The sequence below is a fragment of the Adiantum capillus-veneris genome, chromosome 19 (genome assembly GCF_014529385.1).
Source record: "Adiantum capillus-veneris isolate H3 chromosome 19, ASM1452938v2, whole genome shotgun sequence".
Taxonomy (NCBI): Eukaryota; Viridiplantae; Streptophyta; class Polypodiopsida; order Polypodiales; family Pteridaceae; genus Adiantum; species Adiantum capillus-veneris.
In genome coordinates, this window is record NC_140949.1 from 118,572,922 (window position 1) to 118,717,100 (window position 144,179).

A 144,179-nucleotide genomic window follows, 5' to 3' on the forward strand; every position below is an offset into this window, starting at 1 on the left:
GTCAAGACAAGGGTAGGACCAGTCACGGCCAAGGGCCAGGATGGACATGCAGTCAAGGGGGTCCCTATATTTAGTAGGCCAAGGGTCTATATAGGGCATGGCTGGGTGGAGATTAGCATGTTCAGTCCCCATGCCCTTTCACTGGTATCAGAGCTCAGGGAAGGAGGTGAGAGCGGAGGAAGGGGAAGGACTCTCTCTCTTTGGCCTCTCTCCCTCTGTCTCGCTCGTTCATGAAGAATCATGGAGAAGATATCTCTCTCTCTCTCTCTCTCTCTCTCTCTCTCTCTCTCTCTCTCTCTCTCTCTCTCTCTCTCTCTCTCTCTCTCTCTCTCTCTCTCTCTCTCTCTCTCTCTCTCTCTCTCTCTCTCTCTCTCTCTCTCTCTCTCTCTCTCTCTCTCTCTCTCTCTCTCTCTCTCTCAATCGAAGAGGAAAGCAAGCTATGGGGCGTGGCTCCCACGTGGAGTTCTTGGCTACATGCAAACCGGGGTCGGGGTTCACGGTGTGTGCATAAACCCTTGACAGGTGGGGACGACAACGATGGGATCCGTGTGCAGCAGCCCTAGCAAAGGGGGAAGGTGGCGGTTTGACCTGCTCCAAAATAGGCGGAGGAGGGCTGGACGGGGTCGCTTTGACCTGCCCAACAACTCACGACACAGGCGTCAAGGCCGAGGAGCATCAATTCCGACGCTCTCTCTCATCGACGGTTCTACGCTGCCTGGTTTCGACGCCATAGCTCCAAAGAGCTTATTTTCAGAAACTTTAGGGTTTTTTTTAAAAAGCCAAGGGATGGTGCCCACGGGCTAACCCCCCCTTTTCACCCCTTCCATAGCTCGAAGTGCACGGCACCATACCAAGCCACCGTATGGGAGGTGAGCAAACGAGGGAGAAATTCTCGAATGCAAGGCAGTAGATGCACTAAAGCCTTTCCTACAACACTCTACAAGAGGCAAGAAACATGCAAGGCATGCAAAGTACATCGATCATGAAAGCAAAAAAATTTGACATGCAAGGAAGGTACGCATTTCAATAAGGTTTATAATTTTTGTATTTGACTAAAGTTTTCAGGCAAAACATGCACGAATGGTTAACAAATGGTTAACGGTCGCGAGGTTGCTACCAATTGGTATTGTTATCCAATTGCATTCAGGAAAGTACAGGCCATGCCTGCAATGGGTATGGTATAGATGTTGGCATGTCAGACTAATTTTTTTCGTTTACACTTTCTTGGTGCCCTTAAGGTAAATGTTTATATGCCTTGGGAACAGCATTTTGCTCGACAAAGCCACAAATTGGTAGGAACTACTTTTGGTATACCATCATCATAAGCTGCACGATGGTGCTTCCATCATGTTTTCACAACAGAACACGGCTCCAACAAGGCAAAGTTACCTAGCGCGTAAGGGCAAGGCAGGCGTGGTCTCTGACTTGGGGGAAGCAAGGATTCCAGAAGGAGGGCTCCATATCTACAAATATGTTAGGGACAATATTTACGTATATACCAAGGACAACGTAATCAAGCCAAGCAGGTACACAATACATATTTTACAAGTTTTTCTGTTCTTCAATACATGGGGCCAATTCAACAAGGTCGATTCTAAAAGGGGTACATCAATCATGTTTTACCCTAGGAGCAAGGCTCCGTCCACCAATATCTCTATAATGTATTGGGGGCATGCTCCAGCCGAAGGATCTATAGCTTGTAAAAGACAAGAAAATTCCATAGCTATGAGCTAAAAACCAAGTCAGCACCCATACTATAGGATGTTATGCCCTTCACTGCCAAGGGCAGTCAATAGGGATGTTAACTTGTTGCTTTGATCAAGCAGTATTTGATAATAGCTGACCTTTGATTGATCAACTATAGATGAGTATCGAGCAATGTTATAATTCTCAATCCGTAGCAAAATTTGGCAAGGCCATTTCCCTATGAAATCTTGACATGGTCAATCTTTTTCTGCTCGGACACATGTGTGTCACCAAGAGTAGCTGTTAGCTATGAGCACTCAGGTTACATTTTGGTCTCATCCATTTTATGAGCTTAGGTGAAGCAAGGCTTCTATTTATGCTTCTTGCATTGCGGCTCCCCACGTTTAGTATATGCTATGAGCATACAAACTTGGGACGGACTTGACTATATGCTTGCAGGTTATTTCATTACGTGATAGATGAGCGTATATGATACAAGGGACGTATCTGTACATACGACAGCTCCCACTCGTGCAGCAGATATGGCTATGTGCCATTTTTAAGCAACTTTTCTTCCACGGAATATCGGGCCAAGGGGTTACAGCAACAACTAGGTTAGCCAAGTTTAAATTTTTCTTGTTTTTCACTGTTTACATCTTACTCGGCAATTACTGTCATTGTGCAAAGCAAAGTGCTTTGGCAATTTTATAGGAAGCAAGGCTTCGAGTAACTGGCAAAACAAGGAATATCAGCTCACAGAATCCCTACCAGTCTGAACTGTGCAAGGCACTTATGGTTTTGGTTCTCACGTTTGAGGCCATCACTTTGCATGCAAGGCATGCTAGCCAAGTGGAATGACCTCCACCACTTCATGGATTACGCTTCCGCTATCACACTTGCAAATATGTCAAGGACAGAATCAGTGATGGATTGTTTAACATGATTGTTGGTTGTTATCAACACACAACAACACTAAAAGGAAACCTAAATCTAGGACTTATTTCATTGGCAAAGTGCCAATGCTAAGTCGTCCTCATACAATCACGACCCTTGCAAGGTAGGTGGATCGGACTGAGTTTTGTGTTTTTCTGTTACCTCTCTCCATGAGAGAGTCATACCGGAAAACTCGTGAATACTTATACAATAAGCTGCAAGTCAGGCATAAGATGCGTAAGAGCACATAGCTTGGGCACACACTCTAGGAAAGTTCCTCAGCCCAGCATGCTCTTCTTTTCGTTCTCTATCTCTCTCTCTAAAGAAAAAATGAAAATCTTCGAAGAAGCTTTTCATGTTTTTCTCGTGAGTCAGCTTGAGCCGATGCTCTCACTCACACCTAGCACGTGGCTAAGATGCTACTCAAATTAGTCTTCATCGGTTCGTCGATTGAACACTATTTTGTATAAGGGCTATGGGCCAAACAGGCTAAGAGCCATTGTCAGGCCAAGGGTAAGACCCAACTATTGGCATTCTTTGGGTGATTGTTTTGATCTACCCAAGGAAGTACACATCGACGGGTAGCTACCATGAGGAAAAGGTAGCTACCACGCAGAAAACAGATAGCTACCATGCAAAAAATAGATAGTTGCCATGCAAAAAATAGATAGCTACCATTCATAAACAAGTAGCTACCATATAGAAATAAACATCACCATACAACAAGATTTATATTGGTGGCATTTGCAAGGAGTCTCCAACATAGTTGACTAAGCTTTAAAAATTGCAACTCAACTACAAATGACTTGAAGTACTGCGTATCAATTTCCCAACAAAATCACAAATGCCAAGAAGTTCAGATATCCATTTTAGTATGAATTGAGTTATAGATTCAAGAAGGCTGATATAAATAGGCCAATGATACAAAAAGGGGGTTATCAACTCCCATTGGCTGTTTACACATGTACATAGGCCCAAACCTAAACTAGTTCTCTTATGACCGAGTCACTTTTCTCTATGATCAATATTTGATCACATATTGGGAAACCTGGTCCTTCTCATTTGAGATCATGTGTATTCCTACATACTGCTCAGGATCTTGCACACAGTTCCACCCCGGTAGCCACGACAATAGAGTGTTCGTGAGGTAGTGAGGATCCTGTGATTCGTCATCCGATTCAAATGTTGGTGGACATATCATGGTCGTATCATTGTTTAGAATATTTTTGTACGGTGTATCGTTCACCATAAGAACCAATGACCCCATCCAATCTGGTCTCCTTTTTAGTAGCTTGCGTAATCCCCTTACAAAAACTAGTTTTTCTTCGTCGCCTCGCAGTCTCTGATATCAGTAAGTCTGAAAGGCAATTTGATGAACTCGGTTTGGGACAATTGATATTTCCTGATGCTGGGGTGGATCCCACTCAAGCAACCCTTCAGTGTAGTAGTCATGTTTTTGTTTGTGCAGCTTGACCAGATGCATAGGTGAACAATGTCTACGCATTCACAAAGGAATTCACACACATCTGGCTGATGATGCAAAAGGTGTCACGATCACCGCCTCCCTTGAACACTTTTTGATAGAAAAAACCTTTGCTAATCGGAGGGATCTCTGGATGGGGGTATCTTCTCAAGAGAACCCCATTCATGTCTAATACCATGAATTTTTGAGCAAGACAGATTAAGGGCGGCATACCCCTCATCAGGAGAGCAGTCACGAAGCTAAGTGGGAAAGGTATTAGAACATCCTTCCACTTGGTCACATCAAAACTTACATCTTTTTGTAATTATGGCAAATGAAATTCACCCAGAGGCTCTGACTGCACATCTTTCCCAAGAGAAGACCCTAGATGATGCACTTCACCCGGAGGCTCTGGTTGCACATGTTGCCCAACAGAAGACTCTGGCTGATGCACTTCACCCGAAGGCTCTGACTACACATCTTGCCCAAGAGGGAAATCTTGTTGAGCATCACCGACATGGATGAAGTCTGGAGGGGTCTCTGGCTGCGCATACATGGATGCCCCATCAATAGTAACATGGTCTTCATCATCAGACATGCTACCACTCTTCATGTCAAAATGTTTTCTTCTTGAGTTTTCATGTCTTGCTGCTACAGCATGGATAACCTCTGTCAAGCCCAATCCATGTCAAGTCTTCTAGGTGTTGTCCCTTCCTTTCCCTTCATAAGCTCCGAAACCAACAGAAAGTTCTTGAGGCACAACCTCTGGATCGGCATACTCATCACTTTGCACACTAGGAAAAATAGCCGATGATTTTTTCACCAAGAGCAACTCCTATGTTGTTCTTGCTTTGTTGGCAAAACTTGTGTGTCGTAAAGTAGACATGATCTTCAAAACCCCTTTCAATCCTCCACCTTTTGTAGCCCCAATGGTTTGAGTTCCTCTAAACAAATTGAATGCAAGTAAGAGTCAAAAAGTTGCAGTATGAATTTTTTAAGGCAAAATGGATCTCAGCTCAATGGACAAGGCATCAAAAGACGCATGCACCGCATCACAAGACACATGCTTAGACAATTTGGCAATGAAAGAGGAACTCCAGGTTGATTCAAATAATCTATTGTTACATCACAAAAGGATTGTGGTACAAAAAAGGATAGTGGTCTGATAAAAAAAGGATTGTGGTAGCACTAGAAAGGCTCATAGAAGGCTTGGCTATAAAACATCACTCATGGACACTGGTAGAGTCTAAACCAAACATCTTTTTGCTTGTGTGTTTGCAGCACCATTTTTGAAGTGTGTTGCACTTACTGCACTAGTGTCCCTAGCCACAACCACAGAATCCTTCTCTTTAGCACTCTTTGACCCTTTGGCTATATCCAACCTTTCATTTTGGTCTCCCCTTGCTCCCCCTATAGGAGGAGTAACCAATCAAACAAAAAATTCAAGCCATACAGATGCAAACATCTCAAAGACTATTTTGCATTTTTTTTTGCATTTCTTGCCGTTGCAAAAGCCTCTACAATATTAGGGCTTTTTGAGGGATATTTCTCCTGGTTCCCCGGTATGGATGTCATGGGTTTGCTAGGGTAGTGGCTCTTGAAGAGCTCCACTTCTTCTCTCACAAGTGGTGATTCTGCAAGTATTTCATGCACAATGGGGAGCACATCACCATCAATCAATTGGGGTTCCTCTATATCAGGTATATCTAGTTCTAAAAAATCCCAACCATAAATTGCATCGTAAAAAAGAATGACGGGTAAACTTTGTACTAAACAAGTCCTTCAAACAAACTAGTGAATTGTTTTTACCTTCTAGATTGCAATGTCTCTCTTCCTTATCAGAGAGTTCATTGGTCATAGCCCCCACTTTGACCTCTTTGGAGATCACTTTTGTGTTTAGATCACCCTTTTCAACATCTGATCAATAGATAGGAAGCTTAGGCAACATTTATTGACACAACCATACAAATATTGTACAAATTTCCCCAAAGAGAGGGTTACCAAAAATCTTGTACACCTCATGGGCCTCTGCTTTTGTCGGGCAAAACTGGCTCTACCTCTCAAAGTTGACATGAGGAGGCTACCACCTAGACATCAGTGAAGGAGAAGCGGGGGTTTCGACGTTTAGTCTGATCAGAAACAATGAGCTTGCCTCTGCTCTACAATAGGTGTGTCATGTGGAGGGTTTTTCCTTCTCTTCTTCACCCTGTGTGTGTCACGGTCCTCCCGCTCAGAAGAAGAAGATGCATCCTCAGAAGAAGAAGATGTAACTCTTTTCTTTCAAGAAGCATGCACTAAGAGCTTAAGTGGTGTCTTCCCCACCTGCTTGCTCTCCTTCTACCTGCATTCTTGCTCCTGAGACCTATGCCGGACATACTTCTTTTCTTTCCCCATCTACTCCTTGACATGTTGTAGAAAGGTCTGAGCCCGTTTGGCGTGCAATAGCACCTCCATTCTCCCAGGTCGTGTCTATTACACAGGGGCCCAAGCAACTCAAACTGACTTTTTAAAAAATGAAACTAATATGTATATTGAAAAGAAAAAACTCCCATGTTCTCAAACAAAAACGAGACCAACGTATGTTAAAATTGGTACAACAAGTGACCTCGACCACTTACAAACTTGGGTAGTAACATGAAGTGGCTAGCCCCCAAAAATCAAGTAGCTAGTGTATCACCTTAGCATGCATATACCCTATGTATCAAAATTTGGAAGGGATCATTCCGTATTTTTAAAATTGAAGCCTTACTTCAATAAATGAAAACTTTGTCAAGCTTTTGTGCTTGAAGCCTTTTGATTCTTCTTCAAACATTCACATGCCATAAGTCTCAAGGTCCAAGTCATGGCATCCTTGCTTCATAGAAAGACCTTGTTGTGCTTTCTCAGCTTGTCAAAATTAAAAATGTTAAATTAAAACTACTTAACAGCATTCAGAGGTCCTGCAGACTCAATTTTCAGCAAATCTCAAGAAATTTGAGCTTTGAGAGTATTAGATCCTTGTTGCTATGCATGGCCTTGCTCACCTCAATCGCTATGTCGGCGTGCTTGAGACATGTTTGTCTTTTCATGGCTCTTGTTTGAATTCCCCTACCTTGAGTTTCATTGATCCGGTTTCAAGAAGCCCACATTGATATAGAAGTAAAACTATTCACCTTGCCACACAATATCATGTTGTGAGCGAACATCCTCAAGCTCACCATCATGTTGGATCATCTTGACCTTTTCCTAGAGGCAAGCACCATTCAAGGTGGTGGGAAAAGGCTCCTAGGATGGGCGTAGGACACTTAGAGTGCCCAATTTTTCTTTATAATATGAAAGGTTGCCTTGCATGCATTCATGTAGCTCAATTGGAGAGGAATGCAGGCTGCCAAGATGGTTGCATGCTAGAGTTGTCTTTTTGCATAGGGTTTGTCCATGGCAATGCATGGCAATCCAAACCAAACAGCCCCTTGCCCAAGCTCGTGCAAGGTATCATAGCCGAGCATGGGGCTCTACCCTTACTAGAGGAGGATGCCCCAAAATAGGGCATCCATTTTTAGCTTTGTCCCAAAAAGTGTATGGAAAAGAAGGTAGTATATGGCATTGCAACATGCAAATGACACATAGGGAATAAGAGATATTCACAATATGTTACATGTGTTTTTTTTGGCTCACGCTCAAGGAGAGAAAAGTGGTCCTCTTGCTAGCGTGAACCTTTCTAGTACTACTCTCGGCACACTTTTTAAAGGTCCCCATGGCGCCTTCTTCTTTGTAAGGGCAATTTGCTATGTTATTTCCCCGCCTTGTCCAACCTGCGATGCTTGAGCTTAGGATTAGAGCGCACACACACGCACACGCACACACAGAGGGCATGCATGTGTACCATGCGCCTCATGCAAATCTTATCCACACCATGTCCTTGCCTCCCCTCCCCTTGAGCTCCAACACTATTGAAAGACCAGAGGAAACTAGGGCATGCTTATCTCCACCCAAGCATATCCTTTTAGTCTATAGCCCTCTTTTAGGATCCTCTCAACTTGCATGTCTAGCTAGACTTGCCTGGGGTTAGTGCCCCCAATGTTACCCTTGTCCTGATAAAGACAATGTTGCGGCTATTGACAAACAACACTCCTCTTTTGACCTATCACGTATGATGAAGTGTTTCTTGGTTGATATCATTGTTGTGTTGGCATGCCGCGAATAGTGAGTTGTTTGATGGTTGACAATATTGTTTTATTGGCCTATGATCCACCTGCATGCAAGGCGGTCCCCTTTGTCATCCCTCATGGTTAACCTCATTCGCTCTATTTTGTCAATGTGGGTTCAATTATGATGAACCCACATATAGCCTATAATAGGCCATCCCTTTTGTTGACTACATGCTCAGCTAAATTAAGGTCAAGGGTGGGATTTCTTTTGATGGTTCCCATGAAGCCAAGATGACTTTGAGACTTTTGAAGCCAAAGGTAGTCTCATGAACCAAGGGTGGTCTCTTTGCGATTGATTCCTGCGGGGGGATGAAGCTATATTGTGAGAGTTTGAAGGAGAAGTCATCTTAACCCCTCCTAGGTGTTGTCCAAGCTTGTTGGGTAGATCTTTGGGTTCTATGGGGATTGTTTGTATGATGGGAAAAAACCTCTTTTCTTTTTACTGATATGTTACATCACCTCCATCTTCTCCTTCTTCTTCTCTCCTGACACTAATTCTCCATATCTACCTTACAAAGTAACTCTCTTTCTTCTTCCTCCTCTTCTTCTTCTTCTTCTATATATATATATATATATATATATATATATATATATATATATATATATATATACTTAAAGCATGCAATTTAATAGTTATTTCTCTTATTCATATTGCTATCAAAGCTAAGGAGATGTTTTGATAGCTCTATTATGAGCATTTGGAGCCATCTATATTCTCCTCTTAAACAAGAGATTAGTTTAGACCACTAGTTCAAGGTATGTGCACATACTCAAGGTAACAAACATGCACAAACCACTTACTACATGCATTAAGATTTCTCAATAATAAGAATTATGTCTTAATATTTTTACAAAATAAAAGAAAAAATGGTGAGAATCATGAAAGTCACAACTTAGCTCTATGTTTGTCAAACATAAAGGCATTCATTGCTATGATCCATATCTCACTAGGAGCGATGATCTATGCTCCAATACCACTGCAATAGTCAAAAGCACAATGCTCTATAGAACATACGGGCATACATGCAAAAATAGCCAGATTGAGTATGCATACCTTGATATCCAAATCTTACACCACGAGCATGGTGATACATGAGAAAGAGAAAGAGCATATAGACATACACACCTCCTAAAGTGGAGTGCTATGCATGCACATGAGAGAAAGGAGGAGAAGTAGAGGCTAGTCCCCCCACATGGGTCCCTCAATGAACTCATGTGAGCCTATGTATACATTTATGAAGTCTTACAAGGATAGAGAAAGTGTGTTTCTAAATAGAGATGTCTTATCCGTGAGCGTCTAATATCCTCCATCAGATATCAAACGATCCATATTGTTTTCCACCTATTAGGCATAAAATAAATATCTCATTACACACCATCCCTCAAAGGTATTGTTATTGTTTCCTTCGAAGATGTCTTATCCATGAGCATCTAATATCCTCCAAACGATCCATATTGTTTTCCACCTATCATGCATACAGTAAATATCTTATTACACAACTTCCCTAGGAGGTGTTGCTAATGTTTCCTTCGAAGTGTGCTTTTGTCCTATGAACTTTTGGCTCCCTTGGCACCATAGGTCTTCAAATTTATTCTTTGTGCTTACTTCAGTGATTCTTGAATATGTCCCTTGAGGAAATCATCTTTTACTTTGCGCATTTCATGTAGGTAGACCTGAGAGGGGCCAATTCCTTGCACTTGGGCCACCAGTTCTCCAATGAAGCCTTCTATATGTTGATCTTGTGCATTTTTATCTTTACCTCTTTATCTTTGATTTTTTGTAGTTTTTTAATCATGTTTAGCCTTATTGTTTGGCTTCCACCTCTAGGTCATGCTCTAGAATACCATTACCCTTGTCCTTGGGTGTAGATTTGGCTTCCTCTCTCTTTTGCTCTTTTGCTCTTTTCTTTTTCTTTCTTCGGTTCGGATTCTCCATTTTTTTGGGGTAAAGGCATGTGGCCGCCCGCCATGAGTCCCACCCTACAACTAACTCACTGATCAATTACTATTGATATACCTAATAAAGACGGCACACACTATTCTCTTGGTGTGTTGTTTCCACCTATTGCTCCTCCTTCTTTTGCCCCTTCCCCCATGTGCACATTGGCACACACCATGCCCTTTATCTGGTATCAGAGCATGGTGGTAGCACGGTCCTAGTTTCCTGACACCCTCCCCTCCCCTCACGTGTGCAATGATTGTAGCTTTTTAGGAAATGAAGAAGCTCACAAAAACTGAACCTATGCACGAAACAAAAATGATAGCTTGAAGCTTTTGGGAGAATCTTGAACTTTAGAGAAGCTAAGGTGGATGAAAGAGTGTGTGTTTGTGTGTGCACAGAGGTGTGTATGCGTAGCACATTGCACGAGAGGGAAGACGAGAGCGCAGTGAGGTGTGGGTGGAGAAAAAGTGAGGAGCTCCTATTCTTTGTGTAGGTACAAGATAAGGAAACTATATGCAGTGGGCAGTTGGACACATGCCGTCCAGCCCTAAGCAAAGACACTTTGCCTTTACTCCAACAACATGCCTCTTAAAGGCAAATGTATCAATAAGTGGGTCGTACTAGCTAAACTACTAGTATGTACAAGCAAAATAGGTGAGAGACTCTCTCAAACTATGTCCACTTGCTCACTCAATCAATCTACATGCATCTATATCGGATCCAGTGATAGGTGAGCACGCATATCCATGTTTGAGCCTGCATGCAAATCTTGCAGACAACTCTGTATGGTCTGCATATCTCCACAATGCATCATGCTACTTATTACCATATACATGTGATAGTGATGTGTGTGAACACACTTAGGACCTTCGGGGCATTTTTTCCCTCTTTAGGAGGTTTTTTCCCCCGTGCATTGTATATACGCCCATCATTCTAGGGCTACCTATCTTTCCATTACACACTAAGTAATATACTCTCCGTTGTGTGCCTTGAGCTTCCTTTGTCTTCTCTAAGCTGTGTGTGTTTTCCTGCAACCCTAACTCCAACAATTGGTATTAGAGCAAGTTGCATCCTCCCGAGCTTAGTTACCAGTAGCTACAGCACACACCTACTCACTTTCTCCAATTTCTATGAGCTTTGGCGAGCGTTTTCAGGTCGACAAAGATTTTGGGATAGCTCAAAGAGCTAGGTCCACCCAGAATTTGATTTGGGCTCATTTCGGCCCCTGTTTCCACTATCGGCAGTACTCCTTGGACATGCTATTTTGTCATTTTGTGTAGAACTTCTGTCAGTGTCGTTTTCTACATAACAAGTCCTTACAGTCTTCTCACAATTTGTGCTATACAACACATGTTGTTCTCGCTTTGTTTCTCCTCTTTTTGGGCAATTTTCACATCAGGTACAAGCATTCACATGGACAACAACAACACAGATGTGTTCAAGATGTTTGCTACTAAGGACAAATTGGATAGGGACAATTACCCTATGTGGGCTTATATGATGCAACATGTTCTTGTGTCAAAGGGTGTCTGGAATATTGTGCAGGGCATTGATGTATGTCTTAGTTTTGAGGATGTAGGTGATGTTGAGGATGTTGCAGGTCTTGTTGTAAGGACTGATGCTGCTAGAGTTGTTTTGCCTACGACAGAATAAGCTCGTTGGGATGTAAAAGATACGTAGTCTCATGCACTAATTGTGTTGCCTGTGAAGCGCACTATTACTCCTCACATTCGATCAGCGAAATTGCAGAACATGCTTGGGATATTCTGACTGGTCTTTATGCAAGTCACAATGAGGCAAAAATTGCATTGCTGTGTAAAGAGCTGGTGTTGAAGATTATGCATGAAGAAAATGATATGGACACTTTCCTTGCTGGTTTCAAGGATACCAATGACCAACTTATTCCAGGTAGTCATTTCAGACAGTTCCCTTGTGCAGACGGTTCTTGATACCTTGCCAGATTCTTACCAGGCTTTCGCTAGTACTCGGAGACTTATGACCCAAGGAAATTTTGAAGTTGTCAATTTTTATGCATTATGCACATTGTTGTTGCAAGAGTCACATTCCAAGAAAACAGGACTGGACAACATGCAGTTGAATAGGCCTTTATTGCTGCTCAAAAAAAAGGTGGTAACAGCAATGCAGCCACTTCTTTTATGGTTCTTTTGCGAGTGGAAAGTCACATGTTCATAATGCTTCTGTTGGCAACAATTTGTCTAGAAATTTTGGTGATAAGGGCAAAAAGAAAATGTGTTGCCATTATTGTAAATCTAATGATCACTTAATCAAGCAATGTCCTAAGTTGAAGCCCAAAGAGACTAAGAAGAAAGAGGTTGGTTCCACTACAAATGCAGCTATTGTTGAGTCTTCTGTGAAAGGAGACTGTGATTTTGATGTTGATGCAGAATGGGCTTTTAATGCATAGTGTACTTATACTCCTGATGTCCATGATGCATGCATGTTAATTGCTACAGATTCATATGTGTGGTATTTTGACAATGATGCTACAAAGCACATTACCTCACATCGTGATTTGTTCACCTCTTTTGAGTCTGTCCCACATGGGAATTCAATTACTTGTGCCAACAACGCCTTTTATTCGGTTTAGGGATTTGGAAAGATTGTTCTTACTGCTGCAAATGGCAGTTCTTTCACACTTGTTGATGCACTTTATGTACTTGAGATCAAGAAGGATCTTTTGTCTGTATCTGCACTTGCTAGACTTGGTCTTGTAGTCAAATTTGTGGATGGCAGATGTACAGTACATGATCTCAGTTTTGGTGATGAAATTGTTGCATCTCGCATTTTACGACGTGGGCTCTATAAGCTCAATTTGTATGACAAGTGTGGAAAGAATTTTGCAAATGCAATTGTGGATTCTAACGCTATTTCAGATGCAAAACTTTGGCATGCACGTTTTGGACATCTGAATTTTGCCGGTTTGCTGCGTTTGCAAAATCTAATATGGTTGCTTCTTTGCCGCCTCTTGAAGCACCTATCAAACATGTTTGTGAAGGCTATATTTTGGGTAAGTTGCAGCATTTTAAGTTTCTAAAGGATGGTTCAGTTAGGGCCACATGCAAGTTGCAACTCGTGCATAGTGATGTTTGTGGACCCATGAAAAACTGGGTATATCCGCTTAAAGCGAAGTCCGAAGTATTTATGTGCTTAAACAATATTTGGCTATGGATGAAAATGTCTCGAAATGTACTATGGGCACTCTCTGTTCCGATTGAGGGGGGGAGTATATGTCTCATGAGTTTAATGCATTTATGGCTAGTCGTGGGATAAAAAACCAATGTACAGTGCCTTATATGACAAATCAAAATGGTGTTACTGAGCGGAAAAACAGATCACTTATGAAAATAGCACGATATATGGTCAAAAGTCAAGCTTTGCCTTGTTGTTTTGGCTTGACTCCATCATGTGTGCCACTTATGTACTTAACAGGTGTCCTACAAAAGCATTGCACTCTATGACTCCATATGAAGCATGGAATGATAAAAATCCTTCTATTGAGCACATGCGTGTTTTTGGCTGTTTGGCATATGCTTTGGTGTCACAAACACAGCACAAAAATTGGATGATAAGGCTATCAAATGTATTTTTGTTGGTTATAGTGTTGAAAGCAAAGGTTATAGGTTGTATCATCCACAAACAAAGTGTATTCTGGTTTCATGGGATATTGTGTTTGTGGAAGATTCTATTCAGCCCTTGTTGTCATGTACTAGAGATAGTAATGTAAGCTCACGGGACATTTATGACACTTTGTTGCCTCTTTTCAGTGGTGGAACTTTGAATGTAAATTCCAATGAGGCAAACGTACAACCTATGGGAGTTTTTGAAAATGTTACAGATCAGCCTATTATTGATGCAAATGTACATGATGTACTTGATGAGGAAAGGGCTGAAAAGGAGCAGGTTAGAGGTATGCCAAAATGGCTGGTGCATACATTGCATGATAGGAAATCGGATGCACCTTTGTCTAGTTGCACTCATTCAGGCTCTCTCCATGCATCTTATGCATCAAGTTGTTATGCTTTGGATGTGACTAGCTTACATGATGTTGAGGAACCTCTGTCTGTTTGATGAAGCACAGAATTCAAAAAAATTGGATGGCTGCCATGCAATCAAAATATGATGCACTTATAGAAAATGACACATGGACTTTATGTGATTGCCTCCTGGCAAAAAGGCCATTGGTACAAAGTGGGTTTACAAGTTGAAACGCAAGCCGGATGGTGAGATTGATTGCTATAAGGCTCGCCTTGTTGCAAAGGGTTATGCACAACAAAAAGGCATAGATTATGAAGAGACTTTTGCTCCCACTTGTCATATGACTACTGTGCGTTTTCTATGTGGATTGGCATCTCATTTTGGTTGGGATGTACATCAATCAAAAATTGTTAGTGCTTTCTTGAATGGTGACATATTTGAGGAAGTTTATGTAACGCAACCTCGCGGTTTTGTCAAGAAAGGACGAGAGGATAAAGGTGCAAATGTAACAAAGCTTTGTATGGGTTGAAGCAATCTCCTCGTGCTTGGTATGAGAAGGCTGACACTCATTTGGTCAAACAAGGCTTTTGTAACAATCCAACTGGACCAAATGAGAGACATATTGCTGAATTTAAGACTGATTTGAATGCTACTTTCAAGATGAAAGATTTGGGGTTGTTGCATCATTACTTGGATATTCAGTTTAAACAGTGTGATGGTGGTATTGCCTTGAGTCAAAAAAGTTAAATAGAGACATTGCTATGTAAGTTTGGACTTGAGGATTGCAAACCTATTGCCACTCCCATGGAAACAGGTTTGAAACTGAGTTTCATGATGCTGGTGATCCTACAGATGTCACTCTTTACCAAATTGCTATTGGATGCCTCATTTATGTATGCAACACGAGACCAGATATTCAGTTTACAGTCTCACAGGTTAGCAGATTCATGCATAGCCTAGGGTCTAAGGATTGGCAGGCTGTCAAGAGAATTTTTTGCTACTTGAGTGGCACTTTACATCTTGGCTTGTTTTATCCCAAGGGGGGATCATTGCCGCCAGATTTACATGATTTTTTGGACTCGGATTGGGCTGGTTGTTTTGACACACGAGTGTCCACAAGTGGTTTTTGTTTCATGCTTGGCAGCTCATGCATATCATGGTTGAGAAAGAAGCAACCTGTTGTAGCCACTTCTAGTTGTGAGGCTGAGTACAGGGCCATCTTCATAGCTACGGTTGAGTGTGGATGGCTCAGACACTTTTTGACTAATTTGGGTGTTGGACAGGACACTACCAACACTATCTACACTGACAGTCAGAGCGCATTGGCAGTTGCAAGGAACCAAGTTTTTCATGCTCGTACAAAGCACATTGAGGTGCATTACCACGATGTTAGGGAGAGGCTCTTAGCAGGAGAGATCAGCCTATCTTATGTGTCAACACATGACAACCTTGTAGATCTTTTCACAAAGGCATTGTCTTGTTAAAAGTTTGAAGCTTTTCACAAATGTTTGGGCTTACTCCCCTTTGTGGACTGATCATGTCCTCAGGGCATGGCACTTCCCTTCACTCTATGTGCCAGCTCTCGTTCATCGCATTACTCCCAGGGGAATTTGTTACCATATACATGTGGTTGTGATGTGTGTGAACACACTTAGGACCGTCGGGGCATCTTTTCCCTCTTTAGGAGGTTTTTCCCCGTGCATTGTATATACGCCCATCATTCTAGGGCTATCTATATTCCCATTGAACACTAAGTAATATACTCTCTGTTGTGCCTTGAGCTTCCTTTGTCTTGTCCAAGCTATGTGTGTTTTCCTGCAACCCTAATTCCAACACTAGTGTCAATCACCCTACCAACGACAATCCTTGCTACAAATGCTTCCATTGCAGTTGCTAGTTCGGGCCTTGACTCTAGTAGTTCGTACATGAGACACCCGAACGCTAACAAAATTTGCACTGACTTGGTTGTACCAGCCTCTGCAATGCTATATGCATGCACTACATCATCAACACTACTCATCACGTATAAGTGTGTCATTGTCAACATTGGGATGGCTACATCTCTCTCATCCACAAGTCATCAGCCTCTAGCATGGGCATATCAAGGAACTCCATATCTATCATCTTTGCCTTTATCTCTAGATAGCAAGCCCACTCTACCTCTATCTACACATACTCTGACAACACTTGGTGTGTCTCATTAGAGCATTGTTGCTTTACCTTTATCTCCATAGAGTCTACTAGCAGCTCGTGCATACCTAAATGCTCTATCTCCTGAGCATATCGGAGCTCACTCACAAAGGAGACATGTCTCATCTCTCGCTCAACACATGCCAACAAAAAAATCAAGACTATGCCGTCTCTTACCTCAAATGCATGCATAGGATATATGGAGCGAGTCCGGGCTCCCCTAGCAATCACTAGAGATTTTGGAAAGAGTGGTCTCTAAGCAGTGTCTGACACCCACAATCTACTAACTATTTCACTGAGATCAAACTCTATCACAATTGAGGAAAATAGTACACATGTCATAGCATATTCACCACTAGGTAATGACAAGCAAACATCTCCTACACCTATAGTGTCAAACGTTGAACCATCGGCCAAGGGTACACAACCGAAGCTCCCATGAGAGAAATTGCTAAGCCTCTCATGATGTGGTGTGATGTGGAATACTCCATCCCCATCTAGCAACCAACAGGGAGAAGTGTCACCTCTCAAAGACATCTAAGTAGGAGGAACGCTAAAGGTGAACATGACATCACTGCCATTGGCATATAAAGCCGCCACTCTAGCATGTGTCAAAACCTCATCTGCATCATGCATACATATTTGCTGATGTACCATACATCTAAAACAGTGATGTCTAATGTGCCATGTGTGACCACAATGCCAATATCACATATATCAGCATGAACGAGACCTCCATCTCTCATGAGTCGTATCTAAAGACTCTAAAACGTCACACATACATGCTAGATGGATGCAAAGAAACCAAATCTATGGTGAGAAATCCTGGGAGAAATATGATGGAGTCTCCCTCGTAAACTGAGCAAAAACTTAGCAAAATCTCAACCACAGCTCGTGCCAAAATGGCAACAAAGTGGGAGATCACTTCACCACTACACAATCATAACCATAATCAACCACATCAAAACTGATGCTTGCATATGCGTAAATTTGCTCCACAATCTGCAAGCATGATATATCATCACTAAACCAAGTGATCCCAATCTAGGACAAACAACTCAACCAAACGTAAAGCACATAACCATATATGCAAGTAGTGAGCAAACAAAATGTAATGGAAATTAGGGATATTTTATTATTTAAGTGCTCTTTATGAGCTGTGTGATGAAGACACTTGAATATCTAGATTGCATATATTTTAGGCCTGAGTTTATTAGCGACATAGAAACCTTGAGCAAGACTTCAAAATTTGACATTACTAATGTATACCAAGAATGCAAAAAAAGAAAAAAAAAGTAGCACACATAGCCTATGTAGTGCAATGATTGTGATTATTTCTAACAAGTATACAACACATTATTAAAACTCTTTCGCTCCTTTTTGCAACCTTGTCAGGTACTATAGTTGGTTTATGATTTTAACTTGGACAACTAGAGACTTCTAGCTGATTCTAAATACAACATCCCACTATAAGCTTCATTTTGTGACCTTTTCTTGTAGTTTCAAATTCATTTGTTGACTACACTACACAGTTTTTGCACATAAATTAATAATGTTATAACATGTTATCAAACGCATTTGTAGGGCTTAAATTTTATGGTACTCACAAATTTGTGAAAATTTTCTTCATTTTATCATATTTAAATGACTCATTTTTTTTTCCCGTTGTTGATTACATTCAAAGTGCTTTAACATCCGTACTTTCGTTTAATCTACATTTTTTTATAAAGATAATCCAATTGTTTATCTTGAATGATATTAAACAAATGATGATTTTGATGTTGACCTTCATTTTTAAGAACTTGTTTAGCATCAGACGATTCACAACAGAAATGTAGAACATAATGTGGCCCACCCGCCTTTCTAAGCTTAATACATGCATACCATCAAGAATAAGCATAGTTGGAAAAAAGCGATCAGGTAAATCCTTTCCTCGCTCTAGTTTTTTTAATATTTTAGAAACAAAATATTCATAAAGAACCAATCAGATGGTGCATTTTACTAATATACATCTAGCAAAAACATTTGTGTTTACTTTGATGACTCAATTCTCTTTATCTATAGGCCCAAATGCATATATAATGCATCATCCTAGTATCTATCTTACCTTAATATCTCCACATTATACACCACCTCTTACAACATCTTATACCAAAATATCCCAGTTTAATATACTCACTTGATAAACGCCATATATTTTTAGAAGGCATGGATCTCTTACTTGCCTGCATTATCTTATGAGCTATCAAATCATTGATTTCTAACGTCATGGTTATACCTGCATTGAATGGAACTGCTATTGAGATCATTTGACATTAAGCTATGTAATTGCTGATATGAGATAAGGTCCTTTCAGTTAGTGAACAATAGTTTGTATAAGTACTTTTCTACTCACCTATACTCCAACGTGGTGTCAAACAGGTAAACTGCATAAAATCAACCTGTGCTATATAGCACAACCCACAAAAGACTACAAAATGTCTCTTTTGCAAGAATTTAATTGTTGGAACTTACAGAAAGGACAAAATTGCCTTTGTTGTAGTGCCAATCGTGGAAAACAAAGGTTAAAATGGGCTCAAATTAGAATTTTGTGTTGAGATGTCGAGCTCTACACCTTGAGTTGGCATCCACTACGGGTCTTGGCCGCTTACGGCATTTACTCACTGGCGCGTTAGGTGACCGACATGGAGGATCTCTGCCAGTGATTCTATAGCTGGACTACACTTATAGTGCCATCCTAGTACGCTTCTAGCGAGTTCACACCTAGTGACCGCATGTATATATGTGCTACTTTTCAGCTTTAGCACTTAGTCATTTTGTACTCTCTTTTCTGTGAAGAAGAAGAAGAAGCTTTCCATCTCTGTGTGCTTTGTGCTTGTCTTGTGTAGCTCTCTTGCATCCTCATTCGCAGTATACAGAGATTTATTGTACAAGTACAGTGGTTGTATGTACGCTTGATTGTGGACACTCGTTGAGTGTAGAAAGCGTTACAGGTACCACGATAGCAGGTTCAGCAGATTTGCAGGTTTTTGCAGATTGCAGCTATTTTGTCTTAGTGCTTCAAGATGTCTGACGGTTTCAGTCAAATTGTTACTGAGAAGCTTGAGAAAAATAACTACCCTGCATGGAAGTTCAGAATAACAAATTTCCTAAAAGGAAAAGGTTATTGGGACTATGTAGAAGGAGACAATGAAAAGGAACCAGAGATTCCCGAGGCAAATGCTACAGCAGAACAAAGGAAAGTTTTGAGGGACTGGTAACAAGGCCAGAGCAAAGTGATGTATTGGCTTTCTATGAGCATCACAGATGGCATGATGGGCTATCTACAGGATGCTGAAACCCCCGCCATTGCATGGAGAAACTTAGGCAGAGTGTTCGAGGTGAACACCAAGGCCAGGAAGCTTCAACTAAAGTCGGAGCTAAATTAGGTTAAGAGGAACAACCTCTCAATCAATGATTATGCCTTGAAGATCAAGAGTATCATTGAGGCTCTTGGATCTATTAAAGTCTCAGTGGAAGACGATGACATTGTCCGTGCATGCTTGGATGGTCTAGGAGATGAGTATGTACATTTTAGGTCTTCCATGAATACAAGAGACGACATCCCCGTGTTCCAAGATTTGATTTCTATGCTTATTCTTGAGGAGAAGAACCTTGACACATCTTCTTCTCATGGCAGAAATAATTCTGAACAAACCTTCTATTCTAACTCCAACAAAGGTAGAGGTAGAGGTCGTGGTCGAGGCCCAAGGGGTTGCAGGGGCCAATTCCTGGAAGGTCAATCAAATCAAAACAATACAGGTGGCAGGGGAAACCAGTCTCAAGGCAGGGGGAGTCAAAGAGGTCGTGGTGCAGGATCAAGCAGGCAGCAACATACTCCACATAGCAGAGAATGTTGGACTTGTGGTGAAAGAGGTCACATGTCACGTGACTGTCCAAAGGGAAAAGCAAGTGGAAAGAGAGAACAGGGCAACTATGCATCTACTAGCAGAGATGCAGATGATAGAAAAAACGAGCGCATGTTTGTTATGCAGCATGTAATGAATACAATGACTGCAGAGAATTCCACCCAAGATGATGTTTGGTATGTGGATTCAGGTGCCTCTAATCACATGACGTTTCGTGGAGAGTGGTTTAGAGATATGCGCAAACCAGATGTGTCAGGCTATGTGCAGACAGGAGATGACACAGCTCACCCCATTGCTCATGTAGGGGACATACCTCTAAATACGAAGAGTGGGAAATCAAAGTACTTAGCAGATGTACTTCATGTCCCAAACATTACAAAGAATCTTGTTTCTATTGGACAAATGGTTGAGCAGGGTTTGCAGGTTCGCTTCAATCCAAATGGTTGTTATGTAGAAGATTTCCAGAATGGTTGTAAGCTGATCACAGAGGGAAAATGTGTGGGCAGAATGTTTACGCTGAATGTAGACATGCATGAGTTAAAAGCTGCATTATTTGCACAGGGCACAGGTGTTGTGGCTGATGTTGACATTTGGCACAAACGCATTGGCCATGTCAATGAGCAGAGATTGCGCAGCATGCAATCAAAACGGATTGTAAAAGGTTTGCCCAAATTCAAGGTGGATGGTATGCATAAAGTGTGTGCAGCATGCCAGTTTGGAAAACAGTCAAAGGGCTCATTTCCACATGAGCGCAATGTATGTAAAAAGCCACTTGAGGTGGTGCACACAGATGTTTGGGGTCCAACCGATACTGCAAGTATACATGGTTGCAGGTATTATGTCTCTTTCATTGATGACCATACAAGGAAAGTATGGGTCTACTTCATGCATAACAAAAGTGAAGTGTTTGGTCACTTTCAAGACTTCAAAGTCATGATTGAGAAGGAGACAGATATGCAAATCAAGACATTGAGGTTAGATGGAGGGGGAGAGTACTTCTCCAATGATTTTTCAGATTTTTTGTGAATGCATGGTATACGCAGGCAGTTTACATGTAGATACACTCCACAACAGAATGGGGTCGCAGAAAGGAAAAACAGGCACATTGCAGAGGTTTCACGTGCATTGATGAATGAGAAGAACATGCCTCATCATTTCTGGGCTGAAGCCGTAAATACAGCTGTGTACATTATGAACAGGACACCTACAGCTGCGGTGCATGATGTAACACCTGAGGAAAAGTTTACAGGTACAAAGCCTGATTTGGCACACTTGAAAGTGTCTGGCTGCATAGCTTACGTGCATGTACCAGATGAGTTGCATAGGAAATTGGATCCTAAAGCAGAGAAATGTATTCTTGTGGGATATTCCCTTGAACAAAAGGGGTACAGGTGCTACAATCCTACTACACGAGAATTACGAGTGAGCAGAGATGTAGTCTTTGATGAGATGAGCAGCTGGTACAGTAATGCACATGGCATTATTGGGGCTAATGTAAAAGATGATGTGGTTGTACAAAATGTGAGGCCACAGTCACAGGTTTTGAGTGGACCACAAGAGTCCTCTTCTCGTGGCTCTGTTGAGAAACCATGGAATGGTAGACTACGTACGCAGGTTACTCCACCAACAGGTACAGGGAATGTATCACGAAAAGGAAAGGAAAAGGTTGATGAACCTCCCTTTATGGCTGATGCATCATCAGGTTTTTCACATGTAGACATGGATTCAGATGGTTCTGAACAAAGTCTTGATGAGAAATTTGGAATTTCGACTGTCAGGACACCTGGTGTAAGGAAAGTACAAGAAGATGCAAGAGGGCAAAGGAGTGACCCAGGACCGCGCAGATCTAATAGAGTCAGAAATCCAGTTCAGAAATTGACTTATGATGGGTATGTAGCGCATCACCAAGCCTACATGGCTAAGGTGATACAGGATGTGGAGCCCACATGTTTTGAGGATGCAGTTGGAAATGTGCATTGGGATGATGCAATGAATGAAGAGATGGCTGCATTGGAAGCAAACGACACATGGGAGTTGGTGCCATTGCCAAGTGGCAAGAAAGCTATTGGATGTAAATGGGTGTATAAAACCAAGCATAAGGCTGATGGTAACATTTAGCGTCACAAGGCAAGGCTGGTCTCAAAGGGTTATGCACAGACGTATGGCATAGACTATGAGGAGACCTTTGCTCCAGTGGCAAAGATGACGACTGTGAGAGCTGTCATAGCAGTGGCTGCATCTAGAGGATGGATTATGCATCAAATGGATGTAAAGAATGCCTTCTTGAATGGTGAGTTGCAAGAGGAAGTGTATATGGATCAGCCACCTGGTTATGTCGATCCAGGTTACCCAGATTATGTATGCAGACTTCTCAAAGCTTTGTATGGTTTGAAGCAGGGCTCTAGAGCATGGTATGACAGGATTGCCAAGTATCTTGTCAGTATTGGTTTTAGGAGAGCTCATGCTGATCATTCACTCTATGTACGTGAGAGTGATGTGGGGATTGTGGCCATTACCATATCTGTAGATGACCTTATTATTGTTGGTGACAATGCTATGGAGATTGACCATGTGAAGGGTCTTCTCAAACAGGAGTTTGAAATGAAAGATTTAGGCGAGTTGCGCTACTTTCTTGGCATTGAGGTGATCAAGACTCCAGAGGGTGTATGGCTATCACAAAGACAGTATGCTTTGGACATGTTGTCAAAGTATGGTATGGCTGATTGTAAGCCAATTTCTATTCCCTTGGATGTGAATGCAAAGCTGAGTGCAGAGAAGGGTGATGTTGTTGAGGATGTCAACATGTACAGGAAGATTGTGGGTAGTCTAATCTACTTGACTATCACGAGGCCAGACTTGAGCTACATAGTAGGCTTGGAGAGTCAGTTCATGCAGCTTCCGAGGAAGCCACATTTGGATGGAGTACGACGCACACTTAGGTATGTGCAAGGTACTCTTGACTACGCATTGTTCTATGCAGCGATGCACCATTAGCATTGTATGGGTATACAGATACAGATTGGGCAGGTAGCATTGTTGATAGGAGATCTACGAGTGGCTTCATGTTCTCTTTTGGGAGTGCTTCTATTACTTGGAGCAGCAAAAAGCAGCCTACGGTTGCTTTATTGAGCACAGAGGCAAAGTACAGAGGTGCAGCAGTTGCGGCATGCGAGGTAGCTTGGCTACGCACATTACTTGAGGACTTGGGAGTGCAGGTGGACCAGCAGATTTTCATCCATTGTGACAACCTCAGCAGCATGCAGTTGGCTAGGAACCCAGTGTTCCATGCTAGGACCAAACACATAGAGGCCCATTACCACTACGTTCGAGAGCGAGTGTTGGCGGGCGACATTGACTTGGTCTACGTCAGCACACAGGAGCAGATAGCGGATATCTTTACCAAGGCCCTCGGAGCTGAGAAGCTTCGACGTTTCCGAACTATGCTTGGACTCTGCGACATGCAGAGCTCGAGGGCGAGTGTTGAGATGTCGAGCTCTACACCTTGAGCTGGCATCCACTACAGGTCTTGGCCGCTTACGGCATTTACTCACTAGCGCGTTAGGTGACCGACATGGAGGATCTCTGTCAGTGATTCTACAGCTGGACTACACTTATAGTACCAGCCTAGTACGCTTCTAGCGAGTTCACACTTAGTGACCGCATGTACATATGTGCTACTTTTCAGCTTTAGCACTTGGTCATTTTGTACTCTCTTGTCTGTGAAGAAGAAGAAGAAGCTTTCCATCTCTGTGTGCTTTGTGCTTGTCTTGTGTAGCTCTCTTGCATCCTCATTCTTTACATTTTGATAGCCTACAGATAGAAGATTTGATCCAATGGTTATGCCACCTTGTGAGTTAAAGGGCTGCTGGGGATCCTTCCTTGGATGTTGAAGCTTTCGTTGACTCCAATTGTTGGAAATATGAATGCATGCAAAGATGGACAAGATGAAGGAAAATCTCAAGAGCACACAACAAGATGTAGTATGATTGAGTGTGTCACTACAAAGATAAAGCTTGCCCTAGAGTGATGGGCATATATATAGGCCATGCAAAAAAAACCTCCTGAAGGGGGGGAAAAGTGCCCCAATAGTCCTAAGTGTGTTCACACACATCACTACCATAATATGGTAGTAGTTCCAAAGTTTGAGAGGTGATCACTTCAAGACCTTGAGAGCTTTGTGAACAACGAGGCGCTTTGTAGCTTCCACATCCTCTCATGGGCTCTATTATCTTTGTATTCCCACATGCTCCTTTATGGACAATCCTCTTTCCATTATCGCAATGTGGTTTGAAGGAGTTGATCAATGCTTGCTTATCTATTGTGCTTAATCAATGGTGGGCACCATCTGAAGTTCCATTAAGCTATTTTTGTGTGTGTAATATTAATTGAGAGAGCAACATTGTGGGATTCATTTCATGCACACACATTGGCTCCTGCTTCACTTAAGGAGAATCTACATCTCTTTCGCTTGCATTGGGTAGAGTTGCATTGAGCAATTGACGTCTAGGTCAATATGCAATCATTAACCAAGCTAGAAAGTATTGCTCTTTGTGATCGTGAACATGCTATTTAAATCAATCGCGATCGGCCATCTGTATAGTCCTCATCCTAGAAGCCAATGAGGAGAGATTGCTAAATTAGCACCCAACCTACATGTATATTTATATGTATATGTGCATATACATATACATGTATATCTACATGTATATGTATATGTATATGTGCACACACACACACACACACACATCCTTAGCCAATACATTGCCCCTTTCCTACTAGCTCTTCTCTCGGGTTTTCTCCCTCACGATCCACGTCTTCAAAATGTAGCTACATATGTACTAGTACCTTTATTCCATACTCTTGTAGAGGTAGCAATCACATGCTTCCCCAATATGCACGTCACCAATACACTAATACACTATGGGTGTAACATTTAATGGTCTAGTAACTTGTGTGTAGCGGAAAATAGCATAGACATAGTAAGCATTTCATTAGAATAGATTCCTAATGAGCATAACAAGAGTGCTTGGATGGAGAGAGCAACAAAAAGCATAACACCTAGTTAGATAGGGACGAACAATACTTCAAAAAGAGAGAGAAATTAAGCTATTGACAAAACAGTTGAGGAACAGATTTACATGAAGCCGGTCCCCCCTCTAGAAGGCTTTGTATTATAGGTTTCCCTCATCAAGAGAGACACCTTTACAATACCATACTTTGTGTTCCTTCAATAACTTGTTGGTGCAATGAAGATGGAAGCTTCAAGCACCAAGCTCACACTTATAAAACACAAGAGTTATTCCTTCACGGTCTCAGATCCAAGACCTCACACACCTTCGAAGATGGTGAGAGCTAGCGGGGATTGAGAGTAGATCGAGAGGAAGGAGTATTCTTACGCGAAAGAAGTATATCTCCTCACATAATCACTCATAATAGCTTAGCTTAGCTTAGTAATTAGCATGGTAGAGGAGATGAGCGTGCATTGGAGCTTGGCTCTTGGTTGGATTTGCATCACAAAGCCAAGAGTTGTTGGTTTAGGCCTCCCTTCTCACAAGCTTGGAGTAGATGATGATGAGCTTTCCATTAAAGCTTGAGAAGGAGAGAGAGTCTTCTTTACTCCATACATGAGATTGTGTGTGTGTGTGTGTGTGTGTGTGTGTGAGATAATGCCTTGCCAAAATCAGCCCCTCCTCTCTCTTGGTCGACACCTCTTGATTTTTACTCATGTTGGCATCCCATTGGACCTTGCAAAGCTTAGCCAATGATAATTAAGAAGCATAAGTGATAGCCTTCTGACATGCGTCTCCCTTTTCGCTTTTGTGAGAGCTTTAGGTAATTAAATTATGCAATAAACTCTCATTGGACCCCTTAGTCTTTTGGCCAATAGGAATCAAGCAAGCCATTGGGTTGTTGAATGCTTATTGGACCCCTTGGGAAATTGTCCAATAGTCTTCTAGAGAGCTTAATTTCTATTGGTTCTTTTATCAAGTGTTTTTAAACGAATTAAACTAGATTTACTCTAGCCTAATTTTCATTGGTCCGCCTCTATGGCCATCCAATAGGATTTGAATGCACCTTGGGGGCAACTGGGCTAGGGAACTGACATGTGTCCCCTATTCCCTTTGTGTAAGGGGAGCTTGCTAGAGTGTGTGTGTGTGTGAGTGTGTGTGTTTCTCTCTCATCCCCTACAAGAAAGGCTCGCCCCCTCCTATCTAGGGATATGGGAAGACTTTATGTCTTCACATAAGCATTCAATTTTACCTAGAGTTTGACCATTGAACATTACTTTTAAATTGGAACCTTAGCATTTTGGAAGTCTTAATGAGCTGAACCTTAAGGTCTTTGAAGCCCATTTTTGCACATTGCTCTTTTGCAGATGGTCCCTCCTTTGGATCCCTATTTTCCCTCCTTTGGATCCCTACTATGACCGGTCTACCAGCCTAACCAATATTCTAGCTTTTTCTCCCTCGGTACTTCCCCATATTAAATGATCAGTTTAACATGAGAAAATCATTTAGGAGAATTAGATATTAGTTATTATGACATTACCTCTCTCTTGAAATCATAGTCATCATCGACTATGGGGTAGAGAAGATAAAGCCTATTCATTAGTCCTTTTTCTAGAGGGTAGAGGATCCCTATTTTACCCTACGACATCGTTCCAGAATGGATGACTAGTCCATTTGGCGCTTGAGAGCCTAAGCTGCCGCAAGCATGTCTACAGATTAGTCCTATCAATCTTCCATAGTAGAGTGACAAGCTGTACTTGGTGTTTGGAAGACATCATCTCCGCAAACTTGATCATAAGCATGCATACTACTTAACATTTGTGCACAATAAAGAAAAGAGAGTCTTATAAGAAAACAACTTTTTTCATTTTACACATTTTTACATTTGCTTACTCTAAGGAAGCATTGTAAGCATTGACAAAGTTTAGGTTATCCTTTAGTTGTATGCCTTGCATCCATCTAGCATCTTCAAAAGGATAGCTCTTAAACTTAATAAGATACCGTCGAATAATCTTACCGCCTCTCAATACCTTGTCTTCATGTCAGAGAATGGACTCGAGCGGCAACACCTCTTCTTGGTCCTCAATCTCCGGTGGGTCTTCAAAAGTTGGTTCTTGAGGTGGATCTCCTTTGTAAGGCTTTAGTAGGCTCACATGGAAAGCATTGTGTATGAGCCAATGACTAGGCAACTTGAGTTGATAGGCCATCTCATTGATTGGTCTAAGAATCTGGAAGGGACCATAGTACCTTCTTGCTAACTTAGCATAGTACTTTTGGTGTCCCGTTTGATTCTTGCCCATCGTGTGCCTTAATCAAGCCTTGGAAAATTTAAGCAATACCCAATCATTACTTTAAAGGCTTGGGCTCTTCTGTGCTTATCAGCCGCGCAGCCTTTTGCCTTTGCTGTGAGATAGAGATAGCATCCTTAAATATTTTGGAAAGATTCTCTTAGGTCTCGGCTGTACTCATCTGCAGCGAAGATCTTCCCGTGTACCTTAAGTAGCAGGGGACTTTTGGATCTTTTATCAATTACCTCAAAAGGTGCTTTTCCAGTGGATGTATGTACAATATTATTGTAGGCATACTCCACTAAGGGTAAGTACTTCTCCCATTGGGACGTTTGATCTACTTCCGTTACGTAGGCTTTTAGTAGATCAAGATTTGTCAGATTAGATATTTCACTTTGGCTATCCATTTGCGGGTGATATGCCGAAGAGAAATTTAGCCTTGTCCCTAAATTCTCAAAGAGACCCTTCCAAAGATTATTGGTCATTCTAGGATCTCTATCCGAACACTATGGACATCGACAAGCCATGATACTTGAAGATTTGTGATATGAAAAGGGTTGCCATCTGATGGGCTTTGATAGTCTTTTTGACAGGTATAAAATGAGCTTGTTTGTTGAACCTGTCTACTATCGTCCACATTCTCGTATTCTCATGGATAGACTTAGGCAATCCAAAGATAAAATCCATGGATATGCTCTCCCATGGTGAATTAGGGATTGGAAAAGGTTGAAGAAATCCAAGTTCCCTCTATCAAACTTCGTCTTTTGGCATACCGCACATTTAGAGACATACTCTTGTTTGTTTGCTTTCATGGCAGGCCAATAGAAATATGTTTCTATCCCTTTTAGGGTATATTGAATCCCTCTATGCCCCGCATAAGGAGGAGCATGAGATTCATACATTACTTTCTCACATAGTGAGTTAGTAATGCATAGTCTATTGCCATAGAGAAGATAACCACCTTCTAAAGTAAATGGTTCGTCTTTCTTCCCTAATGCAAGGGCTAAAATCACATCTCTAAAATCGGGATCAATAGCGTACTCATCTATCATAGAAGATAGATCATTGTGAGTTTCTATGGAAACCGCATTCACTCTCGGTCATCTTGAGAATGCATCGGCTATTTGATTATGCTTGCCAACAACGTGAGCAATATGAAAATGAAATTGTGAAAGAAAATTTGCCCACCTCATTTGTTTGTCGGAGAGCTTGGTCTACATCATGAAGTACTTAAGGCTTTGGTGATCCGTCTGCAAAATGAAAGGAGTCTCCAATAAATAGTGCTTCCATGAGTCTAAGGCATGTAGAACTGCGAGGAGTTCCTTTTCATATATGCCTAGAGCTTGCTCAAACAGGGTCAAGCCTTCGACTTTTGTAGGCTATGGCGAGTCCCTCTTGGAGCAAAACAGCTCCAAGGCAATCACCACAAGTGTTAACCCTCACGGCTCACGGACACCCCATCACCTACGACGGACGTGTATTATGTATTTGGTAGAGTCAGGTACCGGGCTTGTCGGACCAATAGGAAAAGGGTAAGATTGATCGCCGATGAGAGCCGCACTCTAACTGGGACATTCAAGGGATTAGTTGGCTAAGCATGGGCGCCCAAGCGTGAATGGGGTGAGCTCATATAAAAGCCAACTAAACCTAAAATTCACTCATTCTCTCATTTGTGCAATAGAAGAGTGCTCTTGCTCCATCTCCGTCTCCATCTTCTTCTTCTTCACCTCCTTGTGTGTGTGTGTATGTGAGAGAGAGAGAGAGAGAGGGAGAGTGTGTGTGCGATCGAGCATTACGAAGGCACGACGGCGGCGAAGCGGTTGAGCGCGGCCCGACTGCAGCTTCTTCTTCATCGCGGCGAGGAATCCACCACGAAGGCGAGCGTAGAGCGGTGAGTGACACACCCTTTGCTCTCTTGAGCTTGCTAGATTAGTCTTGTTGTGTGCTTGGAGCCATTTGTGGCTCGCACACGGTGTATCGGCAAGTCCCTTGCTTCAACAGTGCGGCAAGGAGCGCACATTTTTGGCGCCGCTGCCGGGGAATCGCCCTGCACTAAGCCCAAGAGGCACTTTGTGCTTCTCCTATGAGTTGTTTGTAGTAGGAAAGAAGAGGAAGAGGAAGAGGAAGAGGAATGAGTTGTTTTTCTGTAAGTTGTTAATTTCTGTGTTGTCTGCAAGTTCTGTGATTTCTGCATAATGTTGTGTTTTCTGTTTGCACACAGTCTTTGCACAATTAGTAGTCGTTAGCTTGTTTGCAGTGAATGAATAAGTAGGAAGGCAGTTAGCAATTTCTGTTTGCACACAGTCTGTACACAGTTTTCTGTCAAGGTTTGGTTGCACACAGTCTTTGCACAGTAAGGTAGTGAGAGAGGAAGTAGGTGGACAGTTAGCTCACTGTCAGTAAGCAGTTAACAGATTAGTCAGTGGTTAGCAGCACTGTTAGTAAGTAGATAAGGTAGTGAGCTGTCTGTGAGCTGTTGACTGGGAGGTTAGGTAGGTGACAATGTGTGTGGCCAAGAAAGGGTCACCTAAACCGTGCGCGGTCATCGCTAAAAAATAAAAATTAAAAAAATTAAAAATTAAAAAAATGTTTAAAAAAGAGATTTTTAAAAAAAATAAGAAAAAACCGAAAATATTTAAGCGTGAGTGACTGGGGGGCTACACTAAAATTTTGATTGGGATCGGGATCATTTTCCCGAGCCCGAGCCCGAGCCTAGGCCTCAGTCCTCGGTCTTATGATATATACTAGACTCACTCTTATATATATACCCTACCCCCTCAAGAGAGAATGAGAGCATGTGGGGCAAGTCCTCCACTCTCCTCCCTTCTCTTCCCACTTGCACCCTTAGACTTTCTAATTTGGGCCTAGTTCCCTACTAGAAATTGACAGTTTTAGGGATTCCGAGGGCATAAAGTGACCAAACGGAGGGCTGTAAAGCACGGCATGTCCCTCTGACCGAGACGCTCGTTTTGAGCTATCATACGTTCTATTCTATAGCTGGGTCAGAAAAAAAGGACCAAAAAATCAAAAAATAAATAAATAAGAAAAGACTTGGGTTTCAAAACACCCAAAATTACTAGGTGAGCAGCCTTCACAGGCCCTCACTGACACTTCTAGGGGATTCAAGTCATATGAACTTACGCTCTGGACGAGTGTTAGAGCACGAGCATATTGGTAGTGCCTCCATTTACACAGGCACCCATTATTCCTCCACCCTAGGTTCTGGACCTTCGACCGGGACTCAAGGTAGCGCGACCCAAGATCCTCATATCGCGTCTAGTGATTCTTCCTCTGACTACGAAGTCATGGAGGGGTATCCTACACCAAACCCTGATAGTTCAAGTCAAGACATGAATGCCATGGGCCCACGGCCCGGGTCCAGCGTGTTTAGCCGCTTAAAAGAGACCCTTAGTAGAGCTACTCGCTCCGAACATGCGGTTAATGAAATAAATGAAGGGAGTGGGGAAGTAAATTCGTCATTCATACCTAAAATAGACCCTATGCTTCTTGAGAGTGTGCATGTGAATGTTCCATCCACTGCACCTCCTGATCCTTTAGGACTATCTCCCTCTGAGGTTTTACTACCCGATGGTAGGAGTCTTGCCGAAGTACAAGAGATCGAACGCTATATGCAAGCAACAAGGGAGAGGGAAATTGAGAACCTACGAAGGCTAGAACGAAGTCGAACCCTGAAAGCAAAGGCTCCTATGACAACAATCATGCCAGCCGAGCAACCGAGTGCTCCCAAGGTAGCAGTCACGGAGGGGCAAGCTATGGGGAGCAATAATGCTTCCACTTCAAGGGAAACCTCCAGCACGCCAGGCCTAGATGGGATATTCCTAAACGAAAATTGGGAGTATGACCTACAAGCAGAAGCTTTAACTGATCGGTACACAGGACACACCTATCATGTGGGTTGGTTAGATGTTCTACAATCCACATCGGGTGCTACTAGCATAGATGAGCAACAACAGAAAGTCTGTGATGTCCTCCATAGGATTGTCGAGTTAGAAAGACAGAACACAGGGATCAACATGCCTTCAACAGGCCTAATGAGATTCTTGGATACGGGAAAGGCCAACCAACCAACCCTGTCACAAATGGAGACTCCCTCAGTGAGCCCCATTGATCCTCCATATGTTGTTTCGCCACGAGTCTCAGTACAATCTGAGCCCACAAGTGGCAGATTTACCTTCCCAGATCTAGCTCATCTTTCTCTTAATGACACTACGGCTACCATGCATATCCCAATGGTGAGCATGACAAGAAGTACACCATGGAGTTCATTTGTTAACACTGCGCCGATGCCTAGTAGCACAGTGCCCCCAACTATACCTACATGTATGTATCAATCATGTGCACCTATTGTACCTCAGCCTCATGTAGCTCCTACACCTCCGATTATTCCAAGAGCTTACAATCCACAATGGAATTATCCAAGCTCTTATACAAGTGGAGCCATGCCATTTAATAATAACATGCCATATCAGGCACCCCCTATCCCTAGGGCCACGCCTGTAAACTTTGGACCACCGTCTGGTACACCACCATACGAAATTTGGGACCCAAGAGCCGTGCGTATGCCAAGGCCAAGGCCAACTCCCATCTCACATGGGGTTCCAGGAGCACATACACCCATTATACCTGCTCAAATAGGAGATTTGGCAGCATTTGCTCAAAATATCGGTCTCTCTATTGCGGAAAACATGCGTAGTGCACCTGATAGAGAGCCTAGGAGCAAGGCAGTTCAAGTAGCTAAGCTCACACAGAAATTCAGTGGAGACGAAGATGCTAGAAAGAATATGGAAGTCTTTGAACATGTGTGTGATTCCTTGGAAGAGCACAATGAGCTACATAAGTGTAAGGCTTTGAGTTTGACCCTAAGCGGAAAGGCTGGAGATTGGTATAGAACCTTAAGAGTAGAAGAGAAAACGATCTACTCTACTCTTAGGAGACTGTTCTTAAAAGAATACATACGAGAGGGAGTACTTTGGGGTGTAGCCTCTCAGCTCTAGAAAGCCCAACGAGAAGAAGGTGAATCCGTGAGAGACTTCATTAGTCGCCTAAAGAATTTGAATTCTCGATGCAATCCAAACGAGCGATTCAACAACAACCAATTGCTCGATAGATTCATTAGGGGACTACGACATGAAAGTATCTATAATGGCCTAGTCATTAGAGGTATCACTACTTGGGAAGCAGTCACCATGAATGCAATCCAATTGGAGGATAATTTAATGATTGCAAAAGAAAGAGTGTCTGTCGAGCCGAAGTCTAGTAGCTCGCAAGCATCAGGGCATGAGCCAATGAAGATAAAGCCAATCGTGAAAGAGCAAACGATATCTGAGATGACTTTGGCAGATCTCACAAAGGCCATCCAAGAAAGCCTTAGGGGTAATCGTGCTCCACAAAACACTCATATGTATCCAAGAAGGGAGCAACAATGGTGCTCAATTTGCTTGGGCCCACATACTACGAGTGAATGCCCTACTTTCAGAGTAAAGTTTAACGGGACTTGTAACGCGTGTGGTAGGTATGGCCATCAAGCGAAGGATTGCCTAATGCTTAAACGCATCATGGAAAATAGACCACCTATAGCTTGGGCAGACTCACCTCGAGTTCCTGCATTGATGCCTACCCCATCCATGGAGCAACAGTTGCCATTACAGCACATGGTCCCTAGAACCCAAAATGTGGTCCAAACCACACCGTTGCCATCTCAAGTGCTAGGACCGCAACCCCCTCATCCAAGAGTTACACCTATGAACCAAATAGGTTGCGAGTCATCTAGTACTTATGTAGATTGCGAAGAAGACATAGACTCTAGTATCACCTATGGAGTCGACATGCTTGAGGAGTGTCCCATGTACTATATGGAAGACCATTGGGGACAAATCAAACCGGTATATCAAGCTACTGCGCTAACAGCAAGAGGCCAAAACATTAATAGTTTTGCCAGGAGACCACCTCTTCAATGCTACGAATGTGGTGGACCACATCGAGTAGCTGAGTGCCCCATTAGAATGCAAAAGAATGTTGCACTAATGCAAACAAGTCAAGGGAGTGCATTGGCAATGCCAATACTCATTTGTAATCGTTGTGGCATAGATCATTTGATCGCACAGTGTCCTAACAATCCAAACGCACCGAAAATCACACCATTGAACTTAATAGAGATTGTTGATGGGACACCACCAACTATAAACATAGCACCAGTGAATGCACTCACACGGTCGATGCTCCAAAAGCAAAATTACATCCTCGAAGAGAGAGATGCTGCATCCATTGGCCGAGCGAGAAAGAAGAAAACACGAAGAAAGAAATCCCTTAATGCTTCTAGCTCAAAACCTAGTTCAAAGACTAACATAGGGACAGGAGAGGATCCCGTGTATATGAATGACCCTGAGGATGACTCAAATTCGATAGAGACCACGGAGACCAAAACTGTTACTACAAAGGAAAAAGCCAGTGAGGAGGATCACGAGAGGGAATTACGACGAACACCAAAAGAGTATTCAAAGTTAAACCACCCAGTTGCGAACCCCCAAGATAAGCCACGAGAGACAAAAAATGAGGATTGCAAGAGAAAGATTGGAACCTATCCAAACCCAACAGTGGAAATTAAACGAGTCCAACAACTGAGGGGTTTGGTGGAAGAAACTCAACGAACATTAGAACCTGAACCCAAACATATCCAGATGTCGGACACAGTGTTTCCCACACAAGTTCAACCTCACAAGAACTACAGGCCGTTAGCTATACCCAGTATCATTCGGGAAAAGAGTGAGGGTAGGACATCTGAAAGTGGACACACACCTTTCCTACTAGAGAGAATGTTTGGTGAGGGAATGCCCGACCCCCTTGAGGAAGTGGAGATTCCATCTTCACCATTCTCTTGTCAGGGTCCTACGTCCCACAAGATGCCATTAAATGTTGCCAAATTGATGGATTTCATGTCTTCAGAAGTTAGAACCACCATCATGTCCAAACTATATAAAGACCCCGAGCTAGTCTCAGCTCTTCGAGCCTTCCTCAATGGAGAATTACAGGCCGGATTACCACAGTTTGCACATATGAACAAACCTGAATCGGTAATGAATGATGAGGAACATTTAGCACCACCATCTGACCTAGTGGGACATGAATCTGTAATTGAAGTACCCGTTAACAAGTTGGGGCAATACTTTGAAGGTGATGAATATAATGCTACTCTGTCAATCACTACTAAAGGATTAACTGTAAAGGGAGTCCTTGACGGTGGTGCGGGAGTCAGCATGGTGACAAAGAGTTGTTGGGAGTCTATGGGGCGACCTCACCTTGAAGCCACAAGCGTAGTGGTAAAAATGGCTAATGGATCTATTGTTACGCCTATTGGAATGCTTAAGGATCTCAGGATCAAGGTCTTGGGACACAAGGTAAGGCAAACATTCATTGTTATGGATTTTTCCAAGCATCCTATGTCATTTGAGATGATCTTAGGGCGTCCATTCATGAGGGAAGCAAAAATGGTGCATGACTGGTCCAAAAACCACGTCTACTTACAGTTCCAAGACTCTGTCATTCGAGTTGATCTTTTAAGTGGTCGAACGCATCCTCTAGGAAATAAATTCATCATTGATAATCGATCAGACACAACAATTCACTCAGCTCCATTACAGTATTGTTACATGTGTAACGAAGACACGGATATTGGGAAGAACTCTCCTTATATGGATATCCTACCCGGAATGGCTGAGTCAAACAATGTCGATTGGGTACACCTAGCGGCAACTATAGATACATGGGGAGCTAGAGGAACAACCTGGGTAACACCAGATGGGGAAGAGATACCACACATTGCACCAGTAAACATGTTAGGTGTAGCGCATGTAACATCCGATCATAAGAAAGAGGCACACCTACCTGAGAGTGAAACTGATGATTCCTCAAAGGCTTCAGGCCAATAGACATCAGAAACGGAATCTCAGGGAGAAATGGATTCAGAACCTGAGGAAACATCGAGTGAGCCAAGTATAGAAACTGAACACTCAAGGTCTAGTACGACCATCTATGGTAATTTATATGAGAGTGAAGAAGATACAAGCGAAGACCTATCAAACGAGTCGAGTTCAAACATTTACCAAAATAAAAACCTTAACAAGAAACAAAGGTCATATAAGAGACGACGATATCAAGCAAATGTGCGAGCTAGGATAAACAAGGAAAGATCTACTGCAAAATGGCTTAGCTATCTAGGGGTATGTGATGCTCATCGAAAGCTAGTAGACAATTGGGGTGAACATCTCCAGAGTGTCATGTGGTGCAGCCCGCGACCCATTGACCTCGCTCAATTGGAGGTTACAGAGCCGAAATTGAGTCGAACTATAAGAAGACGTCAAAACTGAGAGTTAGCACAACAACAAAAGGAGGCAGAACTAAAAGAAAGGTCTCCATCAGGACAAGAGCCTGCTGACTTACATACGGCTCCTGAACATTTTAAATCTTATACCACGGGGGAGCAAAAGGTTGTGTATGCCAAAGCCCAACGAATACCTACCAATGGAAGCAGTGGAGTCTATGATGGTCCAGCGGTAGTTAAAGAGATAGAATTAGCAGAACCAGGTGAGGAGTCTAAACCAGTCTTTATTTCTCAAGACCTTACCGAAACTGAAGAGGCTGTACTTAAGGAGCTCCTCAAGGAATACAAGGATATCTTTGCTTGGACATATCATGACATGAAGGGCGTTCCACCTTCTGTGGTGCAACATACAATTCCCATGATCAACACTGCTAAACCCATCCAGCAATGACCCTATCCAATGAATCCTAAGTACGCCAAAATTGTACAAGAGGAGATTGAAAAACTTATACAATGTGGATTCATATACCCTATTGAGCACTCAGAATGGGTTTCTCCAATAGTCATTGTGCCAAAAAAGAATGGGAAACTAAGAGTGTGCGTGGACCTCAAGAAAGTTAATGCAGCCACTAGGAGAGATCATTATCCCTTGCCATATTCAGAACATGTGCTTGAAAGAGTTGCGGGCAAGGAAGCTTATAGCTTTTTAGATGGGTACTGTGGTTACAATCAAATCACAATTGCATTAGAGGACCAAGCTAAAACTGCTTTTATCACAGAGTTTGGAGTGTTTGCATTTCATGTTATGGCTTTTGGCTTAACGAATGCCCCTGCTACATTCCAACGATTAATAAACACTGCGTTTAAAGAATTTCTAAGGGAGTTTTGTGAAGCGTTCCAAGACGACCTTTGTGTTTATTCTTCTTGGGAGAAGCATTTGTTATATCTACGAAAAATATTTGAAAGGTGCAGATTTTATCGCATCTCATTGAACCCTTTCAAATGCCAATTTTGGGTTAAGCATGGAGTCATTCTAGGGCATATAGTGTCCAAGAACGGGATATCCACAGATGAGAGTAAGATTAAAGCCATTGCCGATTTGCCACCACCTACTAACTATAAAGGAGTTCAAAGATTTATGGGTCATGTTGGTTATTATCGAAGGTTTATTTTAAACTTTGCCGAGATAGCGCGTCCATTGTACAAGCTTCTTATCGAGTTTCACTGGACGGAAGAATGTCATCAATCTTATGAGTTATTAAAGAAGGCCCTAACAAGTGCTCCAATCCTGCGAACACCTGATTGGAATGTACCTTTTCATGTGCATATTGATGCATCAAATTTTGCTATTGGGTGTGTTCTAACTCAACCAGGAGAACATAAATTGGACTACCCTATTAGCTTTGCAAGTCGCCAATTAAATGATGCCGAGATGAACTACACTACTACAGAGCGCGAAGGTCTAGCTATGATTTACGCAGTAAAGAAATTTCGCTATTACCTTCTTGCTACCAAGTTTGTGTTTTATGTTGATCATCAAGCATTGCTATATTTGGTAAACAAGCCGTGTTCCACAGGTCGAATTACACGATGGTTGTTAATTCTTCTTGAGTTTGACTTCACCGTTGTTGTGAGGCCTGGGAGGAAACATGTCATGGCGGATCATTTATCTCGTATCCCTAATGGCGAAGCTCCTACGGGGGTTGATGATGAATTGCCTGATACTCCTTTGTTCATTGTTGAGACAATGCCTGAATGGAGTGAAAAGATTGTTAACTTCTTAGTTAATGGTTTTCCACCCAAAGAACTGCGAAAAGATATAGCTCGAAAATTAATCAAGGAATGCGAACCCTATTGCTTACTGGCTGGAACTCTCTATAAGAGAGGAAAAGATGATGTTCTTAGACGCTGTGCCCGCGAGGATGAGTATTTATATATTCTACAAGAGGCACACATGGACGTAGCTGGTGGTCACTTTTCAGGAAAGTTGACTGCTCGAAAGATCTTACAGTCAGGCTATTGGTGGCCCACTCTGTTTAAGGATGCATCACTTTTTGCAAAGGGATGTGATGAATGCCAACGCTTCAACAAGCCACAAAGAAGGGATAGGATGCCTCTACATCCCATCAAGGTAACCCAACCATTTGAAAAGTGGGGCTTAGACTTTGTAGGACCGATTAGTCCGGCTGCACGTAACACGTAATCACGATATATCATTGTCGCTACCGACTATGTAACCAAATGGGCTGAAGCAAAAGCAACACGAAAGGCGGATGCAAAAACAACAGCTAAGTTCCTCTTTGAGAACATTATCACACGTTTTGGATGCCCCTTTGAACTTGTGAGTGACAATGGAACTCATTTTATAAATGAAGTAATAAAAGAACTCACATTAAACTTCATGATATCTCACCATAACTCTACACCCTATTATCCCCAAGCAAATGGACAAGCTGAGAGTACCAACAAAACTCTCATCTCCATTTTGACAAAGACAGTCGAGGCTCATCGCACTGATTGGGACCTAAAGCTTACATCAGCTTTATGGGCTTATCGTACTGCGTATAAAGTTGCTATTAATTGCACACCGTTTAAGATGGTGTATGGCCAAGAAGCAGTTATGCCATGGGAGTTTGTCATTCCTAGTCTTCGAGTAGCTTCTCAAGAAGGTTGGGATGGTAACCCCTTAGTGGAGTGATTATATATCCTGGAAAGGCTAGATGAAGAAAGGCAATTAGCTGTGCGAAATGCTCTAGTGGAGAAGGATAGGAGAAAGAAGTGGTTTGATAGCCATTTAAAGGATAAAGACATCAAGGTTGGTGATAAAGTTCTTATGTACGGGGTACGTAATGAAAAGAAGAAATTGAAATACGCTGGTAAGGGACCATATCGAGTGTGTGAAATTACTCCGCAAGGTACCATTCGTGTGAAGACTCTAGATGGAGTTGAAATCATTGGATTCCTTAATGGGAGTAAATTCAAAAGATATTATGATCCTCTAAGCCAGGAAGAGTTGCAAGCCATCCATCAAAAGAAGGCTGCCTTGGAACACGCAGAGCTTAAAAAAATCCAAGCAAGAGTTGAGACTCGAGAACGACAACAACGTCTTAGACGCCAACGAGAGGCTAATCTGGGAATCACGCAAGCATTTTTCAAGGACACAGATGACGACTCATTAGAATCTGAGCCACCCCTACGATACCCAATTGAGCTAAATAGCCCCTATGGGAAAGTACTATACAATGCCTTATTAGATACCGGAGCTAAACACAATTTGTTATCCTATGGAGTTTGGTGTCAATTAGGGAAACCGACCCTATCCCCGAGTACGATGCAAGTCAAGGGCATTAATAAAAAGAAAACTGCTATTCTTGGAGTCCTTCAGACCCCTGTTGTCTATGACAATGGAAGCATAGTGCAGAGGTTTCTAGTCATGCCCACAGGAGCTATGGAAGGCAACGTAAACCTGGGACGCATGTGGATGTTGGCAACCAAATGCACTATTGATTGGGATACTGGTAGTGTCACGACGTGACCACCGACTCTTACCCCTATCATTCAAGCAAAGTCACCTACGTTGCAAACTCTAGCAAAGTTGAAGGATAGCCAACATTCACAAGCCAAGGTGGTTAACTCGTCTTTGCCAGCTACCCATGAATCTAGCACTTCAACACTTGTAGTTGCAACAAGCAGTAATATTGCAAGTACTCAACCTGCACGACCTAAGAGTACATATCAATGGGTCCCCAAGGCCTTACTTCCAACTACCTCAACCCTCCCATCCATTCTAAGAAAAAATTTCCCGGGAAAACCAAGAGCGCGCCCTAGGAGAGTCAAGACCAAATCACGATGGATTCCAAAACAACTATTAGAAGCCCAAGGCTACTATGATGGAAATGAGAAAATTTGGGTACCTAAACGTAAAATGTGTCCTTCCCTATCGACAACAAACCCATATGAGTCAAACAGTGTAACGTTAAAGCCAATGGCAGACCGTGGGAAGGGAAAGATCACAGAATGCTACACACCTAGTCCAGAGCTAGTTTGGGCTCCAAGGCAAAACCAATTTATTCCACCTAGCTCAGGAAGGGGGGAGTTCCATGAAGCTTCTAGCTCCTCATGTAATACATCCATAGAGGTAAAAGCTTCTACACAGCCTCCATCTATAGTAGTGGACCTCCATGAAGCTACAAAAGAATCCACACCTCCCAGTGTTCAAGAATCACCTGATGAACCACTTCAAGTTCGATCCTGGGAGAGTACCTTACCACCCTTGCAACTTGACGAGGCACCTAGGGTAATAGAAAACTACTGGCAAAAATCCTCACCTATTACCAACTGGAACAATTGGTTTCAAAGGGTGACGACATCATTTCAAACGATATGATCTACCCAAGGAAGGGGGGAGTGTTTGTGGACATCCATCATTCACTTGCTTCCCTCTCAACCTTTCTCCCTGACCTCTTAATCTCCAATCTTAGGGAATGTATATATAAAGCCTTATACTCACAAAAACAAGATAAAAAAGTAAAAGAGCAAGAGCCATAACACAAATCATAAAAACAAATTATGCATAAGAACACGACCCTTGTAATATTTGCACTCTAACCATCATCTATTTGCGTGTACAGATATGGTTAGTACGCTAGAGTCATCCACTCCTGCCTTGGGTGAGAGGTACCCTCGTTACTTTTCACAAATATTTCACATGGTCTTTCCAGTGCTTGCATGTGAATGGGATTTGATAGGTACGCTAGCATGTGAGAGGAATTTTGAGGAGTTAGAATGGCTGATACGTCTCTTGACCACGTCTGATCCATACTTAGTAGAGAGCGTTTCTCCCATTGCACAAGCCTACCCTTTTGACCAAGATGACTATAGGCGTCTAGTGACCTTCTTAGTAAACATGGGCACCTATGATGAAGAAAAAAATTTACACGACTACACGGATGGAACATATGGTCTCATGGATGATGACTTTGTTTATCTCGACGACGAGGATAGGGGTTTAGCCTTAGGGTTTCCCCCCAACCTCTACAATATCCTATTCCCTTGACTCTCTAGGGGGAGTGCAAATAATTAGGTTAGGGTTCCTTATGTTTTTTGTTGTGTTCAATAAGTGTTGGTACCTTTTTCCACTAATGTGCCTCCTGGAGGTATTCCTTTTGTTTCCTAGTGTGTACAGGAGCGTGTTGCTATTGGTAGGATTTGGACCTTCATGGAATCTTTATCTCGACTCACTCTTCAAATCAAGCGCGACCATCGACACAAACAGGTGTTTCTTGTCCATTAGCATTGCCCCTTATCTTTTTTGCATCTATGATTGTCAGCTTTAATTGTGATTGGTAGCCTAATATTCACCGCATTTGCTTAGTATCAAACATTTAATTCAATGTAATTTTTTGTCATAATCACTTGTCTAGGTTTAAAAATCAAGCAGTCCGACAAACTAGTTTGACCAAGTTAGGTGTTAGAAATCTTCTCTTAATACCATGGGGAATGCCTTCCTAATAATTAATGGTTACTTAGGTTCTTAATCCGATTTAGGCAGCATTGTGTGAAATGTACTAGGGCTTTCTAGTGGGCTTGACCCTATTGACCTTTAGCTTAAGTATTATAAAGGGAGTTTACTAGTGTGATGAGCCTCGAGAGGTGTATCAGTGTTATATGACCCCCCAAAGTTACAAAATTAAAATGTTGAAAATGAACAAACAAAAAATCAAATGCCACACTGTAAAATCTTAAGCTGGAAGAGAAATCTCAGCTTGATTTGGTACTTCACTCACATATATTGCCTATGGTACTAGAGCCCTAGAGGTTCCCAGTATGGGCGCTTTTACTTGAAAAGCAAAAAACCCAAGGCATACAAAATAAGCACATCAAAATTGAATCACTGTGAAAAGACTTTGGGGGGTCAAAGAAAAAGTAATCAGTCAGGCGATGATTTCATGAGAAATTCCTTTTATGGTAGCTTAACTACAAGGTCTTCTAGATATAGCCTCTAGTCAGCCCTCAAACACGAATACTTGGCTCTCGCGATTAAACAACTTAATTGACCACAGAAAATTAAGAATCTTACCCATGGTATTAATATTCGATCTCTAGTGCCTTTCGACCGTCAAATTAGCGACCCCAGACTTGTTTAATTTTTTACCTTTACATGTGTTTATGCGTTTGATTACATTGCAATTTAATGTTCATTGCTGACAAATTGTTTGAAATTCTTTTACCAATCAATTTGTCTACCTAAAACTGCATATGCTTTTTACTCACTTATGAGAATGCAATTACTGTGCCAATGTTGTTTGATTTTGCAGTGACTGAAGAAGGCTAAGGACATTCATCTCAAATGCTCTTCCACCTCGACGAACGAGCTTCAACTCAATAGCTTCCGAGGACGGAATCTACATCAGGAAGGGGGGCATGTTAACCCTCACGGCTCACGGACACCCCATCACCTACGACGGACGTGTATTATGTATTTGGTAGAGTCAGGTACCGGGCTTGTCGGACCAATAGGAAAAGGGTAAGAGTGATCGCCGATGAGAGGCGCACTCTAATTGGGACATTCAAGGGATTAGTTGGCTAAGCATGGGCGCCCAAGCGTGAATGGGGTGAGCTCATATAAAAGCCAACTAAACCTAAAATTCACTCATTCTCTCATTTGTGCAATAGAAGAGTGCTCTTGCTCCATCTCCATCTCCATCTTCTTCTTCTTCACCTCCTTGTGTGTGTGTGTGTATGTGTGAGAGAGAGAGAGAGGGGGAGAGTGTGTGTGCGATCGAGCATTACGAAGGCACGACGGCGGCGAAGCGGTTGAGCGCGGCACGACTGCAACTTCTTCTTCATCGCGGCGAGGAATCCACCACGAAGGCGAGCGTAGAGCGGTGAGTGACACACCCTTTGCTCTCTTGAGCTTGCTAGATTAGTCTTGTTGTGTGCTTGGAGCCATTTGTGGCTCGCACACGGTGTATCGGCAAGTCCCTTGCTTCGACGGTGCGGCAAGGAGCGCACAACAAGCGTCACATTGGACCTCAAATGGCTTTGAGAGATCCGACAGTGTAAGCACAAGTTGAGAAACAAGATTTTCTTTAAGCTTTTCGAAAGCATTGTTCTCCTTGGCAGACCATGTATACCTAACATTTTTCTTTGTTAGGTCATGTAATGGTCCCGCTATTTGTGAGAAATTTTCTATGAAGCATCTATAGTATGCACACATACCTATAAAGCTTCATAGTTCATGTAGATTCCTTTGATTAGGCCATCCTTTTATTACCTCTAGCTTTGATGGATCCATTTGGATGGCATCTTGAGAGATAATGTAACCTAAATACTGAATCTCTTGTAAGAAAAACTCACTTTTCTTTCGATTAATATAAAGTTTATTCTCTTGTAAAACTTGAAATATTACCTGGAGGTGTTGCTTGTGTGTCTAGTGAATTAGAGTAGATGATTATATCACCAAAGAACACTCCAGTAAAGGTTCGATGAGGCCTGGATAGCTTCTCCATCAAGCGATTAAATGTGGCTGGTGCATTGGTCAAGCCAAAAGGCAACACAATGTATTTGTAAAGACCAAACGTAGTGTGAAATGCGGTCTTTACAATGTCTTGATCAATTATCCTTATTTGATGATAGCCACTTTTAGGTCATTCCTAATGGAGTAGGTCGACCCTTGTAGCTTATCAAATAGGTCTTCTACCCATGGAATGGGAAACCTATTTTTGATAGTGATCCTATTTTAGTGCTCTATAGTCAACACACATACGATATGTGTCGTCTTTCTTTTGCACTAATAACACGGGTGAACAAAATGGAGATGAGCTAGGCCTAATCATGCCCTTCTCAACTAACTCATGCACATGCCGCATAATCTCCTCTTGTTGAGCTTGAGAAACTCTATAAGGAGGTTTATTAGGCGGTGAACTTCCTGGAAGAAGTTCAATTGCATGGTCATCATTGCCTCATTTAGGAGGTAGGTCACAAGGGATTTCATCAATAAAAACATCTTGAAATCCCTTGAGAAAATTGGATACTCTGATTCCTTGTGATTGTTTATATTTCTTTTGCTAAAGCATTAGGTTCATTTTGAGAATCTTTAACAAAAATCATGTACACGGAAATAGAGCTCTTTATTGACTTATTGAAAGCTTGCATATGTACAATGGGTATGGTGTTACCCAACTCTTTGGCATCTATGTACGTATCTTTTTCCCTGAACCTAAAGTAGATTTTCCTTTCAGGGAATTTAACATCCGTAGCCATGTGATCAAACCATGGTGCCCCTAGGATTACATCCTCGTGCTTGAGAGGAGAGATAAAGAAGTCCTCTTTGTCCACATAGATTTGGACATGGAGCCTCAATTTCCCCATTAAGGGAGTGACTGAAGCTTCTTGCCCCTTGAAAGCACCATCGGTGGGTAGGACATATCCCAGCTCATAGGCTTGGATGCCTAGCTTGGTGGCCAACCCTGTGGATATGAAATTGTGAGTAGAACCAGGGTCAAAGGGAATAAAAGCATCATGTTCTCTTACCTTTCCCCTAGCATGGCATAGAGGAGATCCTTTGTAGTGAGCTTCCTCTTCTTGGATTTCGACCAAGGTAGCTCTAAGAGGCTCATTTTGTGTATTCTTGTGGGGACAAGCACGATAGGCATGCCCTTGTTCCCCGCACTTGAAACAACGGTTATCTTTACGATAATGCTCAAGCTCTTTAGGAGAGAGTTTATTTTTGCCTTTATAAACTCCCTTCTCCTTAGTTTTGTTGTTGTTGGCGTTGCCTTTGGACAGTGTCCTTCCCCTTAGTCTCGTTGCTACGGTCCTTGTTCTCTGTGGGCTTAAGATTTCTCTTATCCCCTTGTTGGAAATTAATTCGTGAAGCCACCGTGATATGGTGTATGACCACAGATATGGTGCGTGGCCTTTGGGAGTTGACATACTCCACCATATCTTCAGTTAGACCCGCACAAAATTGTTGCTTTTGCTCTCCAAAGTCCATCTTTTTGAAGACAATGGCTTTGAGATGTAGGTCCCAAAACTTGTCTACATATTTGTGGATAGATTCGTAGGGAGAGAGCTTTAAGCTTCGCCATTTGGTGAGTACTTTGTCTTTGGCATTGGTGGACAAAAATTGCTTCATGATGGAAGCTCTTAAAGCTTTCCATGTTCGTGGAACTTCACCGTTTGCCCGTAGGCTAGACCACCATTGTCTGGCGGACATTTGAAAATGCATAGCTACATGGTGTAGCTTAGAGGACTTCGTGAAGCCCCCATCTTCAAACGGCGCATCAAATTGTTGAATGAAGGCCAAGACTTTGTTCGTAGCACCAAAGGTGCCATCGTAGGTAAGGAAAGAGATGTTCTTTCCTTCCTCTTTGAACTTCTTGAGCTTGGACGACCTTTTCCACGTGGCATAGGATTTCCTATGGCCTCTTCTTTTTGGTGGTGCGAAAGTTGCACCATCACTTTCTTCAAAGGAGGAAGAATTTGAGGAGGATGGAGAAGAGGTGACCTCTTTCTTGCCTTTTTCTTCCCTTGTTCCTCCTTGTCAGCACCATCACTTTCTTCATAAGAGGAAGAGGATGAAGAAGATGGAGAAGAGGGTGACCTCTTTCTCGCCTTTTTCTTCTCTTGTTTTTGTCCACCCTCTTTGAATTATGGTGTGGAGAAGTGTGCGATGGTCTTCTCCGTTTAGGGGGGGTTGGAGAGCGTTTTGCTCGCCGTCTTCGTGGAGCCATCTCCGTCGAGGTGGCACGAGACTCACTTCTTTCTCGTTCCTTCGGTGGGGGCTCTACCATTGAAAGTTGAGTTCTCCTTTGGGAAGGAGATGCATCGTCAAGTAGTAGATTCTTGAGCCATTTGTACGGATCCTCTTCTTCTTCCCTTATTGGAGAGAGGCCTCTTTTGGAAGTCTCACAAGGAGGCTTCCTAGGTACTCTCTCTTCTTGGTGGGGAGTTTGGAGAATCCCATGAGCACGTAGCTACCGTTGCACTTCACTTTGGAGGGATGGATTGCCCATGGCTTGCTAAAGCCTAGAAACAAGGTAGTTAACAAGCATGGGGGCATCATTAGTAGCCTGCTCATTAGCAAAATCAAAGCTATCAACATTAATTTCACTCTCTTTACTATTGTCAGCCATTCTAACAACTTTTAGGTGTAAAATTTTTTTTGCGTACTTTGGCACTTCAAGCCCTAGTTGCTACTCCTCTTAATCCCTTTAGAAAAGCACTCAAGCTCCTGTACCCGTGGCTCCAATATCATTAATTGCAAGGAATAGAAGAGAGGGTCTTTCAACACCAAAACAATACTGGCTCATGTCAAGCTTCTAATAGCTCAATAGTGGTTAAGCCGTAGGCAAGCCCTATAGGACTCCACTATTAAGACCATAGATCTCAACGATGATGCCCCGTTATTTGCACGAAGCAGGCACACTGCAAGGCTGAAAATTCCCTATTCTACTTACTCAATTGCAATTAATAATACCAACCATTTATAGTTAGCTTGAGGACCTCCCTTCAGCAAGAAAAGAGAAACCTTGTACTCTGATACCAATGTAACATTTAATATGGTCTAATAACTTGTGTGTAGTGAAAAATAGCATAGACATAGTGAGCATTTCATTAGAATAGATTCCTAATGAGCATAGCAAGAGTGCTTGGATGGAGAGAGCAACAAAAAGCATAACACCTAGTTAGATAGGCATGAACAATACTTCAAAAAGAGAGAGAAATTAAGCTATTGACAACAGTTGAGGACCGGATTTACATGGAGCCGGTCCCCCCTCTAAAAGGATTTGTATTATAGGTTTCCCCCATCAAGGAAGACACCTTCACGATACAATACTTTGTGTTACTTCAATAACTTGCTGGTGCAATGAAGATGGAAGCTTCAAACACCAAGCTCACACTTATAAAACACAACATCAATTCCTTCACGGTCTTAGACCCAAGACCTCAGACACCTTCGAAGATGGTGAGAGCTAGAGGGGGGTATGAGAGTAGATCGAGAGGAAGAAGGCGTATTCTTACGAGAAAGAAGTATATCTCCTCACGTAATCACTCATACTAGCTTATCTTTGTTGGAATTAGGGTTGCAGAGAAACGCACACAGCTTGGAGAAGACGAAGGAAGCTCAAGGCACACAATAGAGAGTGTGTTACTTAGTGTGTAATGGAAATATAGATAGCCCTAGAGTGATGGGCGTATATACAATGCTCGGGGGAAAAGACCTCCTAAAGAGGGAAAAAATGCCCCGACAATCCTAGTGTGTTCACACACATCACTACCACATGTATATGGTAACAAATCCCCCCTGGAGTGATGCGGTGAACGAGAGATGCCACATGAGTAAAGGGAAGTGCCATGCCCTGAGGACATGATCAATCCACAAAGGGGAGTATGCCCAAAGCTTTGCGGAAAGCTTCAAGCTTCTCACGAGACAATGCCTTTGTGAAAAGATCTGCAAAATTGTCTTGTGTTGGCACATAAGCCAAGTTGATCTCTCCTGTTGAGAGCCTCTCCCTGACATAGTGGTAATGCACCTCAATGTGCTTTGTGCGAACATGAAAAACTGGGTTCCTCGCAACTGCCAATGAGCTCTGACTATCAGTGTAGATAGCGTTGGTAGTGTCCTGTCCAACACCCAAATCAGCCATAAGGCGCCTGAGCCATACACACTCAACCGTAGTTGTGAAGACTGCCCTGTACTCAGCCTCACAACTCGAAGTGGCCACAGTAGGTTGCTTCTTGCTCAACCATGATATACATGAACTGCCAATCATGAAACAAAAACCACTTGTGGACACTCGCGTGTCAAAACAACCAGCCCAATCTGAGTTCGAAAAAGCATGTAAGTCTGGTGGCAACGATCCCCCCTTGGGATAAAACAAGCCAAGATGTAAAGTGCCACTAAGGTAGCGGAAAATCCTCTTGACAGCCTGCCAATGCTTAGACCCTGGGCTATGCATAAATCTGCTGACCTATGAGACTGCAAATTGAATATCTGGCCTCGTGCTGCATACATAAATGGGGCAGCCAACAACAATTTGGTAAAGAGTGACATCAGCAGGATCGCCAGCATCATGTAGACTCAACTTCAAACCTGTTTCATGGGAGTGGCAATAGGTTTGTAATCCTCAAGTCCAAACTTACATAGCAATGTCTCTATGTAACTTTTCTGACACAAGGCAATACCACCATCACACTGCTTAAACTGTATACCCAAGTAATGATGCAACAGCCCCAAATATTTCATCTTGAAAGTAGCATTCAAATCAGCCTTAAATTCAGCAATATGTCTCTCATTTGGTCCAGTGATCAACAAATCATCGACATAAAGAACCACAATGAGAAGTACATCACCCTCACGCTTTACATACATGTGATTTCTGTTGGACTGTTACGAAAACCTTGTTTAACCAAATGAGTGTCAGCTTTCTCATACCAAGCACGAGGAGATTGCTTCAACCCATACAAAGCCTTCTTACATCTGTACACTTTGTCCTCTTGTCCTTTTATGAAAAAATCGCGAAGCTGCGTTACATAAATTCCTCAAATATGTCACCATTCAAGAAAGCAGTAACAATGTCTGATTGATGTACATCCCAACCAAAATGAGCTGCCAATGCACATAGAAAACCCACAGTAGTCATACGACAAGTGGGAGCAAAAGTCTTTTCATAATCTATGCCTTTTTGCTGTGCATAACCCTTTGCATTAAGTTGAGCCTTATGGCGATCGATCTCACCATCTGGCTTGCGTTTCAGCTTGTAAACCCACTTCGTACCAATGGCCTTTTTGCCAGGAGGCAAATCACATAAAGTCCATGTGTCATTTTCTATAAGTGCATCATATTCTGATTGCATGGCAACCATCCAATTTTCTGAATTGTGTGCTTCATCAAAAGACAGAGGCTCCTCAACATCATGTAAGCTAGACAGAGCCAAATCATAACAATCTGATGCATAAGATGCATGGCGAGAGCCTAAACGAGTACGACTAGACAGAGGTGCATTCAATTTACTGTCACGCAAAGTGTGCACCAGCCATTTTGGATACCTCTAGCCTGCTCATTTTCAGCCCTTTCGTCATCAAGTACATCATGTACATCTGCATCAATAATAGGACGATCTGTAACATTTTCAGAAACCCCCATAGGCTGTACATTTGCCTCATTGGAACTTACATTCGTATTTCCACCACTAAAAAGAGGCAACAAAGTGTCATAAATGTCCTGTGAGCTTACATTACTGTCTTTAGTACATGACAACAGGGGCTGAACAGAATCTTCCACAAACACTACAACCCGTGAAACCAGAATACGCTTTGTTTGTGGATGATATAACCTGTAACCTTTGCTTTCAGCACTATAACCAACAAAAATGCATTTGACAGCCTTATCATCCAATTTTATGCGCTATGTTTGTAGCACCAAAGCATATTCCAAACAACCAAAAACACGCATGTGCTCAATAGAAGGCTTTCTATCATGCCATGCTTCATATGGAGTAATAGACTGCAAAGCTTTCGTAGGACACCTGTTCAATACATAAGTGGCACACATGATGGCCTCAAGCCAAAAAGAATGCGGCAAAGCTTGACTTTTGACCATACATCGTGCCATTTCCGTCAGTGACCTGTTTTTCCTCTTAGCAACACCATTTTGCTGGGTGTATAAGGCACTGTATATTGGTGTTTTATCCCACGACTAGCCAGAAATGCATTAAATTCATGAGACATATACTCCCCCCTCGATCGGAATGGAGGGTGCCCATAGTACATTTCCAGACATTTTCAACCATAGCCAGAAATTGTTTGAAGCACATAAAAACTTCGGACTTCGCTTTAAGCGAAAATACCCATGCATGCCTGGAGTAATCATCAATGAAAGTCACGAAGTAAAGGTAATTGCCCAAGGACGGAGTTTTCATGGGCCCACAAACATCACTATGCACAAGTTGCAACTTGCATGTGGCCCGAACTGAACCATCCTTTGGAAACTTAGAACGCTGCATCTTACCCAAAATGCAGCCTTCACAAACACGTTTGACAGGTGCTTCAAGAGGCGGCAAAGAAGCAACCATATCAGATTTCTGCAAACGCAGCACACTAGCAAAATTCAAATGACCAAAACGTGCAATAGCCCTTGAATCTACAACAGCATTTGCAAAATTTTTTCCACACTTGTCATACAAAGTGAGCTTATACAGCCCACGGCACAAAAGGCCAGATGCAACAATTTCATCACCAAAACTGCGATCATGAACTGTACATCTGTCATCCACAAATTTGACTACAAGTCCAAGTCTAGCAAGTGCGGATACAGACAAGAGATTCTTCTTGATCCCAGGTACATAAAGTGCATCAACAAGTGTGAAGGAACTTCCATTTGCAGCAGTAAGCACAATCTTTCCAACTCCCTGAACTAGATAAGAGGCATTGTTGGCACAAGTGACTGAATTCCCATGAGGGACATACTCAAGAGAGGTGAACAATTCACGATGTGAGGTAATGTGCTTTGTAGAACCACTGTCGAAATACCACACATGTGAATCTGTAGCAACTGACAAGCATGCATCATGGACAGCAGGATTGTAAGTGCACTCTGCACTAAAAGCCCATTCTGCATCAACATCAGCATTACAGTCTCCTTTTACAAAAGACTCAATAATGGCTGCATTTGTAGTGGAACCAGCATTTGCAATGGAACCACCCTCTTTCTTCTTAGCCTCTTTGGCCTTCAACTTAGGACACGACTTGATTAAGTGATCATTAGCTTTACAGTAATGGCAACGCATTTTCTTTTTGCCCTTATCACCAGAATTGCCAGACGAAGTGTTGCCAGCAGAAGCACTAGGAACAGAAGTTTTGCCACTCGTAGCAGAACCATAAGAAGTGGCTGCATTGCTGTTACCACCCTTTCTTTGAGAAGCAATAAAAGCCTGTTCAACTACACGTTGTCTAGTCCTGTTTTTTCTGGAAAGTGACTCTTGCAACAACAATGTGCATAATGCATCAAACTTGACAACTTCTGGATTTCCTTGCGTCATAAGTCTTCAAGTACTAGCAAAAGTCTGGTAAGAATCTGGTAAGGCATCAAGAACAGTATGCACAAGGGAACTGTCTGAAATGACTTCACCTACAAAAATAAGTCGCTCATTGATATCCTTGACACCAGCAAGGAAAGTGTTCATATCATCTTCCTCATGCATAATCTTTGACTCCAACTCTTTAAGCAGCAAAGCAATTTTAGCCTCATTGCGGCTTGCATAAAGACCTGCTAGAATATCCCAAGCCTGTTTTGCAAATTTTGCTGAACGAATGTGAGGAACAATGGCGCGCTTCACAGACAACGCAATCAATGCATGAGCTTGTGCATCCTTTACATCCCAACGAGATTGTTCTGCCGTAGGCAAAACAACTCTAATAGCAGCAGTCCTTGCAGCAAGACCTGCAATATCCTCAACATCGCCTGCATCCTCAGAACCAGGACGTACATCCATGCCCTGCACAATGTTCCAGACGCCCTTTGACACAAGAACTTGTTGCATCATATAAGCCCACATAGGGTAGTTGTCCCCATCCAACCTGTACTCAACAGCAAACATCTTGAACACATCTGTGTTGTTGTCAGCCATGGTAAGTGTTGCACCTGATGTGAAAACTGCCCGAAAATAGGAGAAATGGAGCGAGAACAACACGTGCTATATAGCACAAAGCGTAGAAGACTAAAAGGCACCTATTATGCAGAAAACGGCACTGACAAAAATTCGACATAAAATGACGAAATTGCATGTGCAGACATGCCTATAGTGGAAACGGAGGCCGAAATGAGCCCGAATCAGAAATCTGAGCAGACTAAGCTCTACGAGCTTGCCCGAAATTTTTGTCGACCTGCGAACGCTTGCCAAAGCTCACTGAAATCGGAAAAAGTGAGCAGGCGTGTGCTGGAGCAGCTGGCGACTAAGCTCGGGAGCTAGGGCGCAACCCTCTTTGATACCAATTGTTGGAATTAGGGTTGCAGAGAAACGCACACAGCTTGGAGAAGACGAAGGAAGCTCAAGGCACACAATAGAGTGTGTTACTTAGTGTGCAATGGAAAGATAGATAGCCCTAGAGTGATGGGCGTATATACAATCTCGGGGGAAAAAACCTCCTAAAGAGGGAAAAAATGCCGCGGCGGTCCTAGTGTGTTCACACACATCACTACCACATGTATATGGTAACAGTCTTAGCTTAGTAATTAGCATGGTAGAGGAGATGAGCATGGATTGGAGCTTGACTCTTGGCTGGATTTGCATCACAAAGCCAAGAGTTGTTGGTGTAGGCCTCTCTTCTCACAAGCTTGGAGTAGATGATGAGCTTTCCATTAAAGCTTGAGAAGGAGAGAGAATCTTCTTTACTCCACACATGAGATTGTGGAAGTGTGTGTGTGATAATGCCTTGCCAAAATCAGCCCCCCCTCTCTCTTGGTCGACCCCTCTTGATTTTTACTCATGCTGTCATCCCATTGGACCCTGCAAAGCTTAGGCAATGATAAGTAAGAAGCATAAGTGATAGCCTTCTGACATGTCTCTTCCTTTTCCCTTTTGTGAGAGCTTTAGGTAATTAAATAATGCAATTAAACTCTCATTGGACCCCTTAGTCTTCTGGCCATTAGGAATCAGGCAAGCCATTGGGCTGCTGAATGCTCATTGGACCCCTTAGGAGACTGTCCAATAGTCTTCTAGAGAGCTTAATTTCTATTGGTTCTTTTATAAAGTGTTTTTTCATAAATTAAACTAGATATACTCTAGCCTAATTCTCATTGATCCACCTCTAAGGCCATCCAATAGGATTTGAATGCACCTTGGGGGCAACTGGGCTAGGGAGCTGATATGTGTCCCCTATTCCCTTTGTGTAAGGGGAGCTTGCTAGAGTGTGTGTGTTTCTCTGTCATCCCCTACAAAAAAGGCTCGCCCCCTCCTATCTAGGGATATGTGAAGACTTTACGGTCTTCACATAAGCATCCAATTTTACCTAGAGTTTGACCATTGAACATTACCTTTGAATTTGGAACCTTAGCATTTTGGAAGTCTTAATGAGCTGAACCTTAAGGTCTTTGAAGCCCATTTTTGCACATTGCTCTTTTGCAGTTGGTCCCCCCTTTGGATCCCTATTTTCCCTCCTCTGGATCCCTACTGTGACCGGTCTGCCAGCCTAACCAATATTCTAGCTTTTTCTCCCTCGGTACTTCCCCATATTAAATGATCAGTTTAACATGAGAAATCATTCAGGAGAATTAGATATTAGTTATTATGTCAATGGGTCATGTAACCTCACAATGGGAGTTATCCTATTTAACTTATCTACAACAGAGTGACAACAATGCAAAAAAGGCAGCTTGTCAAGCCATTATCAAATGCTGCAACTATTGTAATTATTGCTTGAAGAGGCATGATTGCAGAAATTTGAATTATGGAGAAATAATGAAGGTGGAGTACACTACTTGAGCAACAAGAGGGTTGCAACATCAAATGAGTTTGCAAATATTTTTGTATCAAGACTTCTGACAATGGACCAAATTTGTAAATTTATTGAGAAAGCCTTAATAGCAAAAACACATCATCAATAAAATTATTGCTTGCTCATAGGTCTAGGCATTGGCTTGCAAGGTCGCAAGCATACTTAAGAACATTAAGCTTAAGAGAATATCGACTAAGAAGTAGATCCACTAAGCATGGAGAGAACATGAAGCCATATAGAGCATTGAAGGTATTTGATAGTCATCTTCATACAAATCACAAACTTAAAGACATAGAATTTTGTAAAAAAGTAACTTTCGGTGCATTAGTATCTAGTTTGAAATATTTTTCTACATCATGTTGGTGTATGAGTGGAAACCCACACAATGAGTTTAGATAAACCATGTTGAGCAATAGCAAGTCATTCACACAATCAAGTAATTAACCAAATTAATGGCTACACATTAGCATTGACCTCTGTACATTTGTAAGAATTCAATTTGATATGTGAGACGAGAGCAGACATGTCTCCCTTGCCTTGTATCAAGCAACAAAATACAAGTCAATAGCTCTCCCCCATGTGATTGGGAAGGTATTTTCTGTCTGCTGTGTGTCACACAAGGGCACCAAATGCACTGATAGGCACACAAGGTGGCAACTTGATGCCTACGTGTGCTTTTAACTCCGATGCTTTTTTTGGGCCAAGTTGTGTAAGATTGACATACAAACATTTCAGCACTACATACATTTGGGTGGTTTGTCGTGTCTGGCAAAAGCTTTAGTTTCGCAAGAGGCTGTAAATGCTTAAATTAATCAAACGTAAGGCTACCAACGAATAAATTGTTCATTAGTGAAATTCTTAAGCAGAGAATAGTTGTAAGGCTTACTTTCATCCGTGAAAGCGGAGTGGAGAAGCAGCGATGCAGGCCTTTGCAATTCTAGCGGCAGGAGAATCAGCATGACCCGAAGCAAGCTTACGAAATGGAGGAATTTTATACAATTCTCAGGAGCAGCCGCAGAATAAGCAGGCAAGGACATGGAAACCCCCTTTCAAACCAAGGTAAGCACAAAAATTTGGATACGCACTTTGAGCAAGATGGGTTCTGCTGACAAGGAGCGTTTGCACTGCTTTAAGAGCGTGTGCCGTTGTGTCCAAAGCTTAAACGCACTCATTTTTCCCTTCTCTACGTAGAGAGCTCAAAAGGGCAGGACAGACACCTTTAAAAGACAAGGCATTCGCCTCTCTTTCTCCCGCAAAATGGAAGATGTGGAGAGAAGACAAGATCACAGAGATGATGAGGACAAAGCAGCTGACAGAGGAAAAAGTAGCAAGGACAGAGACAATTTAGTCGAAGCCAGGGGTCGACCCATTCCAAAGATTTATGATGAAGATGAGGACTATAATGACAAGACTAGGTCAAAGGATGATTTCTTTTGGGAGGATGTGGATGATAGGAGAAGAGGGTGGAAATCGTCCAAGATGGGGCGTGGTGTGAAGAGATCTTGGAGTCCGAATCTTCGTCGGAGGGGTAGAGGTGAACAAGAGGACTTTGACAGAGAATGGCCAGATGACAGACGAGATGAAAGGGGTTTTTGGAGGGATTGTGACAGAGAGAGGGATCGTTTTCAAGAAAGCACAGATTTTCAATGGGACCGTGATTTCAGACATAGAGAAAATTTCCGTGATGACAGTGATTTTTCCAGAGATCTGTCACGAGACAGAGACGATCCAGATAGGTGGAAGCGTCGGCAACGTGATCAACAGAAAGACAAGGAAAATGATACGGAATATAACTATGAAAGAGATGGTTGGGAGGTTCCTCGGCGTGAAAAGGAAAAGGCTGAACGAGACTACAAAGGCTTAGATGATAGGAAAGACAAAGATCAGATTGATTTGCTGAAGAGTCCCCAAAGCTCTGGTGTTGTAGGTGATTCAGCGGACCGAGCTGGTGGAAACAGCGGTGCTTCAATTGATTTGCTGCGAGATAGGGGATTTGGTTCTGGCTCACCTTTTATGTCACGCCGAGGTGATGGGGATTCCCATGGAAACAATGGTGATGTTGATTGGACGGGTGATGAAAAGCACCGTCATGCGGATAGCGAGTATCAGGACCGAAATTTTTTTGATGAGGAAAATCCTCCAGGCTTAGATCAAAGTTTCGGACGCAGCTCAAGCAGAGGAGGCGATGTTTCAGCTTCAATCAATGTGCACAGTGGAAGAGGAAGAGGGCCTAAGGGATCTCCAGGGCAAAGGGGTCGGGGAGGTGATGGGCGTCCTCCGTTTGCAAACAGTCAGTCATCAGGAATGGCCATAAGGATTGGGCAACAGAGTGGCAAGGGAGGAAGGGGCAGAGGGGGAGGCAAGGGGGGAAGGGGTGGTTCTAGGGATACGCAGAGAGGTGGTGGGATTCCGCCACCATTGATGGGTCCAGGTCCAGTTCCAGGTCCAGGCATGGTTCCTCATTTTGGTGGTCACATGGGGCCACCTGGCTCTATACCAGTAATGGGTTCTGGTATGGGTCCTGTTCCTGCTCCAGGCTTGGGTCCAGGTGGTTTCCCTTTGCCTCCTTTTGGAGCTCCTGTTGCATGGGGAGGAGGTCAAGGGGCTGGTGATATGGGTATGCATCCTGGCCCACCTTGTCCTGCCCCTCCTGTCCATGCTGCTGGTCCAGCTCCCAGGTTTGGGCCAAACATGGGACCAGGCCCTGGCCATAATGTTTTTTTCTCTCCCCCAAGAGGCGCATCAAATGTCATGCCTGCTCCTTCTTATGGTGGTCCTTCTTTTGGTGGTCGGGCCCTTCTCCCAGAAAAGGCTTCAATGAACCGAATGCCACCAAGAGTAAATGCACCTGCTGGACTGGCTCCATCAAGGGGTGAACAGAACGATTATTCTCAGCATTTTGTAGATACTGGGTTGCGGCCTCAGAATTTTATACGAGATGTAGATTTGGGTGACCGTTTTGAGGAGTACCCTAAGTTGAAGGAGCTCATTACACGAAAGGACAAGCTTATAACAGACCATGCCTGCCCTCCCATGTATATGCAAACGGATCTTCGTGTCACTGAGCTATCTTCTGAGGTTTTTGGCACAAAGTTTGATGTAATCCTTGTTGACCCGCCTTGGGAAGAATATGTCAGACGGGCACCTGGGGTAGGTGACTCTATGGAGTGGTGGTCATTTGAAGAAATACAAAATTTGCGGATAGAGGTATCTGTCCTCAGGTTCTGCTGTTTGAAAGTTATAGTCTTAATAAGCTACCCTACAGATATCTGTAACTCGCTATTTTGTAGGCAATTGCAGATACACCGTCATTTATTTTTTTGTGGGTCGGAGATGCAGAAGGTCTTGATCAAGGAAGGCTATGCTTGAAGAAGGTTGTTTGCTCTGTGGGACGAGTTATGGGTTAGTTTGTTGCTATCTGTGCTTGTGGGTAGTCTGTCATGTGTGCAGCATGTTTGTTATGACAGTGGGGATTTCGGAGATGTGAAGACATTTGCTGGGTGAAAACCAACAAAGAGAATCCAACTCCAGCACTGCGACATGATGCAAGCACTCTTCTTCAACATTCCAAAGTACAAAATAATAGTCTGCTGAATGCATATTTTCACTGCTTTACTGTAGCTGCTGTTATAAACCCTTTTGGCACATTCTAAAGCTTTTATTCTCGGGTCCTCTACAGGAACATTGTCTTATGGGGATTAAGGGTACTGTGCGGAGAAGTAGTGATGCTCATATCATACATGCAAACATTGATACCGATATAATAATATCAGAAGAACCTCCCTATGGTAGGTGTGAGGTATATTAAAAGTACTTGAGTGTTCTGTTTAAGCTGTTAGAATATTTTCACTCAGTAATACCTTCAAGGTAGATTGTCTTTAAAAAAGTCAGCAACGAGGCACTGGCTGTGTTTGCGCCAAAGAGTAGCTTTGACTAGCCCCTAGGAAAGAAGTAATTACTTTTTAATATGAAAAGCAAGTTTCTTTTTGAGCTTCTCCACATTGGTGGTGCACTCAATTTTAGATTTTTTCCAAGAGTCTTTCCCTGTTTGAATGAATGAGTTCAGAATGAGGTGCTGAAAATCTGTCAGGTGTAATGCTTGTTCCCTGACTTGGGTTTCCCATGTTATGGAACTCGCGAACAACATACAAAAAACTGCCTGGAATGACAGACAATCAGGCAATGGCATGCACTGGAAAACTCATAAGATAGTAGAGTATTTTTTTTTGTATCTTGGTTGTGTTTGGCTTGTCTTGACAACTTGAAACTGACTTAAAAAGAAAAATGCCTTGAAGACGATGCAAGATTAGAGAACTTAAAAGTGCTGGTTTGGCTTGTCTTCATGACTTGAAATTGAATCTAAAGAGAAAGGAAAAGGCTTGCAGGTCCCAGGATCTTGGGCTTGCCACTCTTGTTTTCTGAGTTGGGTTGATGGGCATCTCAGAGGTGCCAGGTTATAGGTGCATACGGCACTTCCCTCCTCCTTTCTATGGGCATTCATTTGTTCTTAACACCTCTAGTGCTGGCTCTGACATACGAGTCATGACTGAGTTGTGCAACACTTGCAGTTGTTCGTTCACCTTGGGCTACGTGGTGTGTGTGTCAACACCAACAACTGGTGCTGCCTCTGATAAGCATTGGGCTTCACACACTGGACCCCTGTATATCCGGCATGTACACAATAGAGGGCGGTACTAATTCAATTACCTGTTAATTTTCACACAGAGGATTGAGAAGAAGAGAGAACATGGATGCATCCAACAACTAGAATGTCACTGTGCACACGAAGACCGACACCCTGTAGGCCCCAAAGACTGGCGCCCCTTTCGGTATTTCTTCATTCAATTGAAAACAAACGATCCCGACACTTAGACCAAACTCCCAGCAAGCTGTTAAAACTTGTCAAGGGCTGAAATTGCAGGTTTTTGACCCAATTTCGGCAGCATAACCTTTGTAGGTCAAAAGTACAACTCTAGGACAGATTCCCTTGCATTTTAGAAGTTTTCCAGTGAGTTGTAGGTGAATTTCAGCACGCTGAAATTTTCCGTTTTGGTCACTAACAGGTGCCAAACTCCTCTATAACCACCCCACGGCTTTCCCCAAGCTTCCCAGGTGTTATCTTGCAGTTTAGGTGCGAAACCCTAAACCTGCAAATAAACGCAGCAAGCTGAGTGTTGTGGATCATTTTGAGCCGAGCAAACACGTTTATGCGTGTCTGAGGAGCTCCGGTACGGAATGGGACACTTCCCCTTTGATTTGGACGAGTTTTCACCCGAGAAAACTCTCCTGTCTCGCAATCTATCGCAATGGAACTGTGCGTACCTATGGGGGATTAGCAATTAACTATTCTGGTTCCTGTTCAAAAGGCTCTTGCCTTGGCAAACGTGCATAAAACCCATAAGACTGTACATAGTCATCTGAGGAGCCCAACTAGTGGGGCATTACCATATGTGTAAGTGTTAGGTGCAGCGGAATGAATGTTGTATTTTCTCAAGATTAGTGATCTTTATTGCTCAAGGTTCCTTTTAGTTCTTAGGGAAAGAGAGAGCTTTCCGTCTTATGGAGAGTGCTATGATCACGAACAAAGTGAGTGGATATTGTGCGTGCAAGTGAATGAGACTGAGAGAAGGAGAGAGAAGAGATACGACACTTGAGAGGTTATAAAACCCTCCTCCGAAGGCCCCACTCTCGTCGGTGAGAGTGGTCTACTTTGATTGCACAAAGGTGTACAATGCGTATGCAATGGACTGATGCAATGGGACTATGCTGATGACGACGACGACTCGATGGCTGAATTTGTGATCTTCTATGTGCTGAATTTCTTGGACTGTTTCGGTGGCTGAAAATGACTGTTTTGGCTGGTTTTTATGGCTGAAAATGGGGGAATATCTGCAACCAACTTGGGGGCTGATCTGCTACTGTTGTAAGGCGGAAAACTGCTAGAATCCAACTGCTGAATTCTGCGTTTTTGCTGCTGCTGAGCTGGCGTTTTTGACAGGGCTGAAAAAACACTGAATTATGATGCTGGCGTTTTTGTCAAGGGCTGAAAAACGCTGGCTGGGATGTATCTGCTGAGGTTGGAACGCCAGGCAAGAGGACTTGTCGGTGATGGCTTGCTGGGAGGAAACGCAAAAGGGAAGGAGTGGATGGCGAGGGTCTACTGCTGAGGGGGGTACTGCAGAGAAGTTGCCTGTTGAGCGGGAAGCTCCTGCTGCCTCTTCTGCCAGCAAGTGCTAACTTGGGTTTGCTTATATATTAACTTAGCAAAATTGCCCTACCTACTTTTGTTGGAAAGTCACTTAAAAATAATAAGTGAAAATAACCAAAAATAGGAAAATAGGCTAAATGCACTGGAAAATTCCCCTAACTAATGCTAATGGATTCTGATGGGAATTCCGATGATCATGCTGTGTGCAACTGGAGGATATGCATCTATGCTAAGTGACTGGGCATGCACGGTCTACGAATAGACTCACAAAAGTGCTAGATCACTGCTAATCTAGACTGACTGGACTGACTGAACCCTGCTGTGGTGTAGCTTGTCCACGGACACATAGGGTTGGGATGTGTCACGTGACAATAAGGGGGAAGAAGATGCACGGGAGCGGAATCATCGTGCTACATGAGACAAGGGAGAAGGCAAGCTTTCCATTAAAGTTGTGAACTTGAAAATCCACTCACAAAACTGAAAATCAGGCCCCACACTCATATTTGGGCGCCTCCAAGTTGGGAGAGAGCTTTTGGACTGTGTGTTGACCAGCAGGTTGCTCTCCTACTGACATGTGTCCACTATGTCCCTTACGGTTCAGTTTCCTACCCCTCCCTTGCCGTGCGGCCCAAATTGACCACATGCTTTGATACTCGTGAGAATTTAGTGTTGATTGGCTCGTCCCCGACTGACTGACCTAGATTCCCGATGTGAGAAGCCCATTTGGCTGCAACCGTTTCACACTAGCCATGCAATGTCCACTTGCACCTTTTCAAGGGTTTCGGAGAAAACAAGCAAAATAAAAATATGTAATACATATTTAGAGAAGGCAGCAGGAAAAATACACCTCCTAGTGACACCCTGCCTCATATGTAAGAGCTCTATGAGGCTACTTGGACCCTCACCTCCTTGAAGGAATGAAGAGAGGAGAGGAGATAAGAGGATGTAATAAGCTTGGACACTCCAAGCAAGAAATCAATAGCAACATACGAACAGAAACTTCCAAATTATTGAACTTTGATATATATATATATATATATATAGATAGATAGATAGATAGATAGAACACGACACGACACGACACGACACGACCGAGTTTCACACCTAGAAGTATTGGCCCCAGAGATTGGCGCCCCTTTTGGTATTTCTTTATCATTAATCATTGCAAAGTACAACTCTCGACGGACCTCTACTCTCAGGTTGTGTGTCCTGATGCTCTGTAGAGTGAGGTCCCAAGGGCTCTTTTATTCTTACAAGGGATGCTCAAAAGCAGAGCCCTAAAAGCATTGTATCAAAAGCACTGCAAACCAAAAGCGTCTACTCCCAAAAGCTGCGAGCGTGAATCGTGGAAATTCGTACAGCCTGCCACTTGGCATAGGCAACGCAAAACGTAGAATTTCCATACAGCCTGCCACGTCAGCATGTCAACGCGATATACGGATGTAATAAGCTTGGACACTCCAAGCAAGAAATCAATAGCAACATACGAACAGAAACTTCCAAATTACTGAACTTTGATATATATATATATATATATATATATATATATATATATATATATATATATATATATATATATATATATAGATAGATAGATAGATAGATAGATAGATAGATAGAACACGACACGACACGACACGACACGACACGACACGATCGAGTTTCACGCCTAGAAGTATTGGCCCCAGAGATTGGCGCCCCTTTTGGTATTTCTTTATCATTAATCATTGCAAAGTACAACTCTCGACGGACCTCTACTCTCAGGTTGTGTGTCCTGATGCTCTGTAGAGTGAGGTCCCAGGGGCTCTTTTATTCTTACAAGGGATGCTCAAAAGCAGAGCCCTAAAAGCATTGTATCAAAAGCACTGCAAACCAAAAGCGTCTACTCCCAAAAGCTGCGAGCGTGAATCGTGGAAATTCGTACAGCCTGCCACTTGGCATAGGCAACGCAAAACGTAGAATTTCCATACAGCCTGCCACGTCAGCATGTCAACGCGATTTACGGATCCTCAATTTCTAAGCACCAAAGATAAGATTCTTTTGAAGCAGATTTTAAAAAAGTCTAGAAGGCATGGAAGGCCATCTAGCAGTTCAAAGGAGAGCTCGTCCTCTTTTGAAAGTGACGAGATCAACAAGAAAACCAAGGAGTTCAAGGAAGGGAGTCAGGTTGTCAAGTTTGAGATGTTTTCATGCTACCAGGACACCCATTGAGCCCTTGAGTTTGTACAACAGTTTGACGTCCCCTTCTCTGGAGAACGGTTCTTAGAACATTCCAAGCGGCATCTTACTTGAAAGGAACTGTACAGACATGGTGGTCTACTCTGTTGTTACGCAGAGAAGCTCCTGCGACGTGAATAAAATTCAAGACAATTTTCACAGCAACTTGGATAACAGATGAATATGCAACAAATGTCATCACGGCTTGGCATCACTTGAAAATGACTGAGAAAGATACATTGGATGACTACTGCCAGAGGTTTTGGGATACTTATTTGCGTGTATCTTCCTTTCGGAAGGTTACTTTGAAAGACCAGATTGAGCGGTTTTGTTGTGATTTGCTAAAAGAGATTCGAGACTATTGTCTAAACTAGAAGTCTGACTCTATTCAGAGACTTATGCAACATGCTAAGGAACGATCTGGAACGCATGCCGGCTCATTGACTTATCTTACAACGGACAGGATAGTATCCACCTCAACAAGGCAAGAGTCCGCCACATTGAAAAGAATGTATCAGGGGAACCGGATAACAGCTCATTGCAGGATTTTGGAGAAGCAGATGGTAGCACATCCGAAGGTTCTGATAAACTAAGGGAACGAGATGCAAGTTCATCAAAGGATTCCAGAGAAAGGGGATTAGATGATAGTGCGTCTTAGGGATCCGACGATTGAGACTTAATGTGCCAATGGATAGGGGAAGCGAAAGAAGCTACCCACAGGTCCCAAGGCACAAGGAAAGAAAGGAAAAAGGGAATCAGCTGGCAGATTAGAGAATTCCCAAGACCTAGGATAAGATTTTTGAAGTAGATCAGTACAATCTAGATCTGGATACTGCTTTCGCGAAGGTGCACGAGGCTCTTGAGAAGTCTCAAGCACGGCATAAGAAGGCAGTCGACAAGATTCGATGCAACTTGCAGCTGAAGGAAGAAGATCGGGTGCTCTTATGGTTTGAGAAGGCACGCCTTAGGAAACGAAAGGGAAAGGAGCAGCTTTTTCCAAAGATAAGAATGCAAGACTATGGACCTTTCCAGATTCAAGAAAAGATAAATGATGTATCCTTTAGACTCAAGTTGCCAGACACTTGGAAGATTCACAATGCTTTTCATGTGAGTCTCTTGAAACCCTTTAAGAGTGAGGTCCTAGTGGACAGGGAGCCTGATGAGCAACCTGAAGAGGAAGAGAGCGAGGAGACGCTCGTTCCGAAACAGATACTGGCCCATAAAGAAAGGAAAGTGAAAGGTAAAGTGATTCGGCGGTTCTTGGTGAAATTCAAGAACTATCCAGCATTGGATGCGAAGTGGATGGAGGAGGAGGACCTTGAAGATACTCCTCAGATTTTGGAACTTTACCTCGAGGCTTTTGACTTAACTGCGTCTACTCTGAAAGATCCCGCGGATTCGTAGGGCTGAATCTGGTGCAGACAGGATTGCACGAAAGGGGAGTCACTCCGCTCCTTTGTCACAGATTACCTGGATAGAATAGTCACTGATTTTCCTACGAACTTCAAGGATACTGATGTGCTGACAATATTCTGTTGGATGACTTTATGAAAGAAATACTTCGACATGGGAATTCCCGAACTTGAATCTGATTGATATGTACTCTCTCGTGTGATTTTGTTTGAGTGCAGGTTTGAAATACGAAATGATTGCAACATTATGGCCTCGAGAAATCTATGGACATGATCGCAATATGAGATTAGTTAATCCGGCATCAGTGAGGTCCGGTGTGGATCTAGATGCAATTGCTAAATACGTTGCTAGGAATCATGGTCCTAGATCAAAATGGAATCTATAGATATGATCGCGATAAGAATTAGTTAATCCGACATCAGTGAGGTTCGGGATGGATCTAGATGCGATTGCTAAATACATTGCAAGGAATCATGGTCTTAGATTTGGAATCAATTTTATGCAATTGATATGATGTGAATGTGCACTGACTGTGTCGTCCTTGTGCAAGTGCTAGATTTGTGTCGTGTAGTGCGTTGGTACTTAAGAGTTAGTGTCTATTGAATTGGTTTATGGCTTATGTTTGTTTTTGTAGGCGTAATCGAGGGCGATTACAATTCTTTCAAGAGGGGGGTATGTTACAAAGCGATGATGTGGCATGACAACGTGGACAAATTACAGTAAAAATGACTATAAGTTATAAGTTGTAATCAACTTATGGTACCCCGTCTGAAGGGACCAAAGGGACAAAGGAAAATTAGCTTGCGCAAGTAATGCTGACGTGGTAGAGCTGTACGGAAATCCTGGATTCGTGCTGACTTGCTGACGTGACAGCTTGTACGAATTTTCGATTTTCATGTTGGTTGTGCCACGTGGCAGCTTACATGGATTTGCGCGATTCATGCTGGCAGCTTTTGGGCCTAAAGCTTTTGAGTTTGAAGCTTTTAAACTGATTGCTTTTGGGGCTCCACTTTTTTAGCATCCCTTGTAAGTTTATAAGAGTCCTTAGGGCCTCACTCTGCAGAGCATCTGGACGCAGAGTCTGAGAGCAGAGGTCCCTTGAGAGTTGTACTTTGCAATGATTAATGAAAAAGAAATACCGAAAGGGGCACCAGACTTTGGGGCCAATACCTCTAGGTTACGCCAGGCCGTGTCGACTCTCTCTCTCTCTCTCTCTCTCTCTCTCTCTATTAAAGGTTCGTGATTATGAAGTTTCTGTTTGTGTTGCTATGGATTTCTCGTTTGGAGTGTCCAAGCATAGTAACTCGATCACGGGCCGTCCTTATACTATCCTTAGCGCATTTCTTGCATGTCATACAAGAAATCACGAGCTTGGCGATCCTCGACTTTCTCTAAGCCAATAGCAATAGGGGATTTAGGCTCAAATTCATACATCAACATGAATGGGCTAAATCCAGTAGCAAATGCTTGCTACTACTATTATAGGCCAACTCTAATTGTGGAAGGTACCGTTCTCAATCAGACTGCCTGTGAGAGACATAAGCCCTCAACATGTCCTCTAACGTCTGATTTATCCTCTCAGTTTGTCCATCAGACTTGGGATGATCAAAGGACGACATACTCAACTTCGTCCGAAGGTGAGCAAACACATCTTGCCAAAATCGCCTAGCGAACTTGGTATCTCGATTGCTGACGATATCCTCTGGCAGACCATACAACTTGTAAAGCTGATTGACAAATAAAACCGCCAACTCATGGCTTTTTACTGTCGACTTCGTTGGTTTAAATTTCACCATTTTTGCAAGTCTATCGACCACAACCCAAATGGCGTCATTGCCTCGACTTGTATTTGGCAAACCAACGATGAAGTCCATGGAAATACTTTGCCACTTGGCATCTGGGATTTTCAATAGATGTAGCAAGCTAGCTTTCCTAAGGCGCTCTGCCTTATTGCCCTGACACCGAGTGCATCTCTTTACATAGCTCTTTATGTAAGAGTGCATCCTTGGCCAAAGAAATTTCGCTTGACCAATGCCAAAGTTCTCTAGATGCCTGGGTGCCCAACGCTAGGAACATCGTGGCATTCGAACAAAATCCTTTGTCGAGCCTCATTGATTTTCGGCACGTAGACTTTTCCATTATTGAACAATAGTCCACCTCTAATGGAATATTGTCGCTGTCTCGTCTCTTTAGGACGACTCACTTGGGTCTCCGGACACCCAAGCTTGTACACGAGTCATGCCCCGCTTTGACCTCGTGCCATAATAGCTATCGGAACGACATAGCCCTTGGAGAGAGAGAGAAATCCGTCGAGATTTCAGCCGCAGACAAGGCATTAACCTGAGGAAACTCGATTGCTGGATCCTTTTTTTGTAACGGATCTTAAAGTCAAACTCTTGCATAAGCTCAACCCATCTAGCCTTCTTGCTAGATCACCCTGATCACAGACATAGCGCAAAGAGTGATGGTCTGTCCATGCAACAAACGTAGAGCCATACAAGTAGTGCCGCCTCTTTCTCAAGGCGTGGACTACGGCGTACAGCTCCTTCTCAAACGATGGATAATGCACCTCAGCGTCGAAAATTTTTCTACTTTCAAACGTAATAGGATGTCCATCCTGGTATAACACCGCACCCATGGCATAATCACTAGCACTCCGTTTCAACCACAAACGGTTTGCTAGGATCCACAATATACAATATTGGTGCGGTAGTCGCTCATTCCAGACAATCGGGGGATTACCTTTACGGTGAGGTCCCGAAGTCTTCGGTCCTTTCACCCCTCCTTTTAGAAGTGCGTAAGTGGAGCAACAACGTTAAGAGTAATCCTTGATAAACTTGCGAAAGAATCCAGTAAGTTCTAAAAAGGACTTTACTTGCGCACATTCTTCAGAATGGCCCAATTTCGCACTTATTCCAACTTTTCGGGGTCGACGCGAATTCCATTGCGAGTAACGATATGACCCAATACAGAAACTCTTTCTTGAAAAATTCACACTTAAAAGCCTTAGCATAAAGCTTCTCAGTCCTCAGTACCTTGAGAACAACGCGTATATGTGTCAAATCCTTAGACAAACTTCGACTGTAGATCAAGATGTCATCGAGAAACACAACAATGAAGTTGCCTAGAAACGGTGTCAGCAGATCATTCATATTTTGCTGAAATGTAGATGGAGTATCGGTCAAATTAAAAGGCAAGACCAAAAAATTTATAGCGACCATAATGCGTATGGAAATCTGTCTCGGGAACATATGATCCATATCCGATGATAGCCTGATCGCAGGTCTATCTTCATAAAATACAACGCTCCATGGAGCCGATCTATCATATCGTTTATACACGGGAGCGGATACTTATTCTTGACAGTGAGCTTATTCAAGCCCTTGTAATCCACGCAAAAGCGCATAATGTTATCCTTCTTTCGAGAAAGTAACACAAGCGCTCCCACGAGGATTTACTTGGCCGAACAAAACCTCTGTCGAGATAATCTTTCAACTGTTGTTGAATCTCGTCTTCTTGGGTTTCACTAAATCATTAAGGTTGCTTTGAGAAAGGCCGATTACCAGCCACCAACTCAATGGCATGATCTACTCCTCTCGAAGGCGGCAAGCCAGGAGGTAGATCATCGGGAAAAACATCCTTGAAATCAGTCATGATTTCTTGGATCAGGTTGGATTCGCCGGAATCCCGAAGTTCAACAGAAGAACATGAAACATTTTTACGAAATTCAGTGGCAAAAGTACCAAGCGCTAATAAATCAAACCAAGCAGATGGTACACATTGATAAAAGTCAACATTAGAAGGCTTTGTATTTTTAAACATTTCCAAAGCAATAACAAGTGGTATTGCAAAACCATTATTTACAGAAATTTGATTACAGATACATGAGGCATGCCTTGCTTAACAAAGACAAAAGAGTGATGTACAAAGTCTATATACCATGTGTCTTGTTTATCATAAAACCATGGAATTTTTAAAATAACATCTGTTGTGTCGAGGCGCATGATGTGGAAATCCAGGTTCTCTTTGTAATGAGCTAGCTCGAGCGTAAAATCTGGAACCATCTGATTCCATACATCCGTTTACCGCCACTAGCCATCTTCACGCCATACTCACGGTCACTGTCCCGCATTGGCACGTGCAGTTTCTACACCAATTTTGCATCCACAAAATTGCGTAAGCTTCCATTATCAAGGAGTACGGTCACGTTGTGACCATTGATCTTCCCGGGGAAATGGAGAAGATCGTGCTTATTAAACACTTTGGTGCTGAAAGTACAATTAGTGCAGGAACTATGCACTAAGTGATGGATTTCAACTCGAATAACATCAGAGTTACCTGAGATCTCGTAAATCTGAACTGAAGAACGACCTTGTGGTTTCTTGGTCTTCTTTTTGGGCAAGTCTTTGATTTGGTGGCCCGTATGGCCACATCCGAAGCAAGCCCCCTTCTTCACTGCGTTGTTAGGTTTCAAGCCCGAGTTCAGTGGCATCAACCCGTGGGAACATCTTTCCCGGCATGCAATTAAGAGAACCAGTTTGCATGGCACAACTTTTGCTATATATTGTAAGTTTTTACAAAGGTAGTTAATTAAGTATAGCGTGTTTTTGGCTTGCTGTGTCGACTATCTCTCTCTCCCTCTCTCGTTCTGCATGTTTTCTCTCGCCATGGCTGACAGCCATCACTCTCCATAGCCCTTAAGCTTATCATGCGTCAGCAACTGTAGCATTCTTGGCTTTCTTCTTCTCGCGAGAAGATCTCGATGGTGATTTGGACCTTTGCTAGAATCGAGGTCGCTTCCTCGAAGTGCCCTCGCCGGATTGGTGGTTTGAACTTCTTTTCTTTTCATAATTCGCTCCATTTATTTAATGGAACGTCCTGGCCTTTGCCACTTCATCCTCGACTTCAGTCGGGGCTTTTTTTTGATTAAGGCCCAATGGTAATCCTCATGTAATCCTAGCAGCTACATGTGCACAACATGCGTGGAGTCCACCTTGCAGAAGGTGAGCGCTTCTTTGAAAGTTGTTGTGTCCATCAAAAGATAGTCTTCATCAAAAGACTCTGCACTTTTGCGTAAGCTTTCGAAGGGTCCATTTTGGTGAAATCCTTCTTGAACTTCACACAAAATCAGCCCACGTCGTAGGCTTTTTCTGTCATATCACGCCACTAGGTAAGCACCTTATTGTGCAGATAGAGAGGAATCGTCTGAATCCTCCGTTCATCATGCTCCCCACGAAGATCAAAATATGTGGTCCACTGATGGAGCCACTTATTCAAGGCCAGTTCCGTACATTCCTTCTCTTCCCCTGAGAAATTAGTTGTTTTGTACGGAATCGTGGCAGTAGGACCACCTTGTCGGCGCCCAAAAGCAGCAATCTGCGTCCTCAATTGTTGGAGGTGGGTTTCACTGAAACCGGCCTGTTAACTTCAAAAAGGGCGGTAGACTTTACTTCAAACCTTGATTTAGCTTTCACCCATTATTAGTCGTCTATTATACCTGCGCTATAGTGACACAAGAGAGGGGAATGGGATACAGATGCTAGAATGCACCTGTATGAGAAGACCGACACCAGATTGGCCCCTAACTTAGGCGCCCCTTTCGGTATTTCTTTATTGTTTAAAAGAGGGAATAAACGCTGTGGTTCTTTCCAAGCTGCCTCGTACAACCTTGGCTGAATTTTGACTGTTCTGGCCTGATTTCGGCAGCATAACTGTACTAGAACCCTTCACGGTCAGTATTCCCACGCATTAAATGACTTTCCCGACGCATACGGGCACTTTGCAAAACCTGGCGAGAATCTGCAGCACGCTGAATTCTCTGTTTTCAGCCCTGAAAATGTGCCAGATCACCTGTACAGCGGTCCCCTTGCGTCCGTGAACCTCCTGGGGTAATTAGGGTCCGTTTAGGGCCAAAACCCTAAACCTGCAAAAATACACAGCAGGCTGTAATTTACTGTTTTGGGCTCGGTTTCGCGTGCCGGTCGCATCCGTAGCAAGTCCTCGAGCTCTCGCACCTGTAGGGCTACTTGCCCTTTGAATCGGATGAGATTTCGAGCGTGAAACCTCTCCGAATCACCTGTACCTGCGGGGGATTAGCCGCTAGCTAATCTAGTACCTGTGCAAGAGGCTCTTGCCTCGGCAATTGCGCATGAACCCACACAACTGTACATTGGTCAAATGAAGAGCCCACTAGTGGGGCATAACATATTGCCAAAGGGGAGAGAGAGGGCAGTGCGTAGCGTGCAGGGCATCACTCCTGGCACCGCACTGTACATAGGAGGGAAAGCAAGCACTCCATAGCTCTGAACCTGTGACAAAAGCTGAAAACTGAGCCCTCCTTCTCTAAATTCAGCGCCACTTCTTGTTGCATGAGGAAAGTGCACCAGAAGGTGCCACTTGGCACATTTACAAGCATTTTCCCGTTTTGGGGTTGCCGCCTAAAAATCTCCGAACCGGTTGCCTAGTTGACTTCACGGCAGAGTAAGAAAATGTTCCCCTTGTCATACCGGAGGTAATGACGCAAACACATTTTCAGGTCCCAAAATAGCAGTTCCCTAAATTTTAGGAGATATTGCCATTGTATCTTACTAGGTCATCTGACCCTCTTTGTACACTGCGGCCACATCCAGAACTGAAATGTAGCCTCTGTAGCAAAGGATTCCACTTTGGCTAGTCAATGACCCCACTTTGGCTAACCATAGTCTTTGTCCAACCTTAGTGCTCTCTTGCCCTCAGGTCTGGACTCCCTTTGGACAGTTCCACACTAGCTATGCAATGCAGGGCAGTTAGATTTCCGGAGGGGTGTTTTCCAAAAAGTGAAAGTAAATAAATAATAAGAAAGAAATCAACAAAAAGGATAGATAGTAGTCACACGCTGGTGACATTCACTCTCGAAAATACGTGCAGTTGTCGACTGAGTTGTATTTTCAAGAGCGATATGCCGAGCATTAAACCTTGCACGGCCCCTTAGAGAGAGGTCAAACGAATGTTCGTCTGAACCTTCGCGTTTTCCAGAGGGGAAATTCATTGGTCGAGGCTCTGGACAGTGCCTGTGATCCATGTGTACAGAGCATGCGTGAACGGAATCTGAATGTTACCTGGCGCGTCATCACGTTGCGCATTCGAGCTGGAGGAATCCATGGCGAAATCTGGTGAAAAACTTGAAATTTCACTCGAAAACGGCCCTTTTCTACACTTTTCGGTCGCAAAAAGTTGAACTTTCAGGAGCTCTACACATCAACGTGAGCGTCCGGAGCCGAGCAGGTGATAGTGGGAGCGCGTGACTACGAGCAGATGGGAGAGAGGAGAGGTGGGAGAGAAGCAGGAGAGCCAAAAATGCCAAAAATGAGGTTTTTATAAACTTTTCACTCTCTGTAAGAGTTTCAGACTCTTATTAAAAAAACTTCAAATGTTGTGGCCACCCTCAAAAAGAAAGGGTCACTTATTAAAGAAGTGCTAGCGTTAAAACTTAATGCAAATCGAAACTGGAGCTGTATTGTAAAAAAACTCCCAATGTTGGTGAAATCTGCAGAGGACGCGTGGAGGCAAGAAAGGGGAGAACAGTTCGTGCCCACTCGTTGCCAACGCACGAAAGGAGCATCCAGGCTAGGGCCAACCTTCCACGCTGGAACAATTGCCTCTCTCTCTCTCTCTCTCTCTCTCTCTCTCTCGGCTTCGCACAGGAGGAGATTATAGAGAAAGATTTAAGAACATGTGTCACGTGACACATCCCAACCCTATGTGTCCGTGGACAAGCTACACAACAGCAGGGTTCAGTCAGTCCAGTCAAGTCTAGATTAACAGTGATCTGGCACTTTTGTGAGTCTATTCGTAGACCGTGCATGCCCAGTCACTTAGCATAGATGCATATCCTCCGGTCGCACACAGCATGATCATCGGAATTCCCATCAGAATCCATTAGCATAAGTTAGGGGAATTTTCCAGTGCATTTAGCCTATTTTCCTATTTATTGGTTATTCACTTATTATTTTTAAGTGACTTTCCAACAAAAGTAGGTAGGGCAATTTTGCTAAGTTAATATATAAGCAAACCCAAGTTAGCACTTTCTGGCAGAAGAGGCAGCAGGAGCTTCCCGCTCAACAGGCAACTTCTCAGCAGTACCCCCAGCAGTAAGCATCGCCACCATCTCCCCATACCTGGCATTTTCTCCCACAGTTCCTAGATCCAGCATCGCCATCAACCACCATTGCGTGGCATTTTACCCATCTACAGATCAGCCCCCATCATAGCGTTTTTGGGATCGCTAGCATATGCCATATCAGCGTTTTTCTTTTAGCAAGTTCAGCAAGCAACTTCAGCATTGCAAGAAACTACTAACGATAGCAAGATCCTGCTACAGATCAGTGATTTTCAGTGATTTTCAGCCCTTCCAGACCAGCGTTTTCAGCTATGGAGAACCTGCTGTCCAGCGTTTTTTCAGCCAAGATAATCAACCCAAAAACGCAGCCAAGCAGGTACAGCAATCCAGCGTTTTTACTCTCAGCATGACCCCCGAACAAAGCAGTCATTTTCAGCCATGAAAACAGCAAGAAAACTGTCATTTTCAGCCACGAAGACAACCCCGAATTCAGCCCTAGAAGATCACAGATTTCAGCTTTAGCCGTCGTCATCACTGTCGTCGTCATCGGCATAGTCCAACTTGTATCTGTCCATGGCATTCGTATTGTACCTTTGTGCAATCAAAGTAGACCACTCTCGCCGACGAGAGTGGGGCCTTCGGAGGAGGGTTTTACAAACTCTCGGGTGTCGTATCTCTTCTCTCTCCTTCTCTCAGTCTCATTCACTTGCACGCACAATATCCACTCACTTTGTTCGTGATCATAGCACTCTCCATAAGACGGAAAGCTCTCTCTTTCCCTAAGAACTAAAAGGAACCTTGAGCAATAAAGATCACTAATCTTGAGAAAATACAACATTCTTTTCGCTGCACCTTACATTGGTATGAGAGCTTTGGAAGTGTTTTGCATTACTCAAGGAAAGAACCACAAGAACCACAAGAATTTTTTTGTTTGTTGCGATCGCACGAACCCAAGTTTACTTGGGCGTGGCGATTCCTTATCGTGTTTTGTTGAAGAGTGACAGGAATCCAAAGAAAGAAGGGCTTGTCTAGCCTCCCCTTGTCTCTTTTCACTCATTGAGAGCGGACTGTGCACTTAGCGGCCGGCCAATCGACATGAGGTGGGAAAAAAGCAACCTTGGTGTGAGCGCAAGGCCGCCAAGGGGTGCGCCCGCAGAAAAGGGTAGAACTCGGGTGAAGAGAAGATCCTTCTCCAACGCGATTTGCAAGCGAAAGAAAACCTCAAGAACCTCACGAACCCAAGACCCTCAAGACTCAAGAATCTCAAGAACCCAAGATTCTCACGAATCAAGGACCTCAAGAACCTCAAGACCCTCAAGAACCCAAGTTCCTCGTAAGCTTAAGAACCCAAGATTATAGTGCATGGTCGTCACCCGAAGCGGAATGGATACTTCGCATACAGGTGATGAGCATGAGAGAGGCGACGAAGACTCGTCTCCACCCGGAGATGATTTCTTCAACCCTCCCTCTTCGCCATCCACTCCACCAAGTCCACCAAACCCTATGGAGGAAATGGTCAAGCAGATGATGGCCATGATGGATAGACAAGAAGCAAGTCGCCTTGCTCGGGACCGTGAGCGCGACAAGAGAGACCATGAACGCGACAAACGCAGCATTGGAGGCCGATCGTACCGCCCGAGCGTGAAGCACGTAGATTGGCTTTGGAGACCGAGCGTGAAGCTCGACGAGAGCTATGCACTCAAGAATTGATTGCCCAAGTCCTAGCCTCGAAGACCGAACCACCCAAAGATCGTGGGAGTTCGTCAAGTGGCGCAAGCCACGACACGGATTCCAACCATCGAGTCACAGAAAAGTTGACTTTCAGTAAGTATGACGGTAAGATGGATGCTACAATGATTCATTCTTGGTTGCATCAATTTAATGCTTATTTTGCGACAACTAAGAAGACAGGAAATAGCAAAGTTCTGACGGCAGCTATGTACCTTGCCGGTGATGCCATCAATTGGTACCATGCATGGCAAGAGGCACAGCTAGCCGCGCACCTAGAGGCAGCCGAAGATTTCACGCCCCTCTCTTTTAGTTGGGCTGATTTCCAAGACAATCAAGGCGCGATTTATGCCACTTAGTACCTCGCACGATAATAAGGACGATTTTCTCTAAAGCAAAAAGTACATTTAATGTCTTTTTCTATTCTTTAAAAGCTTTTTCTAATCGTGTTTTGCAGCTAGGTACCCAATTACGCAGGTCGGATGATGAACGCAAAGAGGCTTTTCTCTTTGAATTGGACGAGTATATCAAGTACGATGTCGAGGTACTCGATCCAATGATTTCCAGAAGCTCAAGGCGCGATTATGCCATTAGTACCTCGCACGATTGAAGGACGATTGGCGCGCTCTCAAGCAAAATGGTATGCGGTTATGTCTTTTTCTAATCGTGTTTTGCAGCTAGGTACCCAATTACGCAGTCGGATGATGACGCAAAGAGGCTTTTCTCTTTGAATTGGACGAGTATATCAAGTACGATGTCGAGGTACTCGATCCAATCGATCTCACAAGGCGGTAGCGATTGCTCTCGCACAAGAGATGAAGCACCACAAGGAAAGCCCTAAGGAGAACAAGACTTCCACAAGTACCTCACAGACCCTCAGAACGGTAAAATGGTAAGAATGATAACTCTTCTAACCATTTACCAACAATATCTCATCAAAGAATTCTTCCATTGAATCTAAGGGTAAGGCTAACACAACTGCTAAACCTAAGCTTACTCCAGATGAAAAGGTAGCACAAGGAATTGTAGGAGGATACATCACTTCGGAAGAACAAAGCACTTATTCTAAGGAAGGTCTTGGGGTTTCAGTGCACATTGGTCACATAAAACGAACATGCCTAAGCTTGAATTGAATGATTCTAAAGAACCCACAACACCCAGACAATCTTACATGCAATGAATGATGACTCGTGTGCCCAAAGTTTCTTTAGGAACCTCCCATTGATGATTCTCTCATTAAATGTTATGGTCGTACGTCGGGCAACCGTTTTGTCATATTGTTTGACCCAGTAGTATGCATGATGTGATCAGTCCCTCTCTTGTTGAGAGAGCCCGCCTCGAAGTTAGTTCGCGATCTCCTATCGAGGTCTCTGGCTTTCGTCCTGGTATGGACGCTCTCATCACGAAGAGTGCCTTGATGTGTTGTTTGGCAATTCAACAGACTGCCTTCACTAGAAGATTTTTTTGTTTCTTTTCTCTCAGGATGTTTATGATTTTAGGCATGAAATGGTTTTCGTGAAATAAACCCTCTCGTTGATTGGGAGGCTAGCACTTTAACTCTCAAGCCAAAAGTGATTCTCCTACTGTCTTTCATGGAGTGGACACTGCTCCTTCTCCATCTCTCATTGCTAATATGCAGGACAAGGTTGAAAGGATTCGAGATAAGGAGACTCTCTGAGTCTCTTTTTCTCCACAGCATGACACACAGGATTTGCATGATTATGAGAAGCATGATGATTTTGATGACAAAGACAAGCATGATGACTTGCACGAAGATGATGTGATTGTTCATAAGGATGATGTGTTAGTTGATGCTTTTCCTAGCGAAAGTAACCTTGTTGCAGATTCGATCAATCACGAAGATCCGATCTTGGCTCTCGAGCCTTGGTCAAAAGCACCCTCACAGGAAGTATTATGTGTTCGCATGATTGATACGCACGCATTGTTCGAGTGTTTCATTCGTGAAGGTTTCCTGTATTTTAGTCAGCATCGTTATGTGATCCCTTTTCCTAGGCATGACATACTGTATGTTGAGCACGTTTCTCTCATGGATGAGCACGAATGTATGCGGATTGTTCATGAAAAGCTGAAAAGTTTGTATATCAAGAAGTCACATTCCATGTCTCTTCCGTGGCATGACACAGTTTCCGAAAGAGTTGAAACCGGCCTATTCAATCCAAAAAGGGCGGTAGACTTTACTTCAAACCTTGATTTAGCTTTCACCCATTATTAGTCGTCTATTATACCTGCGCTATAGTGACACAAGAGAGGGGAATGGGATATAGATGCTAGAATGCACCTGTATGAGAAGACCGACACAATATTGGCCCCTAACTTAGGCGCCCCTTTCGGTATTTCTTTATTGTTTAAAAGAGGAAATATACGCTGTGGTTCTTTCCAAGCTGCCCCGCACAACCTTGGCTGAATTTTGACTGTTCTGGCTTGATTTCGGCAGCATAACTGTACTAGAACCCTTCACAGTCAGTATTCCCACGCATTAAATGACTTTCCCGACGCATATGGGCACTTTTCAAAACCTGGCGAGAATCTGCAGCACGCTGAATTCTCTGGTTTTCAGCCCTGAAAATGCGCCAGATCACCTGTACAGCGGCTCCCCTTGCGTCCCCGAACCTCCTATTAGGGTCCGTTTAGGGCCAAAACCCTAAACCTGCAAAAATACACAGCAGGCTGTAATTCACTGTTTCGGGCTCCGTTTCGCGTGCCGGTCGCATCTGTAGCAAGTCCTCGAGCTCTCGCACCTGTAGGGCTACTTGCCCTTTGAATCGGACGAGATTTCTGGCGTGAAACCTCTCCGAATTCACCTGTACCTGCGGGGGATTAGCCGCTAGCTAATCCAGTACGTGCAAGAGGCTCTTGCCTCGGCAATCGCGCATGAACCCACACAACTGTACATTTGTCAAATGAAAAGCCCACTAGTGGGGCATAACATACTGCCAAAGGGGAGAGAGAGGGTAGTGCGTAGCGTGCAGGGCATCACTCCTGGCACCGCACTGTGCATAAGAGGGAAAGCAAGCACTCCATAGCTCTTAACCTGTGACAAAACTGCAAATGAGGCTCTCCCCCTCCTAAATTCAGCGCCACTTCTTGTTGCATGAGGCAAGTGCACTAGAAGGTGCCACTTGGCACATTTACAAGCATTTTCCCGTTTCGGGGTTGCCGCCTAAAAATCTCCCAACCGGCTGCCCAGTTGACTTCACGGCAGAGTAAGAAAATGTTCCCCTTGTCATTCCGGAGGTAATGACGCCAACACATTTTCAAGTCCCAAAATAGCATTTTCCTAAATTTTAGGAGATGCTGCCATTGTATCTTTCTAGGTCATCCGACCCTCTTTGTACACTGCGACCACTTCTTGAACTGAAATGTAGCCTCTGTAGCAAAGGATTCCACTTTGGCTAGTCAATGACCCCACTTTGGCTAACCACAGTCCTTGTCCAACCTTAGTGCTCTCTTGCCCTCAGGCCTGGACTCCCTCTGGACAGTTCCACACTAGCTATGCAATGCAGGGCAGTTAGATTTCCCGAGGGGTGTTTCCAAAAAGTGAAAGTAAATAGATAATAAGAAAGAAATCAACAAAAAGGATAGATAGTAGTCACACGCTGGTGACATACCCCCCTCTTGAAATCTCAAACGTCCTCGTTTGCATCTATGTCGTACAGGCTCCTAGTCAACATTGATGTATTCAACACCTGTCGACACATGTACGACACATACATGCTCATTGTCAACCCTGGTGTATTCAACACCTCGTCGACTCATGTATTGCCTGCGTGTGAACCCTGTCCCAATGACATAGTGGTAGCTTCGCACTCTGCCATTGCTTTGAGTCACTAACTTTCCAATGACAAAATGGTAGCTGCACATTTTGCCACTGTCTTATAGTACATGTTGGATCCCGTAACACTTTCGAGCATACCCAAACCGACAGTTTAAGAATGCAGTTACACATGTACTCTTTAATAGAAGCAATTACTGTATCCTTGACAAACTGACAAGAAATACTCACTTCTATAGCACTAACCAAACTTTTAGACATTCCATAAGAGCAATTCCTAAACTGACAATTTGTACAGCTCTAACATTCATGTAACAGGCATTTCATTTGAGCTCACTTTAAATACCATGTACATCATTTGTTTCAGAAGCCATTGTCACATTGACAATCCATGTAGCTTTGAAACTCAAGGGGTCAAGGTAGGTTGGAAACCGAAGGCTTCAAGGTAAAGTGATAACACAGTTGGTGACTCTGCAAGTTCACCTTCTTCCATCCACTTAGCATCCATTGGTGGATAGTTTCTGAACTTTACTACGTAACGCCTAGCAACCTTGCCTTTCACTTTCCTTTCTTTGTGTGCCAAAATCTGTTCAGGGACCAAGATCTCGTCAAGTTCCTCGACTTCCGGCTGATCTTCAGCTGGCATATCTTCTGGCACATCACCCACATAGGATCTGAGAAGACTCACATGAAACGCATTGTGAATCTTCCAACTGTCAGGCAATTTTAGCCTATATGCAACATCACTGATTATGTCGCATACTTGAAAAGGCCCATACTAACGCATGCTGAGCTTTGGAAACAGTCTTTCCTTGCCCTTCATCTTCTTTAACCTTGCCTTTTCAAAGCGTAAAAGCACCCAATCACCAAGTGAATATACCACTTCACGACGGTGACGATCAGCTGCTTTCTTTTGCTTTGCCTGAGTCCTTTCTAAGGCCACTTTGACCTTCTTGTACATTTCATCCATGTCGTGAACATACTTATCTGCTTCAAATATCTTGTCTTTTGTATGCAGTATCGGAGGAACTTTCTTGCCACCTTCAACAATCTCAAAAGGTGCCTTGCCAGTTGATGAATGCATTGTATTATTGTATGCATACTCCACCAATGGCAAATACTGCTCCCACTTTCCTTTATGCTCTGACACATAACACTTTAGCAGATCTAGGACAGTAGAATTTGCCTCTTCTGATTGCCCATCTGTTTGAGGATGAAATGACGAAGAGAATTTGAGCGTTGTGCCCATATTCTCAAACAAGCCTCTCCAGAACAAACTTGTCATGCGTGGATCACGGTGGCTAACAATCGACTGTGGCATGCCATGATACTTGAAAATATTGCTCATAAACAAGCGTGCCATGTGATCTGGCTTTATCTTCTTCCTGACAGGAATAAAATGAGCCTGTTTGCTGAATCTGCAAATAATGGTCCAAATACCATCATTTCCTGTCTGCGTTCTCGGAAGATCAAAGATAAAATCCATAGCAATACTTTCCCATGGTTTATCTGGAATAGGTAGTGGTTGCAATAACCCTGGTGCCTTTTGCCTGTCAAACTTGACCTTTTGGCATATTGGGCATTCTCGCACAAAGGCATCCACATCTCTTCTCAATGTAGGCCAATAGAAGAATGTCTCAACCGCTTTAACTGTAGCATCGATACCACGATGCCCTGCATGGTGGGACATGACTCTCTTCCATAACTTTGCGTCGCAATGGCTTTGTGACACATAATCTGCCATGCATCATCATGAACCCGTCTTTAAGAAGATAGTGTTCATGACGTTGTCCATCCATTAGTTGCTCGAAGACCCTTGCAAAATCTTCATCATTTGCATACTGTTCTCTCATATCATCAAGTTCATGATGATAAGGAATCGACACAGCTGAAATTTGTGGCTTCCTTGACAAGGCATCAGCCACAACGTTCTTCTTGCCTTCCACATGCACAATCTGAAAATGGAACATGGACAAGATATTTACCCATCGCATATGCTTCTCAGATAACTTTGTCTGTGTCAAGAAGTACCGCAAGGTCTGATGGTCCGTTTGGACAACGAAATCTGCACCTAGCAGGTAGTGTTTCCAACTTAAGAGCGCATGAATCACAGCCAGTAACTCTTTCTCATAGACCTGCATGGTCATCTCTGGCCCTTGCAAAATTCTGCTCTCATAGGCTACTACCCTGCCATCTTGCATTAGCACTGCACCAATGCTACTACCGCAGGCATCACACTGGACCACAAATGACTTCCTAAGATCTGGCAACACAATGACTGGATCTGAAGTCATCTTTTCCTTTAAGAGATTAAAAGCTGAAATCTCTTTCTATGTCCATCTAAAGGTGACTGCCTTCTTTTGAAGAGCATGTAAAGGTGAAGCAATCTCAGCGAAATTTCGGATAAACCTTCTGTAATAGGAGCATAGTCCCAAAAAGCTTCGGACATCGTGCACCGTCTTCAAATTTGGCCATGACTTGATCGCTTCAACTTTTGCAGGATCCATTCTGACACCATCCTTTGAGATAATGTGTCCCAGAAAGTGAATCTCTTCCAGAAAAAACTCACTTTTCTTTGCGTTGATGAGCAACCTATGACTGCGTAGCTCTTTGAACACAATGGCCAAGTGATGCCTATGCTCCTCTTCATTCTTTGAGTAGACTATCATATCATCAAAGAATGTACCAACAAACTGCTGGTGTGGACGGAAAATTCTGTCCATTATCCTATTGAACGTAGCAGGAGCATTTGTGAGACCAAAGGGCATCACTAAAAATTCGTAAAGGCCAAACGTCGTTCTAAAAGCAATCTTGTGCACATCCTCTGATCTAATGCGGATCTGATGGTACCCACTCTTTAGATCTATCCTGCTAAACATAGCTGCTCCTTCTAATTTGTCCATAATATCATCAATTCTAGGTATAGGGAACCTATTCTTGATGGTATTCTTGTTCAGTGCACGGTAGTCGATGCACATACGCCATGAGCCATCCTTTTTCTGCACCAACAACACTGGAGAACAGAATGGAGATGAACTGGGCTGAATCAGCCCCTTTTCTAACAGCTCCTGTACTTGGCCCATTATCTCTTTCTGTTGAGCCGCACTAACCTTGTACGGAGGCTTATTTGGTGGGCTACTGCCTGGCACCAAATCTATCGCATGGTCCTCGGGTCTCTCTGGCGGTAATTGAGACGGTAATGAATCGGAAAAACAGTCACTATACTGTTGTAAAAACATTGACCTTTCTTTATCTAGCACAGATAAATTTGATTCATCACAATCTGACACTTCACGTGCAAAAACCAAGCACGCAGAAAGATGCTTTTTCATTACAGAAGTAATAGCAGATGCTGATACAGTGGGAATAGACTCCCCTTTAAGCTTTACATCCAGAATGTGAGTCTTTCCGCTGCTCTGTACAGTGATCTTTTTGTTGTAGGCATCCATGATTCCCTGTACACGAAACAACCAAGGAATACCTAGCAACACATCACATCCGTCCAGTGGCATGATGTAAAATTCTTAAGCATCTACATAGGACTGGATATATAGACGCAACTTTCCAATGATGGGTGTCACAGCCTCTGTATGGCCAGGACATGCCAAACTTGCCTTTGCTGTATACCCCATCTCTTCAGGTCTGATTCCCAACTTTGAAGCCAATTCTGGGGAAATGAAGTTGGCTTTGACACCTGGATCAAAGAAGATAAGCACTATTTGATCCCTGACCTTTCCCCATGCTGTGCAAAGCTCACTTGCATCTGAATTTGGCTTGTCGCCCACCATATCTGGCACTAGACCAGTCATGGGCTTCTTTCCTTTCCTGTCCTCCTTGTCTTCAGAATCAGCTGGCCTTTTCTTTGTAGGACAGCTGTAAGCAATGTGGCCAGGCTGCTCACAAATAAAGCATTTGTTCTTTGTCCTCAGGACCTTCTTTTGCTCTTCTGACTTGCGAGGAAAACGTCTTTTCCATTTCTTTGCTGGTCCTTTTTCTGATTCAGCCGTAGCTTTATCTTTCCCTGCGTTGGCTGACTCCTGAGTTCCTTTAGGAGCCTCATTGGGAACGTGCTTCTTGGCTGAATTTTTCTTGCCTGATCCTGCCTTGACGCCAGTGTTAAATTCACAATCTTCTCCCTTGAGCAAACCATTGCCAGTGTTTGCTACCTCGATGAGTTGCGTCAAAGTAGTGACTTTTGTCTTCGTACAGTACTTTCTCAATCCTTTAGGTAGGCCACAACAGTATTTTTCAATCTGTTCTGTCAATGGCACAAACCTATAGGAAGTTACTGGAAGTAGAGCTTTGCAAAACTTCCGATTGTAATCATCCAGATTTCTGCAAGTGGCAGCATTAAGCTGGTGCCATTCTGTCATGACATCTGCTTCAAAGTCATCAGATAACCATGCTGCTGCAAAAATTTGCTTAAAGTAAATCCATGTGGATGGAGCTTGCCCTTGAAGCAATAAAGTTGTCCACCATTGTCCCGCATTCCCTGTCAAGAAAGTGGCTGCCTTGCGGACCTTTGAAGCCTCTGTAAAGTTTCCCCCTGCATAGGCCTTGTCAAACTGCTGGAGGAATGAGAGCCTTCTTCCTGTCATCAAACCCTGTAAAGGTCGTGAAAGACACACCTTTGCCACCTTCTTTGTACGGAGTTGGCCTCTCCAGCGGCGTCAAATTGTCATATGGAAGTGACTGAAACATGGGAACACTATTAGGGTTCATCTGTGTTCCTTGGCCGCTATTAACTTGACCTGGAAATGCCATATTTGGCTGCTGATTTGTAATTCCAGCCATACCAAAATTTGTCTGTGGCATCCCAAATTGGCCCTGAGTGCTCTGAAACCCTGGTAGCATGCCCGTGACAGCATACATGGGGTTAGGCATCATCGTTTGAGCACTCCCGAACACTGTTCCTGGCGTGTAAAACTGATTTCCAGGTGCATGACCAGCCATGCTCTAGAATACCGATCCACCTCCAAAATAGCAAGGGTGTACTGAAGGTGGTGGGAAGACTTGTTGCATAGCCTGTAGGTTGCTTCCCTGCCCATTAGAACCAGCTATAGGCTGCTGAAAGGTGGCGGGCTGAACTGGTACAGCTTGAAAAACTGGCATCTCAGCCACCTGTTCTTGTACCTTAGGCATAGGTTGTGGAGACTGCATGTTCTCCGTCAAGTGTACAGGTGTTTCCATTGACTGTGCGGTATGAATCACCTGTGCTCGAGCCTTAACAGGCTTTTGAATATGATCCAGTGACCCAACTTGCTGAGACGGAACAGGAGGTTGCAGAAAGGCTAAAAACCTCGGGTTCTGCATTACTTGTGTGAACATAGCCACAACAGTAGCCAATTGGGTCCTGAATATATCGTCATCTGTCTGTGGTGGTCTTGAGGACTCACCCACTTCATGTGTCTGTTGACCCTGTGAAGAGGAAACCTCTTTAGTCACATCATCTGGTCTGTCAACCATAATTGCTATTCCCTGTGTCTGGTCTATGATCCCCTGTGTCTTCAAGCCCAAAACTGACCAAGGCTCACTTCCATGGGAAAAAGTGATTTCATCCCGTCGATGGAACCATGAAACCGGCCTGTTCAATCCAAAAAGGCCACTTCTTGTTGCATGAGGCAAGTGCACTAGAAGGTGCCACTTGGCACATTTACAAGCATTTTCCCGTTTCGGGGTTGCCGCCTAAAAATCTCCCAACCGGCTGCCCAATTGACTTCACGGCAGAGTAAGAAAATGTTCCCCTTGTCATTCCGGAGGTAATGACGCCAACACATTTTCAAGTCCCAAAATAGCATTTCCCTAAATTTTAGGAGATACTGCCATTGTATCTTTCTAGGTCATCCGACCCTCTTTGTACACTGCGGCCACATCCAGAACTGAAATGTAGCCTCTGTAGCAAAGGATTCCACTTTGGCTAGTCAATGACTCCACTTTGGCTAACCATAGTCCTTGTCCAACCTTAGTGCTCTCTTGCCCTCAGGCCTGGACTCCCTCTGGATAGTTCCACACTAGCTATGCAATGCAGGGCAGTTAGATTTCCCGAGGGGTGTTTCCAAAAAGTGAAAGTAAATAGATAATAAGAAAGAAATCAACAAAAAGGATAGATAGTAGTCACACGCTGGTGACAGAGTACATGATTGTATGAGCACCAAGCATGGGCATTTCCATTGTGATTTGCCACATTTGATTGATTTCGATCAAACAGAAAAGATTCGAGTACATTGTTTGCATGTGTTTGATGAACGGGTTGTCACTCCGTATCTATGTTCATCTGCATTGCATGCAGAGTCTTTGAGGAAGACAAGATTTTTTTCCTTCACTTTACATGGAATGGGTATGTTCATGGTTTTGTGTTGGAGACGGTTTCAGGAATTTTCAGCCATGGAGATTCTTGAAGACGAAAGAAGCAGGACTCTAGACGAAGTTGAAGCATCAAAGGACCCCAAAGAAGCAAGCGTTGCAGACCTTTATGAAGTTCAAGTACCGCACGACCCACACATCAAAGTGGGCCTGCGAAGAGTCCCTTCTAGGATTCCGGATGCTGTTGGCGATCTCCCTCGACGCCATACAGTTCGGTACCAGTACCTCACTTTGAAAAGGAGGGGATGTCACGTGACACATCCCAACCCTATGTGTCCATGGACAAGCTACACCACAGCAAGGTTCAGTCAGTCCAGTCAAGTCTAGATTAACAGTGATCTGACACTTTTGCCATCAGAATCCATTAGCATCAGTTAGGGGAATTTTCCAGTGCATTTAGCCTATTTTCCTATTTATTGGTTATTTTCACTTATTATTTTTAAGTGACTTTCCAACAAAAGTAGGTAGGGCAATTTTGCTAAGTTAATATATAAGCAAACCCAAGTTAGCACTTTCTGGCAGAAGAGGCAGCAGGAGCTTCCCGCTCAACAGGCAACTTCTCAGCAGTACCCCCAGCAGTAAGCATCGCCACCATCTCCCCATACCTGGCGTTTTCTCCCACAGTTCCTAGATCCAGCATCGCCATCAACCACCATTGCCTTGCGTTTTACCCATCATAGCATTTTTGGGATCGCTAGCATATGCCAGATCAGCGTTTTTCTTTAGCAAGTTCAGCAAGCAACTTCAGCATTGCAGGAAACTACTAATGCTAGCAAGATCCTGCTATAGATCAGTGATTTTCAGCCCTTCCAGACCAACGTTTTCAGCTATCGAGAACTTGCTGTCCAGCGTTTTTTCAGCCAAGATAATCAACCCAAAAACGCAGCCAAGCAGGTACAGCAATCCAGCGTTTTTACTCTCAGCATGACCCCCGAACAAAACAGTCATTTTCAGCCATGAAAACAGCAAGAAAACAATCATTTTCAGCCACGAAGACAACCCCGAATTCAGCCCTAGAAGATCACAGATTTCAGCCTTAGCCGTCGTCAACACTGTCGTCGTCATCGGCATAGTCCAACTTGCATCTGTCCATTGCATTCGCATTGTACACCTTTGTGCAATCAAAGTAGACCACTCTCGCCGACGAGAGTGGGACCTTCGGAGGAGGGTTTTACAAACTCTCGGGTGTCGTATCTCTTCTCTCTCCTTCTCTCAGTCTCATTCACTTGCACGCACAATATCCACTCACTTTGTTCGTGATCAGAGCACTCTCCATAAGACGGAAAGCTCTCTCTTTCCCTAAGAACTAAAAGGAACCTTGAGGAATAAAGATCACTAATCTTGAGAAAATACAACATTCATTCCGCTGCACCTTACAACATGTTATATGCTAAATTTAATTGAAAGTTAAAAATCAGTAAAATAATGCTAATTCTCACTTGCAAACATGGTTTCGAGAAGAAAAAATAAGTAATTTGATCCATAGGTGTGCACGTGGTCCTTATTGCAGCCAAGCCGGCTCTGATACCATGAAACGAACACGCGGAGAGGATCTCTCGGCCACACGGACCACCTATAGACACACGTCGGACGAACCGCCCGACCATAGCCACCATCCGATAGCACCCCCGTGCTGGCCAGCGTCCAAGGACGTATGTGTGCACCTGTAAGACCGAGCGTCCCATACCACTTGGCCTAACCTCCCCGAGGCGACCTCGCGCACTCCTAGCCTCACGGGCTAACCACTTGCACTTTGCCAGTGGGGGTCGATAACTACAAATGAGGTCTTGGCCTCCCTTTTATGATAATGGCCGGCCACACTGGCCGAGTTCACCCTACGTTCGCTCGGACACTAGATGCCCATCCCGACGGCATCTAGGCTAGGTCCCCTCTCTTGTAAGCGGGACATAACACATTTCCTCTCTTCAGGGAAATAAAAGGAACCATCATTTGTGCTAAGTAGCACACATTCAAGCAAGGAAAGAAGTAAAGATTTGTGGAAGTGTAAAGTCTAGATTTTGTCACCATTTCAATCCCGCTGCAAGTAACATGCAGTTTGGATATGATTGCTAAATAGGTTACAATGATCATGGTTTGTATCTGAGTCCCTCGACAGAAATGTGATTGATCAGTGATTGATGTCTTTGTGAAAGCGCTAGATTTGTGGAGTCTGGTGCTCGAGAGTGAGTACATAGCGTAAGTGTCTATTGAAGAAAGTTTCTGTCCTTTGGCTGTTTTGGAAGCGTAATCGAGGGCGATGATAATTCTTTCAAGAGGAGGGAATGTACAAAGTGATGACGTGGTGTACCGAACTGGAAAGAAATGGCCAAGAAGACAAGAGAAACTTAACCCAGAAGAACTGAGAAAGTGTGGTCGAGGGTCCCAAACAGAAGGGGTATGGTTTTACAAAGTTACTTGGAATGGGAACAGGTAATGGGAATCGGGGGGCTCCGGAACGAGAATGTTGGAGAGGTCCACTAAAAAACGCTGAAATTAGCCTCAAAACAGTCTATAAGTTATTAAACAACTATAAGCCAAGCTTCTAACATCTAGTTGCACAATTAGACTCATGTTTAGGCATGTTTTAACATGTGCTTGTCCGTGTTAGTGGTTTCGGATGTAAATTGTAATGAGACTCCTCATAACATATCAACCGCATCACAAATAACATCATCTAGGAAGTGCAAAGATTGAAGAGTTCAACAGACAAAAAGATGGAGCAAAAAGACCTTGACTATACATTCAAGCGTGGCTTATTAAGGCCAGCCAAAGCGCTACAAAAAGGTGAGCACTGAGAACTCAAAGAAAAGATAAGAATCGAGGCTCAAGAGTCAAGACTAGCCACTAGGGACTCGAGCTCAATACATAGATGCCAAAAGAGGGGTGAGGGGTGAGCTTTTAAAGAAAAAAGGGCCCGCCCGTCCCCCCCCCCCCCCCCCCCCCCCCCCCAATTCCCTTCCCTTGTGTGAGTCTTGAGAGGTTTGAAGCTCTCTCTCTCTCTCTCTCTCTCTCTCTCTCTCTCTCTCTCTCTCTCGGAAATGGTCACGAAGTTGAAAATTAAAAAACGGCTCAATTATTTGAATCTTTCCATCCTTTCCGGACTTGTTCCACCCGCTGTTCCTCTGTCACACTTTGGTCTCGGAACGTTTTTCCGTTCCCGGTACCGTTTCGATGCCTTGAACCGGCTGGAAGGCCGTTTCGATACGTTTGGGCCGTTCTGTTTGTTCCCTGCTACTTTGTGGTTTTAATAAAAAACCTAACCCTACCAACTTATGGAGCATTCACCGAGCAGCCTAAAACCTAAAATATCAAGAGCGTGACATTTGGGGCTGGTTTCCGTAAATTGCGCTGATTGATGATGTGACGGGGTGTACAGATTTCCGCCATTTGTGCTGGCCGTTGTGGGCAGCTTCTCGCACGAGCTTTTGAGAGTAGATGCTTTTGGGATCAAGTGCTTTTGGATTTGATGCTTTTGGGCATCCCTTGGAAGTTTATAAGTGCTCGGAGGGCTACTTAGAGAGCTTCTGGACGCGGAGTATCGAAGAGAGTTGGGACCCTCGGGAGTTGTACTTTGCGAAGTGAAATAATAAAGAAATACTGTCACAAACTGATGACGTGGTAAGCCACTAAAGATCTGAGCCGACTTGGAGATTTCGGCCGAGGCGCCTAAATCCTAAATGGAAACAGTAGAAAGAAGAAGCAACAACAAAAGAAGTTCTCACCAACTTATAGGTCCTCGCCTAGTGGGGGCAAATTAATAAAGTTTACCAACTTATGGAATTTGGCCCAATGACCTAATTTTAAAAGATTGGTTAGGATTAAAATCCTAAACCCCAGCTAACTTGAAGATCCCCATTCGACAGGCCTTAAATTAAAAGGGATCCACACGCACACACACAAAGACTTGCGTAATAGATCATGATGTGGCAGCTATATGGACGACTGCATTTTGCGTTGACAGTGCCACATGGCAGATTGTACGGACCTCCACAATTCACACTGCTGGCGGCTGACGTGGAAGGTGTACAGATTCCAGTGGCTGATTTTCAGCGTGTGTTTTTGGACCCAGATGCTTTTAGAGCTGAATGCTTTTCATGTACTGCTTTTGGATGACCAAGGGCCTTTAAATATGTGGCATGGGCTCTTTCTCTGGCATCTTTGCGGGAGCAGACGTAGAGCAGAGTTCCAGGAAGTGTAACCTGTTGAAGCAATATGAAGAAATACCGAAAGGGGCACCAGGGTTTGGGGCGAGTGCTCCCTTGGGTGGAACTCTACCACTCCCCGTCTCGTGTGTCGTGTATCTCTTTCAGTTTAGTGTTATTTGAAGTGCTTAAAGTTGTTCAGTCTGTTCTTTTGCCTTGGCACGTGCCTGTCTCGTTACAGTGGTATCAGAGCTCCAGTTGTGTACTTTTTTGAAAGCATATGGGTCCTATCAAAGAGAAGACAGAGCAAGATGGCGTTTCCAAAATTTTGAGAAAGTTTTATCAAAGAATCTTCGTGTCCCTAAGTTTGATCAAAGAATCTTTGTGTCCCTGCCTCGAACTTAGTAGTCACTCCCACCCTTAGTCCATTGCGCATCTGGTGCACTCTCGTCTTCATCGCTTTGACTCAAGGGGCATAAGCCATAAAGACTGCTTGCAAGAGGAGGATCGAAGATTTTACGAGCTATCGATTTTCTCGAAGACAGTGCCATGAAGTGGTGGATGCCTATAGCTACCAAGCCATACACTCCAAGGACTTGGTAAGCTTTCAAGAAAATTTTTGGCCGAAGTTATGTGCCTTTAGACGTCTTGTCACGTGACACATCCAACCCTATGTGTCCGTGGACAAGCTATAGCACGACAAGGGTTCAGTTAGTCCAGTCAGTCTAGATTTCGAAGTGATCTTGCACTTTTGTGAGTCTGTTCGCAGACCGTGCATGTCCAGTCACTTAGTGTAGATGCATATCCTCTGGTTGCACACAACATGATCATAAGCATTCGTATCAGAATCCATCAGAATCTTTCAGGGGAATTTTCCAGTGATTTTAGCCTATTTTTCCTATTTTTGATATTTTTCACTTATTATTTTTAAGCGACTTTTGTTGGAAAGTAGGTAGGGCAATTTTGCTAAGTTTGTATATAAGGAAACTAGAGCTAGCACTTTCTGGCAGAAGAGGTAGCAGGAGCACCTTGCTCAATAGGCAACTTCTTAGCAAGACCAACCCCCGCGACAACTCTGGCGTTTTCTCTCAACAGAAGGCCTAGCGTTTTTGCGCCAGATCAGCCAGCGTTTTTGCATTTGCATCAACCCGGTGACAACAGAACATCAGATCAGCCCAGCGTTTTGCAATTGCAGGACAACCGGCAACAGCAAAGCAGAATTCAGCCCTAGCGTTTTTGATTTTCAGGTCAGCCCCCCGTTTTGCAGATTCACTGCGACGGAATATGAAGAAACCTCAGCGTTTTCAGTTTTCAGCCCTTAGACACCGCAGATCAAGTCCCAAACCTCGTAGATCTCACCTTCCCGCAACAGTTCCTCGTCGCACGGTCAGTTTCCGCAAGGTTTACAATTTTCAGCGCGTCGTCGTCACATCGTCGTCATCGACATCATCACCGACATAGAGTCGGAATTTAGCAAATAAAGATTTGCAGATTTCAGTCATTAGCGTTTTCAGATTTCAGCCCGTCTCGTCGTCGTCCTCATCGTCGTCGACATCGTCGGCAAGTCCAAGCATTGTAGAGATTTGTGCAATCATAAGTAGACCGCTCTCGCCATAGAGAGTGGGGCCTTCGGAGGAGGGTTTTACAACGTCTCTGGTGTCGGATTCTCTTCTCTATCTCTCAGTCTCATGCACTTTCATTCACATGTCCATTCACTTTGTTTGTGTCCATTGCACTCTCTCACTAAAGGAACGGAAGGCTCTCCCTTCCATAAGTAAAAGGAACCCTTGAGCACAGTTCGGAGCACTCATCTTGAGCAAAGCGCAAACATTCATTCTGCTGCACCTTACACGTATTCCTTTGGAGTGCAACTTCTAGCAGAGTGGGGTATCCTGAAATGCTTGACACCGAAACCTTAGCTGATTACAACTTGAAATTTCTCGACATCTCTCAGCAGGTGTCTCTTCTCGAATCGATAACCTTGGAGGCTCAATGTGATTGCTGTATCTTGGGGCTACCATCACTGCCATAGGAACATTGTTTGTCCAAGCCAGTTTCGACGATTCAAGAGCTTATGGACCATGCTGTGGTTGACTACAAATTTCTGGAAGAAACCTAACCCTAATTTTTGGTGCAGGTCTCAGAATGGCACGTTGGTCGTCTATTCCAGCTCCACTGATGTTGAGAATGCTTTTTCTATTTGATTTGGCCTTTGTTTGAAATGGATGGTATCTGTTTCAAACCTATCTTGGTGCCGATTTGAATTATTTGAGTCTGGTTTCTATACTGGTTTTAATACTTGGTGATTTGCTCTCAAGAGGAGTACTAAAGAGAATCAATGTTTGAGAATGCTTGCACATACCTATGGCATGGACCCTTGTGGTTATTTGTGGGGGGAGTATCGAATGTTTGAAAAGTGTTGTTTTTACTCATGGCCCGGACCCTTGTGGTTATTTTGCGGGGGGAGTATTGTTGTTGTTGTTACTCATGGCCCGGACCCTTGTGGTTATTTTGCGGGGGGAGTATTGTTGTTGTTGTTACTCATGGCCCGGACCCTTGTGGTTATTTACGAGGAGTATTTTTGTTGTTGTTACTCAGGGCGTGGACCCGAATGGTTATTTACGGGGGGAGTATTAAGAAGTCTGAGTAGTGGTTACTCTCAGCACTTCCAAGCGACAATGCTGCTGTCTGTGGAGCATTTGGTTGTAAAACTTGCTTACTGCATCAAGACACCCGTTATAGATCAGTGCGATCTGGGTGTGATGGCTAATTATGCTGCACTAGAATATCAAGAGCTCTGATATGGAATGAGACACCCATTACAAATCAGCGCGGTCTGGGTGTGATACTGATTGTCCCTCGGAAACTTTTGAGCTAACTTGAGTTGTTTTGCAGATATAAGGTAATCGCGGACGATTACTCTTCTTTCAAGAAGGGGGAATGTCGCAAACTGCTGACGTATCAAGCCACTGAAGACCTGAGTCGACTTGGGAGATTCCGGCCGAGGGGCCTAAACCCTACGAAGAAGAAGCAACAGCAGAAGGAGTAGAAGAAGAAGAAGCAACAACAACAGAAGTTCTCACCAACTTACAATTCCTCGGAGTGGGGGCAAATTAATAAAAGTTTACCAACTTATGGAGTTTGGTCGAGTGACCCAAGTTTAAAATATGGGTTAGGATTTAACTTGAAGATCCCCATCCAACGGTGCCTAAATTAAAAGGGACCCATACGCACACACAAAGACTTGCATAATAGACGATGACATGGCAGCTGTACGGACACTCACGTTTTGCGTTGATAGTGCCACATGGCAGATTGTAGGAACCTCTGCAATTCGCGCTGCTGGTTGCTGACGTGGCAGGTGTATGGATTCCTTAAAATTGTGCTGGCTGATTTTTAGCATGTGCTTTTGGACACAGATGCTTTTAGAGTTGAATGCTTTTCATGTACTACTTTTGGATGGCCCAGGGTCTTTAAATAAGTGGCCTGGGCTCTTTCTCTGGCATTCTTGCGGGAGCATATGCAAAGCAGAGTTCCAAGGAGTGTAACCTATTGAAGCAATATAAAGAAATACCGAAAGGGGTGCCAGGGTTTAGGGCCAGTGCTCCCTTGGGGTGGAACTCCGCCACTCCCCATCTCGTGCATCTCTTTCACTTTAGTGTTATTTGAAGTGCTTAAAGTTGTCTAGTATGTTCTTTTCCGTTCGCACGTGGTGCCTGTCTCGTCGCAAATATCGCTAGTCTTTGGGGCCCATGCGTCTTGGCTCGGAACTCCGCTGTCCCGTGTCGACACTCTCTCTCTCTCTCTTTTTTGAAAAAGTCAGGGCTGTATATTATTGAGTACAATATAATCCCCAGCGGATGCCAAAATAGCCTCTCACGTGGGGTGTACAAGCTGAATGTAAGGATGGGAGCCACTATAGTGACAACTCGACTAGAACAATCTCATGGTGGTCGGTGTGATGAGTGGAGGAGAAACCACCGAGGAGGGGCATAATGCCACGTAATCTGGCCACCTGTAAGTGTGAAGAAGAGTGGGGATCGGGCCCAACGCCGAAGGAAGGCAAATCGGCGAGCCTCGGCTGCTCGAGATGTACCTGAGGAAGAATCCCACTGCCAAATCAGAGTGTGAATGATGTCCAGCCAAATGGCAGTGAGGGTATCCTGAAGGAGCTCTGGAGCCGCACTTAGAATGTGAAGACAACGAGCTCTCCAAACATTCCATAGTGTAATACTAGTGATGACTGAAAAAACTTCATCATGTGTCTGAGAATCCCCCTGCCAAGCAATCTGTGGTAGCATAGCCAAAGTCCCTCGTCGATAACCAGTCGAGGTAAGCATAAAGGCTGGATCTGTGTCTGAGCCCTCGTAGAAAAGATGCGGGCCGGGCATCGGCATCAACCATGAGACAGATCCCCAAGTGAGAAATCCATGCTGAACACTCGCTCTGCTAAGTAAAAAGCAAACTGCAAGCCACACTACATGGGAAGTTGAGCATGACCAAAGACAGTGTGCAGGTGACTCAAGTAGTCGCAAAGGACAGCGAGTACATAACGGATCATGACCCATAGTAGCTAGCCAAGTGCCAACTGGAAGTCCTGCATGTGCAATCATCCACATGAAAAAAGAAATACGACGAGCCGCATGTAAATCCCAGATGGCGGACCAAAATTGGTGTAGATAAGCATGGGAGAGACCTGAATGTAACCAGAAACGCATACGAGTGGGCTGCTCTGGTTGCTGTCTCATCAATGCTAACCTTCCAATCCTGACATTGTACTCAAAGAATGATACAGGTGCACCGGTGGGGTCAGAGTGAGGCCAATGCCACTCTCCTGGGTCCCAATAAAGCTGAGATAGGGCACGACCCTCCCACACCCAAAGCCTCCAAAGTGCAACATCAGCGGAAGCGAAACGGGGGTCAACACAACTACGCTTCCCGCAGGAGCCAACTACTCGTATGGCCTCCCATCGAGCGCCGGGGGAGACAAGGTGCGAAGAGGTGGCATCATATGTCAATCTAGCATGAATCCCCTGAGAGTAGTCAGTATCAACTGTGAACAGCATGGTGTCTAAACGAACTAATAAGAGAGTGCTCTGAGCAAAGAGGCCTTCCCAGCCACAATGGGAGGCATCTGAACCACGCCTCGCATGACTGCATCCCACTGTGAAGGAACGGCGGAATCAATCTCAAGGAGTCTGTCTGTCACCCCGCGACCAATGTCATAATGTTCTGCCACAAAATCTGCATCCAGCATACGTGTCTCATGAAACAACCGCATAGAGGCAGCAGGGCCAGTGTCCCAAGCAGCCCAATCAATGTGAGTCCTCTCTCCAAGCTGACGGGGTGGATTAACCGAAGAATCAAGAACTGCAGCATTCCAAATGAGAGGCTAACGCTCAATCTCCTCACGACATGAGGGAGGTGAGCGTATGATAGCCCGTCGCATGGAAACCCAAATCTGAAGGAGCGATCGGATGAAAGGTGAGAGGGTGGTGGTGGACAAGGGGGCATCCGTAAAGAGAAAATGATACCCTGTATGCCAAGTATGACCATCTCTAGTGCCGAGGCATGGAGTCACTGTGCAAAGAGCGGCCTGAAGAAGCATCTTCCAAGGTTCTTGGCCGGGAAAAAGACCCCGAACAATAAGCTTGGTAAGAAGGGCACGGCTCTGTAACTCTGGATCAATAATGCCAAGGCCTCCCTCTGACCTAGGATGAATAATCGTGGACCAGCGAACTCGAGCACGAGTATCAGTAGTCCCATCTGTGCCACTCCATAAAAAGTTCCACACTATCTCTCTCTCTCTCTCTCTCTCTCTCTCTCTCTCTCTCAACGTTCAGTGATTTTGCAGTTTCTGTTCATGTGTCGCTATTGATTTCTTGCTTGGAGTGTTCAAGGCTGTAACATCCACCGTAGTGTAACAACATCTGTCAAAACGCTTGTACAAACCATTTATGCAAGAGGATTCCAAAATTGGAAAACCTAATCTAATGGACTTGTCTGGACATAAGGGTCCTGCGAACAGGCTCACAAAACTACCGGTACTAATCCTCCTAGGATTCTAGACACTCCTATCTAGAGATATATATAGAATTGGTTGTAGGGTCGATGAAGCATGTCCACGTGGCACACAGAGCCGTGTGTATGTGTCACAAACTAGTGACGTGACAGCAGACCCTGGACACACATTCTACTCGGACTGACACGTGGCACGCTGGTACGGAAATCCTGGAAAACCCGTCGCAAAAAGCACTGACATGATGACGTGGCAGGCGTATGGACAACTGTACAAATTTTCGTTTTTCATGTCGACATAGCCGTACGGATTTTCTGAATTTGCGCTGAGATGCTTTTGGGGCTTGAATGCTTTAATTTCTAAAAGCTTTTGGGCCCAATGCTTTTGAGTAAGAAGCTTTTGAGTTAATGCTTTTGGGGCTCTGCTTTTGGCATCCCTTGTAAGAATAAGAGAGCCCTAAGGGCCTCACTCTTCAAAGCATCTGGATGTAGAGTATGAGAGCAAAGGACCCTGCGGGAGTTGTACTTTGCTCAAAGATTAATAGAAAAGAAATACCGAAAGGGGCGCCAGTCTTTGGGGCCAATCTCTCCAAGCACGGAACTACGCCGAGCTGTGTCGACAAAATTGAACTATGATTTTAAAGTTGTGAAGTATTTTAAGTGATTCTTTCTTGTGTCGCGACAAAATCTAGACTTGGGGTGCCCAAGTTTGTAACAGTATGTGACATTGGACTGCCATGTCATCATCTCCTTGCAAACTTTGGTCCTTTTTAGTCTCTTGGAGTTTTACATGGTATGCAAGTTGGTCATTGTTAGGGTTTTAATCCTATCCTCTTGGGTCTTCCGTTGGAGGTTAAGGCCCCTTGGCCATCTTTTGCAAGTTGGTTAGGAGTAGGATTTGGTACTTAGTCTTTAGTGGTGGATACGTTAGAATTTGTGACATACCCCCCTCTTGAAAGAAGAGTAATTGTCTACAATCAGATTTGCAAAACTCAATCAAGTTAGTTAAAAATTCAAAGGTTCAATTTGAGTCTGATTCATTAATTTTATTCCATATTGGAGCTCTTGATATTTCAGCATAGCAAAGTTAGCCATCACACACAGATCGCGTCGATCATTAAAGGGGTGTCTTGATGCACTAAGATCACGCATCCAAGCAATCTCACCCAGTTTGGAACATATGGATGGCACATCACGATGCAACCGAGATGATTACAGATGGAATCACAAGACATGAAGACTTAAACTTCCCAATGAATACTTCCGCCAAAAACCGAAGCAATTCAAAGGCCATATACAACCAAACGCCCCTCGGAGGTTCCATTTGGAAATAAACACTTCCCAGCCCACAGCCTACATCGTTTAGAGGTTTCCAATAACAACATCCACATGAATACTCCCCCCAAGGGTCAAGACTCAAAGCCATGGCCACGGTCTGCTATTTGGTTAGGGTTATGGTTTTAACCCTAACCCTCTTGGTCTTCAATTCGAGGTTTTAGGCCCCTCGGCCATCTTCTGCAAGTTGGTTAGGGTTACGATTCGGGAGTCCTAACCCCCAGTGGTTGACATGTCAGCAGTTTGTGACAGACGACGACTCCAACAATCCATTCACTGAAAAGTTGATGCTCAGAAAATATGATGGTAAGATGGATGCATTAAGAAAAACAATAGCAAAAGAGTTTTGACAGCTGCTATGTATTTGTCGGGTGATGCCATTAATTGGTATCAAGCTTGGCAAGAGGCATAGACGGCCGTGCACCTTGAGCAATACGCGGATGTCGAGCCACTGTTTTACCTTGATCGGGATCATTTTATGCCACTGCAGTACCTTGATCGGTTGAAAGAAGATTGGCGAGATCTCAAGCGAAATATGATTGTTGATACTAATCCTCCTAGGATTCTAGACACTCCTATCTAGAGATATATATAGAATTGGCTCTGGAAGTCGATAAAACATGGCCACGTGGCACACACAGTCATGTGCACATACTGCACTGTGGCGCGTGCGCGCGTGCATACACACACACACGCGTGATACACTCAAATGAGCTCAGTTCCTTGTTCTAAGTCGTACGTCATCATTTTTGGACTTTGCAAGCGTCCTAGATTTTGACCACAAAACCATTATGAACCATCGTGCAGGTGACCATATCACTCAACAGTTTGCAAGCGCCTTTCCCCTTGAAATTTCGAATGAGAGAGAGAGCATGTAGATGAGTAGGGGTGCGGATGTACTGCCCTCTGTAGGAATACGTGGATGGTTCTAATTGGAGCCTTTTGCAGGAGTGCATGAGTGCGCATAGTTCTTAAAATTGGAGACTGTTGGGTGCACATTGCTCATTCAGATTCAGAAAATTTCAGATAATAGAAGAGGAAGAGGAAGATGAAGAGACAGATAGAATTATGTCTTTTTCTAACCATATTTTGCAGTTTGTTGCTCAATTGCGTAAGTTAAGACGAGGATCGCAACTTTCCTTTTTGGTTACAAGTACATCAAATACAAAGTGAGTTTTTTGACCTACTGACTATAATGACGTCATGAGGACCACTCTAAAGTAAGAAATGAAGCACAACAAAGGTAAGCCCAAGGAGAACAAGTCAAGTACCTCGTAGAACCCTGAGAATCAACAGAATGGTAAGAACCACATTAATTCTTCTTCTCAATCTTCCACTACACCTAAAGCACACAACTCTTCACTTTAACAGTGATAATAAAGGAAAGGGTAAATTGAGGAAAACCCTTGTGTTGAGCTCTGATGAAAAATGTGCCAAGGGAATAGTTGGAGGTTGGTTAAGTGTTGAAGAAAGAACCGAGTATGGAAAAGGACTATGTTTTAAGTGTCAACTAAAGGTCACATGAAAAGAAATTGTCCTAAGGAATCACCTAAGAGTATTGAAGAAAGAACCGAGTATGGAAAAGAAGGACGATGTTTTAACTGTCAACTAAAGGTCACATGAGAAGAGATTGTACTAATGAATCACCTAAGAAAAAACCGTAGAACCCACATCTTTTGTTGGTGTCATAAATGAGCAATTCTTCAATAACGCACACATGTCCTAGTGTGCAAGTCTCTGTTCAGCAAGCATGTTTTTGTCGCACGTTTGTTGTTTCTCCTTGTTTCGGATATGACATGATTTTTGGCTGTAAGTGGTTTTGTGAGATTGATCCACAAGTTAATTGGAAAGATAATACTCTCTCTCTCTCTCTCTCTCTCTCTCTCTCTCTCTCTCTCGTGCGCGCGAGGGTGCCCTCTCCTGTGGTCATTCTCGGTCAGCAGAGCACTCCATCCGTGCCACTAATCACTCACTCTCATGTTTGAAAGGGGATAAGATTATTGTCATGTCAAGATTCTTCTTATTGAGCTGTTTATTTTGTTGCAAAACTTGCAAGCTCTTTGTGCCCCTTCTTTTTGGGTTGTGATTTTTGGGCATGGTTTCTTTTGAAAGCTTACTCGTGCAATGTACTATTCTGTCATGGGTGTGATGTACGCACTGGCATGTTAGGATGTTACTTATGTTGCCATCAAAATTTACGAAGGTTGCTAGGCGCACGGGCAAATAACTTGCAGCCTTGATTACTTTTGATGAAAATGGTGAGGTTTTCAGAGTGTGTAGACCTTAATGCATATGGGAGAATCCAAGTTGTTTGCATTCTTACATATTTGATTTGATCCTTTCTGACATGTTAGGCTAGATTTTGGTCGACTTAAAAGGTGCAATCACTTCGCTGTTCCTTATGGATATGGTGGAAACATCTCACAGTGAACCTCCCCGTTTGTTTTGGGCTGAAATATTTCTCGTGTATGTGATGATGGCTAAGATTTGGGTGAGACTGCCTTTAATATAACAACAGTGAGGTGATTGCTACTTATCAAACTGTAGAATGTATCTACCCTTTTTACAAATTGGACAAAAATCCATGACGTTTATCGTGGTTACTCATAAGCCTTACTCAAGGCTCCGACTAATTTTGAGAGCTGTGATGGTTTCTATTGGATTTATAGGGTCAACAGCTAAACCAGAGGAGCTTTATCACATTGTGGAGCATTTTGCTCTGGGTCAGCGACGACTTGAGCTTTTTGGTGAAGACCACAACATCCGGGCTGGCTGGATCACCGTTGGCAAACATCTCACCTCCTCAAACTTCAATGCTCAAGTATGTGTATAAGTTTTTACGGTGTTAATTGAATGGGACCACACCCTCAACAACACTGTTGGTTTTTTGCAGACATATTGCAAGTTTGTAGGTGATGCGGAAGGAAAAGTTTGGCAGGGTGGTCGTGGAAATCCACCAGTGGATGCGTCTCACTTGGTAGGCACGACGCCAGAAATCGAGGCGCTCCGCCCTAAGTCTCCTCCTCCAAGAGCTCAGCAACAGCAGCAATCTCAGGCTGCAAACTCAGTTTCACAGCCTTCAGCGGCGCATTCAAACAGCAAGAAGGCACAAAATGCGTCGCAAGGTATGTCGCCCCAGAATCTGCAAGCCACAAGTGGGGCCGGGGGCTCAGGACAGGTGGTGAACTCTTCTTCTGTGATTGTCATCAGCACTACCTCGCCAAGCCCTGGCCGAGGCCCACCACCAAGCATGGGGAAAGGAGGGAATGTGAATAAGCCGACAAGGCAATCTCCACTACGTTTGGATGGTGGACAAGGAAAACCTGGAACAGAAGATGAGAAAGTCATGGGGCTTGATACTGCTCTGGACACTGCCACTGTAGATGAGGAGATGAAGCCATTGATGGACACGGCTTCATAGTTGATCATCGATGTTTCATTATTTGGGCAATCTCCCATGTAATTTGAGCAAGCAGTATAAAAGAACAATTTTGGCATATTAGAGTTGCATCATTCATTTTTCTATGAGGCTGGTTGTGGATTGTTGTATAATGAGGGGGTGCTACTGTTTGCTTTGGTCATTACATTCAAGAGTGTATCTGGATAATGATGTGACGGTGCCATGCGCGTGCCTGCATAGGCACCACCATACACCTGTTTAAGTTTGCAATTCTTCCAAAAAAGCATCAAATTTTAAGATGTTGGGTAATCCTAGTGGTACCGCTTGGATCTGTCTGATGCCTCATAAAATTCAAATGAGTTTTTTAGTAAGCTTTCGTATGAACTGAATGTGTTCTGTCGGTTCTATACTTTGAAGCTCACATAGAATTGTGCCACCTTTGTGATATACTGGCTTGGAAGACAAAGTTTTGGTAAGGCCTTAGTAAAGCATGGAATGCTGGGGAGCACGACCATTTGATAAAGCTTGTCAATTAGTGCCACATGGAATGGCAAACTTTTTTTTGTAAGAGGCATTTGCTAAGCATCGTCTTATGTATATGTAGGCCCAAGTAGATAGTTGACATTTGTTTACCTGTTTCTATAAAGACGGACGTTAAGTAGCGGCTCTCTCTCTCTCTCTTATTTGGTTTGCAATATCTGCATACTTTGAACTGCTTCGACAGGTTTTATGAAATTAAAGTATCACTCTGAACAGCTTGTTTGCTGTACCAGGTTGGGGTACTTCGTAGTGGTTCGCAATGGTTTCAAAATCTTACACCCTTTCAAGGGTATTATTTTTTAGCCCTTTTCTGAAAGGTAGAAGTGCCTCCTACGCGTTTCTAATCCTTAAAGACTAGCACAGGATCCATCTACTAATATGTAACATGACAAACACACTAACCTGTTTTTGCATAGATCATTCGGAGCTGGTGTCTGTATTTTGCTCTTAATTCTCCTCGCGTCATTATCTTTAATGATGATGCTTTAAAAGCTTAAGTCTCTGGATCATGAATCAGATGATTGGATTTGGGCCCCATGAGTCCACAATCATTTCACAATCTTTGCCTGCCTAGTATTTGGAGGAATCACGTTGGTCAATGGTCGATATTCTTATTTACGCTTTCATGCTGCTTCATGCACTTGTCAATGATAAAATAGTTGCGTTCTTTTGTTGGATATGTGTGTGTAGTGATAGTGTTTGTTGAGCTTATGTGGGGGCACTATTTTCCTATCAGTCTTTTCCTGTCCATCTAGTGGTCGGTCACTTGTACACTAGTATTCTTTACTCCATCTATCATCTATCTAAATATATTTGTATATAGTAGTACTGCACTGTTTGCTAGCTACATCCATGCCTCCTCTCATCCTCATCATGCTCAACATCTTTTGGTAATAGAGTAAAGAATACCAGTGCATTCCTTACGTTTCGTTTTTGGGTCTGCACGTTATATGTACACACTTGGTGATACAAAAGTTTTTGATCCAAAGCTTCTTGTATGTAGACTTCTTCGACAAGACATTGGATGAGATGTGGGTTGTGTATGACATCTTGCAAATGTAGGCAAAATTTTAGGTTGGCTTTGAGTTGTGCTGTTATTTATTTTTGGTGTGTCTTTGTCAATGCAAGATTCCCAACTTTTTCCCTTAAATTCCCTAAGTAATTTATTAAAATTTTTTCTTGACCGATCAATTTTAATGTCGACTTTGGATTGAGAGTTTCTTTTTTAAGATTTTATGTCACTTCAAGATCCAAACGTGAGAAACAATGCAGTGCCTTCATAGAGGCAAGATTTTGAATAAATATTAAAAACTTTGGTGGGAGTACTCGAAAGCCTCAGATGGGCAAGACGTCAATTTCAAAATTGAAGACATGAACCAAATTGTATAACATGCATGAAGTTAAATTGAATAAAGAGATTATGGTTATCAAATAATGCAGCCTTTTAATGTAAATGAAGACTTGTCGGCATGACTCAAATTGTAAGCATACTTGTGAGGATAAAATTTGAGAGATGCTCTAATGTTTGAGATCAAATCGATCATTTAGAGCATAAGTTACAAGCTTGTTGTGTACACCTCACCTTAAGATGATTAGAGCTCTACCTACTTTTTAGGTAAAAGGAGCAATGCATGAAATGAGAAAGAAGGCTAGGGGTCCTATAAAAGGGAAGGGTACCATCCTCTTGTAGGTCAAAATTAGGTTACAAAATTGCACATCATAGAGCAAGAAATCTTTAGGAGTAGAGATTAGGGAAAGTTTGGACTCAAATTTGGTCCTTTTAACGCTATAGAGAGAACGTTCCAGGATCAATGGATGGAGGGCTATTGTAACGGTAGCTCTTATTTTCCTTGTTTTTATCTCAAATTTTTGCATTTTCAAAAAATAGATTCTAGTTGTTTTAAAAACCTCAATAATAATATACGTTGCAATTTACTCGAATATCTCTTCTGTTAGGATCGAATATAGGAAAAATGTGGCTTAACTCTCACTCAACGGAGCTGTGTGCACTTTTCAATACAAGAGATATCATAGTTCTCTCACTCATTCTTATTTGGCTACGCTCAATTGACTATTCTGCTTACATTCGACTGCACATTTTGTGCATTAGGAAGGAAATGGGGTATATGAGGGCTTTTTAAATTGCCACAAGATTATAAAAAGGATTTTGAAATGTACAAATGGAAGGTTGACATGTGTCCCAAAATGGTGGGTATGACAGAGGGTCTAGAAGATTCCGAGAGGAGTTTTTTAAAGAGAGATATGGACGTCCACCATTATCTTTATGGAGTGGAGAAACCACTAGATGTTTTGAAGGGCCCTTGTGATAGGGAGCTTTTCTCTTGAAGGGATGACTCCCAGCCCTTTGATCTTTTCCTAGATCAAGGGCCCTCAATCACAAGCGCCCTCCCACATGCCCCCACTAGATTCCCCCAAAAACTATATTTTTGAAAAAGACCATCATGGTTTGTCCTTATTCCCCTCCACTTTTCAATGTAATGATTGATGTCCCCCTCAACTTTCCACATCTCGTGCAGTTCTCCAAGAATTTCTTCCAAGAGTCCTCATTTTAAAATACTTTCTATTTGAACCTTTAAGAGGGAAACCACCCTTTTCGAATATCTTAAGTTTAAAACCACTCAAACTACAACATTGACTTGTAGAAAACCATGGAAAGATCCTTATTTTTCTTTTTATTTTCACGTCTTTTTTTCAATCAAATTTTGTTAAGAAAAAATTAGCCATTCCTTAAACTACCAATTAAAGAGACCCTCCTAGACCCCATTCTCTTCCTAATGGGAGTAAGGAGATGTACTAGGTGTAAGAGCTGGAGATGGTGATTAGATTCTGCACACAGAGAATAGGTTAGATAAAAAGATAGGAGAATCACACAACTAATGGCCTAAATCTAACCCAGAAGCGCATGACACACTCTTTATCTTGGGTATTTATATTAAGAAATAAAACTAATGCCAAAGTTCAAGACTTGTTTGCATGAAACCATAAGAGTTGGTTTTTCCCTTATTGAAAATCGTCTCTAGCTTTGCCAATGAATCTGTCACCTTTATTGAACCAAAAAAGATATTAATGAATGCTAAGGTGCTAATGACTTAACTATATAACTCTGCAACTTCCTTTCAATTTTCAAAAGTTCACTTTACATAAACACCAATCTCACAATTCGTTAACCACAACTCAACAAGACAATGATAGAGTAATTAAACATCACAAATACTAGCCTTTTTTTACACATGTTAATGCTAACCACATGCAATATGAAAACTTGAGGGCGAACAATATCATAACATCCCTCTCGCTAAGGCTAGCAATTGCCCACAGTTTCTCAATATAGATGTCAAAAAGCTTCTGAGTGATGAAAGACAGAGAGAAGATTCGAGAATTGTGAAAGAACTTTTCAAGCATCCAATGTATATCTTTTCTAGGGAAACCCTTAAAAGATATCTATTGTAAAACCATGCGATGCATGTAGTGGTGGTATGATGGTAAATCTTTTATGCATGTTCAAGTTGCTCTTCTTGATCTCTACAAGTGTAGGTGGATCTTGATAACTGGGTTGAGAGGATAGGGGTCCTAAAAAAGGTCTCAGTAAGCTAATGCGCAAGGCATCATGAATGTGGTAGTGAGATGGTAAATCAACCTTATAGGAGACATCATTAATGATAACTAAAACCAAGCTTGAAAAAAACATGAATATCCACACTCTATTCGAGGCTTTTCAATATGCAACATAACATAATCTCATTTCTTGAAACATATGCTTCCCCATGCTTACTTGCATGGTTAGTATATTACTCTTGTGAATGCTTAATGAAAAATTGTACATTGCTAGTAGGCCGTGCCAATTTTGGTTTGGGGGTGATTAATAGGAATCTCAGTAGATGCTCTTGAAGCTTTGAGGGAAAAGAGGGGTGGAGGGGCACGTGGTGGAGAGAGGAGAGGAGAGGAGAGAGTAGGGGGCAGATTGTGCCAATTTTGGTTTGGGGGTGATTAATAGGAATCTCAGTAGATGCTCTTGAAGCTTTGAGGGAAAAGAGGGGTGGAGGGGCACGTGGTGGAGAGAGGAGAAGAGAGAGAATGGGGTAGATTTTTTGGGTGTAGGGTAAAGGAGCCAGTTGTAACACATGTGCCTTTTAAAAGTCATGCACGCCCCAATTTAGAGAAGAAAATTTGGAATATGCTAAGAATCTTGCTTATGTGTCAACTTGTGATTTGCTGAAAACTGTATATTACTGGGCCTTGGGTGTTTCTAACCCCTAAAAGACCTCAAAATTTAAACTTTCTCAAATTGACTGCCCAAATTAAATCAGATGAAATTCCTCTTCCCATGCGCAATTGACACATCACCTTCTCATAGATTCACAAAACCGCAAGCATAAAGTCACTTGGCACTTGGAGTTCTTCCATCCTCCTCCACAAATTGTTACGTGGAATCATATTAGAGGCTTTCTTAAAGTCCACAAAAAAACAATACAGTCGCTTTCCTTTCAACCGACATTCCTCCATGAGAACACGAAGAGTGACAAGATGATCAATGGTGCTATGCTTTTCCTTTTGCATGCTTGTCATTCTCTTCAATCAAATCACTCAATTTCATCTCCATTATGCTCCCATACAACTTTTCCATAAGAGGTAGTTGTTTATATTCTTTACGTCCCCTCCTTTATGCAAAGTCTTGACCCAATTAGTACTCCAATCATAAGGCATACCATGTTGAAGTGCAAGGTTAAACATATTACACATCCACTCATGTGTAAAATCTCCCGTCCATTTAATTATCTCCGGCTTGATAACTTGAAGATATCCCGCTTTGCAAGTGGCCAACTTTTTAAGCCCACTGCATACATCCTCAATAGTAAAAAAAGAGGCCATACATGGGAGTGAACCATAAAATGATATTTTTTCAGCATTTGGTTGCTCATATAGTTACCTACAATGTGTGTACATATCCACAAGACTAAAGTTACCAAGGATGGAACCTTTGCAGCACTGGTATTACCTAATCCGCCTTTGCATGAGGAGTCTCATGCAAATTTCAAAATTCAAATCTGACCAAATTTGCAAAATCCCACCCAAAATTACACTTTTTTTCTTGAGTATCTCTAAACTTGCTCCTTTACCCTAGATAGTGTGTCCAGTCAAAAAGACATGTACAGCCGATGCACATATCAAACTCTCTCTCTCTCTTCTTCTTCTTCTTCTTCTCTTCTTCACATCCCTGTGCAAGGATTTTGGTGTAGATAGTGTGTCCGGTCAAAAAGACCTGTACTGCCGATGCACATATCAGACTCTCTCTCTTCTTCTTCTTCTCTTCTTCACATCCCTGTGCAAGGCGGACCCAAGCTGCTGCAATGCTACTCTCTCTCTCTCTCTGCCTCTCTTGCTGTTTCTTTTGCAAGGCAATCTCGGGGTGGAGTGCACTCTATTATTTTTGTGCAAGGCAGGTTAGATTGGAGGAATCCCACTTTGGTTGTGAAGGGGAGGGCAATGGTGGATGGCATCTTTTGGTCAGTGCTGCCGATGATGGGCTTGGAAGAGAGAGAATGTGGGAGGGTGTCTTGCAGGTGTAGATCATGTCAGGGGTGGTTATGCAGATTAAGGAAGGCAGCTGCATCGTCCTGGAGAGTAGCCCTTTGCCAGAGGGCAAACTCACAGACCACTGAGAAAGGAAGGGGGATAAGGGCTATAGTTGGCACCGCAACAATGCTCCCAAAGTGTAGGTAGTTGTAGATAGATAATTTGCATGCGGCGACACACTACATAGCTCGGTATTGGTGAGAGAGAGAGAGAGAGAGAGAGAGAGAGAGAGACTTTGACCTTGCCATCTACATCTTGTCCGTGAGAGATGGCAGGGGTGTACAACAGAGAGAAGGAGGCTGGAGCAACAAGGGCCTCACTTTTTTTTTTTTCATGCTGAAGCATCTGCTCATCACACTTTTGTGAATTTGGAGCTATGTTCGTGTGTGCTTGAGTGTTGTGCTCCGGTGTAGGTGGGGCACCTCCATGGATGACTCCTCATGCGGGAGGCTGCTCGCCGACCTTTGCTGGGCGGTATGCAGAGACGACAAGAGGACAAGCTACGAATGCAGATCTTTTGGTTATCGATGGAAAGGGGATAACAAGTAGGGCAGCAAACTCATGCTCCTTTTGTTGCTCTCTCTCTCTCTCTCTCTCTGTAACATTTAATCGCCTAGTAACTTGTGTGTAGTGGAATATAGCATGAACATAGTGAGCATTTCATTAGAATAGATTCCTAATGATAATAACAAGAGTGCTTGGGTGGAGAAAGCAACAAAAAGCATAACACCTAGTTAGATAGCATGAACAATACTTCAAAAGAGAGAGAAATTAAGCAATTGACAACAGTTGAGGACCGGATTTGCATGGAGCCGGTCCCCCCTCCAAAAGGCTTTGTATTATGGTTTCTTCAAGAGAGACATTTTACAATACAATTTCTTGTGTTCCTTCAATACTAGCTAGTGCAATGAAGATGGAAACTTCATGCACTAAGCAAAACACTTATCAAACACAACATCAATTCCCTCACGGTCTCAGACCCAAGACCTCACACACCTTCAAAGATGGTGAGAGCTAGCGGGGTATGAGAGTAGATTGAGAGGAAGAAGGAGTATTCTTACGAGAAAGATGTACATCTCCTCACATAATCACTCATATTAGCATAGCTTAGCTTAGTAATTAGCATGGTAGAGGAGATGAGCATGCATTGAAGTTTGGCTCTTGGTTGGCTTTGCATCACAAAGCCAAGAGTTGTTGGTGTAGGCCTCCCTTCTCACAAGCTTGGAGTAGGAGATAAGCTTTTCATTAAAGCTTGAGAAGGAGAGAGAGAGTCTTCTTGCTCCACACATTGATTGTGTGAGTGTGTGTGTGTGTCAATAATGCCTTGCAAAAATCAGCCCCCTCTCTCTCTTGGTTGACCCCCCTTGCTAATTACTCATGCTAGTATCCTATTGGACCTCCCCAGGCTTAGCGAATGACAATTAAGCAGCCTATTGGACCTCCCCAGGCTTAGCCAATGACAATGAAGCAGCATAAGTGATAGCCTTATGACATGTGTCCCCCTTTCCCCTTTTGTGAGAGCTTTAGGTAATTTAATAATTCAACTAACTCTCATTGTGTTGGAATTAAGGTTGCAGAGAAACGCACACAGCTTGGAGAAGATGAAGGAAGCTCAAGGCACACAATGGAGAGTGTGTTAGTATGCAATGTAAAGATAGATAGCCCTAGAGTGATGGGAGTATATACAATGCTCGGGGGAAAAAACCTCCTAAAGAGGGAAAAAATGCCCCGGCGGTCCTAGTGTGTTCACACACATGACTACCACATGTATATGGTAACAGATCCCCCCTGGAGTGATCCGGTGAACGAGAGCTGGCACATGAGTAAAGGGAAGGGCCATGCCCTGAGGACATGATCAGTCCACAAAGGGGAGTAAGCCCAAAGCTTTGCGGAAAGCTTCAAGCTTCTCACGAGACAATGCCTTTGTGAAAAGATCTGCAAGGTTGTCTTGTGTTGGCACATAAGCCAAGCTGATCTCTCCTGCTGAGAGACTCTCCCTGAACCGGATAAGAGGCATTGTTGGCACAAGTGTCTGAATTCCCATGAGGGATAGACTTGAGAGAGGTAAACAATTCACGATGTGAGGTAATGTGCTTTGTAGCACCACTGTCGAAATACCACACATGTGAATCTGCAGCAACTGAGAAGCATGCATCATGGACAACAGGATCGTAAGTGCACTCTGCCCATTCTGCATCAACATCAACATCACAGTATCCTTTCACAGAAGACTCAACAATGGCTACATTTGTAGTGGAACCAGCATTTGCGGTGGAACCACCCTCTTTCTTCTTAGCCTCTTTGGCCTTCAACTCAGGACACGACTTGATCAAGTGATCATTAGCTTTACAATAATGGCAACGCATCTTCTTTTTGCCCTTATCATCAGAACTTCCAGACAAATTTCTGCCAGTAGAAGCATTAGGAAAAGATTTTTTGCCACTCACAACAGAACCATAAGAAGTGGCTGCATTGCTGTTACCACCCTTTCTTTGAGAAGCAATAAAAGCCTGTTTAACTGCACACTGCCTAGTCATATTTTTTCTGGAAAGTGACTCTTGCAACAGCAATGTGCATAATGCATCAAACTTGACAACTTCAGGATTTCCTTGGGTCATAAGTCTCCAAGTACTAGCAAAAGTCTGGTAAAAATATGGTAAGGCATCAAGAACAGTCGGCACAAGGGAATTGTCTGAAACGACTTCACCCCTGCAGAAATAAGTTTCTCATTGATATCCTTAACACCAGCAAGAAAAGTGTCCATATCATCTTCCTCATGCATAATCTTCGACTCCAGCTCTTTACGCAACAAAGCAATTTTATCCTCATTGCGGCTTGCATAAAGACCTGCTAGAATATCCCAAGCCTGTTTTGCAGATTTTGCTAAATGAATGTGAGGAACAATGGTGCCCTTCATAAACAACGCAATCAATGCATGAGCCTGCGCATCCTTTACATCCCAACGAGCTTGTTCTGCTGTAGGCAAAACAACTCTAATAGCAACAATCCTTGCAGCAAGACCTGCAACATCCTCAACATCGCCTACATCCTCAGAACCACGACGTACATCAATGCCCTGCACAATGTTCCAGACGCCCTTTGACACAAGAACTTGTTGCATCATATAAGCCCACATAGGGTAGTTGTCCCCATCCAACCTGTCCTTAGCAGCAAACATCTTGAACACATCTGTGTTCTTGTCAGCCATGGTGAATGCTACACCTGATGCGAAAACTGCCCGAAAATAGGAGAAACGGAGGGAGAACAACACGTGCTATATAGCACAAACCGTAGAAGACTATGAGGCACCTGTTATGCAAAAAACGGCACTGACAGAAATTCTGCACAAAATGACAAAATAGCCTGTGCAGTACTGCCTGTAGTGGAAATGGAGCCTAAATGAGCCCGAATCAGAAATCTGAGTAGACTGAGCTCTACGAGCAGTCCCAAAATTTTTGTCGACCTACGAATGCGACCTACGAATGCTTGCCAAAGCGTTCGTAGGTCAACGCTTGTCGACCTACGAACGCTTGCCAAAGCTCACTGAAATTGGAGAAAGTGAGCAGGCGTGTGCTGGAGCAGCTGGCGGCTAAGCCGGGGAGGATGCAACCTGCTCTGATACCAATTGTTGGAATTAGGGTTGCAGAGAAATGCACACAGCTTGGAGAAGACGAAGGAAGCTCAAGGCACACAATGGAGAGTGTGTTACTTAGTATGCAATGGAAAGATAGATAGCCCTAGAGTGATGGGCATATATACAGTGCTCGAGGAAAAAATCCTTCTAAAGAGGGAAAAAAATGCCCCGGCGGTGCTAGTGTGTTATAACACATCACTACCACATGTATATGGCAACACATTGGACCCCTTTGCCTTTTGGCCAATAGGAATCAGGCAAGCCATTGGGCTGCTGAATGCTCATTGGTCCCATTGGGAGACTGACCAATAGTCTTCTAGAGAACTTAATTCTTATTGGTTCTTTTATTAAGTGTTTTTAAATTAATTAAACTAGATTTACTCTAGCCTAATTCTCATTGGTCCACCTCCAAGGACATCCAATAGGATTTGAGTACACCTTGTGGGCATCTGGTCTAGGGAGCTGACATGTGTCCCTCTTTCCCCTTGTGTACAAAGGGAGCTTGTGTGTGTATGAGTTTCTCTCTCATCCCCTACTTCTTGGGCTCGCCCCCTCCTATGTAGGGCTTGACAAGGACTTTTGGGACACATCCAATTTTCCCTAAAGTTGACCTTTGGACACAACCTTTGAATTTTGGAACCTTAGCATTTTGGAAGTCTTAATGGGCTGAACCTTAAGGTCTTTTAAGCCCATTGTTGCACATAGCTCTTTTGCAGATGGCCCTCCCTTTGGATCCCTATTTTCCCTCCTTTGGATCCCTATTGTGGCCGGTCTGCTAACTTAACCAATATTCTAGATTTTTCTCCCCTGGCACTTCCCCATATTAAATGATCAGTTTAACATGAGAAAATCATTTAGGAGAATTAGATATTGATTATTATGACATTACCTCTCTCTTGAAATCATAGTCGCCCTCGACTATGGTGTAGAGAAGATAAAGCATATTCATTACTCCTTTTCTTAGGGGGTAGAGGATCCCTATGTTACCCTACGACATCATTCCACAATGGATGACTAGTCCATTTGGCGCTTGAGAGCCTGAAGCTGCCGCAAGCATGCCTGCACATTAGTCCTATCATCTTCCATAGTAGAGTGTCAAGCTCTACTTGGTGTTCGAGAGACGTCGTCTCCGCAAACTTGATCTAAGCATGCATACTACTTCATTTTTGTGCACAATAAAGGAAAAGAGAGTCTTATAAGACAAAAATTTTGTTCATTTCAGTGAATAAAACCAACCCATTGAAAGTTTCTATCATCATAATAAATATTAATGCCTTGTTGGTAGATTTTTATTATCAAATCAAAAGCATCAAACACTATTTCAAAATGTTTAGTACATGAACATGTGTGGCTAATTCTTGTCATATGTACTGTATTTAGATTCACAAATTTTAAACTTTTGACTTTGAAATGCACGTGGATGATTATCTTGCAAAAGAGATGCATCAATAGCTTTTCCACTTGCACGAGTGACAATCACAAAGAATGGTTTATCAAAGTTAGGTAACTCTAAAGCTGGTCTTCATTCATGCAAATTGGTCCAGACACATGGAGTGTTTTTCTTTAACAACAGAGGAAACTAATAGGCTTTATATGCAAAACTATGGTTAAATTTATGTGTAACTGCAAAGACCTAGACAAGAATGTAATTTAGTGCAACTTTTGAGGTCTTGGCCATGAAATATTTGCTCCTATTTTTTTGGGGTCAACATGAATGCCTTGTTTTGAAAACATCAATAAAAATTCTATGCATCATGGGTGGTGCGAAAGTGGAAGGTACAATCCTAAGACCAAATGACATAATTGGAGATATATAGTGCGATGTTTATGTCCTAAATGCAATTTTGTGGAGCTCCCCTTGAGTCATTTTAACTTGATGATATCCGAACTTAAGTTCAATTTTACTGAAAATTGTAGCCTCCTTCAATCTATCAAGTAGAAAATCATTTCATTTTATTATGAGGCATGTTGAGGGAGTGCGTCATTATTGATGATGATGTAGTGGTGCCACATGTGTGCCTGCATTCAATGTCCTGCACATGCAACACCATACACCTATTTAAACTTGCAATTCTTGTAAACAAGCATCAACTTTAAGATGTTGGGGTAATTTAAAGTGGTACAACTTAGATATGGCTTGATGCCTTGAAAAATTCAAATGATTTTTTAAGGAACCTTTCATGTGAAGTGACTGTGTTTTGTCCATTCCATGCTTTGAAGCTCACCTAAAATTGCCACCTTCGTGATATAATGACCAGGAAAAGTTTTTGGCCTACATAAGGCCTTAGTAAACCATGGAATTCTTGGGAGAAATTGTGGACCTTTGAATAAAGCTTGTCAATTAGTGCCATGTAACCAGCTAATGTGACAACAAAACATTTTTCTTTGTTTTTCTTCTCGAGGGTCATTAACTAAGCATTGTCTTATGCATACGTAGGCTTGCAAGAGATGGTTTCGTTTTCAATGTAAATTCAAATCCTCAACCTAGACACAATAGTGTACAACCACATTGTTGGGAAATCCGTCCTGTTAGGTGTGAGCCTGAAAAGCACGAGGTTCCTAGCTATGGGAATAGAGAGAGAGAGAGAGAGAGAGAGAGAGAGAGAGAGAGAGAGAGAGAGAGAGAGAAGATTATCGTCCGCGAAGGTCAGATATGACCCATGGGACCGAAATCAAAACATTACAAAGGGGTTCTTCTAAACGAGAGGATCATGAAATACATATCAGTTAAGGAGTGAGTGTCCACAGAGAGAGAGAGAGAGAGAGAGAGAGAGAGAGAGAGAGAGAGAGAGAGAGAGAGAGAGAGAGAGAGAGAGAGAGAGAGAGAGAGAGAGAGAGCTCAACACAAGAACCAATGAAAAATTGTATGCAGTAAACAAAATTTGTACTAACTAACAAAAATTAAAATTTGTGTGAAAACAACCAACAAATTCGCCACCGATAACTTCTATTGTATCCTTATCCAAGAGTGGGAAAGAGAATACATTTTACTACCATCATCAAGAGAGAGCACAAGAAAGGGCGTCCCCAGGTCCTCTTCCTTCCTCGTTCCTTGCTCTTCTCCTTGTTGTTGGCACTTGATCCTCTTTAATTATTTACTTCCGCAAAAAGGAATCCTCCAAGAATGGACACACACAAGAGATATAGAGCGAGAGAGAGATTGAACATTCCTCTTCACCCTCCTCCTTGCTCAAAAAGGAGATCTTCAAGCTCGCTCCCAAAGATATCATCTGTCGCGTACTTCTTTTTTTTCCCCAAAAGAACTCCTCAAGAATTGTATCTAACCTACTCTTCCACTCCTCTTAATTGCTACCCATGATGACCTTTTGCTACTGCTCGTAATCACCTTCTTTTCTCTTCATGAAACTCCACTTCTCTTGCTTCAACACACCAACAAAAACTGAAAATTTTTCTCATATATCTCTCTTGTTCTTTGGTTGTAATCTCCCCAAAACGTATCTTACCTTGATGGTTGTACAAAACTTGCATTACGGCCCATACATTTTTATAGAACATCATTTTAAATAGTCGCTTGATGGTCTTTATTTAGACAAAACCATGCAAAACATCCCATGATGATGTGGACAGATGAACCTCGACCTCCACGAAACCTACCATGAATAACCCTAGAGCCAAACCTTGTCTTATTCTCTTTTTCCCTAATGGACGGGGAGCATCATGACATCCACCCCCTCTGAACCTGCACATCCTCCGACATGTTCCAACGTCAATAAAAACTGCAAGTATATACACGTATTCATTGAATCAATGTGCCATTGTAAGCATACTAGTGATAATCTCCTAATCTATGGCTTCATGAAAGCATAAAGACCTCCAAGATCATAGGAAAAACAAAAGAATTTACTTGAAATTTGGCAAAAGCACTTGTAAATAAGTGATTCTATTGCATCAATATGTATATGAGCACAATGCCACAAAGTATGCTCATCATAGATTCCTCATGGATCCCAGGGCATATACAACATCAACTAACTTAGAATAGGGATATCATAATACCATTCTAAATCAAATGGCTCAAAAATCAACTGCCATAAACCATAAGCATCAAAAACATTCCCTTGGATTAAATGGCATATAAAAAATTGACATAAATCATGAGCATCATGATATCCTCTTGGATCAAAACATAGCATCAAATTCCCTACAACATAGGGTAACATTAGATAATGACATATCCTTTGTACATCTTGCTCAATTGATCATAGATCATCCATGCCTATAGCACTGTTGGTGAAGCAGCTTCGCCCCCTCTAAATTTGGAATCTTGGCCATGTATACCTGGATAAATTAAGTCCTTGGTATAATATGAGATCGAGGGGATTGACACATGCAATTCACCATCCAACCATGCCCTATATAGGCCCTTGACCATGCTATTTATAGGACCCCATTTACCGTGTGTATGTCTTGGCCCTTGGCTTGCTTGGTCTTACCCTAGGCCTAACATTACTCTCCCATTGGAAAAGCATTTTGTCCTTGAAAAAAAAAGTGGTCGTATCTTCATATGAGCACTAATTATTTCCACAATGGCATCCTTCATGGATCCAACTATCCATTTGATCGAAACACAGTTCAATAGGAGGTTCAATGAAATCAAGAGTAGCATCTTAATTTTCCATATTGTTGTCCCTTTGCAACCATTTTGTGTAATCGGCTTATATTCAACATAGTGTGTAAACTCTATTTATAACTCACTAGAGTATGCTAAACGAGTTACCACAACTAAGAGGTGTCGAAAAATATACCTCTTCTCACTTTCTATGAAAGTAACATGTTGAAATAAGTCATCAGCAAAGATTACATCTTTCAATTGTTATCATTATTTATCAGTAAACAAAACCATCATAACTTATGATGAAAGTTGAGAACTTGACTTAAACATGAAGGGACTAAACCTAGTCGCAACATGCTTTGTGTCATGATAAGCAATTTCCAACTAGAGAGATAACCTTTCATTGGATTGCTTAGTACTAATGTACATGCTTAGCATATCCTTTAGCACAAGATTAACACCTGTAATCTGCCTATCCTCTCTTGATGACTCGTAGTACTAAGGATGTTTCCCCACCATTTATAAGAAGTCCTCCAAAATACTGGTAAATAAGGATCACAATTCCTTACAACATTGTTGAGTATTCAATAATGCTAGAAACAACCATCTTGGTTAACTTTATTGAATTGATCTATAAGCACCCAAACCAAGCCACGATCTCTATTGATGATTGGTAGATCCACAAAATATCTCATAAAGATAATGCTTTGAAAGCTACTAATGCAATGAATTTGCATGCCACTCCTCCAAATCAGCCTTTGCCAAACACTAGGGCCCATAACACCTAGTGTGCATGCATTTAGCAAAAATATATTTGAACCTACATATTCATGACCATACTTTCCAATGATTAAGGCTAACATTATGCTCATAGTCCAAAGGAAAGAACTAAATGATTTCATGTTAACACCGTGCTAACATATTTGGAACACAATAGAATGTGAAAATTAATCACATCTAGGTACCAAATGCTAACATGTTTATCAACAAAACATAGCTTTGCTACCTATGTAAACAACCATTTGTTAAAGTTGTTTAACAATACTTGTAACCTTAACAAATCTTACTATAGGTATCCATCAATTTTTGACCATTGAAATTATTCTTGATATGACGTGCTCAAAATGGTTTAAAAAACAGAACCAACCAGCACCTAGCCTACTCTGTTGCGACACAGAAAAAAAGTAACGGGTGCCAATGCCAGTCTTAGAGACTCTATTATCCACATGTAGAATATGTCTTATGTAAAGATGTATGAAAAAATGACATCCATCAAGTACGAGATGTACTTGTGTGTGGAGGTAATTGTAAACATTCAACGACATGAGTAAGAGGGACCCTCATAAACCTTGCTTCAATTCACACTCAGCTAAACCAAACTCCATGAGTTCCTAGACCATGTTGCATCCCTTGTGACAGTACGGTCCAAACAAAACCCTACCATGTAGGTCCATAACTGCATAATGCAAAAATGTATCTGGTTCACTCTGGCAAAAAACTCTTTGCTCCTACATGAATTTGTCATGTCGATGAAGAGCAAAATGGATGAAAACATTCAAGCTTATACACCCAACTTAGAAAAATCAATCATAGCATTTAAAAAAATGAAATAAAACCAAATCATATGTGTACCTTGAGGTATCATTCACTTACTCATAGTCAAGTGCACTTTGCAAACGTGAAAGGTACAACCTAAAAGATGCTTACCAAAAACCTAGCCTTAAAGAGCTACTATGTCATTGACCTATTAAACACTAAATGAAAGATTAGTGAATTATAACCCTAGGTGTTGCTTTTTCAATTCAAATCCCTTGGTCCCAAAGAAGGTAATCATACTGACTTTTCATGTGTGTTCAAACAAGAGATCCTCAACTTTGAGGCTCTCTTAAGTTATTCAGATCATCTCATGAACTAGTTTCTTGAGAGTTAGGCCATGCCTAATTGCTACCACAAAAAAAGTCATCTATATTGGTTGCACCTTGTGCATAGAGCCAATGATGCAAAATGCCCCCACTATTGAGCTTATATCTTGTTATTACCAATTTGCTAAACTTTTGTGCCATTAACCTTGATTCTAAGTTAATGGATAGTACTTTGGCATGGAATAGAAGCCTCACTTTGCATTAAGTATGTCAAAGAACTTTGCTTTGCACAATAGAGATTTTTTTTCAAATGAAAAGTAAAAGACAAAAAATCAAGTAGAACTTGGAAAACATGTCAAAGTTTCTATGTAGAGAGAAGATGGGGGAAAAGGCCCATGGGCACCCTCCCTTCAACTTTTTTGAATTAAAACCCCTTTAGGGTTATGGATTGGGCACCAAAATGAGAATGAATTCTATGTAGTAAACAACGATGGTGGCCTACAATGAACATCGTGAGGGAAAAAGGAGAAAGGGGGCCATGAGGAGTGCTCCAAAGACCACCATGTAGAAATGGGGTTTGACCCTCAGGCCGATGCAAATCTATAGAGCCTACCGATGCCAAAAATCATGCAAGTCTTGCTCATTCTTCCTCTATGCAAGCTAGCATTCCCGCGGCCTCTTCATTTGTGCTTTGGCTTTGCAAGGGGATTTCCCATGAAGAGAGAGATTTGTGCTTTGGCTTTGCAAGGGGGATTTCCCATGGAGAGAGAGAGAGAGAGAGAGAGAGAGAGAGAGAGAGAGAGAGAGAGATTAGATCCATGCCTCCATGTCTAAGAAGCTCCATATCTCCATGCTCCTCCGCGCTCCTGCCCCTGAGCTCTGATACCAATATGAGACCGAGGGGACTGACACATGCAACTCACCACCGAACCATGCCCTATAGAGGCCCTTGGCCATGCTATTTATTAAACCCCCTTTATTGCATGTTCATCCTGGCCCTTGGCATGTCCGGTCTTACCCTAGGCCTGACATATACACCTCTTGATCTGCCCCCCAAGAAAAAATGCAAAAAGTTTCATTGTCATTATGAAAAACATGGACTTTGCATGGGCCTTGTAAGAAATCTTAATTTGAAGGGATTAAAGCTAATGCTATGGAGGGTTAAGGGGACAAGGGCATTCATGAAGCTACTTTTTAATAAGCTTTTCTAGGTGTTCTTTTAGGCCCGTGTATACTGTGGATCTAGGAGGTCCCTTTCTCTCACTACCTTTTTGAAAGTGAAGAGGGAAAAGGGAGTGTGGCATTAAATTTTTCCTCTATTCTTTTTCTCTTATCACATCGTAAAAAACATGCATAAATAAGGGCCAAAAAATGACTTTAATTAATATCACTTATTTTTGTCCTAAATTTTTTTCCAACATATATGCACATCAAAAAACCATTTTTGGACATTTTTTTTTGACTTATACTCACTAAAATTCCACATGTTCAAAATTCCTTTTTTCCTCAAGAAGGTCTCTTAATAATCATGTGACTATCACAAGAGTGCATCAAAAGAGGTTATTAATTTTATTTCCCTCACATTTTCACATATAGAAGGGTACCATAAAATGGAATTGATTTTTTTTTTAATAAAGACAGAATAGGAAAAGAGTGTATTCTATTTGTCAAAAATTCACAAATAAGGAGTTCTAGAAATAGCCGTTGAATGTACGTAATATACACATTTTATACATAGTAATCCCTCTCAGATTTTTTTCTAAAATAAAACCTTGTTCTCTCCTCCTCCTCCCTCTTTTCAAACCTTTTCCTCCCTGTCTCTCTCCTCTCCCCTGCCTCCTCCTCCCTCCTTCCTCCTCTCCCTCCTCTCCCCTCCCTCCCTTGTCAAGAATCCACAAATAAGGAGTTTTAGAAATAGTTGTTAAACACACATGATATAAACATTTTATACATAGTGATCCTTCCAACCTTTGTTAAAAAAAAGACTTGTTCTCTCCTCCTCCTCCCTCTCCTCTCTCTTTCCTCCTTGTCTTTCTCCTCCTCTCCCCTCCCTCCCCCCTCCTTCCCTACCCAGTCCTTGCCCCCTTCCTCTCCTCTTTCTCCTCTCCCCTCCCTCCCTCCTTCTTTTCCTCCTTTGCTTCCTTAGGATCAGCTACCATGGTACTCATTGACATCACAAGCTGTGTTTCTCCACCATGTACTCAGCACACCACAAGCTTACATATTTGCTCGACCGTAGAGTTTGCACCAAAGATCGTACATGTGGGTGATCAAACACAAGAATGTTGCACCATTGGTGAAACTAATGTCGACCTTTGGGGGATGGCCATTTGTACCTAAAAGATCTTGTAAGCTGCTTTATCCAACATTTAATAGCCTATTGATATTTTTTTGATATGTCGGGAGAGAAGAGACAAGTCTATTATTGCAAGCGGTTTTCTATGGGTGCACTTCAGCTCAACACATTGGCAATAAAATAAAAAATTGCCTCTTCAAGGAGAGAGGTTGCAACCCTCTAACAAGAAATGTAGGAGAAGGAGAAGGATGCCAACATTTCAAAGGTTGGCAACACCATTGCATACTTAAAAAAAATACCCCTTGATGCAAGAGAATGCAAGCCAACATCTGCATCCATTGAAACACTTGCACATGTGGGTGGAGCATGCAAACGGTGAGTGATATACACAAGGTGATTTATTCTTCACTTGCTTTTACGTTTTTACTTCATACTAATTACCGAAATTTATCTTATTGGAAGCCAAAAACGTTATTTAGGAGGCATGTGGTAGATCAAACGAAGATGATTGATTCAGCCTTCTCACTAGTTGTCTCAATACATGTAATGTGATTTTCATCTTAGGTTTACCCAGGGGGAATCATATTAATGATGCAGTCATCACGGAGTTGATGCATAAATTGGAAAATTTGGTCAGTGAAGGTGATATGCAACACGCTTATGATGAGGCTGAGATAAGCACATGCTATTTTTCAACTTCTTAAGGATGCCCTATGGAAGCATGGCATTTTGGAGAAGAACATGTTTCTCATTCCACACAAGGTAAACCTTGCAAAGAAGGCCACAAACAAAGATGTGCTCTCTTGCATTGGGCCATACCTACACATTGAGGACACAATGCTCTTTCACTTTATGCTATATACATGGCAAAGTCAAGCGGAAAAGCTAAGAGAAACTCCACAAGATCTTTAGAGAATGTATTTCCTTACACAATGTGGAACAATATATTTGTGAACCTTAAAAAGGCTTTAGCAAGCTATCCTTCAATTCTATGAGTTACCTCAAGAAGGTAGATTAACACACTCTTTTATTTTGGTTGTATTCTTGTTATCATAGACTATGATGGCTAAGCTCTTGCCTCTACTCGTTTTGCACTAGTTGGCACAAAGGTTGCTTTTGTGCTAAATAAATTCAGTGAATGTCACACAATGAAAGATCAAAGGCTTGAGAGGGTGAGCGTCACTGTAATGAATGAAGCCCTATTGCAAGCAAAGTGAAGGGATTCAATTGAGAAATTGCCCACCCTATCTTTCTCAATGTGTAATCAAAGAAAGATATATGGTGGCTGGGTGCTATTGAGGTGCCCAAAGAGACCAATGGAGTACTTTCATAGATTTTTGAGTGAACTCCGTGGACTTAAAGACCATAAAGTGTTTGCTTGTCTACAAACAAGGGGCTTTTTCCCTCTAACCTTGTCCATATTGCACTCCAAGGATGTTGCACTCGGGGGTACACACCTAATAAACAAAAAGCACAAAAGAACTCCGCAAATGGTGGTTCAATGCTTCCATGGCAAGAGGATGGAGATGAATCTACTGACAATTTTGTTCTTGGAGATGAAGACAGGGACTCGGAAGTTGTTTTGAGATGTTTGATCATGCACATTGAAGGATAAGAGTTGGAATCCTATATTTTTAGTTTCTCTATCTAATGTAAATTTTTGTATATTACATGCCTTCATGCACATTTTAGATAGGCTATTAAAGCTCCACATAGACTATGCTTTCACAATGAAGCCATTATAGAAGTCTTAGGAGGCAATCATCAACATGGAGGAACTTCTCATCTCCATTGGTTGTCATGGTGGAAATGTGTTGATTGTTATCACAAAGAACATAGGGGATGCCCATGAGATCACTCAACAAGTTTCAATGACTGGACAAAGAGTAAGAAACTTCTTGAAGAAAGATAATCCTAGAAAGTCATGGCAAGATGACGCCCATGAGATCGCCCAACAAGTCTTAAAGACTGGACAAAGAGCAAGAAACTTCTTGAAGAAAGATAATCCTAGAAAGTCATGGCAAGATGATGCTCAAAACAACTCCAACCACAAGATAGCTAACATTTGGGATCTCTGGAAGGAATTACAACTAAGAAAAACTCAAATAGCTAGCTTGCAAACAAGTGCAAGAAAGTTTGTGCAACTTTTAATAGAATGGTCAAGCTGATGGGTCTTAACAACACAATAGAGGATCAACACCAATCATTTCAAGTGGTGTTGGAAAATTTCACAAGGTCTTCAGTCTTGCTTGGGGTGAGAATTACATCATACATTACATATGGTAAGCCATAGCATATCACGAAAGTCTCCTAAGAGGTTCCCCCCCCCTTCATAATTTACATCCTCCTCTTGTGTGAACATCATATTTTGTTTGAATTTTTAATGCACAGCTATGGTTTGCTTGAAATTTCAACACTTAGGCCATGGAAAAGTCCCATTATTGATCTAGTGGGGTGTAATATAAAAATATTCACCATGGTGGGTGTGGTGGTGGTGTGGTGCACTCTTAACATTTGCAAGAGATGTTTAATTGGTTCTTCTATGTGACATTTGCTCCTAAGATCACCATGGAGCCCCTTGTAGTGTATACCTACAACTAGCTCAACAATCAACTCCTAATGTGAGCCAAATGGAATCCCAACCTTGTAGGGGATGCATCTTTTATCAAAGTTAGTGCAGTCATGCTATGTCATCCTTCCAATGTAAGGATGTTGTCAATGTGCTTCGATTGTCTATTTCCATCCTATCAGCCATTAGTAAAATGCCTTTAAAAGACCTCACTTTTTCTTCCCTTTCTTCCTCCATCTTTAGAGCATGTTTCAATTTGAATTGATTTGCCGTTTAAAAAATTGCATCAAATATGTATCGCATCTTCACAAATCTTTAATGTTGTAGTTTTTGGAAAAAACCAACATATTAGGGTGCACAAGTAGAGTGATAAGTGGCTACACAGCTTGCCTTAATTATATGGGGAGACATGGCTTTGCGAATGTTTTGTAAGTATATATTTGTAGTAAGCTTCTTCAAAGTAAACTATAACAATGATTAAATATCACTTTGGATCTCTTTCTTGATGGATGTCCTACTTCAAGAGAGGTTGAGATATCAACACATCATGGCTATAGGGCCTTAATGCATGCGACCTTTCTATAGTTTATGAGTATAATATGTAAAATTATCTATAGATCTAACTCAACTGTTACTAATCTATTGAAGAGGCAAATTTAGCGAAGATGTCCATGTAGGAGGACTAGGAGAGAAGGGTCAACAAGGAGCATGCTTGCATAGCGGGATATGTGGCCTAGTTGCAGCACTTGCAAGACGTACACATGAGGAAAACTTCAAAACCGCCAGCATTACCACTATTTAACAAAGGAAATTAGAAAGAGAAATTTTTACATCTACGGTAATAGATGTGAGAATGTACACAATAATGGTTTATCAATAATATACGCAATAATACCCGTGGTTTTATATTTGTGACTATTACCACGGCTATTACCGCACACATTATCACATTTATTACTGCTATATAGCTTTTCAAAATTAAAGATGCTTATTTGGGCCACCCAAAATTGGGTGGCTCAAATGAGCATCTTTATTTTTGACTTGCATAAAACATACGAAATATCAATTGCATTTTGAAAAGTGTAAAAACAAAAAACTTTACAATTATAACTCAGATCTTACCTCTATAAATTGAGGCAGAAAAGAACAATACTTAAAAAAATAACAAATAAATCCAAGTTTTCAAACGAGTTCTATATACAAAATATGAGGGCTTTTAATGCCACATTTGCACTTGTAGAAGAGGTACTTAAAGTTATATATATATATCCTAATCCTCTTTGTTTTTCTCCTCGTCCTCATCCTCATCCTGAGCTGCATACATTGGATCTATTTTACTCTACATCAACCAAAAGTAAATTAGATAAATCAATAACCCAAATTAAATTTTAATATAATATTCATTGTCTACACTTACCGCTTTTAGCGTTTCAAGTGATGAGTCAAAATGCTCGCGAGAGAAATGATGGTTTTTCAACAACCATCACCAAGTATCAAACTCTGTGTGTCTCTCTCGATACTTGACCATCTCTCTAGCAAGATGGCTCAAAGTGATATTTTCCTAAGTTAATAATAACCTTAAAAGTTTAATAAGCTAAAATATCTTCTTATCCAAACTTGCACAAATAAAAAAAACTTACCTATTTATCTTTTCAAGTTGCTTTGCCTCTCGAACCATAGTGTGTGGGAGTTTGCCTGGCCCAAGCTTTGCCCCGTTGACTATGGGATGAGCTTGTTGTAGCTTGCCCACTCTTTTCTTGCATTGATCTCTCCCATTGCATATTCCATGTTGCCACCACGATACCTCCCTGTCTGAATTTGCGACTTGGTTGTCCATCGCATGAGCCATACACTTGATTGCTTATTTTCTTAAAATGTTTTGATAAACCCTCTAACCACTATGTTGAGAAACATTGATTGGAGGCATTTGAAAATAGAGCATGCAACGCTTCCTTGATGTAGCACACATGTTTGGCACTTGATATTTGAATTTTATGAAATAGTTCTTATATGCCGAGTGTATAAGAATTTGCAGATGTCACCAAAATGCTCTACCCTGTGCAGTCCCAAAGTCAACCTTGCCACCATACTTTACCCTGTAGTAGCACCCATGCGTGTCTGGCATGAGCGCGTTAGTGTCCTCATCCTCTACAATTAGAGCAGCATGCTTTGAAAGGATAACAACAAGAGTATATGTACAAAATCTATTGTCTTTGACACTGTTTTCATGCTTTCAAAATCCTATTATTTCTCTCCCTCTTTGTGGGGGATACCATCGTATGACCAATCATAATTGTCAATCCAGAGAGATGAGCTACCTGGCTAGGGCATGGAAACACTCAGTAATTAGTGATCTAATCATGGAAACACAAATGGTGACTCTATGAAGTGAGCTTCTTGGCCTATGGAGGAGCTAAGCCGCGATGTCTGACAATCTCCACAACGTCTGGCAATCTCCACATCCACTTCTCTTCACCTCAAATCAACCCAATCACATACACTAATGATTGCAAATATGCACACATCACTAATTCCATCATGCAACACACTAATCATAAGTGCACACACATAGATCTATTGAGGAATCTACATGCACACACAAAGAATGGAGGACAATCACATAAGATTACAGCAAGATTAACCATTAATTAGTTACAATATAGCGAACTAAAGCATCATAGACAATCATAGAAAGTACGAGAGAGGCATAGTGAAAGAGAATTAAGCATTGATTAGTATTAATCAAGTCACATAGGAGAAGCTCAAGGACTCCATATCCACACACCTCATGAGGTCTCAGTAAAGAGTGGTCTCAACAAATGAGGCTAAGAACCCTAATTCCATTTGCATTGTGCCTTATATACTAGGGTAAAAATATGCAATGTTTAGGTGCCCAAAGCATTAGGGATTCACAACTTACTGAATGTGGAACCTAGGTACACTAGCTGATCTATTCTTTATAGCTGGGAACTCTCATTGAGCCCATAACACATTACAAATATCTCAATGGCTTGAAATAAATCGGAAAATTACAATACATGGCCATTTCAAGAAAATGTAAAAAATATGTAGCTCCAATCTTTACTAATTCTCTACATCTGTCTTTCATGTGCATTCGTGAGGCTTTGGTCTTTAGTAGCTTCTATTAACTGATGTTGGCTCAATTAACATTCTCCCCTTTCAATTTTTGTGGCCGTCCTTGGGCACTATTGAAAAGTGTCTATGGAGGCTGGAAGGTTGTTGATTGGTTCTTGATGGGCTATCATCATTTGTTGTTAAATTTGTTGATGAGGTTTATTCCACTGTAGCATCTTCATTGGTCCAAATTTGTCTCTAATGTGAGAAATGATGTTGCATTTGTCCCTTGTATCAATATATGTTGAGACTTCTGTTTATTTATTGAGAGTATGCACAAGAGAAGTAGAATCGTGAGGTTCTAAATTAGGGTCTAATACCTGGATGACCAAAGGGAAAAAACCCAATGGAAAAAAAGTACCTTTGGGATACGTGTATTATTGGAGTACTTATTAGCACGGGAAATATTAATAAAGTACTGAAGGGATTATGCTGATGGATATAGAAATAAGAGGGCATTAAATATGAGGGTAGCATGATGAAACATTGGTTTGCCTCTTGTAGTCCAATCAAGGTGCATAGGTGGAAGCAAAAAAGGGTGTCTAATGCATATGTCCAATGATGGAACGTCTTATATATGCATCCACAAAAATGCATTGAAAACAATATGCTATGAAATAAATATTTTTGAGGGTTCTTCAGAAAGAAGGTGTAGCTATAAAAACATATATCATGGCTTTACAAGCTGGCACCCCTTTAAGAAGGGTTTTTGCTGTCAAGGTTAGGTGCTCTCAGCTTAATGTGCACTATGCGTGAGTATTGAACTCTATGTCACTCCACTATGATTAAGTTAATAGACTTTGACTCTTATGATCATCTCATCCAGCATGAGCTACACAACTTAATACAACTTATTATATGCTCAAATCTTCCAGCTTAAGCATAAGCCTAAAAACTACGACTCTTAACACAAAGTTTAATATGACTTGAAGCTTTGGGACTAACGCTTTGTTGGGTTCAAGCCCTTTGCCGGTCAGCCCATGGGAAAAGCCTCTTATAGGCATGCAGTAAAGTTCAGTTAAAGTAAAGTTTGCATGGCAAGAAAAAAGCCTTTATATGTAACATTAAGCAATCATCAAATAATATTGCGTGTTATTTTTTGCTTTGGCTTATGTCGAATCTCTCTCTCTCTCTCTCTCTCTCTCTCTCTCTCTCTCTCTCTCTCCCCCTCTTGCTTCGGCTGCTGCTCATTATCTCGCCATGGTCCTCAGGCGGCATCCCCCATAGGCTCCAACCCCAACAACTAGTATCAGAGCCTTGGCGGCCTCTGATCGACCTGGCTTGCGAGAACCGTCACCTATAGAAGTGAGGAGAAGCTTGGTGCTAGCAAGGCAAGATTTCGACATAGCCGGAAGCTGTAGATAGGAAGGCAAGTACTGCAACCCAAGGTGCTCCAGGCAGGGCAGTTTGCAGTGCTAACGACGTCACGCTACAGGGCCTCCTAATTTTCCATCTGTATGATTTCTCAGCTCGTCGAGAGCATTGTAGAGGGCGCCGCCTTGAGGTTGAAGAAGGCCATGAACAGCAGCGCCATCATCAACGCTTTCAATTATGCCTCGTCTGATTAGCTACTCTGGAGAAAAATGTTATCAGCAAAATCGGCATCTATTGAATCACCCTGGCATGCTAACGCTATTTCGAGACTTGAGCAACTCTTGAATCGGCGTACACAGTTTGCTGCGAGTCAAACAAACCTCATAGCGTCGTCGTCGTCTGTTGCGCCATCTCTACACAGAGAAATTTCACCCTTTTTTGTTTTCATTTTCACACTATGACTATAGTGTCATTCCTATTTTTAGCCTTGGTCAAACACCGTTCACACACATCACCTCGATAAAAGACATACTCACTCACACCCTCATCAAGTAATTTGTGCGCATTTTGGTGAGCGGCTTCAAGTTCGATAGCTGCCAATTTCAGTTTCGGCAATTTCGACAATCAAATTCAATTGTCTGTCGAATATGGCATCAAAAGTCAACATGCACACAAATCGGCAAGATCCCACACTCGGAAATGTTTTTTTTGCAAATACAGCTTCTTCAAACAATGAAGTGGTGCAAGAAAGCTTCAAGACAAGCTTTTCTCACAGTATATCAAAACACTTCAAAAGCTTAAGTCGGTAAGGAAGAGGCAAACAAATACGCGGAGTTCCACTAAGGCCAAAGAAGATTTGCTTCGAGAACCAAGAGGTACATCAAAAGATGCTGAACATCTAGATCCGCTTCGAGACCACAATACAAGTTTTTTTATCAACTATTTTTTGCCAGTTTAGTGTCGTAGTTTTTTGTCAACTTTTGTCTATTGTCAAAACCATCATAAACTTTCAGTCAAAGCCTTATTTTTGCCTATAAATTGTCAACTATTGTCATGCCATGTCAAAATTTGTACGGGTTATAGACACTGCCACACAGAGATAAGTGGTAAGACCTCCCAATATTTATCAGTTCTCAGCCCTTTTTTGTTGCACTCTCATGAGGTTATTGGGTACACCATAAACCCAAGGTTTGGCAGTGAACCAAAAACTCCATTTTTGGTAGATACATATTTGGCCTACACCCTATCTGTTCAAGGGGGGGTTACTGATCTAGCACCAGGTTATGGATACACTAGAAATCCTTGGTTGTGAGAAAACCTAAAACTCACGGTTGACGAGTACACCAAAAACTCGAGGTATCATGAGACGACCTGTCTAGTTCGGGCTTGAGGGGGGATTGTTGGGTTCAAGCCCTTTGCCGATCAGCCCGTGGGAAAAGCCTCTTATAGGCATGCAGTAAAGTTCAGTTAAAGTAAAGTTTGCATGGCAAGAAAAAAGCCTTTATATGTAAGGTTAAGCAATCATCAAATAATATTGCGTGTTATTTTTTTGCTTTGGCTTGTGTCGAATCTCTCTCTCTCTCTCTCTCTCTCTCTCTCTCTCTCTCTCTCTCTCTCGCTTCTGCTGCTGCTCATTATCTCCCCATGGCCCTCAGGCGGCATCCCCCATAGGCTCCAACCCCAACACGCTTTTCTCATTTATTGGCTTAGCAGCCCAACTTTGACTATGCCAAAGAGTGTTTTTTGCACCCTAGCGACTTGAATTTTCACATTCTTGAGATTGCTACAAACATTTCTTCAGGTAAAAGTAAGCTTGAATCCTTAAAAATATGATTACTAAAGGACCAAGTTGACATTGAAGGTTTCTTTTGCCATACCTATTTTTCCATCTTTGAATCTTCACTTGTGTTGGTTGGATTCTCCTTCTTTGACTGTAAAGACTTCATGTCTATTTGATTCTCTAGTTAGGCCTATTGAAAGGAGTCTTTGATGTTGATGTAGGAATTTGTTGACTGTCAGCATCTGGCTTTTGACTCGAAGCATTGGAAGAATTAGGAATCCAAATCTTTTTATTACCTTTGTAGCTTCTGTGGTGACTTTGTCCGGCTTGAGATCTTGTTGAGCTCTTGAGATCTTCATGCAATTTTGTTGTAGTGGCAATTGGTCTTTGGTTGACTGATAGCCAAATTTTTGTGTAGCCTATGTAGAACCTTTGTGCAAGAAGAAGATTCCTTGAAGTCCATGTTTGCTTTGCATCTTCTTGCGAGATGTGGTGGACTTGAGTAGCATTTGGTGTTTTTCTGCTTAATCGCTTCTTAGGTATCTTGGGATATTGTCGAGGTTGATACCTAGTGGGACTTCTTTCTTGGGGGGTCTTGATTTCACTTCATATGCTCTAACCTTCGATTGTGGTACCCATACTTGTCAATTACCTCTACAGTACTCTTGTTCTCTCAAAATCCATTGTGATGCTATCCATCCCATGTTTTTGTCTTTCTGCGTTGATCTTCCATTTTCAATCCACACTAGATATATCACTGACTTTTACTTGACTGCTTGCGAAAAATACTTGCTGGACTTTCTTATGCTTTCTCAAGTGTGAGACTGAGGGAAGATAGACATGCCAATAACCACCCAACCATACCTATATATAGGCCCTTTTCCCTCTGGCTCCTAGATATATATAGCCCTTGTACCGCATGTGTATCGGTCGGCCCTTGGCCAGGGCCGTGCCCTCCTATAGTCCTACCTTTGGCATGATATTACTCCCCCTTGGATAAGCGTTTTCGTCCGCAAAAACAAAAGTGGTAGGATCTTCATAAGAACACTAATGTTTTCCACAGTGGTATCCCTCATGGATCCAGCTGTTTGTTTGACCGAAACACGGTACAATAGGAGGTTCAATGAAATCAAGAATAACATCTTGATTTTGCACATTGTTGTCCTTTTGGAACCATCTAGCGTGTAGACTCCATTTAGAATGCACATGAGCATGCTTAAACGAGTTTTCACAACAAAGATGTATCTAAAAGAGTATTGCTTTTCACTTTCCGTGAAAGCAACTTGCTGACCTAACTCATCAGCCAAGTGTAAGTCCTTGACTTGTTCTCAAATTTCATCAGTAAACAACCCCACCATAACTTGTGTTCAAGGTTGAGAACTGACTTATACATGAAGAGACTAAACCTAGTCACAAACATGCTTTAACTGATGGTAAGCAAACTCCAAGTAGAGCAATAAATGCTTATTAATTGGATTTCTTGGTGCTAATGTACTCACTTTGCATATCCTTTAGCCCAAGATTACACTTTGTAATCTGCCTATCCCCTTGGATAACTGACAGTACTGAGGTGTGTTTCCTCCACGATTTACAGCCAGTCTTCCCAGATGGCTGGTAAATAGGGATCACAATATTGTACAACATTGCTGAGGAATCAACAACTACCTGAATAACCATCGTGGTTAACTTGAAAGATCCACAAGTAGCCAAACCAATCCATGACCTCTATTGGTGATTGGTAGACCAAAAAGTAATCTCATAGAGATATTGCACATAGAGTGCAAAAATGCTTCAGAAGCAACTGATGTGATGAATATGCATGCCGCTCCAAATCAGCCTTTGCTAAACACTAGGGCCCATAACACCTAGTGTGCATGCATTTAACAAAAAACAGATCCGAACCTGTATATCCATAATCATCCTTGCCAATATGTATGGCGAATGTGATGCTCCGAGCACACATTAAAGAGGAATGTAAATAGTGCTGAAAAGAAACTAAATACTTTCAATTGCAATCATTTGCAAGCCTTGTTAAAACTTTTGAACCATAATAGAAGGTGAAACAGTAATCACTTCTAGGTAAAAACAAGGAAACTTTTTCATTAACAACTCATAGACTTGCTATATGTATAAACAACCATCTGTAATGTTTTTTAGCAATACTTGTACCTGAACAAGTCATTCTAAGTATCCGACAATTTCTGGCCACCAAAATTGCTCCTGATTCGTCGTGCTGAAAATGGTCCAGAAAATAGATTTGACCAGCACCTAAGGATGTTGTCGTGACACATACTTGAATAGGGGGCACCAGTGCCAGTCTTAGAGACTCATATTCTCCACATGTGGAATATGTCTCATGTAAGAATGTCTAAAAAAAGAACATCCTTCAAGTACAAAATGTATTTGCGCATGGAGGTAGCTTCAAACACTCTACAACGGGAGTGAGAGGGACCATCATTAGCCTTGCTCCACATTGGCTAAACAGAACTCCTTGAATTCCTAGACCATGTTGCATCTCATGTGACAGCATGTGCCAAATAAACCCTACAAATGGATCTATAACTGCATGTGACAACATGTGCCAAATAAACCCTACAAATGTGACACATGTGACAAATAAACCCTACAAATGGATCTACAAATTTGTAGGGTTTATTTGGCACATGTGACAACATGTGCCAAATAAACCCTACAAATGGATCTATAACTGCATAATGCAAAAACTTATTTTGGACACTACACCCCCAAATTCTTGGCTCTTACATGACCTTGTCATCTCTCTGAAGAGCAAAAATGGATGACAACATAGTTTATGCATCCTACGTAGAAAAAACAAACCAAAAAACATGAAACCAAAGCAGATGCGTACCTGGAGGGTGAACATAGTGTTCACTTATTTGTAGGCATCTGTCCAAATTTCCCGCCTGCAAAGGCCTAGGAACACTAATTGAAAATTAGTAAAATGCAAATAGTATTGCATATGTTTGCACATGTAACCTTGGGTGTTGCCTTTGCAATCTAGGCCCCTTGGTTAAAGCAACATTGTCAAACCCCTTGGTTAAACATTGCACAAAAACTGCTCAACGATCAGCTGGCCCTTGGCCATTGTCCGTGACCCCCGTTGGGTTTGCCCCTGGCATTTTGTGGACTTCTTTCCTTGAAAATGCAAGTGTGAAGGTTCCAAGAATGGACCATCAATGCTGACTAAGTGATTTAGTATCACGTGCTGGGTATTACCCCAAATTGTACTCATATAAGCACTCCTAGTGCTAATAGGAGCTCTACTGAAATTGGAGTCGTATGCACAACTAGATCTTTGTCACACCCAAAAAGCCATGATCTTGGTTTTTTGTGAACAGTCGTGATGTTGAAAATGCTGGCTTCATCTATACACCTTGGTAGAGCTAAGCCCTTATGAGTTTCATAACTCAAGTTGACTTCCACACGTAAAGTGTGTAGCTCGAAAGAATGCCCCACAATTTGCTAATGGCAAGACTCTTGCTTGTCCATTAGAATTGATGGGTACTCAACAAAATAGAATTGTTCCATCACTTATGGATTACAAACAGATGGCTCTTATCCATTCCTGTTGGCTTGTAGCCCTTCTTGTTGGCTCCTAACCCTTCTTGTTAGCGTATTGTCATAGAAAGATTTCAATAAAATAATGTCTATGTTCACCTTTCTCGCATGGAATTTGGGAAGAGAGAGAGAGAGAGAGAGAATGCTGGGCTGAGGAAAACCCCTTATTGAAATGTGGTGTATGTCCCGTGCATATGATCCCGTATAGACCATTTTTGTGTCTTATTGTATCCAATAAGTGTACAACTATACTCTCGTCATTGAGAGAGTCTTAGCTTATTCTATAAGTGGAAAACCGTGTACTTGGACCATGCCCCCATAGAGAGAAGTGCTATAAATCACATCTTGAAGCACTTACCGTATATGTGATTGTGAACGTAGCAGGGTGCAGATGTATGGCACGTTGCCTATGAATAAGCTTAAAAACAAAATGTTTTCAAACATCAATAGCTGAGCTCATTCGTGCCAGAGTAGCTAGTGCTATAGCAGAAGAATATGCATTGATGGGTGTTGTATGGCCATTGTACTAGTATGCCATGCATACCAAACTAAAAATAGAATAATAAGCCGTTGGCTTCAATGATAGTCTCAACCATGTGAGCCCTTGGTATACGTGCCGTGTACGATTACACTAACATGGATACATCACAATGTGATTGTACATACTATAAACTTATATCCACATAATGCCAAAGGTGTGTTCCATTATCATTGATCTCGAATCAATCGATAATACGTTGGCACATAAGAGAAGCCATACCTCACGTGAAGACATGCAAAGCACTTTGCTTTATACAATGGCTTTTTATGGAGTCTACCCCAGCACATTGCTTTGCACCACAGAGAGATCTTTTCCAAAATGAAAAGTAAAACATAGACAAAAACAAACATAACTTGAAATTGACTAACCTTGTCGCCCACTTGTGGGAAGGTGTCTGGTAGTGTGCTTGGACCTGGCTCATAGCCATATGCATTTCTCGAGTGAGGTACCGTATGTATCATATACATCCACACGTGATTGGAAAATCACAAACATCTGGCAAGTCTCCCAAAGTTTGTATGCTAATAGCATAAGCCAACTATAAAAACTGCGATGTAAAATGTCCAAAGAGAAGGCTTGCTTCACACAAGTATTGATAGAGTTCTGGTGCTCATAGCTAACATATATCCTTGCCAATCTGCTTGGCTTGATTACTGTTATCCTAAATATTTGTAGAAAGAACCTAGCTCCCTTGATGTCTTAGCAATTGTCGGATCATGTTTGCCGACAATGGGTGGATCATGTCTTTGTCTCATTGCATTAATGAGAGACAACCGGCCTAGGAGCCATGCTTTAGCAACTTGAAGCCTTGCTTCCCCCCTCTTCTTGATAGTAGGAAAAGGAGAAATCAAAGAGATACATGTTAAGCAAAAGCTATGAGTAAGTAAGTGTATGGATCCTTGCACCTCTTGGGAACTCTGAAGAAGACAATCCACGGCCATGCATGAAGAAAATCATATAAAAAATAAACAAACAATCAACCTGTTGATCAGCTTCAATCATGTTGCTCTACCTGAAACCTTGCTCTAGACCAACCATGAGTATATCCCATGGAGTAAAGCTCCTTTGGAGCATCTCAATAACATGCTATTGATCAATTTTTCCTTAAAAACTGGCCTAATAGTTTGAAAAATCACCCAAAATAGATATGGATTTGTAGATTCTGGAGATGTTTGGATACTGCTGAAGGTTGGCCCTTGGCGTCCAAATTTTTTGCCCTTTTTCAATGGCTTACATGCCAATACTTGCATGCCCTAGGCCTTGCCCATACTTTCAAAAAATCAACCGTAGATTCCTATGAGCCATGTCTTTTGTCGTACAAGTAACAAGATGACCTCGGTCGTGCTTCAAAATCCATACACATGCCTTGCATGTATCGGGAGTAGGTTAAAGAGCGCTAATGGATCGTAAAGATAGCCATGTGTTGGAGGGGGAGCGACTCACACACCCATGAAGTGCATGCAAACACTACCTAGATCAACATAATGTCAATCAAGGACACAGATGACACGATAGGCACACGGAGGAAATCTCTTAAGCTTGTCAGGCTGAGACCATCCTACACATACAACACTCAGGAAGGCCAACTAAACCACAATCAAGAACCTCACTGCCCTCAACTACACCACCTAGCCACATACACACATACGGAAGGTAACTCACCTAATCATGCCAGATTTGTAGGAAACTTAAGGAACACCATCCCCTCACTAGGATACACCTGTCCCTAAGCTTCTACACTCAAAACCCTCACTCTAAACCCATCTGCGGAAAACGCGTAGGATGACATAGCAGAATTTTGAAAGTGCCCAAAATTGAAATTTATGAGTACCTATGCGTAGCTTATGTCGCCACGATTCTATAGACTACTAGCATGCAGAAAACAGACATCGTTTGATACACTTACGGCCACACATAGCTCGTAGATGCGTCGGCATGTGCGCTTCGTCTTGCGTGGAATGCTTGGCGTTGTCGCGTAGCTCTCCTCGAGCCTACAACAATGGTGCAGACGGATCTCCAATGTGTTGAGAGAGCCGGGAGTAGCGAGAGGATAAAGCTCACGCTCACTCTCTTTCTCTCTCACACACAGTAGACGGCAGCGCTAAGTTTTGATTATGATAAAAGTCTTTTTTACAAAATGACCTAGGTACCTTATATACTAAGGCTACCTTAGGTTTAACCAAAAGTGGGGTTGAAAGGGTCAAATGGCTTTGTATTTACAATCTGGAAGTGCCATTGTACCTCGGATTTTGAAACTAGAATAACTACTCATTACAAATGATGTTTATAGCCATAATTCGCAACATTTCATAACTCGCAAAAGATAAGACTTTGGTACGAAACTTGAGTTATGTTGTGTTGTTGACCCAGCGGTCAACACTCCCCGCTTCCGCGTTCATGTCGTCCTCGACATGACCTGATTGTCGATGGCGATGTGGTCTTTGCTGTCGTTTTGGCTTCAATTGTTGCACTGCTTGTAACTTTGTCGAACCACAACAAGAACTATGATCCATTAGAGCGGACATCTATCATCATAACCATTCATCTTTTGAGATCTCTGATTACTTTTATGTATGTTCTTCTTCATTGGGGACTTCTTTGTTCCTGTGCAATCATGTTGTTAGTGTTGTCTACAGCTTTGTCATTGTAGGCCATTCTTCGACTCGCCATTGAGGAGAAGTATGCTATGATCTGAAACTGGTGCTCCAATTCATTTGTCAATTGATTTGAGTAGCATTTCCTTATTGTTGATGTAGAAGGAATATGTACAAGAGGGTGGTGATAGGTGTCTTTAGATTAGGGTCTAAAACTTGGATGACCAAAGGGAAAAACCCCGGTGGGGAAAAAAAATGCCTTTGGTATACACTCTTATTGGAGTTGAGCAGTTGACGTGAAGTACATGTTCATGAAAGGTGAGTGCTTGGGTGAAACACAGAAAGAGTGCCTGATGCAAGTGCCAATTATGGGACACTCTATATGCATATGAGAAATTTATCAACAAAAGCATGCAATGTGAAAGAAGGAGATGATGGGTGTTTCGAGGAATAAATGTAGCACGTGTGACATCAAAAGATGTCTCAATAGCTTCCACCTTTCCAAAAAGGGTTTTCGATGTAGAAGTTTCTCCACTCGTATCTCACTGTGCTCAGTACGTGAGTGTCTTTTGGACCTTCTCCTTCACTTCACCAGACTTAAGTACTTAGACTTCGACTCTTTTGCTCACCTATACCAGCATGAGCGACACAACGTAAATATGCTCAACTCTTCCAGCTTGAGCAGTACCTAGAATATCTAAGACGCTTAGATAACAGAGAATATTACTTGAAGCTTTGGGACTAACACCTCACTCATTTTGTGGCTTAGCTACTCAACTCTGACTTTTATGACTTGTCGGTTGCCTGTTTGACACTGCTTTGTGACAAGTTCTTCGGCTGTTGTAGTGGCTGCTGAGACATACTTCGTGAAGTTTCATCGTTTCCCTGTAACTTCTTCTCTTTGTAGTGCTCAAGCCTCTCGTTAGTCTTTTCTTCATGTGGATTATGGATTTTTTAATTTTTTCTTAATAATAAACAAAGCAAAATCTTTAAAAAAAAACTTAATTAAAAGAAAAATCATTCAAATAGAAATCTAAATGCTATGTACACTATACACGTGTCCCTAGGGGCTTATATATGGATTTTGTCCCTATACTCCTCTGTAACACTACTATGAGGGCATATACTCTAAATTTCATTAAGAAATTATCACAATAAAACGCAAAAATTCAATGCATCTCACAAAACATTGCCCTCTAATAGTCATAATGTTAGGTCCGCATTCAGAATGCCTCCCCCCTTCCTATTTGGAGTCATCCTTTGCGACAGGGTATCGCAAAGGGTATGTGTTATGCTTGGGCAATTAAAAGTTGTGCCTATGCAAGACTTGTAATGTAGCCCTATTATGCATACACAGTCAATGCATGGAAAAGATTTATGTTGTGCAAGATGTGGGTATAAGCAATTTTCTTATTGGCATTTGTTGGCGAGGCTTCCTATTCTAAGCAATGTAATGGTCTTTGAAGCTCCTGTATCATTGCTTGATTGAAGCGACTTGCTCTCTTCTAACTGTACTGTAATCGTAGGAAGAATTGTAAGAATTCAAGCGGCGATGCACTGACAACAGTTTTGTTGTTCTTCTTTGGGACCCATTTCTTTGCGATTATTGGCTGTTTTGCTGACGCTCGTTTGGGAACCCATACTTGCTCGTGCGTCGTTTGTGTTTGAAGAGACTGCTTTGGGATCCATATTTTTGTTGTGTGAGTCAATAGTGGTCTTTGCTTCAGCCCTTGTACGCTTGGTTGGGGACAGGATTCAGGCTTTGAAAATTGATACTGTGGCTGTTTGGGAATCCAAATGAATTCCTGACTTTTTTGTGCTTGAATCAACTTCTTTGGAGCCCAAACCTGAGTTGTGAAAGCTTGCGACTTTGTGATATTCTTACCCGTTCGTGCACGCTTTCCTTGTTTTTGTTTTGGTGTTGGATCTTGTGATTTGTCATTAGAGATCTTTGTCTTCTTGATCCATATCTGTTTTTGGCCGATCTGGATTTTTGGTATCCAGATTTGTTGAGCTTTTTGGCTTTGACTTGTTGTCCTGCTCTTTTGACCTGTCATGGTTGTTGCTGAAGGGGTTGGTGATAGTGATGGCCCGAGTTGATGATAAGGGATGTCGTAAGATTCATCACTATCGCTACTATCCTCAACAAGGTTGACTTCTTGTACTTTCCCTTGATTTTTTGGCTGGTAGTGGAAAGTTACTGTCTGTTTGCTCGTGGGTGGTAGTTTCTTGGAGGACTTTTCTAGCCCATTGATTAGAGCATTGTTAACTCGTTGCTCTGGTCGTATTCCTCCTAGCTGAGTCTTTGCATCCTTATTAGGAGCCATATTGTATGAGGATGCTTGTGGTGGATGTGTCTTCATGCAGGACTTTGGAATCCACTTTTGATGCACTTTATTCGTGTAGCGATGACATTGATTCCCGGGTCGTTGATCTTCTTGAAGCTAGAAGTGTTCTACAGAGTCATAGAACTCGCCGTCTTCTTCATCTTTTAATTCTCCACATTTCTTTGTTTGCTCCTTATTTCGAGAAATTGTTGATGTCTGGATCTCTTCGTTTTCCTGGATTACACTCATTGCAAAATAAGGAACGACATCATAGCCATTTCATCACAAAACTTTGTTGTGGGAGCATCCTCCACGGCGCACACGTCCAGAGTAGCCAAGATGTGTTCCCATCCAAAAGGCTCTAACTCTTCTTCAGGAAATGGTTCGGGGATATAGTCCATATCCTCTATAACCCACTCTAGGATACATTCCTCACGTTTCAAGCTACCACATTGTGAAGCTCCACACATCCACAGTTCTTTAGGCTTACCTAACCAAGATGGAAGTTCTGATCCTGCCACTGTGGCGGAATCAAACTCCTCAACCGGTGTTCTCGTCACATCCCTATAGCTATGGTCCCTCAAGTTTATCTTTGTTATGGTTTCCATATGTCTCAGGTAAATATGGTCATAACCCCAATCTTGGACCATTTTCAATTGTCGCATGAATGGTCTTCCCAGAATGATGTCATAGTTGTTCTTCTTGCCAAAGTCAACAACAACAAAAGTGTGTTCATATTCAATGCCACAAGAAGTAACAAGTACTTTTTCTAGCAGTCCTAGGGGCTTTTCCTTGTGTCCGTCTGCAAGCTGCATGGTCATTCGTGTGGATATCAAGGCAGGTTTTCCCCATTTTTTCCAAACCTCTTTGGTTGCAATGGCCACACCAGCTCCACTGTCAAGGATTGCCATGGTTTTTTCATTATTGAATTCCACAGGAAGGGTGGTGTTTCCATCTTCTCCCTCGTAATACTCGCCTACCTTGTTTAATGGCATTGGCCTAGTATTTAGTTGAGGCATTTCAAGCTCTTTGATGCCTTCCTCGATTTGAGTCATTGGGGTTTTCACACCAAATTTCTCTAGACATTTACCCACATTAGCCCACATGTTTGGTCTTATTCTGAGCAACTCGGCTAACATTATTGTACAGGTGACTGGGGTAGATAGAATATCTACTAGCCCCTTTGAATCGATGGCCTTGTTGGGAGACAGTCTCTATGATGGGACTGCAACCACATTTGACTTGGTCTCGTACTCTCCCATGTAGGACGGTAGTGTTCTTAGCGAATGGGGTTGACTATCCATAGATTGTACAGATCCTTTGTCGCCCCAATACGATCGCACGTCTAGATTCATTTGAGATCCAGTCTCAAATTCCTCTATTGGTGGTAGAAACACTCCTCGTTCATCACCAGTCTTGTCTACTCGTCTTCTTAGGTCATCGGCTTCATTGGCCTCTCTGACTTGTTTCCACAATTCTTCAAGACCATCTATCTCTTTACAATCCTCAGGTATAGCTTGGTGAAATTCCTCGGAAGAGTTATCCGTGGTATTCAATACTATCCTTGGTTCTAATGCTGGGTCTTTGAGGTTTGGTCTGTGCTCATGACTAGAATCTGGCTCTTTTAGTTCCTGGTTTGGTGGGATTACTTGTGTAGGCATGACACGGATCACATGCTCAGGTTTTGCAACTGGTGGTTCTAGTAAAGCTTGGGCTGTTTGAATCATTTTCTGACACATTTCAAATTTTTGATTTTCTAGTTCCGCATAGGGATATGTCATCCACCTATGTTCTTGGGTTTGGTTGTTTTTGAGCCTCACATCATAGGCTTTCAAGAGGGCATCTAATATCTCATTAACCTTCTCTGCCAACACAGATCCTCCTGAACTAGCACTTCTCGGTTTCTCATCCATGGATGGTTCTTCTAGAGGTTTAACCATCTGTGTAAGAGAAGGTGCCTCCTTTTCCTCATGTTGTTTTATCTTCTCCTCAACTTCAGTAAGATTCGTAGCTAGGTATTTTTGCTCTCGTTCCCTGCGTGCTTTCATCCTAGTCTTTCTAGCTTTCCAACTATTTCGTTTGCTCTTGGTTTTCTGACTAGGTGCGTCTGTCTTTGGTCCATCATCTGTCTTTGGACTCGTGTAACTTTCCGTGTTCTTTGTCTGTGGATTCTCATCAGCTTTCTTTTGAGCTTGTGCTCTCGTAACCACTTGAACTGGTACGACATTTTCATTTTCTGAGCTACTAGGTAGCTGAACAATCCCTAATACATTTGTCGTGATTTTCCTGATTTGGTTTTGGTTTTTCGGGCAATCGGGGATCAAGTGAGTGATGCCACACTCAAGACAATAGGCATTTACTTCAGTGATCTCCGTATGAGGACATTGTTTGACTAAGTGGTTGTCACGACTTTTGTGACAATCTGTCTGTTGAGGAGATTCTTTTAGCATTTCCTCTTGGCTATAAGCAAGCTTTGACCTAAATAAGCCGCTATTTGCAATGAATCGCAATGTCTTTTCGTCCATTTCATACCTTCTTTCTTTCGAATGAAACCCAGGAGGTGGAGGTTGTACCGGCCTCACCACTCCATGTGTTTCTCTCACATTTTGTTGCTCTGAAGGGTAGTACTCACTTTGGTTGCTATACCACATTGTAGCTGGTATTGGAGTTGGTTTATTTGATGCTTCCATCATTGGCATGTATCTCATGTCTACCGGCATTCTAGCACCTAGCAGCGGAGGATGTTGTCCTAAGAGCTGTGGCCTTAAAACTCCTACGGGTCTTGGCACATTCCCCGTAATGTATCTAGGTGGAGTAGGTGCTTCTGGAACAGGTTGTACATACCTTTCCCTAGCATTTTCCATGCTATAATAGCACTCTTCCCCCGTATGGTTCGTCCATTTTCTCTCAATTTCACACCACTTCGGCTCTCCCGAATCAGACCTTACAAGAGGAATCAACCTCTTGACCAAGTCGTCGATAAGCTTTTCTTGATCAATAGGTGCCGTTGGCTTGGCAATGGACTCACTTATCTGTGAGACAGTGTGCTGAGAGGATGTGTCATCTCCTTGACTCTTTAAGTCCTTTTCTTTGTATGCCTCACAGTTATCCACTAGATAAAGAGCTTCTTTGATCAACTCGTTTAGCGTCATCCTCCTTATCATATGCAGATCCTTCTGAAGGCCCGCATGTCTCATTCCCTGAATAAAGATCAACATCAGTCGTGCTTGCGTAGGTAATTCCGCTCTCGGACAAAGCTTAACATATCTCTTGAGCCGTAATGATGCTTTGCGTACCGATTCATTCTCTTTTTGTTTGAATCTATGGATTTGCGAGACCGTGTTGTGAGCAATGCCTTTTGGCGAGAATTCTTCAATAAAATTCTCAAACAGCTCATCTAGGGTCTCAAAATCCCATTTTTCCACCGAGTCGAACCATGTAGCTGCATCATCTTCTAGAGTCAATCCAAATCCCGCAAACTGTGTAGCAAAATCTGAAACTTCCTCTGCTCTAATCACTCTTCTAAAAGCCGTTACGTGATCTCTCGGATCTTTATCTCCGAAGTATTTTCTGTTTACCCATTTCTGGACTTGGGATGGTCTAACTCGTCGATTGTCTACAAGTTTAACCAGAGACTCTCCCAATCCTTCTCTCGTTATCGCTCTTGAAGGGAATCCTGGTGGCTCTCTTCTTGGAATTCCTATAGGAATTCTCGTGTTTGGTGGAGGCATTTGTGGTCCTTCATTGACCAAATATCCACCTCTTTCTAGTACAGTCTGTGGATTTGTGCTTTCTACAACTCTGTATTCTTGTCCATACTTGTCGACAACTATAGATCTCCATTGACAGTCGACTCCGTATGTGTAGACATATAAGAGCTTGTAATCCGTTATCTCTTCTAGGTATGGATCTGAGCACCTATAAAGATTGACCTCATTGTTGTCAATGTATCTATATAGTCCTTCACTCTCATGACCAATCATCCAAACTCTCTCAACAAGATGGATCTTTATCAATTGCAAGTTTGGAAGATCCATTGTGGGAGGATATTCCTCTATCTTCGGGATCTCCAAGCTTGTGTAAGCTGCGTTTGAATCTAGGGTAGACATGATTTCTGGGCTTAAGAGATTTTGCTTGGTTCAAGTAGACTTAGTCCACTGTGTTCAAGTGCTTTGGTTAGGGAAAAGTCGAAACTATGTCCAAAACCGCAACCGTTTTCTCACAATTCTTGCAAATTGTCGCTTTTAGACACCCCTAACTTGCGGATGTATTTTGAGTCCTTAAACGATGTTTTTTTCAAAGTTGAACTAAATGGTTGCCGTAGGCATGCACTTAGTTCAAGTTTTGCTCTAAGATCTGTAGAGCCGCTTTCAGGCTATGTTTTGATATAAAAACTTTTCCGATCCGATACCGTTTGTGAAAGTTATGGCCAAAACAGTGAAATGCAGTTTAGACTGGTCAAAATGAGTCCAAATTGACACTGTGAACACTCCTGTATGGTCAAAAGTACAGTTGGACCCTAAAACTGGCCTAGAGACATCCTACGTGTAGGATGTCTATATGCTCAGAATTTAACAAAATTTGGTCCAGAGACTCCCCTTAAGTCCAGCAACACAATGGTATGCTCAGAATTTCATTTGGATTAAAAAATGGCCTTGAGACATCCTACGTGTAGGATGTCTTTTTGCTCAGAATGACCTGAAATTTTCACCCCAGCTTCTCCTTGATGTGCTGATCACAGTGGTGTGCTCATAGGTTGATTTGGAGTCCTATATCAAGCTGGAGACATCCTACGCGTAGGATGTCTAACTGCTCAGATTTTGTCCAAACTTGATCCCAAGATTCTCCTAGTGCTCAGCAACCCAATGGTATACTCAAAATTGAATTTGGATGCCAATAGGTCAAGATTTAGGCTGCAAGAGCTTCTAGTGCACTCCAAGAGTAGGTTGTCTGACAATTCTTGTCTTTGCTTGGTAAATAGGTCAAACAAGGTCCAAATTTACTTTTGAAAAAAGTTCTGGAATCCTTGAGACACTTAGAACCTCCCTATATGGCCAAAGTAGAAGTTTGACCACTTTATGACCCTGGAGACATCCTATGCGTAGGATGTCTTTTTGCTCTGTTTCAGCTCAAACTTGCACTGTAGCTTCCCCTTGATGTGCTTAACTCACAACTATTTTTACTTTTTGATTCTGACACCTATAGGTTGGTCAAATGATCCAGAATCTGTTCCAAAAGCCTGATGTCTCTTCTGATGAATTCCCAAGTCAAATCAACTCCAAATTGGACCAAATTTTCCTAGGAGGCTTATCTAAGGCTATACAACACCCTGCTATGTCCACAGTTTGAATTTGGCCTCTAAATCATGCCTTAGACATCCTACGCATAGGATGTCTAACTGCTCAGAATTGCCCCAAATTTGAACCACAGACTCTCCTCAAGGTGTTGATCACTGTGGTATGCTCAGAGGTTGATTTGGAGTGCTAAATCATGGTGAAGACATCCTACGCGTAGGATGTCTAAGTGCTTAGAAAATCCCCAAACTTGAGCCACAGCTTGCCCTTGATGTAAGTAAAAAATGCTAAAGTCTGTTCAATCTTCTTTTTACTGACCCAAATGAGATGAAATTTATTACATGCACTCAAAACATCATGTATAACATGCACATGAAGTCACCCTATGGTTTGGTCTCAAAATTAGGCCTTGGACACAATTTAGGTAGGATGTCTGGCAATTCTCGTCTTTTGGCTTTATCCTGTCAAGATATGGTCAAATTTCCACTTTTCAGGTGAAAATAGGGTAAAACCTACCTTCTGAACACACTGGTCAACTCAGAATTTCAAAATTTCCACTAGATCATCCTGTAAACATCCTACGCGTAGGATGTCTACTGCTGATTTTTTGAGACTGAAGTGTCCCTGATGCTTCCTTATGCTCTCAGCAAGTGCAAGTATGCTTCACAATTGCAAAAACATGCAAAAATCACTCAATTAAGCCTTTGGTGAAATTTTACGTTTTCTGACTCCGCCTTTTGGCTTTTGGTCAACAAAAATAGGGAAAAACACTCAAGTCAATATGTTACTAGGGTCAAACCTACCCTCTGAATCCACTGGTGCAGTCAAAATTTTCAAATTTGGTCTCCAGAACCCCCTTGAGACATCCTACGCGTAGGATGTCTATGTTTACAGAATTGCAGGTTTTCTTCACAGAACCCTTGCAAATGCTCTTTTATATGCACAACATCCGTCAGTCATACAAAAATATCCACAAAAGCTTGTTTAATGCATTTTTACCCTCAAAAGAACACTTTTTCGTGATTTCAAATGCAATCAAGCACTTTAGCAAATAATTCAGTGATGAATAGCTCTAGATCAGAATCGGATCACTTACCTAAAACTACTCCTACAAATCATATGGGGTTTTGCATCTATGAGTAGAAAAACGCTTCACTGGCACACACAGACTAGTAAACGCTTTTATCACCTCACAAATCACTCGACCACCAACAACTACTCTAATCCACAGATCCTAACTAAACCTATCTAGTCGCAGATCCTCGGCAAGACACACGCTTCCTGGCTATCCACTTGATCGCGGAATATCCTCTTCCGGATCCACTTAAGAAAAACGCTTTCTTTAGCCGAAACTAAATCAAGCAACCATCACACGAGTGTTAGTAGGAAACCTACTTAGGTCCTTGTGTCCCCGGCAGCGGCGCCAATGTTGGAGGGGGAGCGACTCACACACCCATGAAGTGCATGCAAACACTACCTAGATCAACATAATGTCAATCAAGGACACAGATGACACGATAGGCACACGGAGGAAATCTCTTAAGCTTGTCAGGCTAAGACCATCCTACACATACAACACTCAGGAAGGCCAACTAAACCACAATCAAGAACCTCATTGCCCTCAACTACACCACCTAGCCACATACACACATACGGAAGGTAACTCACCTAATCATTCCAGATTTGTAGGAAACTTAAGGAACACCATCCCCTCACTAGGATACACCGTCCCTAAGCTTCTACACTCAAAACCCTCACTCTAAACCCATCTGCGGAAAACGCGTAGGATGACAGAGCAGAATTTTGAAAGTGCCCAAAATTGAAATTTATGAGTACCTATGCGTAGCTTATTTCGCCACGATTCTATATACTACTAGCATGCAGAAAACAGACATTGTTTGATACAGTTACAGCCACACATAGCTCGTAGATGCGTCGGCGTGTGCGCTTCGTCTCGCGTGGAATGCTTGGCGTTGTCGCGTAGCTCTCCTCGAGCCTACAACAATGGTGCAGAAGGATCTCCAATGTGTTGAGCGAGCCGGGCGTAGCGAGAGGATAAAGCTCATGCTCACTCTCTTTCTCTCTCACACACAGTAGACGGCAGCGCTAAGTTTTGATTATGATAAAAGTCTTTTTTACAAAATGACCTAGGTACCTTATATACTAAGGCTACCTTAGGTTTAACCAAAAAAGGGGTTGAAAGGGTCAAATGGCTTTGTATTTACAATCTGGAAGTGCCATTGCACCCCGGCTTTTGAAACTAAAATAACTACTCATTACAAATGATGTTTATAGCCATAATCCGCAGCATTTCATAACTCGCAAAAGATAAGACTTTGGTACGAAACTTGAGTTATGTTGTGTTGTTGACCCAACGATCAACACCATGCTAACGTTCTTCATATTATAGTACTCCACCATAATAAATTCGTGGCTTTTCATGTGCGAATGTTTGTGCATATGCTTCTGTAAGTGATTGCATGGCCACATGCGAACATGCATGATGCATGTAGTTCGATCTGAGGAAAATGCAGTGTGCTGTGAGAACTACATGGTGATTCCAACTCATGACGGCCAAGCCGAGGTTCGAGGAGTGTGATGCACTTGGCATGCTTGGGTTAAGTGTTGTAAGCATGGGGACGGACCCCTATGGTGGCCACATAGCCCACTTGGGCGCCCACCGAGAAAACCTGTGGAGAGAAAAACAAACGAAAATGGTAGCATGGCAGCTACCGAGACTACGCAGGAAAAAAACCCGCCCAGAGCTAGCTATTGAGGCCGAACCAGGCGCCATTCGCATGACGTAAAACTTGCAGAGGTTTAAGGCAAAATCCAAGTGGGTGATAACTCGCTATTTCATGCAGGTCAAAAACACAGCGTCCATGCGTGATGGGGTTCCTTCTCGTGCAGTCTTGTTGGCCCTCCTCGATTCTGCAAGGGCAGTTTTCTATGGCCGAGAAAGAACATGCGAGCGAGAGAGTCGTTGCTTCCAGGCCTTGCTACCCTTTGAGATGACCATGCACGCCTTGCTGCCATGGGACCTCGACAAGCGAGAGAAGGAGAAAGATACCCCTTGAGAGGCCATGCCTCTTGGAGGAAAGAAAGAGAAACACATTTCCCCTCTTCCATGGATCCTCCTTCCTCCTTGAGCTCTGACACGAGTGTGAGATTGAGGGAAGGTAGACATGCCAATAACCACCCAACCATACCTATATATAGGCCCTTGGCCCTCTGGCTCTTAGCTATTTATAGCCCCTGTATCGCATGTGTATCCGTCGGCCCTTGGCTAGGGCCGTGCCCTCCTATAGTCCTACCCTTGGCATGACATTACTCCCCCCTTGGAGAAGAGTTTTCGTACCAATGTGAGACTAAGGGAGGATAGACATGCCAATAACCACCCAACCATACCTATATATAGGCCCTTGGCCCTCTGGCTCTTAGCTATATATAGCCCCTGTACCGCATGTGTATCCATCCGCCCTTGGCCAAGACTGTGCCCTCTGTAGGCACTTGGCCAGGGCTGTAGGCCCTTGGCCCTCTGGATCTTAGCTATATATAGCCCCTGTACTGCATGTGTATTCATCCGCCCTTGGCCCTCTGGCTCTTAGCTATATATAGACCCTGTACCGCATGTGTATCCATCCGCCCTTGGCCAGGGCTGTGCCCTTCTATAGTCCTACCCTTGGAATGGCATCAAGTACTTGGGCTGATATAACTTTGTTGTGCCCTCTATAGGCCCTTGGCCAGGGCTGTAGGCCCTTGGCCCTCTGGCTCTTAGCTATATATAGCCCCTGTACCGCATGTGTATCCATCCGCCCTTGGCTAGGGCTGTGCCCTCCTATAGTCCTACCCTTGGAATGGCATCAAGTACTTGGGCTGATATAACTTTTCTTTTCTGGGTCGCTCCCTAGAGGTTTTCTTTGGTTCAACAATTGACTTGAAGTTTCTAAAGCTTGACTTGCTTGAAAAAGCTGATCCATGACGGTTCTTTGATGTAGAGGCATATGATGTCACACCTTTTGTGCTAGTCAATGGAAGTTCTACTTTAGCTTTACCTTGGTCTACAAGATTTTTTGATGATTATTGTGAGATTTGCAACTCTAAATCTAACATTAGCGGTACCTGTATTTGTTGCTTGCTACCTCTTGGAAAGGAGGGTAATAGCAATGTATCTTCTATGTAGGCCTTGTGTCGGCTAATGACTGATGTCCAAAGATAACATCTGTAGGAATTTCCTGTGAAGGCTTTACTTGAAACTTTACCTGCTCTTCATGCTTTTGAATGCTAAGGGTATCAACCATTTGTTCTTGAATTGTAGCCATACCTCACATTGCTTTGCTCTCTTGTTTGTATGGAGTAATCTTGAGGATTCTCTGGATGTTGTCAAAAA

The 144,179-nt window shown here is 42.6% G+C and overlaps 1 protein-coding gene across 1 annotated transcript; it reads left to right on the forward strand.

The window, feature by feature from the left end:
• The first annotated feature begins 54,292 nt into the window (after positions 1 to 54,292).
• On the forward strand, positions 54,293 to 98,465 carry EMB1691 (Methyltransferase MT-A70 family protein). The gene is made up of 7 exons (XM_086491177.1): positions 54,293 to 54,500; positions 54,633 to 56,648; positions 56,732 to 56,815; positions 56,909 to 57,013; positions 57,121 to 57,229; positions 97,426 to 97,577; positions 97,650 to 98,465. Exons 1-7 carry the CDS (start codon positions 54,477 to 54,479, stop codon positions 98,175 to 98,177), a joined length of 3,018 nt encoding a protein of 1,005 aa, XP_086347303.1. The 5' UTR covers positions 54,293 to 54,476; the 3' UTR covers positions 98,178 to 98,465.
• The last annotated feature ends 45,714 nt before the right edge of the window (positions 98,466 to 144,179 follow it).

What these genes read in the sequence shown, in the direction of transcription:
- EMB1691 (XM_086491177.1), top strand. Translation starts at nt 54,477, where the DNA reads ATGGAAACCCCCTTTCAAACCAAG. An exon ending in GAAGGCTATGCTTGAAGAAG is followed by an intron (nt 56,816 to 56,908) that starts GTTGTTTGCTCT and finishes TTGTTATGACAG; the next exon opens with TGGGGATTTCGGAGATGTGA. An exon ending in CTCTTCTTCAACATTCCAAA is followed by an intron (nt 57,014 to 57,120) that starts GTACAAAATAAT and finishes GGTCCTCTACAG; the next exon opens with GAACATTGTCTTATGGGGAT.